A 142,355-nucleotide genomic window follows, 5' to 3' on the forward strand; every position below is an offset into this window, starting at 1 on the left:
CCGAGCACACAGTAGCATTCACAAAATACTGGTTGATGAATTAATGACTCTTTGTAACTATATCTACATACCTCCTATGCATTTGTTTGATTTTAGTTTGTCCTCAAAGTCCACTGTATTGTACAATAGTGTTTCTTACTGGCACAAAAACACTGCAAATTTCCAAAGCATCAGATGCTACTCTGCTCACAAGTAAATACAGAAACCTCGCCTTGAGCCAAAGAGAAATTACTTTGGCGTTCTTCTGAATATGTGGATTGCTTAGGCCTCTGCCCATCTTTCAGGGAGGGAACAGACGGCCCACTGGAATGTGCCTCACTTATAAATAGAAGAAACGACTTGCAAACCACCTACTTGATGAGCAAAGTTCTGGAAAATGCTCTCTTCAGAAGGAGAAAGGCAGTTTGTTGCTCACCTGGGAGGAAATTTCTGGTTTATTGTGTTTCTCTCCAAAGTTATGACTTTTCAATCCTGCCAGAAGCCACCAAGGGAGCACTGCCTTTCAGAGTGGGGCTTCCAATTCCGAAAAATTAATTTTATATAGAGACACCTTACACCTCCCCGCAGAGCACTTAGCAAGAAAGTACTACTTAGACTCAGCTCTGCTGCCAGGCCTGCTCAGGCTGGGGTACTGATGGTGGGTGGCTCTCTGTCCCCAGTCCATCCTCACTGGCCCAGCCTTACCGGTTCCCACTCCTTCCTTTTCCTAAATCTTCACACTCTATCCTGCCTTCTTTTTTGCTTTCATCAATCATTTGAATTCCACAGGCAGTTTTTGATTATTTGCTTTTTTGCAGTGCACTGTGCTAGATATTGGGAAAAGGTCTGAAGACAGAAAGAATGCTTCAACATGTCACTCACTAGAATTGGAGAAGAGATATTATCCAATCATTCCAGGACCATACCCTTCATGTAATTTGTGTTTATTGAGTGCAGGTATTGAATCAGTGTCTCTGTGCATGGTAAACAGACAAAGGGTTCACACACACACACACACACACACACACACACACACACACACAACTAAATGTTACAAAAGGACTTCAGGCACCAAGCAAGCTGAGAGGCAATATGCTACAGTGACCATAACAAATCATTAAGATTCTGACACCCTGGATTCAAGATCCACCATAGCATGGGAGTTGAGATTGTCAGATGGAGGATGCTAGGCCTGATCCCTTTGGAGGTGGCGTAGTGTGGGATCTGAGCAGGCAGCAGTGTTATGAGACATTTGGTCCCAGAAAGGAAGGGAGACAGGACTTGAGTGGGGAAGGGACTCTGGGAAAGTGGTGTAGCTGCTCCAGGTGGGAGGTGATTAGGTAGTGATGAGGGCAGAAGAGTCACAGGCTTGGTGAAGGTAATTTGCAGATATAATTAAGGCCCTCAACTGATTTGGATTCAATTGATTTGAGCTCATCAAAAGGGAAGTTATCTTGAGTGGACTTGCTGAGATGGGTGGAAACCTTTAAAAGAGAGACAGTCCATCCTGGAGGAAGAAACTCAAGGAAGCAGAAACAGTCTCCTGCTGGCTTGAATCAGCTGACAGTGATGCTGCAGACCACCTATGGAAAGAACTGGCTTTCAGGAACCAAGAGTCTCATAGCTACAAGCACAAGAAAGTGAATTTTGTCAATGACCTTAAAAGCAGGGAAGAGGACTCAGAGTGCCAGATAAGAGTGTGTTCAACCAACATCTTGATTCAGCCTGGTGGGACCCTAAAAAAATCCCACCCCCTGGTTATGCCACATGCCTGCCAGACACAGCCATATTTTCCCAAGTGATGGTTAATCATGACGTGCTGATTTAGATGGGTTAGAAATGCCTTGTGGGTGAGTAGTGCATGATCCAGGGTATGTCTAGAGAGGTCGTGGAGATGTCACCTCAGGATCTATGTCTGATCCCTCTCTCTGGCACTTTAATTTCCCTGCTTCCAGGCCTCCAGGAACAAAACAGCTTTGCTCCACCACACCCTTCCACCATGATGTATCTGCCTTGCAGCCAGGTGATCATGGACCAAAACCATGAGCAAATTATTTTCAGTTTGGGATGCTGGGTATTGAAATGAGAAAACATCTGCAAAAGGCAGACACAAGGACTTTATGGCCTTTCTTCTCCCCTGCCTTCCTTCTAGGGCCTGATTTGTCCAGAAGTTAGAAAACCCAAGCTGATTACAGTTTTCAATAGACTCCTCTGAAAAGTGCCTGTCCTATGTGGTGAAGAGGCTCCCTGGAAGCAACCCAAGTGTTCTCTCTACAGGGGCTGGATCATGAAGATGTTTAACTTGTGAATTAATCCATTAATAGATTAACAATTTGATGGCCTTACTGGAAGGCAGATGCTGAGAACCCTGAATGGAGGTTGGGCCTAGTTGATGGTGAGTGGGTTCTTGGGGACTATATCTTGATCCCATTCCCGTCATCTCTGGCTTTTTCTTTGTCACTCTGCTTCCTTCCTGCCATGCGGTGAGCAGCTTTCCTAGACCACACCCTTCTGCCACAGTGCTGCTGCTTCAGTGAAGCCAGTTGACTCAGAAGTGAGACCTCTGAAACCATGGACCAAAACAAACCTTTCCTCCTCTAAATTGATTGTCTCAGGTATTTGGTCATAGTAATAAAAAGCCAATAACACAATATATATAGTATAATAATACCCTGTGCAGGGCTGGAGATTTAACTCAGTGACTCAAGCACTTGTCTGATAAGCGCAAGGCCATGAGTTTGATCCGAGGTACCAAAAATAAATAAAAAATAAAATACTATGTAGCTGTTTTTAAGAAGTGAAACTATCATTATAGCTAAGGAGAAATTTGGATATATTGTTGGGTTAAAAAAAAGCAAGGAGTAAGTCAGTGAATACTACCGTTTGGATAAGAAGGAAGGAATATACATGCTTGCATTAGTATGGGCTTATATTTGCATAAAGAAGCACTGAGAAGGTAAAGCAGAATCTAATTAAACCAGTGCCCTGGGGGTGTTAGGAACAAGACTCTCCAATGTATTCATTTTAATATCATTTTTGGAAACTTTGAATCTATTCGAAATAAATTATTTAAAGTATTGAGACATCTGAGGGAGAAAGAGAAGAGATTCCTAAAGGACCATAGGACCTGATGAGTTATGATTCTGTGATAGGAGGTGTCTTAGTTACTTTTTTCATTGCTGGGACAAAATACCCAACACCCAAAGTTAAAGGAAGAGAGGTTTATAGTTTGTAAAGATTTCAGCTCATAATCTGCTGGCTCCAAGGCAGAGTGACATCACAAAGAACAGTTCACAGTGCCCACAAGCAAACAAAAGCAATAAGAGAGCAACAAGCGGGGCTGGGGATTTAGCTCAGCAGCATAAGTGCCTGCCTTGCAAGCAGGCAGTTGTGAGTTCAATCCCTGGTACCGATAAAAAAACGAAAAAGACAAAAAAAAAAAGAAAGCAATAAGACAATTTCTGTCCCTTATATTGTAGGCAAACTACCCATCCTAGGGAGAGGGTAGACACACATCCTTAATCCTAGCCAGACTCTATGCCAAACCAATCAGTGGACTGATTTACTAATCACATACATTTAACCCCAGCATCAAACACTGTAGATTCAGCCACCTCTGAAAAAGCCCTACAACCACATGATGGTCTGGGGGGACATCTAGACCCAAACCATAACAGGAGGCTTCCAAATTGTGAAGAAAGAAGCCAGAGGTCAGCTCTATGTTAGGGTACCATGTTGCTGGCATCCTTGGGTGTTTGCTTATATTTTCCAGGTAACATGGGATTATGTGACCAAGTACTTCTAAGAAGTCCTAAATACCTGAGGGGAGAGTTAAGGAGGTGTGAGGCTGTGCTTGTGGGTGACTCTGTGTACAGGATAGGTTATTATGAGCCGAACTGAACCCCATAATTCATACACTGAAGATTTACCCCAGTACCGTAGAATTGACTATATTTGAGGTCAGGGTCTATAAAGAGATAATTAAATAAGTTATCACAGTGGGCCCTAGCCCAAAAGGATAGGTGTCCTTATAATAAGAGGAAATTAAGCTGGTATGGTGGCACATGGTTGTAAATCCAGCAGCACTCCAAGAGGCTGAGGCAGAAAGGATCACAAGTTCAAGCCCAGCATGGTCAACTTAGTGATTTAAAGAGATCCCATCTCAAAATAATAAAAAAGATACAGGGATGTAGGTCAGTATGAAGACACTGCCTGGTTTTAATCCCTTCATATTGAAAAAACAAAACAAAGGGCTGGGGATTTAGCTCAGTGGCATAAGCGCTTGCCTTGCAAGCGTGCAGTCCTGAGTTTGATCCCTGGTACCCACAAAAAAAAAAAAAAAAAAGAAAGAAAGAAAGAAATTGGGACAGAGGGAAGACCATATGAGGACAAAATAAAAAGATATGATTGTCAAGCCAAAGAGAGGAACCTCAGGAGGAACCAGCCCTGTCAACACCTTAAGCTGACAGAGCCTCCACCAACTTCAAGAAAATCAATTCCTATTTTTTTATTAGTACCAGGGATCGAACTCAGGACTGTCTGCTTACAAGACAGGCGCTATGCTGCTGAGCTAAATCCCCAGCCCCAATTCCTATTGTTTGAGCCACTGGCTTTGTGGTGCTTTGTTCAAAGCTCTGCCAACCAAGATAGAAGGACCTGGAGGGCAGGGAACAGCTTCTTCTGAAGAGAGGTGAACTCAGAGCACAGGAGAGGTGTGGGGCAGTACTGAGAGGCACCGTGGAAGGCACAGGGGCCAACGGAAAAGGACAATGCACTGAAAAGGGGACCTAGGAACTTTTCATATGGAAGTTTGTCTCTTCTGTGCTAAAACCCCATCCTCCCCTTGGCCAGCCCTGCCCTGGCACCACATTCTCCATGTCCCTGTGTTTTGCTGGAGCAGAAGGTTTGGCTCTGCAGAGGGCACTGTGCGAGTGGTCCCGCCCCTCCCCACCATCTGACGGTCCATTGTGCCCATGGGCAGCGGGAGGGGGGGGGCCCTGATCTGGGGGGTTCCCCTACCTCCCGGGGGTCCCCCTCGCTCCTTTTCGCATCTCTGCCTTCATCTCCGTCCCAGGCCTGAGCCCAGCAGCTGCCCCCCCCCCCCGCTCCCCCTCCCCAGCCTTTTGTGGCTCCAGTGAAAAGGGGGAGGCTGAGTCACCGCTGCTGCCCCTGGCGACGCAGGAGTCCTGAAGGCATCTCCCGCGCCCCAGCTCCAGCCTGCAGTGGGTCGCAGGCCACCCCAACCCCCAGGCCCAAGCTGCCGGCCGTTGGGTGACACCTGCCGAGCGTCCCCTCCACCCGCCCCAGAGCGACTGCCAGGGGCCCTGGGCCCAGGCCAGGGCTGGTGGTGTGGGAGGGCCAGGTCTGGGCCTGTGAGTCTGACTAATCCCGAGTCTACCATTTGCCAGCTGTGCTTCTTCAAGCGAGTCGGTGTTCCCCTCTGTGCCCAGGAGGCAGGCCCTCCAGCTGCAGAGTTGCAGGACTTCATTCTCGCTGTGGGGTCCGGGATGGGGAGGAAATAGGGTGGAAGCAGGCTCCTGGTACCCTAGGCTTTGCAGCTGCCCCAAAATAACCCTGGGAAGAGCTACCGGGCACCTCCTCCATCCCTCTGAGTGTGGAGCCAGGAAGACACCGGCCCCAGGGAACGCTCTCCTCTGCCTGGGTAACAGCCCTGCGGTGGACAGAGGCTCCTGCTAACTGGGAGTTAGTCCTGAAAGGGAACAATGCGAAATAGTGAAATTTTATTTTTTAAATGGGAAAAGACATCATAATAAGTTGTAAATGTCTAAAACTGGGCAAATTAAAAAATCGTTCAAAATCCAGAAAATAACATAATTTTTATTAATTAACTGTGTGATATTTAGGATATAATATGTTTTATACTTTTTTTTTGGCTGTAGACTCTTTGATTGATTCTTCATAATGATTTTGTAATGTGTTTTATAGAGAGACCAAAAAGATAATTCAGTTTCCCGCCTCCAGTTTTCTTCTAGCACGGCTGATCAAAAAATTTTTACGGTTATTGATAGTTCTTAAAACTGTTTATCAGCTAGGCTGAGGAAAGGGGGAAAGGAAAGAAACAAAATACAAGACAGTCATACAAGTAGCTTCTCCTAGAAAGGTTTCTGCTATCGTGTGCAAAATGTTTATGTCTATATCTTATTCTCTGATTAACTTTTAAAAATAACAATACTCAATGTATTAACTATTGTTATTCTTTCATTATTTTGTTATGAAATTCTGATTTACTTTTTCCCATAAACTAAACTTTTTTAAAAAAAAGTGCCTTTCAACTTTTAAGTTGCTATTGATACCACCATATTTTAAGATTCAGATTTGAAAAAAGAAAAAACCCTCTGCAAGTTTTTTCACAACTAAACTGAAAATTTCAGGGTAGTTCATGTTTTCTCATGTAATAACTAAGCTAAATTAGTTGTTTTAAAAGACAGTAGCCAGCAACTAGTTTGCTCTGTTGTAGCAGGTTATAATGAGTTTTATGAATGTTATCATTATGAAATCATCAAGAAACTTAAAACTTTTTTCAATGTATCCATGCAAATCACTACTATTCACTAACTAGATTGTTAAGGAATCCAAGAGCCTTTTAGAAAACTGCCCACCCTCTTAATACGATATTCTTTGGAAACAGTGTGAGTCTCCCATTGTAATCAACTTCTCAATGTCAATATAACTTTTACTTAATAATTTCTTATAAAAATACAGAGGAACTTTGGGAGTTTGAGACTGGAGGATCACAAGTTCAAACCCAGCCTGGGCAACTTAATGAGACACTGAGACACTTCTCAAAAGAGAGACAGACAGGCTGGGAATGTGGAAGGCCTTGGGTTCAATCCTCAGCACAAAGAAGGGGGGAAAAAAAGGAAACATATTTGTATGGCATGTTTATAATTGTATATTAAGCAGACTCCTGGCAGGACAGAACTTCCATTTGGACAAAGCCATCAGTGAGAAACAACCAAACCCACTGCCCACAGTGCTCTCCATTTGGTGATTAGGAGAATTTTCCACAGCTTGGCATCTGGCTCCATGCATTTTGAACAGTTTCTAGGTCTGGGCACTCGAGGTAGTGTTCCTGCCATCTGGACCTCTCCAGTCCTGTGTCTATCTGCCATGACGCTGCCTAGGGAGCAACAGCTGGAGATGCAGGTGCTGGTGAACCACTTCACATGCCCTTTAATCCAACCTTAGCTGTGTTCCTAGTGCAGCTTCCACTTAGCCAGGCTCCCTGCATATCCATGGCTCCTTCCACAAACACGAGTGGGGAGGTAGAACGGAGGAAATCATGATGGAAAGAGGCAGAAAATCCGATGTGGTTACAATATCTCACTCTTGGATCTCTTATTCAGAACCCTCTGAACTACTAGTAGGGGCCTCCCAGGGCCTTAGAAGAGTACAGATAAGTGAGTTTCATTAACTTTAGGTCTGGCTATTGTCTCTTAGGTGAGGTATAATATCAGGGGCTCTCTATCCCTCTGATATTACCCCCTAAATATCTCAAATCTAAAGGTATCTGTAATTACAGGGCCACACATTTGCTCCTTTGGTTAAGGTATTAACCCAGTTCTCATTTACATCTTGGTGGGGTAAAGGGGTTATAGTTTAGATATAAAATGTCCCCCAAAGTCTTTCATGTTTGGAAAATGACTGGGTCATGGGGGCAATACTCATTGATTGATCCACTGATGACCTCATAGCTGAATGTGCTGTTAGAGGAGGGGGCAGGTCACTGAGGCCTTGCGCTGAAGAGCGCATCTCCCTTCCTGGCTCCTCATTTCTCTCTGCTTCTGGCTGCCAGGGGTCGAGTGCCTTTTCCTCCATCACGCCACTCTGCCATCCTGTTTCTGCCTTTGTAAACAGCTGACCATGGACTGAGACTATGAACCGAAATAAACCTCTCCTTTAGGTATTGTTAGCTTAGTGACAAGAAAGTGTTTAACACAAAGGGCAAAGGGGCCTGATGTGGAGCCCCTCACCTTTTCTTATGAACTCATTCACCAGGGCAAGTTTGAGCAGTAGGACTGTCTTCATGGTTTAGAAATAAAGATTCAAGAAACAGCTGAGCGTGGTGGCTCATCCCTGTAATCTCAGCACTCAGGGAGCCTGAGGTGGGAGGATCCCAAGTCTGAGTTCCACCCAAGCAACTCAATGAGATCCTGCCTAAATTGTTTTTTAAAAAATCAAGAAAAAGAGTTATCTCAGGTAAACTTCCTTGAATTCATCCTCTTTGTGTATGGATGTGCTGAGTTCTATATACAAACCTGGAGTTATAGGTAGACTGTGTAAGGAGGTACAGTGGGGAAGAACCCCCATAACATTCATCATAGAAGAGATAAGAATTCGTAATAATATTCATAGTACTTTTGCAATGAAATCACTTCATGGTAGTCATTTTGAATTTTACTGAGAGTTCTAAGCTTCGTGCTAGTGACTTGGTTCAGGATGAATTAGAAAGGCACATAATTTTCCTAATTTACTTTGACCTGTTTCCACTCCTGCCCCTTGTCCACCTTCCCAGCCTCAGCTTTGGAGAGCCTGCCAGGACCTGCCCAGCTAAACTCTCCCACACCCTACCCTGCCCTGCCCTGGCAACTTCCGGTCCACACCTTCCCTGAGGTGATCTTTTCATGATATATTTGTAAGAAGAAAACTGCACTCACCTTTGCTTCTGGCTCTATTTGGAGTCTAACAGAGATGATGGTAAAATAACCCAAGAAGCTCCTGAGCAGAAAGGTAGGGAAAGGAGGGGAAACCAGTGCCGTGAGGAGGAGTAGCTGGCAGGTGACATCATGTCTGTCCTTCATACTGGCTATGAGTTTCTTTGCCTTGTGTAAATGAGGCAGGGGAAGAGAATGCCTCAGAACACAGACAGGGCCTGGGGCTGCTTCTTTCCCTCACAGGCATCTCAGAGAAGCTTCCTCCACTGTGATGAGCTTCCACCATTTTGATAAGCATCCTCCATTTTGATAACCACACTAAAGAGCCATGAAGAGGTAGGCCGTTGGTGAGCTGAGAGCTGTTCTCCGAGAAGAGAATGCAATCCTTGATGATAGATAAAAATCAGGCTATAGAACTCACAGCTGCAGGTCTCCAGGAATGGAAGGAGCATGGTAGTGTTTGACACTTGCTGTGTGTTCCTAGGAGAGTTATTTGACTTCTCTCTACCTCAGTTTCCCTATGTAACAGAAAGAATGATAACACCTATCTTTGTCATTGTAACCACTCCAATAACAACTCTCCAATGCCCTGTAGAATGCCAGCCATGTTGTAGAAGATCAAAGGGGACAGGTTCTACAGAAGGGACCAAATTTGGTTTAAAAACATTCTCTGAGCAGCTTCTATGTAGCAGATCCTGAATAGAATCTGAGGGGAAACAGTGTCAGCAGGAAGGTTCTCGGGGTTAAAGTCTATAAGTGTCCGTCATGGCAAACAGGTAGCCATGTCAAGCAGAGTGCCCATGGCATGGAACAGAGAGTCAAAGGGCTCCTCGTTCAGTAGGTAGATTGGGGGAATTGTTGCATCTGAGCTGGACCTTGATGGAGTTTCAGTTGGAGACTTGTGATAGTAAAGCACCCAGGTGGAGGAGAAACCAGGAACAAAGGGGAAAGAGGGACAAACCCCTGGGCTGTCTCAGCACACACCACAGGGCTAGAGATAAAGGACCACATGGCACAAGAATAAAGCCAAAAGATGGCAAAGCTTTACCTGAAGCTGGAAGATAAGCAAAGGCCAGATCTTGAATTCCTTACTTAGATGCTCAAAATTCACCAAGAACCTGAAAGACGACAGGTTCTCTCTCTCTCTCTCTCTCTCTCTCTCTCTCTCTCTCTCTCTCTCTCTCTCTCTGTGTGTGTGTGTGTGTGTGTGTGTGTGTGTGTGTGTGTGTGTGTGCTGGGTACTGAACCCAGGCCTTCACACAGAGCTATATTCCCAGCCAGCCCTCTTCTTATTTTGTTTAATTTAATTTTATTTTACTTTTGGTGTTCTGAGACAAGGTCTCACTATGTAGTTCAGGCTATCCTGGAACTCATGGCAGTCATCCTGCCTCATCTTCCTCAGTGCTGGCATTATAGGCACCTACCACTATACCCAAATCCTCATCTCTCTTTTTAAATCTTATTTATTTATTTATTTGTTGGTACTGGGTATTACCCAGGGCCTTTGCACTGTGTTATATCCCTAGGTCTTTTCAAAATTTCACTTCATTTAATAAACTAAACTGTTGTTTGTTTTTGTAGTACTGCAAATTAAACTCAGGGCCTTTGCCCTGGGCTACCTCTTCAGTCAACACCCACGCTCTCTACCTTTGTTAAAATTTTAAAACAGGCGCTCACTAAGTCACTCAGTCACCTGAGCTGGGGTTGAGTTTACCATCCTCAATCTCCCAGAGTCCTAGGATTACAGGCCTGCACCACCACTCCAGGCAGACACAGCGGGTTCTTGAATGCACAGTTTTTGGAGACAGCCCCACTCATCAGACCTCATACAAACACCCCCAGGGCCTGGCTCAGCCACCCTGTTCCAGAGGAAGAACAAAGAGTGTGGCCACCACTGAGCCGAGGAATGAGGGAGGGCAGGCAGGCAGGCGAGGAGAAGCAGTAGTGAGTTACACCGTTATAAATATACTTTAGGGCCGTGTGGCTGGGCTGTAAATCGCTGCACTGTGCTCAGGTGATGTCACCCGACGCTCGGCTGTATTTATAGCTTTGTTCACTGTTCCCTGGGAATATTTTTTTCAGGTTCGTGATAATAAGTGTCTCCCACACACACACTCACCCTGAACAACAGAAGATAAACTTTTATGTCATTTCTGCTCTTCCCGCTTCAGCTCCTTGGAAGAATGATTTCCTGGAACTTACCAAACGTCTACTTGGGACATTCCCGTGGCATCTAATGCTAGCTCTTTGGCTTTGTGCTTTGTAAAATGGAGCCTCGTTCCCTCAGTACTCCATGGAATCCTTTATAGAAGGCAGAATGAGAAACATCTCTCTTTTTTTCTAAATCCTAAGAATAGTCAAGATACCAGGTACTGGTGACATCAGTGACCAGCACAGACTCAGGGTCTAGCAGAGGAAACAGGCACAGACCATGCTAATCACGAGAGCGCCAAAGTTACTGGAGGAAAGAGAGTGCTTAGGGCAAGAGTGAGGAGATCTAGCCTGTCAGGAGGCAGTGGAAAAGCTTTCACCATGCTCGGGAGAGGCCTGAGGGGTGACAGGATCTGGTACAGAGGGGAGACCGGTGGTGCTGGGGTGGAGGAGAGTATTACAGGCAAACAGACAACAGGTGTGGAGGCCTCACCATGGGGACACAAGGCCAGCTCCAAGGACTCAGGGAGGCTGGTGGAGGAGGAGCTGGAATAGAAAGGACAGCAGGAGAAATAGGGTACCCTGAGGCTGAGAGGCAGGGGAGACTCATTGCAGGCAGCAGTGGGAGCCAAGTGCAGGGTGGCACATCTTCTTTTAAGGGCAGTGGGGCCCTGGGTGAGTACTGAGAGGGTTACTGCCATGGTGCAATCTGAGCTGAGAAGATCCCTGGGACTTCAGGGGATGCAGCTGCCAATGAAAGCAAGAATACACATGAAAGGCCTCTTTCGGTGGTCAAAGCAGGAGGCGACCCAGGGTGGACTGAGTGGTGATGGTGGCGTGGGAGGAAATAGATCACTATCTTAAAAATAAATAAATAAATAAATTCAGCTGGATGTAGACACTGCATATAAAGGGGGAGGCAGTCAGAACAGGCTGCCTGTGAGTGCCTGGTTTGAACAACAGAGGACAAGGTGGTGCCACTCTTGAGAGAGGCCCTTGGAAGGAGCAGCTGGGGCTTCCTGTTGTGTTGCTTTGGTTTGGTACAAGGGTACTTTTTCTACCTGAATGTGCTTTCCCATGGACCTAATGCCCAGGGCTAGATCAGGCCTCTGCACAGGAAGAACCAAAGGCTGGGGATGGAGGAAGAGAGAAGCTCAGGGCCAAGGGCTGGTGGAGGAAGGGAAAGTGCCATTGCCTGCCAGGGCCTTATTACCGGCTGTGTCCTGGAGGCTGGGATAGAAGCACTGGAGAGACATTAAACCAACATTCTCCATCTGTCCATTTAGGAAAGGCCACCCGAGCCAGCAGCAGACCCAGCCTGGCAGGCACTGCGAGTCCTGTTCCCTGGCACAGAAATGGAGAAGACAGGGGCAGCAGGAGAGAAGAGCTCCACTTCCTGGACTGTAGCTATCATGGAGGAAGGGCTGGGAGTCGGGAAATGGCCCCTCTGACCCTGGGCCTCAGGCGGAATCTGGGCTGGAATGGAACTTGAGAGTTTCAAGATCTATTTCTCAAACGAGGAGCACTCATAGAACTCCACTATGAACCTCATGAACCCTCTCAACAGACATCTCCAGGGTATGGCCCCTGACTGGAGTAGAGGCAGAATGTGAGTACCATGAGAGTATCAGGGCTTCCCACTATGACTAAAAACCCTAATTTCCAGTTCCCAACTCTAGGAAAAGTTTCTTGTTGCCTCCTAGTGGATCTTTGTTCTGTTTTTGTTTGTTTTTTGTACCAGGGACTGAGCTCACAACCTCGCGCCTGCCAGGCAGGCGCTTAAGCCATTAAGCTAAATTCCCAGCCCTAAATTCCCAGCCTGTGTATTTTTTGTTAAGTGGACATTTTTTTTAGTTATGCTCTTCCCAATTTTGTTGCACTTATCTGTTACCTTTCCCACTGGATTGTGAGCTCACAAAGAGCAAGTAAGTATGCTTTATTCTTTGTATCCCAACTGTTTGGCCCAGTATCTGGCCCCGGGGAAATTTTTTAATACATGTTTTTGAGGATGAATAAGTGGATGAATGGGTAAATAAACTCATTATTCAATCTTCACCAAAACCTTTAACAGCCTTCTATTGGGTGTTATAAGGATCAGAGAAACACTGTTAAGGTTTACTTTGGAGTAGCCCCTCTTTTAACTGGGGTAACATAAGCTTAACCCCTGTATTTCCATCATATGAACCTCATTCAATTTCGCCCTTAAATCAACTATTATGTTCAGTATCCTTAATATAATATCAGACCATAATCCCAGCTTTCATCTCTAGCTTGCATACAAAGATAAGCCATTACCCTGCATCCCATTCTTAATACTAAAGGAACACAGTGATGAGTGGTTTTGGGTCTTCACAGGGGCACTGGAGAACACAGAAGTCAAGAGACAATGTTCTCAAGGGTACAATCTAAAGACACTAAAAGCAATGGCCAAAGAAAGGTCAGAGATTTCGTCAGTGTCCCTGGCTTTCTGTTTACTTCATTCTTTCTGGTTTTCAAAGATCTACAGAAGACCAGGGCTACATAATGGACAGAGTCATTTGATTGTAAGGAGAGATTTTGCTGATAAATCTTTTGGGATGAATCTGGGGTACAGATGTAGGTAGAGTTAGCAAGATCTGTAAGTTAATCCTGGCCTACAAGGCAAGAGAGTTGAATCCTGGCTCGACTGTGACTTTTGTGTGTATGTGTGTGTGTGTGACCTTTTGCAGATCATTTCACCATCTCAAAGAGCAGTGGAATCCAGTGCTGAATCTCAGCATTTGAGTCAGTAAGTCACATTACTTTCTTCTTATTATTTTGTTTTCTTTTCCTGGTTAAGCCTTTCCCACTCTATCGCTCCCCTCCATGCCTCCATCTAACGTCCACATCCCTAACTCTCTTCTCTCTGAGCAGGTTCCTCAGTAGAGGCTGCCATCAGAAGCAGAGATCTTCCAATCCCAATGAGGTCTGACAATGAAACCCTCATTACACGTAATAAGAGATAACTGGCCCATTTAGCACAAATTGTCTCCCCATGTTGGAGCTGGAATATGAGGCAAAGAAAATGGTGTGGAATGGATCACAGTTGCTCACACAGGCAATGCTGGTGCATGGTAAACACACACAGTGGGTGCATGTCTTTGCCAAGGTCATCCTTTGTAAGTCCCTGCCTCAGAGTAGATCAACACATGCAAATCATCTCTCCCAAAATTTTATGGACAGTTCTCCCTTGCAGATGGCCCTTGTGGGGTCCAGTCTTTGGTCTTGTATCAATTCTAGCACCCCTTCCTTGTTATGTATTCTCTAATACCTAAGCCCCTCCATGGAGCCTGACTTCTTGGTCTTCTTTTTCTTTTCTTCTTTCTTCCTCCTTTTTCTTTTTTGTACTGGGAATGGAACTCATGACCTCGCACTTGCCAAGCAGGTGCTGTGCCACTGAGCTATATCCCTGGCCCTCTGGTCTACTTTCTCTTCTTCAAGAGACTGATGATAGCACAAAGAGAGAGACACAGACAGACAGACAGACAGAGACAGAGAGACAGAGACCAATGCTGGCCACTTGATAATTCCACTGCTGCCTAGGATGCCTCTTTTCTGCTGAGGTTCTTCCCCCCCACCAAGGAACTGGACCTCCTTGGAACATTTTTGCTCATCACAGAGGTGAGGGAAGCAGACACATAATCATTTATCTGACCCTTGACCAGCTTTCAAGCCCATTTGGCAAATTTGAGATAAAGATCCATCGGTGTGTGGACCCGGAACTGCTCTTCTTGCCCCTTTGGTAGGACCAATTATAATTTACAGAGAAGGCAGGCCTGGCTGTATCCAGCTCTCGAATCCTTGATGACTGAGGAGTGGTCCAGGATTCTCGGACTTAGGGTTATTCTTCCTTCCATCTCTTACTGTCCTCACAAGGAGTGTTATCATTGCTACTGAGGCAATCCCTGCCCCGGCCTTATGCTTGCACACCTCAAAGCTGGGCACCTTAAGGAAAAGAGAAACAAGAGAAAGTAGACTGGCATGCAGCAGGAAGCCTCAGGTCTGGCATTTAAAAGGACTTATGTGGCCACCTGGAGTGCGGGATGCTAAAGTGGAGCAGGAATGAGGAAGAGCCAGCCTGTGGGGAAGACTTAGAAGACGGGGTACATTTCCCATCTGTGGACTGCAGTCTTTGGAGCAGGGGAGAAAAATCTTCCCCCTGTTCTCCCTCACCTTAAGGCCTTAAGGTTCCCTGTAAGGTCATTATTATTTTTCAGGCTAAAAATCAAGATTCTGGCCTTTCTCTCCTTTGTGTCTGGTAAGCAGCGGGGACACAATTCTCCGCCTCCTCTAGGGAGAAAGAAGACAATTTATAGAATTGTTCTGCTGTTCTTAGCCCTCACTGAGACAGAGAATTCATTTCTGTCTCTCAAGGTGGCTTCTCTTGCTGATGGTCATAAATTGCTTTCCTGCTCACTCCCTGACCTCTTGGTCTTTTTTTACTTTCGTGCTCAAGAAATTATTAATATTTCTCTTAACTCCACATATAACCTTTGACTGCTACTCTCTTTTTTTTTTTCTAGGTTAAGTAGCAAGCTCGAGGATGACTACACTGTCTCCACACCTGCACACACCTATCTGGGCAGAATGGTGTGCAGGGAATGGAGATAAATCCACAGGAGGAAGATTCAGAGGTCTCTTTTTTGGAGAATTCCAAAACCTAAAATAATCACTGAGTGCTCGCTGTGTGCCCACTACTACTCTGAGAATTGCTTGAAAACTGACCTGCCCAGTCCTCGCAATAATCCCATATATTAGTCAACTGAGTTACCATAGCTAAATACATGGGATGCACCATTTGTGAAAGAAAGAGGTTGATTTAGCTCTTGATTATAAAGGTTCAGAATGGGGTAGCTGATGATGCCACATCATAGCAGGAATGTCCTGTGGGGATGAAGGGTCACATTTCAAATATGAAGCCAGAGGGAGCTTGCTGTGTCCCTAACAACCCTGTGCTATAAACTACCAGGAAAACTCCCACATAGCTACTTCATGCCCCTGGGTGACTGAGGGACCTCTGGAACCACTCAGGGACATCCAAAACACAGCTTCTCATAAAAAATTACAAATAGGGCTGGGGATTTAGCTCAGCGGCATAAGTGTCTGCCTTGCAAGCAAGTGGTCGTGAGTTCGATCCCCAGTACCGATAAAAAGTTAAAAAAACAAAAAACCAAATCATTGTGTTTGCATAAAGAGAAACTCTGGATTAGAGAAGTTAAGTATATAAACAGCCCAATATCACACAGCAAATACAGAGCAGAGCTCAGATTTAAATCCCGTCTGTCTGATTTCAGTGTCCATGTTTGTTGCTCACAGCAGCTCTGCTACCTCATGGGTGGATGCAACCCCGGGGTCCTCTAGACTAAAGGGACACGTATTGTCCTTGCCTCCAGAGAGCCCCGAATTCAATAGATGCTATGCTTTGGATTTGAAATGTTCCCCAAAACTCATGGGATAAAGGCTTGTTTGCCTGATGGTGGACTTTTTGGCGAAGTGATTGAATTGTGAGGGCTCTAACCTCCTCAGGTGGATTAATTCATCAGTTAGATCACACTGGGATGGTATTATTAGAAGGTTATAGAAAAGGAGACAGGGCATCAATGAAGGGAATATAGACTTGACCTTGGGACTATGTCTGGCCTCTGGCCCCTTTCCATACTCTTTGGCCATGATGTGTTTGCCTCAACACAGGCCTAAAACAATGGAACCATCTGGTCATGGACTGAAAGCTCTGGAACTGTGAACCAAAATAAACCTTTCCTTGTCTGTTATTTTTCACAGGTAGTTGATCACAGCACAAAAGGAAAAAAAAAAAAAAAAAAAGGACTAACACAATAGGGGAAGAAGTTATCCCGTCCTGGGGAGATACATTTACTCTGACGGAAAAGGCTTAGGCTTTGTCTTCATTGCATCAATTTGATCCTGGAGATGCAGCCCCAGGATGTGCCCATTTGATGAGAGTTATGTAATTAAACTCCAGGAGACTTGTTTAATCCAATAAGACAGAACTGTGAACATTACTGCTGGAGAGATCAGAAGGGAGCAGAGTTGGGGAAGTTTAATTGGGTTGCCCCAGAAGGAGGGAGGTAATATAGGACAGACAATAGGCGGAAGAAATGCTGGTGGGAAGAAGAGGACAGGGTTCCCTGGTGATGTGGAGGTTTGCTGAGGGCAATGCCTGGAAAGCATGGGTTTGCTTAGCTCAGGAGTTCTCATCCCTGGCTGCCTATTTGAATTACCTGGGGGTATGTTTAATAATACTGATGCATGGGCGGCAATCCAGAACAATTCATCATTGCAGGCAGGCCTTGGAACCGTTTCTTAAAAGCCCCTTGGGAGATTCTAATGCAGAGCTGGCATCAAAGATCCAGGTAGGGATGGGGTCTTAAACTCTGGGGTCTAGGATGCAGAGTGGCTTGTGTGGAGGGAATTATGGAGAAGTGAGTTTGAGGCATTGAATTGGTGACAATTTTGGATTAAAGGAAGTAGGGGAAAAGAGAGTTAAGGGACTAGGGTGGAAAGGTGAGATTGCTGCTTTGGCTGTTAGACAGCTGGAGAAATTTAGTTTCTCTGTTGCAAGGAGGTGGAGATGAGGTAGGAAGCCCAAGGAAAGTTAAAAGCTTCAATAGCCCAGCCCTTCCTTATACTCCAAATAGCTATAAGGCCTAAATAACGGAAGCCCCAAAAGACAGGCAGTAGGCACTAAGCTAAGAACATTCTCTTACAGACTTTTTGTTCTCAAATTTCTATATCGCTGTTGGCCCACCCCTCCTCTGAATACACCTCTGTTCAGAGCTGTCCGATTACTTGCAGAATCCTACCTCAGAACCTTCAGATTTGCTGTTTCTGCCTACCTGCTATACTTTACCCTCAGATGTAATGTCTGAGTAGCCGAACCTCTGAGTGTCTTCAGGTCTGTGCTCAAATGTTACTTTAGCAAACAGCCTTTTCTGAGTACTCCTAGGCGTGTATATGCCTTGCTCCTTTGTTTCCCTCCTTGTTCTTTTATCCGACCTTATTCATCTTTCATAGCATTTACCATAACCTGGTGGGATATATATGTATTTTTTCTATGACCTCTTTCTACCCTCCAGAATGAAACTCTAAAAGGGAGAGTTTTGTTTATCTTTTCTTAAGTTGTTGCAATCCTAAAGCCTAGATAGGGACTGGAACATAACGCTGAAGAAATGTCTGGAATGCATGATTAATGAATGAATAAATGAAAAGCCCTTGTCTGTCTACGTTGGTGTGTGTCTGTGTATTTGGTTGGGATTCTATTTTTTTTTACCTTTGGGCTAGGTAGGATTCTATTTTTAAGTTATGTATTTGCCTGTAGGAATTTTTTTTTAACAGAGGGAAGATTCCCTGGATCTGTGCCCACTGTGCGTCAGAATCTGAGCTCATGTGTTTTCCTAGCTGGCTTCTGTGTCCTCTAGCTGTGTGGATGTATCTGGACCACTCAGCCTAGAGTCAGAATCCTCGCAGCAAAGAGGCGTTGTGACTACCTCACACCAGCAGAGGGAACCAGAGAGCCATGTGCCTTGACTCTGGATCGAAATGGAGAAATCTTAGCGGGGAGTCTCAGGAACCCAGGAGACCTAGAATCTGGGGGTTGGTGGGGTGGTGGTGGGGGGCGGAGATCTCTCTAGGCCAGCATGACGGTAAAGTTGTGCAATTCCCATAACTCTTTTATTTTCCCTTGCTTCATCCCCCAGGGCCCAGGCCTCCCGGCATCCACAGCAGCCCGAAGGACAGGGTCAGGTAGGGGTTAGGACAGGAGCTGGTTGTCCCACCGGACCCGTCAAGACTCCCCCTGAGCCCCCTCCGGACACTCACCAGGAATCCCCTCCCATCCCAGTTCCTCCATCTCTGACCCCAAAGGATCTCCAACTCCTGCGTGCTTAGAGATCCTCCCGGCTGCGCGCTCTCCGGCTGCCTTCGGAGCGGGAGGCAGGAGAGGCCTGGGCCTCCGACCCCGTCGAGCCGCGCGTCCCTGGCACAGGAGATGCCCGAGATGGACAGGGGAAGAGTGGATTGCGCCTCTTCGCGGCCGCTCAGGACTCCCGCGCCTAGCCCGGCCCCATCGCGGCTGGCCGCGGCCCCCGCTGGGGCTCAAGGCAGGTCCCAGAAGGTCCTCCAGCTCCGGGTCTTGTAGGTGGGGAGAGGGATGAACATTCCTCCCCCTCCAGCATCCATCCAGCAGTCGGTTGGGAATTGTTAATTTGGGGTAGGAGTGGGGGTGGGGGAGGGAGAAATCTGGGGTTATAATCTGGGTGTGGGCTTTCTTTTCTTTTCTTCTTTTTTTTTTTTAAATGTCTTTAAGCTTTTTAACTCCCCGCCCCCTTCCCAGACTCACACCCAAACACACACACTCACATCCTTCCCTAAGCAGCAATCGTCCTCGGGGCGGGAGGGTCGCTCTGTCCCCGCTTGCCCACCCTGCGCGTCCTTAGCGGGGTCCAGCCGCTCTGGGCCCAGGCGCTGTAGATACCTGAGGGGGGGGGGGTGCTTGGTTGCAGGGTGGGGGCCCCTTCCCTTAGCCCTCGGAACCTCCTCGGCTCTCCCTGCAGCGCAGGGCGCGAGTGTGCGCGCGCGTCGGGGGGCAGGAGTAGGGAGGCAGGGGCGGAGGGAGGGAGGCGCCGTCGGGGGAGAGTGGACGTCAGGGGGAGGGAGAGAGGGCGCGAGCGAGGCGGGGAGGGGAGAGGGAAAGGAGGGAGAGGCGCCGAGACGGAAGAGACCCCGGAGATAAAGCCCGGGGAGGGGGCGGGCCGAGGAGGAGCCCGGGAGGAAAGAGCGCGGCGCGGAGGAGGGAAGTGAGTTTGTGCGCGCGAGTGCGAGTGTGCAGGGCGAGTGTGCCCGGCGGGCGTGCAGGGCGGGGGCCGGTCCCTCCCAGCGCGCTCCCTCCTCTCCCCGCCACCGACTCGGGCCCGGCGCGGGCGGCAGCATGCTGAGCCTCCTCGTCTGGATCCTCGCCCTCTCGGACACTTTCTCCCAAGGTAAGGCGTGGGGGCTCGCCTCGGGCCGGCGCGGAGTCCGGGCAGGGGGCGCGGAGGCACCGCGCGGGCGACTAGGAGTTCGCCGCTCCTCTGCCCAAGTACTTTGCTCGGGCCGCGCGGGAGCGCAGAGCGCTGGGGCCGCGAGGGCCGGGGTCGGAGTGAAAGAGAGACCCGGACGCCCCGCGTCTCTCCCCGAGCCTCTGAGACGGGGATCCGGACGCCTGGAACCAGGCTAAAGGGAAGGTTGGGGGAGAAACTGGGGCTTCAGATTTGGCGGGGGGTGCGCGGAACACTGGAGAATGAGGATCTCCTGAGAATGTGCTGCGGGACCCCCTACTTCAGCCGGGCCCCTGGGGGACCGGAGTGTGAACCGCGCTCCAGCGGCCCGAGCTGCCATCTCTGGAGGAACGGGGTGCCTCGGGGCCCAGTGGGGTAAGGGCTCTGGTGGGGAGTTCTGAAGTGAGCTGCAGGCCAAGCTGGTACGGAGGGGGCACCTAAGGGAGGTTGGCACGCCGCTGGAGCCGGGGAAGTGTTGCTGTCTGGGGCTTGTTTGAACTAGCGGGGAGAGACTGGGAAGTGAGTTGGGCGGTGGAAAGGGATGAGGATGTTCCTGTGTCCTGGGCAAGGAAGGGATTAAGGGTCCAGCCAGGGCCCGAGTCTGCGGGAGTGGGTTCTTGAATCCTGGATCTGACTCCGAGAAAGATTTAATCCTGTGAGCTCCTCCTCCCCACTCCCAGAAAAATGTAGCTGACACGCAGAAATTGATACACAAACACCATAAAACAGTCACAGACACCGAGACAGACTACTCACCTACTGAGACGCAGACATACCCACAAACATCCCCCACACAGAGACAGACACACACACAAAGACGAGGACACGTCCCAGGAAGACAGATTCCTCCACTATATCAAACACGCTCTCGCAATCCACGCACCCAGCTTCCAAACTCATGTGCACAGCGCCTGGATGCAGGCAGGCATTGACAAGGACATACAGACATACTCTCTCACACACACCGACCCCCGAGCAAACAAAGAAACTTGAGCAGACATCCACGTAGGCAGACACCTATGGAGATGTACAGTCTACAAAATGGAGGAGATGGTCTTTTTTGGGGGGGGGACTGGGAAGAGAGAAGTCACTAGAATGGTAGAGCCCCTGGCATTGTCCCACTCTGCTCCCTTCCTGGTTTGTGGGTGTGTGTTTGGGGTTGGTGTTTCTCTGGACCCCTCCTCTCCAGGGCCAGGCCCCTCCCCAGCTCGGAAGGCAAAGCCACATTGAGTCGATGGGGGCTGGCAACTCTTGATTCCTCTTTCCTACCCGGACAGCCAGCCTTAGGATGTGGGAAGGGCACACATCTGTGGTGTGTGAGGGAGGTGGTTTGGAGAGAACAGAGGAGGCCTGCCCCAAGGCAGGCCAGGCCCTGCCTGGCAAAAAGTTGGGAAGATGACTTAAGTTCTGACTTTGTTCCGCCTGGGCTGCTGGAGAGGGGGAGGGGGAGGGTGGCAATGGGGGAGGGGATGGGTCAGCTTTGGTTGTCTTGGGGGCAGGCTGATGTCTGCCCTTCCTGCAACCCTCACATGTTAGCAACATGGATATGAGTGAGCTTTAAGGAACAAAAGCTGCAGTTAGCAAACAGGAGAGACATGTGGATTGAATCTGGGACAGAAATGGTCAGAGAGAAATGTGCTGTGTGCCTTTCACCCTTTGGAAGGGAAAGAGAGGGCCAAGGAAGCCTGAGCCCTGCAACTTCCCTGCCAACCAGGTGAAATCAAGGCCTCCTGAAAGTGTGCAAAAGTATTTGGGGTGAGAGGAGAGGATAGCAAAGAGAGAGGGAGAGGACAGTCAGGAAATCACTCCTGAGTGTTCAGAGGAAGCTCAGCAGGGGCTTTGAGGCAGGAGAGAGGAAGGGGGAGCCTCATCAGGGCCCCTTTCCTCAGCTTCTGTGGGGTAGGGGAGAAGGTGGCCAGAGAAAGCAACAAAATTGAGGAGGAACAGAGGAGCTGGGAAGGGGAGATTCGGCCTAGGCTGAGAAATAAAAATCGCATTTTAGAGAATTTCAATGGGCTTCATCAATCTTCATTTTTCACTAAATAATTTTCTGTATCTTATCTAAATGAAAACCATTATCCTTCCCCCCGTTTCCATCATGCGCCGGCTCCTCAGACTGATTGCGCTGAAAATTGAAATATTTATTCATTTTCTGGGAGATTTTCTCGCTCCCTCGTCTCGGGGAGGAGAAATTGAAAAAGAAAGATTATAGCTAATCAGAGCAATGTGGGATGACAGGCCAGCTCCGGGCGGGAGCTGCCTCCAGAGGGGGGTGACTGTGGGGGTAAGAGAGAAATCTGTCCCTCGGTTCCCCAGAGCTCCCCCTGGCACTCAAGCCCCTGCCCTTGAGAGGAATAAGGGGTAAAAGGAAGAGGCCCTGGGGCCTCCTAAATTCCCAGTATTTAGCTCCCAGAGCACAGCTACAACCTGGCAGAGAACAGCAAAACTGGGAGAGTAGCTGGGAATCTGTCCTCCCTTCCCTGTGCTACACACACACACACACACACACACACACACACACACACACCCCAAATGTCCCACTTCTGCCAGAGCAAGGCACTGAGCTTGGGGGAGAATGGCAGAAATCAGGATATTGGGTGCCCCTCCCTGACCTTGACTGAACTGTGCTTCTGCTCCTTTACCCACATCCTTTACGCACAAAGGGAGACCTGAAGGAGGTAGTGGGAGCCACAGCTCTGGGTCTCAGTCACCCAGCGGTGGTGGAGGGGGTGGTGGGCATGCAGGCCTTCCCACCTTCTGCTCCTTACCAAAGCTGGGTGGTTGGGTGTCCTGGCCCTGCCTTTGGTTCTCCAAGAGTGAGATGCAAAGGCGAGGAGGTTGTCCTTATCAACCCCTTATTCTCCCAACGCGCGCGCGCGCACACACACACACACACACACACACAGAACTTTGTGCCCTGATCAAACACCTCCAGCACCTCTTTTTGTCCTGGAGGACTGTGTAGCTTCTGGCCCAGTCTACCTATGGTAAGTGCCCCTTAAATATCTGATCAATGGATTGATCTGAGGAGAGTGCTGCAGTGTTGGAGAGAAGCAGTATTAAATGGGGATTAAATCACAGGCTCACAGCCACCTCCCACTTGGGTATCTTGCAAGCTTGAGTGAATTATGGGCTCTCTGTGTACCTCAGTTTTTGCATCTATAAAGCGAGGGTAGTAATAACCCCTCATCGAGCTGTGCTGGCCATGAAATGTGTTAATCTATGGAGAGGACAAGCAACAGTGTCGGGCACAGAAGTGCTCAGGAAGTGCTGTGTTATGACTTGGTGTCTGGTGTCTGGCCGGTCCTCCATCCCCAATCTCCCCCATTCTTGGTCCTGGGCTTCATTCAGCCTCTGCTTTTAATCTCTTGGAAAGAAGCCAGTTATGGAGAACTCAGATGAAAAAACACAGTTTCCCCTTGGCCTGGAGACCTCAGAAAAGGTCCGAGGAAGAGGGAGGCAAGGTGGAAGAGGTCGGCATTGGAGTGAGAAGGAGCTGGATCTCTTGTATGAAATAAGGAGGGACGGTAGCCCTGTGGTGGCAGCATTTTAGAGTCTGGAAATAATACGGATCATTTATTGAGCACTTGTGCTAATTACTTTATAAGCATTAGCTAATTTAATCTATACCGCGGAGCTCTGAGATCTGTTCTGAAAGTATCCCTGTTTCACTGATGAGAAACTGAGGTTTAGACAGGTTATTTTGTCCATCCTGGGGTTCTAGGAGCCACCGGGGCCAAACCCTGCCCTTCCCTGCTTGCCAGAGGTCCCACTGCCCTCAGGGATGGATGCTGGCCCAGGATAGGGTTTTTCCTGGTGCATATACCAGAGTGAGAGCTAGAAGGAAAAGGGATTGTCTTGTCAAGGTAAACTCATCCAATTTTTTTTTTTAAATCCTTTATTTTGATATTCTGTGTTACATTTTTTGGTATGAAATTGTTTTTCTTTGATATGACCATGATACTAAATGACTTTTTTTGTTTTAAAGGACTTTACTTGGCAAATAAGGTTTGCAGCCTCGTGTTTGTCTCTGATATTAAACCCAGCTTTACGGGTCCATGAATTACAAATCATGACGCATCCCTGTGCCATTCAAGGCTGGCTCTAGGGAGAATCGTAAAGCAAGGTGCTCCAAGTTCCGCTGCTGCCATGTCATGTCGCCTGGTGCCTGGCACCTGGCACGCAAGAGGCCAGCGTCTCGCATGGCTTGTTCTGTCACCTCTACCCTGGGGACCTGCTGGCCTAGGGCCGAGGAAAGTGATCACAGGAGGTCAGCTCTGGCACTGAAGCCTCGAAATTACCTTTTATTGAATTCCTGCTGTGTGCTTTTCAAATTAATGTTACTGCCATTTTACAGATAAGAATACCAAAATTGAGAGTTTAAGTAACTTGCTGAGGGACATCCCTGGGGTGTTGGCGCCCAGATTCAAACCTTTTTTATGTCTCACTACAGAGTCAGCAATGCTGGTGACTCCTGCAGGTCAGGCTCTCTTCTACCCCTACTTCCCAAAGCCCATGTCTCCTTGTTTCAGCCTCCGGCTGTCAAGCCCATCTCTCCAGCCCTACCTTGCTTGGGTGATTGACGATCAGTTGGCTGAGAGGCAAACCCTAGAGGTCAGCATACACGTTTTAGTCAGTGGAGGGTAGAATTATAATACTGCCCCCTGCCAGAATGCTTGTGATGCTACAATCCCTTTCCACCTATTTTTAAAGTTTTGCCATTGTTGTTATTTGGCTTGGGTTTTTATGTTTTGTTTTGTTTTGATGCTGGAGATGAAACCAGGACCACCCACATCCTAGGCATCCTACAGCCTCAGCCTCGCCCACCATAGTACTTTTTAAGCTTCTGATCTGTGTATTTCTTTTATTAGCAACTGTATTGTGTGTAACATCTCTTTCAGTAAAGTATTGTACGATATGGGACAGTGGTCATTATTTTTCCATGTCATAGATGAGAAAAGAGTCCTGGAGAAGTCAAATGTCTTGCTAAGCAGTAGAATGGGATGGGAGGATTTGAAGTAGGGGCTGGAGGGAGGAGCTAGGAGTCAACGTCTTGAATCACCCTAATTTCAGGGAGCAGGTTCCACCCAAGGGTAGGTAACTTTCTTTCCACATTTCTAGAGATGGGGGAGCCTCAGCCCTTGCTGACCTACCAGTTCCTTTATGATTTCTTCCCAGGGCTCTGGGCCAGTTGACTGTTCCCTCTCCTGGGAGAGCTTTGACCTGGAAAGGGGTATAGTAATGAGTCCTCAGTGGAGGAGCGTAAAGAGGCTTCCATATCCTTGATCCAGAAATGTGAGGCTAGATGAGGCAATCTTAGAAGCCAGCGAAAGAAAACTCACAGAGCGAAGTAGAAAGTCATGTTTGTGCAGGGCTTGCTTGGTGTTTTGCATATGTTATTAACTAATCTAATGCCAACAACAGTTTGGTCTGGTGTTAGGTATTATTACTCCCCTTTTACAGATGGACAGGCAGACACCGCCAAAAGTTAAGCAGATTGCCTAAGGTGATACAGCTGTCTAGGGGCAGAGCCAGGACTAGAGTGCAAACAGTTCCGAAGTTGGGGTGGTTGGAGAGGATAGATCTTGAAGGACGCTCCTAACGGGTACCTGTGCCTCTTTTGCGTTGCTTCTGTGTGGCCTGCGGACAGTCTCACCCTGTGTGCACCCACATATTCACACATGCCTGGGGTGCATTTTGACATAATCCTGCTTCTCACCCCCATGCATAGCTGCTCAGATATCACTCTCTACCACTGTCTTTCCCTTTTTGAGAGCCGTGGTGTGCAACACTGTTGCATTTCAAAGCATCCTGGGGGAGGCTGCCCTCCTGGGTCTTGGACAGTGATACTTCCTGCCTTGCCCTGCATGCTCTGCATCCCTTCTGATAGATGTGCAGGCCAAGTGAAGGAAGTCAGAGCCCTTGAGTTCCTTGTTCTCAGTCTTGCACCTTACCACCCCTGATTCTCTGGGTGGTAATGGGAACCTCAGCCAGTTCTTTGAGTACCCAAGATGAAAACTTCTCTAGCTCTCAGACACCTCTGAAGTTCATTTTGTTTCTCCTTCTTTCCATCCCACACACTCCCCTTCCATGCATCAGCCTTCTCCCACATGCAAGGAGCTTACAATTTTTCCTCCTTCCTCGTTTAATTTCTTCTGCAACTTTTATTAACCTCTGTCATCTCCAGGGGCTACAGTTCTCATCCTTGCCTGCCCTTCTTGAGCCCATTTAACAAAATTGAGATCAGATTGAAATAAATGGGCCTTGCAATCAGCCTGCCTCCTCAGGATTGTCTTAAATCCAGCGATGGAAATGTTGCATTCCCTAGCAAATTCCATTGTTTTCCCAGGAGATGCTGCTACCGCCTCATTCCTCTGGGGTCCTGCCCCTCAAAGGTGATGGAGAATCTCCCAGAAGACTGTGGGACCTAGGTTTTGAGGCAAGAAAGGAACACCAGGAACCTTAGTCTCTGAGGTTGTATTCAGGGCCCAGTGGAGCTGTCTCAGCAGATTTTCCCACCCCAGCCTGGCTTCGAAATTAGGTTCTTCGGGACTGCACCCATTGCTTTTTCTCTTCCCCCTGTATTTCCTGGCATTAGAGAAATGACTGGAAGGCATGTGGAAAGAGTCCAGGCTATATTCCTTTAGCTCTGTAGAAAATGTCATCATGTGTGGCTTAATGACGGAACTATATCCTGAGAAATGGTTTTGTGAGGACATTTTCTTGTTGTGTGAATACCACAAAGTGTACCTTCATCAGCTAAGATGGCTGTGTTGTCACAAGGTGATACACTCTTATGGGACCATAGTCCTACAGGTGGTCTGCAGCACACGACCATGCCAGATGCCAGTATTATATAATGAGTAGATGGCTATCTCTGCTCTTAAGGATCTTCATGATTTAGGTGCAAATCAGCTAAACTCAGTCTCCTCTTCCATAAAATGGGAGCAGCTGGTTTTTTTTTTTTTTTAATTAACAGATACATGTTACCCTGCGGAAAATACACAATGCTAGTAAGGATTTTGTAGAACTTAAAAAAAAATGATAGTGCATGGTCCCTCTCCTCCAAGAAGCTAAAACACATACATAATGCAGGGCAGGGAATATTGGGTGCAGATCAGACCCAGCAGGTGCAGGAGAGGAGCCATTTACTGTGGGCTGAGGTGACCAGAAAGGGGCTTAAGGACCGGCTGGGTGTGGGTGTGGGAGGTAGGGTGAATGTATCACCACTCCGGCCAGACTCCCCAAGCTGAGGTGTGGCTGGTGGCCAGCAGTTGTGTGGAGGCCCATTGAAACCAAGGATGCAGGCTGGTGAGAATCAGGGTTGGGCTAGACCTCAGCAGGTCTGGAAAGGTCAGCCCAGGTCAAAGACTGTCCTGTTAAGTGGGGAGGCAGAGACTTTTAAGAAGACAAAGAGAATGTTAAAAGCAGGTATGGTTGTCCCCTTCTCATTCTTCACCAGACCTTTCCCTCTTCAACTTTTATTGTTTACTTGGGGGGAGGCTGTCTTGCTATGTATTCAGTTCAGGCTTGAACTCACTGTGTAGCCTAGGCTGGCCTTGAACTGGAGATCCTCCTGGATCCTGGAATGCTAGGTCTATAGGCGTGCATCACCAGCCTCAAATTTTTTTGTCTGTGGGAGTTGCTTCAGAAATTTGTAACTCCTAGATTTTAAAAAAAAAGTGATAGATTGAAATTTGAACATGGCTAAAATTAAGTTCAGGCAGTGAAGGTACACACTATAATCTTGGCATGCAAGAGGCTGAGGCAGGAGGACTGCAGTGAGTTCAAGGCTAGTCTGGATTGCATAGTGAGTTGGGGCAACCTAGACTATATAGCAAGACCTTGTTTTGGAAAGAAAAAAAAATTTTTTTTCCTTAAATTTTTAAAAAAGATAATCAGGATTAGACAAGTCAGAAGTGAGCAAAAGGCTTTCAGAGAAATGTCAGTTCTGAGATGGAAAGTTTTAGATCTTGTGACCGAAGTGGGGGAAGACTTTGGAATGATGAGGAAGTCTCCAGAAACCTTAGGTGTAAGATAAAGATTGCTTAAGGCAGAGTTCAAGGTTAAGAGGAGAGCCCTGCAGCATCACAGATAACCAGGTCACAGTTCCTTTGTCATCTCTGCTAGGAGCCTGGGCTGGGTCTGCGATGGCCCAGAGTCTAGGGAAACAAATGGTTCCAAGCTAACGAGAGCCAATCTGGGTTTAGTTCCTCAGGGTCAGTCTTGGGCTGTTTGCGCTGCTCTGTGGCCTTAGCTTTGTGTACGCCTTAGGGGGCTGAGCCCAGTCTTAAAACCTCTACCAGGAAGTGATCTCTGGTTTTTTTAGATGGAAGCCTTTGAAGATCTCTCACCCCCCAGCCCAGACTGGGATAGCCTGTGTTCTGTAAGCAAGCAAGCTGTTGTTGTTGTTATTGTTGCTGTATTATGTAGGCCCCAGGCCTGGGGATGAAAAGTTTGTCCTTGGGCTGCTTTCCTTGCTATGGGAGATAGATGTATAAACGGACAATCCTGTAAGATAAAGGTGGTAGGAGAGGTATGTGAAAAATGCTGGAGTCTTAACCCTCAGAGGGGGAGGGAGAGTCCACAGATGTGGGGGCTCAGGGGCCGCCTGGCCTCTGGAATGCAGGCTGCTCCAGATATCCTGGCTCTGGACAATCCCTGATTGTACCCCCTGCTTCGGATGGAAGGAGCTGAGGAATCCGAAGGAGTGAGCCTCAGTCCCTCCCAAGGATTATGATTTCCAGGAACAAAGGCAGTTTATATAAAGCGCACTTTCCCCAAATCTCCCAGCCCCTTGTGTCCAGTTCCCTCCTCCCCACCCTCCACTCCCACCCAGTGGAGCTGATTTCTGAATTAACTTTGTCCTTGTAATCAGCTTAGCAGAGGTTTTATTATTATTACTATTATTTCCCTCTCCTCCTTTCCCAATTCTCCCAGGAACAGCCTGGAGCCCTGCTTGCTCCATTACCCAGCATTGTCAGGCCATGAGGTGCTTTTAACTGCTTCTTCCCATTTGGTCGCTTAACTGGGAGGTTATTAAAAGGAAAAGAGCAGAGATAGGCCAGTGGGGACAGAGGAGAGAAGACAGGAACTGGAAAAGGCATCTTCCCAGAAGCAGAAACCAAAGGCTAGGTAGGCTGTTAGGTGAAGCTCTGGGAGGAGTTGAGCATTCTTCATCTTGATGTCCTGGTCTCCCAAGACTTCCTTCTTAGACAGTAGGACTCCTGGGCTTTCCTCCCAAACTCTAAGCAACTAACTCGCTGCTCTGTGTACAGTCCCACCCACACCCCTGCTTTCTGAAAATTGGCCAGCTTGTCTGCACTGTAGGATGGGGTGGGAGACTCCAGAGGTCCCACATCACCCTCTTAGCCCCTCTCGCAGCCACACACTGGAAGCCCGACTGTGGTGCTACAGTCTCTTGGCCTGTGCTGGGGCAGCTGCATTGTGCATGCTGTCGGCTGCTAGGCTGAAAGCCTGTTTTACCCGGTACGCATCTGGGATGGCTCCCCACACCAGTCAGTGGGTGAAGTGAGAATGCAAACTCATTTAATGTCAGTGTGAGCCAAATATAATTAGAAAGGAAAATCTGACTTTGCAAAAAATCAAAACAAAACAAAAACCCCTAATGCATTGCAAAGCCAAGCTGAAATGACTTCTGGATTATCTGCACTACTGCTATCCATTTGTGCAGAAAATTGAGATTTTAGTATAGAGATTTAGTATACACATTGCCTTTGACTTCATACCAGGGTCGTAAGACACAGCCTAGTTCTCACAACTGGGTAACCCTAAGAGTGCCCTGAAATGCCTCCCCTGAACCTCAGAGACAGTCAGCCTTTTTGTCAAGAGAGGTGCTGCCTGTCATTTGTTTGGAGCCTCACTTTTCTCATCTACAAAATACAGATGATTGTCCCTACCTCGAGGGGTTGTTGTGGAGATGGAATGAAAGAATATATTGAGCAACAGTATTTGGCACTCAGTAAGCTGTAGTTATTAATATTGCACAGTGCTTGCTTTTCACACTTCACAGTGCAAGGCAGATCTGAGAAGGAAAACAATAGAATTAGTGAGGAACCAATAATAGGCCAAATACAGCTGAGTCTGTGCTAATGGTACCAAGGGAGGCTGATGTGCGCAGGCCCTGAACTCCATCCTCTGCTTTGGAGAGGAGAAGGGTGTAATGGGAAGCACCTTGGTTTAGAATTGGGTCTGTGTCCTGTACTTCGAGATTGAAGGGCCTTTTACCTACCCTCTGTGAGCCTCTGTTTCCTCATCTGTAAGTCAGCAGTGGTACCCACCTACTTCATTCTAGGTCCAAGAAAAGCACTCAGGACAGTGAGTAAACTTTGCTAGGGTTATTTCCAAAAGATAAAAAATATTAACAAAAGATGACAAATATAAAATAAAAAGCGGCCTTTATTCTGAGAACACGGAGAGAGATGACCGACACCCCCACCGCTGGCGTCAGGTGATCTCTCCGGCGGACACGTGGCGTGGGGGTCTCTAAATAGCCTCGGTTTGGGGTGGAACCTAAGGCGGGCATTAGGGATACACAGGTAGCCCATTGGTCCTAGGTTTGGCGCCATATGTAAATTTCCAGGGGCGGGAAGATGGCGTCACAGGTAACTTCCTAGGGGGAGGGGAGATGGGGCTTCCTGCTTCTGGTTGTGGCTTTCCTGGCTACAGTGTCCTATCTGGGCCAAAACCCTTTCAAACTTGACCGTTATTTTAATCCCTATCTCTCCAGAAAGCTTCAGTTTACTGTTGGAACAAAGATTCTGAAACTTGAACATGTTTACAAAACATCTGGGGATCTCCTTAAGGGCAGTTGGGGTAGGCAGGTGGGGGTGGGAGGGTCACATGGAGTGACGCAGATGCTGCTTACAATAGGTACACACTCTGAGGTGTGAGAGCATGCTTTCCTCTAAGCAAAAATTGTCAGTGTTTAATGGAAATCAAGAGAGAATAGAACTCATTACAGATTTTTTTTTTCCCCACACAGCTTAGTTGTATAACACAGTCCTGATGGACCCATTGATTCAGGATCTTTGATATGGTTTTAGGGAAGCAACGTGAGGAACCCAACAGGGTGCAGGGCTTTATAACAAGCCTGTGCCCACCCTCAAGACTGACCTACTGAGCCTCCTCCTTGCCACCTCACAAGCTTCCAGCCCCCAACTCCCTTGCCAACTCTTCACTCCTGTTGCCAGCTGCAGAGTTGAAAAGCAAGCAACCAGTGTGTTAGTGGAAATTCTTCCATGCCAGTCATTTCTACTCAATTTAAGAAAATTATGAAAAAGACCCTCATAATTCATCTTGGTAGGAGATGTGGGGGAAAGCAGTTTGACAGAGCTTCTTGGCAGGACTGTGGCCCCGTTAGCTTTTGTTTGAAGATAAGGTCATGAGCAAAATGTAAGATCTGGGAAGGAAATGGGTCCTGGACTTAGCCAGAGTATGATTTTGAGGGCACAGTGGGGAACTGGCCCTGGATGGGTCAGTTCTCAACCTAATGTAGAACTAAGAGTTGCTCAGCGCCCTCTCTTTCTCCCTCTCTCTCTTCCCCCTTCTCCATCTGTGCAATGCCCAGATAATACAGAAAGATCCATGAACTTGAGAAGAAAATCCTTCTCTTTTGGACCCCCAGGTTCGCAAGGAGCTTACTCTTCACACATGAGAATCCGGTCCCCTGGGGAGCAGAACTCCCCTGATTGTCTTTCGCCTGCTCTTCCCCTGTGCAACACTGACACACATGCACAGCTAGAAGCATCAGTCCTCAGGGGTTCCAGAGCAGAGGGGTGAGAGCAATCAGATTTGGCTTCTTAGGACAGGAAAAGAACCTGAAGTGAAAGTGGTGCAGTAGTTCTTACAGAACCACCACATCTTTGGATTCTGGAGTTATGTATCTTTAAGTTGTACTAAGTGGATCAACATGGACATCAGCGTTTGTCCTTTATCTGGAGAAAAAAGAATTTCATTAGTGCTCTCTGCTCACTCACTCTCATATGTGGTCCTGCTTGGCAAGCAGGAAGTTCTTTGCATCTCATCTGAACTTTTCCATCTCCTGCATGGAAACTGTCCTATTAGGCATCTCCAAGTACTCACTATGTCTGGATAAGTAACATATTTTTTTTTTTCAGTATGTTCATTTTCTCTTGATTCAAGACAGAGCTTGTATTAAGTAAGGCCAGAGGTCATAGGTGAAGCTGCCTCCCAAGCCCCACCCACATGAGTAAGCAAGGTTGTCTCCTTAGGGTCAGTTTTGCTCTCCAGCAAATCAACAAGGCTGTTCGTTCTCCTGCAGTGTTCCCCAGCCAGGGTCAGAAGGATGGAGTTCACAGGACCTGGCTGACTCACCATGCCCTTGCCTGTTCAAGATCTCCTTCCATGTTTCTCAGAGAAGCTGGGGTCTAGAGGGCTCTGGTGACCTTTCCACCATCTTTAGTGATGGCCTTAGGTGCCCTCTTCCTGCCCTGAGAGAAGCAGGCATCCGCTGCTGTAGCCTAGTAGATTAGGGAATGGACTCAGAGGGATGGACCTACTCCACTGCCTGGACCAGATGAGGCTGCAGAGTGGGGATGTTTTCTTCTTGGACTCACTGAGGGATACCCTCAGTCTGGCCTCGCCTGGGTGACATCACTCAAAGTCAGTGTGAGCAGAGGAAGGAGAGCACGGGGCATGCATGATGGGGTGCTAGCTAACTATAATAGATGAGACGGGTACCCTGTCTTCTGAATGCATAAACATATACATAAAGGGGAATTTTGAACCCATCCATGCCTTTGCAGGGAAGAGGGTAGAAAGAGGTGCTGGAGCAGGGAGGCAGTAGGGATGGTTCCCTGGGAGGAACACAGAGAATTTGGGTACTGGGCTGGGTGGGGTGGAAATGAGAGGTGGAGGAGAGCAACTGATAGAGACTTGGTGGGAGAGGAGTGGGGACTAGTAGGACTTGTGCCCAGCCAGGGCTGCGTGGGCTGGAGGCACTGAGAGCTACAAGCCCCAGTGTCACCTTGTCAAGTGTGTCGCTGGCCAGCCGTGTGACACACTCCCCAGATGCAAAAGCATCTGGAGGCAGCTGCTGCTCTGGAGGACAGGGTAGAAAGCAGTTCCTGCTAGAGGACAGACCGGTGCCTTTGGGGGAACAGGCACGGGGTTATGAGTGTGCTGCCGTGTGGAGCTTGCCTGTGGGGCAGCCTGCACGCGTTCAGGGGCAGTGTGCCCTTTTTCAAGGGTAGGAGGATGGACAACCATGGCCTGGGGTCCTGGATGCGCAGCCTGTGGCCTGGCACGGGACAATCTGTGCAGGCTGCGGCTGTCATCCACCAGCCGAGCCTCAGGCCCTCCTGTGCTGGCTGCTGCCTGCCGGGTGCTCCCTGGGCCCCTTCCTCCTGCTGTCCTTCCCTGTCTGTCGGTCTGTCACTTGCCGAGAGTGCAGTGCGCCCTGCTCCTGAAGCATTTGGTGCTTGATAATTTGTGGATTATAGCTAACTCTCGATAAAGATTCCCCTAATTGCTTGGCTCACCTCCGGTTCCATCATCAAAGCAAAGCCGTGAGGCCCCCCTTTCGCCCTCCTTTTCTTTTTATTATCTCTTAATTAATCACTCTGGCTTTCACACTTAGCAGATAATTACAGTCTCCTGGGCACGAAGCTCATTTTCATAACCTCCTGCTCCAAGCCAGCAGCTGAGGGGGTGGGGAGGTAGAGCAGAGGGGGAGTGGGCAGAGCCAGGGTGGAGGAAAAGGTGGGGCATCCAGTGGCTGAGAGGAGGGAGGAAGAAAGAGACCTGGGGTGGGAGGGCAGCAGCAGGGACAGGAGAACATTGGCTCATGGGAACAGGACGTAGGGTCCCGGCAGGCTCAGCCAGTGGGCAGGAGGCCCACCTGCAGACCGGGTACCCCTGAGCTTTGTGCCTCTGGATCCCAGCTAGGCATGAAAGAAGTGTTGGGGGTCCCAGGAGAAGCTGATGCATCCAGGTGTTGGGAAGTGGGTCGACTGCAGCGGGGAGAGGCTGTGATAGGGACAAGTGGCGGCAGGCATGGGACCCAGGCTGGAAGTTTCTCTGTAGAGTGAGCAGGACACACAGCCTGGGACTTGATCCCATGGAAGGGCGTTTGCTGAGTACTTTCATCCTGTGCCTGGTGGGTATTTTGAAGCAAGCTTACCGGCTCACTTTAAAGATGAAAAAGCTCCACAGAGATGAGAAAACAGTGATGGGGCAGGGTAAGTTGCCTGAGAAATCTGAATCTGGTTTCAAGGGTCTTATTTTTTTGTGGTTGTTGTTTAAATTAAGATATGATCTCTCTGTGTAGCCTGGGTTGAACTCCTGGCAATCCTCCTGCCTCAGCCTTCTGAGTGAAAGATCTTAATCTTAACTATGGATGGGCCCAGTTCTCATGGGCTCAGAGCACAGGATAGACATGAGGAGAAAAGGAAGGAAGAGGATGAGCCCTATTTGTCTTCTCCTCTAGACCCCTGGGATAAGTGGAGGACGCAAAGCTGCCTGATGGGTTTGAGAAGCTCAAGAGAAAAAAATTGATCCAGTAAATTAGACAAAGCCAGACCAGGACCCCAGCCTCTAGTGTCTGACCCTCATTTCAAATCTTTGTGGCCTGGGCTTCTTTCTGCAGGTGTGTAAGGCACAAGTGAGGGGTAACACGAGAGAGTCATTTTTCCCTGTACGCTTGGAATCTTCCACCATGACCCTGGTGTGCTGGGTTTAGTCTTTAGAATGAAGTAAACTGGTTCCCACTACTTCCTTTGCCATTAACTGGTAAATCTCAGTTTCTTCCTCATTGGCAAATGGGAATCTTAGACTGCTTACGGTTGGTCTCTGTAAATCAGAGTCCCTGGTGCATAATAGGTGCTTAACTAATGATAGCTGTTGTTATGCTAGTGTCACTGTGACCACTGTGTGGAAATGGCTGGCCTGTGCCTAGCAGAAGGCACAGGAAGCAGGTTTGTTTCTTAAAAAGCTGCCGTGAGGGAGGGAACAGAATTTTTACCCTGCACTGCTTCTGGGACATCGTGAGCCACTCTGTCCCAGGGCAGTTTTTCTTTTTCTCTCCACAGATAAATTTTGTCTTCTGGCTAGGGCCGCCTCCAGTTCAGAGCATGTTGGCACCAGTTCCAGGCAGGACCAGTGTTCCCTTTCCCCACCATGGGTTCCTGTGCCAAAGGGTGAACCGTGCTGAGCCTCAGGAGACTGGTGACTTCTGACTCAGCTTCTGGTTTCCTGGGCACTGCCATAGACAAAGCTACATTAGGCAGGCATTGTACAAAGAGCCCTGGATTGTGGCTCTAACCCCATTGTACCCCTAGTGCAGTGGCCTCACTCAGTGACCTAGGCCTGTTTTCTTATCATAAAACCAGAAGGTTACTCTTCAAGATTCTTCCTGGCTGCTCAGTTTTCCGGCTCATCGCCAGCCTACGTGAATCACCAAAAGGGTCAGCACTTTCCAAACGGGCCCTCAGATCTCTGGTTTATTTTGTGAGTCGTGGTTGGGGGCACTGGTTTCAGAAGGTCTGAGTGGGAATACCCCAGGAAAAGCAGCCTTTGCTTAGGAGCCTGCATGGAAAGTAGTGTTTTCAGATCTGAGCTGGACTTGGGGTAAGGCCAGCAGGACGCCCCACCAGCCCTCAAACACACACACACACACACACACACACACACACAGTGCTGGGGATGACAGCCAGGCCTGCTGGGAAAGTGGGGACCTGACCAAGGGTGTGGGTGCTTGTACATGCATGTTGATAAGGTTTTCCCCCTGAAGAAACATGCTCTGGCTTCACCCTGAACTTTAGCTTTGGTCTATGAAAAGGTTTTGCAGAGTCTTGTGGGAACATAAACATTTGGCAGATGTCTTTCCCTGAAAGCTATTTCTTTTCTTTTTCTGGGAACTTTCGCCAGCAAGATCAAGGCCCCTCCACTCTGCCTTCCTCCCTCCCCTTTGCCTGAGACACCCAGCCCCCTCCCTCCTCCCTCCAAAATAAAAACAAAAGTTAACTGGTGTGTACTGGGAATCATCTCAGAGCAAACTGGGCCAGAAGAAAGGAGTGAAGCAAACAGATAGCTCTCCCAAGAGAAGAAATTACAAGGGAGGGGAGAGAGAGAGAAAATAAGCAAATGGCATCAGTGGTGAAAAAGTGAATTCCAGACATTTAAAATTCTTTTGGTTTTAATCATCCCAGAGGCCAACCAGAACGGGGCGGGGGGGGGGGGGCAGGAAGGGGGATGAAAACCAGGGCCACCCACTCCCAGCTCACAGGAATCTGACTGTAAAGACCCAAAGCTCTGCTCTACAGGTCTCAGCTTCAGCCCAAAACCCCACCAAGCCTCCTGCACTGGGCCTGCACTAGGAAGGTTTCCTCCTCCAGAGAGCCCTTCCCAACTAACCCTCCCTTTTAGCTCATTTTACAGGCTCAGTTTACACTCGGTTTTAAAGCACTGACCTTTCAGTTTTCCAGCCAGATTGCAAGTTCCCTAAGGCCCTGGATTATGTTTGGTTCATAACAAAACACAACCAACAAACAACAAACCCTAGGCTTTTTCATAAGCTCTGCCAGGGCCCCCTCTGAGAGTCGGGGTGGGGCTCAGATGGGGCCTCTTTTCCTCATCTGTAGAGTAGGGCCCTTTAAGTGTCTAAGGAGCCCCCAGAGGGAGAGGAGCTGTGCTTTGTGGGGGTCACTGGGGTTTCCTCAAAGACTGCCCTGGTGGGAGCAGATTCAGGCATTTCCTGAGGCTTGTGGAGCAGGGGCAGGGGTCTCCTTGCCTATTCTTCAGGGACAGGCTGGACCCAGCAGAGATGTCTTGAAATCTAGGGATGCTGGTGGCTAGGGAGGGTGATGGGGTACGGGTTGCAGCCTTTCTTTTCCAGCCAGGCTGTGTGTAAAGTGAGGGAGCTGAAGGGAATCTTGTTAGCTAGGGGAGGGGATAAATGGCCAGGCTCAGAGGGAAGTGGAGGTCAGGAAAGCCGGATGTGAGCATATCCCAGTGACCTTGTCCAGAAGCCCCCTTCTCTGCCTAGCCTGAGACCCCAGCCCTCCCTTACCAGCAAATTCTTTCCCAGTTTTCATCTGGAGGAAACGTTTCATTCTGCTGCCCACAAGTTCTTTTTTTTTTTTTTTTTTTGTCTTTTTCGTTTTTATAGGTACCGGGGATCAAACTCACGACTGCCTGCTTGCAAGGCAGGTGCTTATGCCACTGAGCTAAATCCCCAGCCCTTGCCCACAAGTTCTTTCTCCAGATCCACCACCACCACCACCACTTTCCTATCAACTTCAGTTCTGGAGATTTTGGACTTTGGTCTGTTGTTTTAATACAGCACATTTTCTACCTCTTCCCACCACCCACCTCCCTGGGGTAGGTGAGAGTTGATCTTGGGTGTAGGAATTGGTGACCTGGATTTCTCCACTTCTCGAAAAGCTTCTTCCTGGACAACTCCTGTTCTTCCAGGAGCTTCAGTCTGTTCAGCTGTGAAATGGAGAGCTTGTTAAATGAGGCCACTAGGCCCGAGGGCTGGCAGGACCTTGTTCTTCAGCTTCTGAGTGAAGGGCAGGTTCTGGGGTTAAGACTGCTCTGTTTCAGTTGAGGACCTGCCGTCTCCTAGCACTGTGACCTTGTGCTTCTCCCTTCACCCCCTCCCAGAAGGGTACCTTCAGCGTGGCGTGATGGCAAGGACTGTATCAGATGATCTGTGTACCATCCGTGGGATGGTGTCTGAGGTGCTTTAAGTGTACGGTGTGTATGCTTGTCGTTTAGTTGAACCCTATCATTTTATGGTGCAGAGTAATGAAAACAACTTTGGATTTATAATCAGGAGACCTGGGTTCAGGTTCCGTTTTCTCCTTGATTTTCTTTGTGACTTTAGTCAAGTCCATTTCTCTAAGTAGCACATAGAATTCATAAGATCTTCATTGGCCTCTCCTATTAGTGGGAATGGTGAACGTAAGGTGAAAACCCTTACAGGATCATCGCTTAGGACGTGTGTTCAGTGCAAGGGTGAGCGTGAAATGCTAATCTAGCCAGAGTGATGGAACATACCTGCACTCTGGGGAGGCTGATGCAGGAGGAGCCCAAGTTCTAACCCAACCTGGCAGTTTAACAATTTAAAAAGATCCTGTCTAAAAAAAAAAAAAAAAAAAATAGGGGGCTGAGGATGAAGCTCAGTGGGAAGGCCCTGCGTTGTCTCCAGTACTACAAACAAAACAAAGCAAAACAAAAATAAAAATCTGTGTCTGTGAACAAAGAAATTGGAGCTGATGTCAGAATGCCTTGCTGAGGATGGAGACGGCTAACCATTGTGGGGACTGACCTCTACGTTAGTACATTTAGTTGCATTCCTAGCCTCTACCACTAAAAGCCGGCATCCTTCCAGCATTTCCAGATGTGCCCTGGAAAGTGAAATTGCTACACCTGAGAGCCGTTGAGCTATCCAGAGGAAAAGGTGGAACCAAAAATAAGTCTTCTGATGTTCCAGCCATCCGTTTTTCTAAAATCAGGGTCTCAATAAATTGCTAAATTGCCCAAGCTGGGGTTAAACTTGTAAACTTATTGCTTCAGCCTCCCAGAGTACTGGCATTGCAGGCATGTTCCACCACAGCCAGCTCTTTTTTTGGTATTGGAAATTGAACTCAGGACCTCATGCTTGTCAGGCAGGCACTGTGCCCTATCTCCAAATCCAGCTCTTTACCTAGTTATTTAACCTTGACCCATATCTGATAAAATTCAGAGACAATTATGAATTTAGATGGAATTATTTTGAGGTGGAACTATTTTGTTCTCTAGCCCATTTTAGAATGACAAGATTTCCTACAGATGACTCAAGTTTATGTTTATGGCATAGTAGTACTTCCTTGTGTGTGTGGATACTACACTGTCTTTATCCATTCGTCTATTAATGGACATACAGGCTTCTTCCATGATATAGCTATTAGTGAATTGTGTGCTGTAAACATGGGTATGCATGTTTCATTGTAATGTAATCTCTTTAATTGTTTCAGGAAGTTATCTAAAAGGGGAATAGCTGGGTCAAATGGAATTTCTAATTTTGGTTTTTTGAGGAATCTCCACGTTGATTTCGTTAGTACTGTACCTTGAGACCATAATATTAAGTGAAATGAAACCAGACACCCAAGCGTAAATATAACATGCTTTCTCTTACATGAAAAATTCAAAATAAAGAGCAAAACAAAAGATAGACAATATACTTTCTCAAATGAGAAGAGATTGAAAGATGGAGGGAGGGGAAGGCAAGGTAAGGGGATGAAAACAGAAATTATGATGAGCTGTATACATGTGTCACCTCCACACAAGGAGTGTGAACATGTACTGAAAATGTGCATTAATTTTAAAAATGATGGTTTTCCCGCAAGTGATAGCTTACCTGTCTCTCCAAGGTTTGGACTTGGAAAGAAGAAGGTGGCAGAGAGTTACCTGGATGATCCTTTTGGTGGGATGGATGGATGGAGGCTCTCTGTTCCTCCCCGAACAGTTCAAGTTTGGGGTGAGGATTGTTGGGAGATCCAGCAAGTCTCTGCTCTAGGCCGGTAAAAGCCACATCCACGTGATGTCACCGAGGACAGCGTCCTATCCCAAGTGCTGCTGCCCCTCCTGGCTTCTTTCCTCAGGCACATCTGCTTCCTTGCAGCAGCTGCTGGGACTTCTCTGCCTAGAGGCCTAGGGCACCTTCAAGTACAGTTGAGAATCATAGATTTAACCCTAACCCTCTGACTGTAACAAATAAATGACTCCCTGCCCGAGAGAGGGATGGGAGCTGGAAGTTGCATGTTAGCCCCCCTCTCTCAGCCAGCCCTCGCACCCTGGAGAAACACTTTCTCCTAGGCTCTCCTCAGTGCCCTCTCCACCAACCAGGGCTTGAGTCGGAAAGCCCTTTCTCAGGGCAGGGTGGGGGTGACACAAGGGACTGCTATCCATTAATCTCTGGGAGATTCGAGGCCCAGAGAGGTCGGTGAGGATATAGGATAACGCCACTCCTGGGGCTGTCAGCAGATTCCCCACCTTCCCCAGACAGGCCCTTCCTTTCCACCTCTGCCCCATCTCTTCTGAGGACCCCTTCTTGCTGTCATGGTAACCAGGGGATTAGGACCAGCCTGGAAGACCCAGAGAGGGAGATATGGGAGAGGGTTTAGAGAGGAGGCAGGTGAAAGGAAGAAATGAGAGGAGGTGATGATAAGGAAACGGCTGGGTGGGGGAAAAGGAGACTGGGAGAGGAAGGTGAAAGGAAGGGGGAGATGAGAGAGAAAGCTCATCCCTGGTAAGAGAGAAGAGGGAGGGGGAGGAGACACACACAGAGAGAGAGAGAGAGACCTCAACTTTTATTTAAAATCAGAGAGCAGTTGTACGCCTGGAGTTGTTGCTATGGCAACGGCAAAGAAAAGGAGATAGAGAGCTTGTGAAGCCGTGAAAACCCAATAGGGGTAAATGTTTAAAGCCAGGAACAAAAACCATTCAGAGATAATTAAGTAACAGGCTGCAGGTTCCACACTCCTGCCCATTGTCAGGGGACTGGGCCTGAGATTCCGGCCCACTTCTACCTCTGCCTTCTCCCACCCTTCACTCCTTTCCCTCACTCAAGACTGAGGATTTCAAAGCAGCAGCTGGGGACCCCAGCCGTCCCTCTCATCTGGCCTTCAGTGGGGACTGCCCTCCTCACGCCAGCCCAGCTCCTCAGACTAAGGTTGGACAAGTTTGCTCTCCCTCACTATTAGAAAAATCTGGTGCTCGTAGGGGAGAGTAACTTCAGCCAGATACACGGAAGATCTGTGGACACTGAGCCCGCGATGGAGAGCGGAGCCATCACTCTGTGCGCTGGCTGTTTCCAGGGTCAAGGTGCTCTTCCCCTGGGTGTCCGCCACCCTGCAGCCCCTGCTCTGAGGAGATGCCTGGTCCTCCAACGGGGACGGGCCTTCTGGTCTGGTGCTGTGTTGGGGGCTGCTTAGCTGTGCTGAGCGCCACCTCTGATGCCTCTGTCAATGCCTCTAAGGAGTTTTTCCAGGCTAATCTTCTCAAGCCTCAGTATGGCCGAAAGCTAAGCTGGTATTTTGGGGGTTAGGTATACTCTACAGAGTAGATTACAGATTTTTTTCTTTCTTTTTAGTGCCAAAGTTCTTTCTTTTTAAAATTATTCTCACTCAGGCACCTGCCTCCCACCCCAGACATCCCAACAGCTAGCTTAGCTGTTCCCTTACGTCATCTCCTCAGGGGAATAATCCTTCCAGGGCTGCCTCCCCTACCTTGAGACGCCTCTCCCGAGACATCGTGAATATCAGAGAAGGCCCGCTTGTCCTTTTCCCTCTCATCTCAGGATGCAGCTCTGAGCTGGGGCCTAAAACTGCTAAGTTGGAAGAGTCCTGTTTTATGTCTGCAGCTCTCCCTCCCATGGTCATCACCCACCTCTCCAGTTCTTTCCTGCAGATTCTCTCAGTTTTATCCTCAGACTAAGCCAGACAGGCAGACAGTCTCGAACTGAGACTGGTTTTGGCTCCTGCAGGAATTGCTTTTACTGAGCTGAGCATTTGGCACAGTGCCACCAGCCTGTCTTGAGGAATGTTCTGAGCACCAGCCCTCTGAAACTCCTCATGGTGTTTATGATAGGGATTGTTGTGTAGGATAAGGTTCAGAACATCACGGCGTCCTTTTATGAGGAGGTGGAAGTTCTGGGGTAGTACTTTTCCTAAGCCATCAGTTGGTTTTTATTTTATAGGCCCTATAAATTGTGCCATGAATTTTGAATTTTCCCATTTTTGCGTTGGCTGCTTGGAGACTCAACAGTGAGCAGTGTGGTTTATCTCTGATGCAGCATTTAGAATCTCACGTAAAGCTTATAGTTTATTAACTTTACTTCCATCTCAGTGTATTTCTTCTTCCTTGTTCTCGTTCTCTGGTTTCCTACCTTCTCCACCCAAGGTTTAGATTCTTCTTTTAACTTACTTTTTGTGTCATTGACCAAATACATTTATATCATTGCCCTTATACTTTGCTTCAAGTCTTTCATGGAACAAGTGAAGTAATTAAATGAGTTAAGTTATGTAAAACATACTTCATAGTGTCTGGCAAATAGTAAGACAGCAATGAAAATGTCAGCCGCTATTTTAAGTAAACGAATAATATGAATGGTCTCTAATCTTCCTTCAGAAGCCCTGTAAAGATGGTCCAGAGGCTGCCGAGATCTGTCCAGATTAAAGGCCGTCTGTAAATATAGATAACACCCAGTGGACCCAGTACAAGGGGAAGTTTTCTCATGGCTAACACCCGGCTATCCTGATTTTTTTAAACTTCTTTTTTTGGTTCAAACTTTGGAATCCATCATGGTGATAATAATAATGATAATAATCAGATTTGCCTTGCTTATTAGGGTTGACTCGGACTGCTATTTAAATGAGTTTCTAATTCCCTGCTCACACCAAGACTGACAACCGAGACATCCTGGGTGGCAAAGGGACTCAGCCTGCCTGGGATTAGGATTTTTCCATGGACAGCCTCCAAAGCGAAGAACCTGTGCGTGAGTAATTGAGAGCCGACAGCACTTCCTTAGATCAGTTTTCCCTGGCCACAGGAGGGACGGAATAACCCTAGGGAAGACGGAAGGGTATAAGAGAGGAGGCTGCTGTGCCCACCAGCCTTACACAAACCGTCCACACTCAGGTGAGGCTGGCCCCGGGGTCTTTGTGGCTTTGTCACTGGCTGATTTCCAACCAACCTTTCATCTTTCTCCTGGGAGAAAACAAAAAGGGAAGATAACCATGGCAGTCCTGTTTTGTTAAGGCCCACATTCCCTGAGCTCTTACTATACCTCGGCTTTTAGTGTGTGTCTGCTGTGGCTGTACCGAGCCCCTGCGAGCTGCCCTTACTGCTCAGAGTGAGATTCTAGTTTTTCTTACCTCTAGGTAAGTAAGGCATGCACAGTCCAGATAATAGGCATCTCTTCTCTTCTTCCCTCAAGGTCTTTGCAACTTTCTGATATTCTGTTATCTTTTCCCTCCCCTCTCTCTTCCTCCTTCTCCTTCCTCCCTTCCTCCGTTCTTCTCCCCTTTCCTTCCTTCCTTCCTTCCTTCCTTCCTTCCTTCCTTCCTTCCTTCCTTCCTTCCTTCCTTTGCAGTGCTTGGGAGGGAATCCTAAACCAGTAACTACCAGTGAGCTATATCCCCAGCCCTCTCTTTCCCTTTCAAAAATCTCATTTTCCTTTTCACCTTCTCAAGGCCTGGATCAATTTTTTTAAAATAAAATTTGGAAAATACGTTTTTTCCCTTTCTATCATTTTAGAAAAAAAAACCACAACTTCCCCAATTACTTACAAGGGCAAAAAAAAAAAAAAAAGCAGCCTTCCAATCCCTCAGTTCTTTTCCTTAGAAGACAAAAGATCCTTCAGAATTAGAGAGAAAGGGGGGAAAAGGGGGAGAAAAAGATACCAGTTGAAAATCTTCATAAGGGTCAAAACCCTGACAGAAAAGCTTTGTCTAAAGGGAATGTGGGGGGAGGGGAAGCTGGCAGCTCGCACCCTCAGAAGACGCGTATCTTGAGAGTTGAAGGAAATCTGGAGATAGTGAACATTTCCATTGAAGTCAGGGAAGAGCTTTGATTTCCTTTTTAACCCGGGCCCGGGCCTTCTCAGTCGGGTAAAATGTGCTGAGAGGAAGAACTGGGGGCAGAAGGAAGGGGAAGCAGGAAACTGCCATTTTAGCTTCACCCTGGGTCAGAATCGCCAAGAGTGAATGGCTGAGAGGAAGCCTGCAAGGAAGGCCTGGGCCTGCTGGTCCCCCAGCCGTCCAGCCTACGCAGAGGCGGGGATGAGCAAGTGTGTGAAGCTGGGCTGTGGGAGGCTGGTGACCCTGAGGGATCTGCGGGCAGTGTGGCCATAGACCTTGAGGGGTGAATCGGGGGCCACCTGGGCATGGAGTGTGAGGGGGTGCGTGAGATGGGCAGAGAGGAGAGGTGCCAGAGAGCTGGCTTCCAGCGCCTGTGTGGGGCTTTGGGCACACCAGAGTCAGTTATGTCCCTTGATACAAGGGAAAGAGAAAACCTGATGTATAATGGGACATGCTGAAGGGTGTTGAGAATGGGACAACTAGACAAAAAGTCAAACCCAAAACTGTACAGCTGGACAGCGGGGAGCACAGAGGACAGAGATGGGGGAGCTGGTCTTCCTCAAGGCCATAGAGATGCTGCATTCGCAGGGGACCAGGCTGATGGCACAGCTGGACTGGCTTTAGAACAAGTTGTGGCAAGTGTTTAAATCCCAGATTGCTTTTGCCCCAGCACCTGGTATCCAGCCATCGATTGATGTGTCATGGGAGAATATGAACCCATTTTAATATTAGCCTGAACAAAACATAATTAGAAAGAGAAATTTGCTTCTGCTGTTACAGAAGTTACATAAGGGTCATTTAGCCAGCTTGGGAGCATCTTCCCATTCCTAATCCCATGTCTGTCCCTTGGACCAAAGAAGTAGAGGCCCAGAGGATCTGGCCCTTGGAGCAGCCTCCCAACGAATCAGAGGTGTCAGTACACGATGAACCTCTAGGCAAAGGGGAAACGAGAAAGAAGGGGCAAAAGACCAAAGAACAAACAGCACACTGAAGGGAGGAGGAATAAAGAGCTGAGACATAGCTTAGCCTCCAGAGTGCTGGAGGAGGAGGACAGGAAGGGGGGGAAAGGCACGGAGTTACCCTTAGACAACTGCAGAAGGGCGAGATGGATTCAGGGAGGAATGAACTCCGCGTATGTCCTGTATTATTATTATTACACTCGCAGGCAGGCAGGCAAAGGAGCATTTTGGCTGAGTTTTGGGTGACTGGGAGGAGGGAGAGGGAGGTGGCGGTGATGGGGGCGACTTGGTAGGGTGACGTTCATGCTGAATGTGAAAGCCGTAGACACATCCAGGCACCCAGGCTGAGCTCCAAGCTGGCCCCCTCAACCGAGCTTTACACTCAGGGCACTTAACTTGGGTGGAGGGAGGGAGGGAGGCAGGAGTGGAAACTCCAGGCCTAATTGCTAGGTCTCTCTCAGCTCTTCCAGGGAACTCAGAGCAGGAAATTCCTCAAATTCCAGGCTTGTAGGATCATTGCCCAGCGTTAACCGCAGAACTAGCAGAGCTAGGGAAAGAGGCCGGAGGCAGAGGGAGCTGCCTCTCTCCATCTTTTTCCCTCAGGTTTGAAAACAGCAGCAAATTGGAAGGGCTTGGAGGGGCCGCTGGCTAAGAGAAAGGCCCCAAACACAACAGTCGCCCCGTAGGAAAAGTCCCAGGTCTGGGAATCCCAGGGAAACTAGTGCTGAATTAAGTTTGGGGTGAAAGTAGACTGCTGTGGCCAGGATGGAATTTTTTTCCCTAAGATGAATTTTTTTTTTAGCTGTCAGGAATGGTGGATGGAAAGAAACTTGTTTCAGGAGAACCTTGGCAAGAACGGTCTTGTAGAGAGCCAAGCAGGGAGCCTATGGCAAGGGGTGTTGGGGTTGACAACATTGGCTTTTGCTCTGAGGAAGCAAGCTAAGAGGGTCTCCTTCCTTTCTGGAGTTCTCATCCCAGCATACCGGTTTGGGGTACCTTTCCACATACCCTCACTGTTCCCTGGGCAGCCCAACTTTCTCTCTCTCTCTCTCTCTGTGTCTTTCTTTCTTCCTTCCTTCCTGTCTGTCTGTCTGTCTGTCTGTCTTTCTTTCTGTGGTAATGGGGGTTGAACTCAGGGCTCTGACACTGAACTGCATCCCTAGAGCTTTTTATTATTACTTTGTTTTTTGGGGTTTTTCTGGTACCAGGGATCGAACTCATGATCTTGTGCTCACTATGCAGGCACTTATACCGCTGAGCTAAATCCCTGGCCCTATTATTATTGTTATTATTAAATTTGAGACAGGTTCTCATTAAGTCACTCAGCTGCCCAGTCTGGACTAAAACTTGCCATCTGACCCTCTCCTGCCAGCCTGTGAGAATACTGGGATTACAGTCTTCTGCCACCTCACCAGACCTCCGTTAGGATTTACCTTCAGGTGCACCTATAAACTGCCCTCATCAGGCAGTCTTCCCAGCTTCCCCAAGATCAGTCTTCTCCTTCTTCTGGGCTTCCAGAGTGAATTTCTCCGTCTTAGTTGTAGTGAGTTGTTTACCACCACCCACTGCATGAGACTGCGACGCTCCTTAGGATGGGTACCAAGATTCCTTTTTATGTTTGCCACTCCTTCTCTTGTCTCCACTCCCAGCACACACAAGTGTGACTACCACACACTTCGGGCCACCCCTTCCCCCATGAACTGTTTGTTGAGTGAATCTTTTTTGGGAGTGGATTATCACTCCATAAGTACCTATAATGAATGTTTAAAGTCTGGTTCTTTTCCCAACTCAGCTCCTCTCACATTATCATCAGTTAATATGTGCTCAGGGAAGGCAAGCACTGTTTTTTTCTAATATTATCTTCTGTAGAACATAATTAAGTGTTGGTAAAAATTCATTATTGTGCTTTCTAATGCCAGAAAGCAATGACTTTTACATTATCCACACCGCTGCTCTTCCACAGTGGTGTGGTTAACCGAGATGTGAGCGTTGTCATGATAACTGATGATGGAACCAGCCTGAAGGGCATGAGATTTATTGAGTCTAAGGGGGAAGAAGCAGTGGCCTGCATCCTCTGTGATGCTTTCTTCTCAGCTGCTAAATGTCTTGGACTTTGCACAGCGTGCTTGGAGCTTGGGGCTCCACCCTTGGCAGCAGCCTAAAAGTGGCCAGTGTGGGCTGGCATTAAGCAGGATCTCAACCCAAACCTCAGACATTCAGTCAAAAATGGTGACCCAAGGGCCCTTCAGCTCTTTCTCAGGACAAGACTATGAAATCTCCCTTATTCTTTAGACCTGTGATTCTTGCATGGCCAGGAAAGATTTCCACCACCTGAAAACGGCAGAATTGGCTAACTGGATGATGCCAAGAGCCCTTGGTTTGCCTGATCCAGTCAGCTGGTGGAAATATCATCATCTATCATGGAAAGAACCCTCTCTGAGGCACCACCCCATCTCTGTTTCCTTCTTGACTCTTCTGTGGATGAGCTGTGTGACTCTGAATGAGTTATCTAACCTTGCTCGGCTTTGGTAATTCCTAACAGGATGAAGTTGGGCTAGGTAAGGGCTCATTATCCCAGTAACATTTCTTTGTTTGTGTGTGATCAGGAATCGAACTCAGGACCTCACGCTTGCCAGGCAAGCACTGTGCCACTGAGCTATATCTTCTCTATATATCCTATAAGGTGTAATTGAGGTTGAAAAGAAAGGTGCAGATACATGATACTTGACTGAATACTATTTGCTATCTATAGTAGACTACAGGATATATATAAAACATATAGATAAGCCAGATGGAGTGGCATTCACCTGTGATCTCAGCACTCTGGGAGGCTGCGGGGGTGATGATCACAAGGTGCAATCCAGCCTGTACAATTTAAGTCCTTGCCTCAAAATAAAACATAAAAGGTCTGGGGACATAGCTGAAGGTCTTGGACTCAGTCGCCAGTATTGCTTTAAAAAACTATGTGTATATGTATATATTTTCAGCCCTTCTCCCACTCCCAGGGAAAACTAGGTGCCCCCTTTTGTGGGCATGGCAGTTGAGTAACCTTCATGCTAGGGATTTTCCTTAGCCCCTTTTTGTCTGCTTGTAGATCCCAGAGGTAAATTATGCCTATTGTTACTGGGATATATATAAGCAGCCGTGGATAAATATAATGCTACCCGAGGCATTAAATCTAGAAGGGACAGGAAATAGTACCGGGTGTGGTGTGGATGGTGCCAGTTTGGCGAGGTTTCCATAAAGAGGTCAGCCTGCAGCAGGGCTTAGGAGGAGGGGACAGGGCCTGGGTGGCAAAGGAAGAAGAAATCCACACCAGGTGCGAGCGAGGTTGGGTCTGGTTAGGGTGAGGGGCGTGGTAGGGAACTATTAAAGCTGTGTGCACCTGGATTCTTAGTAGGCTGCTTTTGTGAGTTCTTGAGAAGTAGGTCAACATAATGAAGTTTGAGAGGCTGCATTCCAATTTCTGGGCACATGGAAGTGAGGCAAGCAGAAAGCCAGGAGGATTATGGAGGACCATCAGCATCCAAATGAGATGGTCAGTAGGAGTGTGAGGGGTGTGGAGCACATTATAAATATCTGGAGGAAAGGAGTTTAAGAAGTTCATCTATGCAAGGACTTAATTTGTGCTGCACATCTTCTGCATTTTGGGTTGTCAGTTCTGGAAGGGACGTTAGAAGTGATCTCGTCCTTGAATTAGGAAATGGGAAACCAGGGAAGAGATGCCACTGCCTGAGCCATGTGGTGACTCCTAACCCAGTCCTCTTTCTGCTGCAGGTAAAGGCAACCCATAGTCTTTGAGCTCAGTTTCCCTGTTGACATTATGTATAATGCCCAGTGGCTCCACTTAGTAGAGTAACTTTAAAGTACCCCAGAAACCCTACGATGCACTGCCCCCTATAGCTTAAAGTCGAGGCTTCCCCTGGTCCTTTCCAGATGCCAAAATCCCAGGCCTTGTAGCTAAACCCTCCAGACAGCCTCCTAAAGAGATTGCACAATAACTTAATTGCAAGGGCACTGGGAGAGGGTCCAAGTGTTCAGGCTTGTACTCCTGGGACATAGCTGCCCTGCACCCATCCATATCTGTATTGCTTTGGCCAATGTGAGGAGGTCTGCCTGCCTTCTGCTAAAGCACTGTGGACTCAGCTCACCATGTGGCTGTTTCCTGGGGCCTCTTACTTGTCCATGCTCAGTGGAAGTGCCAGTGAGGAGAGATCTTACATTAAATCCAAGAAAAGTAAGGGGGAGCCAGTAGCCACCATCTTGAATGGTGTTAGGATCTGTGAGTGTCTTCTAAAGTTCTTTCTAGAACCATGTGTGGCTCTCTTTTTCTGCCCGACTTGTACAAGTTTGGTCTGAGCCATAAAATGGGCCACCCATAAGCAAAGTCCCTGCCTGGAAGGTTTTACATTTCTTTCCTCTTTGGTCTTAGAAACGGTGACAACAGCAACAACAACAAAGCACAAATTGTGCCTGCAGTTGGCTCCTCCCAGCCCCCCTATAGTCCTTTGGGAATGGGGTGAAGGGAATGATGGAAGAGGCAGGCTCCCCATGCACTGGGCTGGGCTTTGTTATCCCATCTCCAAAGAAGTCCCCTCATCTTGTTGATGGGGAAGGCTCCATAGTTTTCCACCTAGTTTTCATTTCAGTTAGTTTCAATCTGGCAAGGCTTTGGAGTGCCAGGCACTGTTAGGTGCTCAGAAAACAGATGAATGCAGTGTGGTTCCTTGCCTTCCAGGAACCCATAGTTAAGTGAGTTTTTATTTAAGACAGCGACACTTGTCTCAAATATAGCAAAAAGACTACAAGGAGAGGTACTTTGGGACAGAGGACAGGAGGTGTGATGATGGAGTTTGGTATGATGCAAAGTGCACAGGAAGAATTAAGAGACTTGGTGTCTACTCCCAGTTTGCCATTAATACTTCATATGCACAAGGTAAACCATTTAACTGCTCTACCATTCTAACTCTTAAATGGAGGTTAGAATAGTTTCTTAGATCTCCCCTTAGCTTTGAGTTAATTAGAAATAGCGTCATAATTTGCAAAGACGAGTAGTCTGTTATCATGCAGAGATGGAGATAGGAAGTGAAGGAAGGGGATGGAGACCCGGGTTGGCACTGTGAATGGGTGCAGCTGAATCAAGTAGACCAGCTAAAGAGGCCCTCAGCTCCAGCTGTGGAAGACCATACCCGAGAGCATGAGTTTCCAGAGAGCTGGGAACAGAGACCAGCTAACGGGGATTCAGATGATCTCTCTGCAGCACACCCACTCACTCCAGTGCCACAAGGCCACCACCCTGCCCTCAGAGCCAAATGCAGCTCATCACCAGCTGCAGTTTTAGAAGGAGAGGGGATGGTGTGGCAAAACCAAAGGGAGTAACTCCTTTGTGGTTGGAATTTCTTACCCTAAACTGCGGAAACTGGACCCAAAAAAGAAGTCCTCCCTTCAGATTTCCTCAGTAACAGCTGTGAGCAGCACAGAGTTCCTGGCAGGTGTCACCTAGGTGAACCAGCATGAATCCTACACATGTCTGTGCTGCTATCTCCACAATCAAGTGTCTTCTTGTCCCTGAGGGTCTGATCCCACCAATTGCTGTCTGCCCCAAGTCTTCATGTTCAGGACTAATAACTAGCAGGACACTCAGGCTGAGCAAAGTCAGATGCGTCCTCCCCACATTGTCTCCTCCCACCAGGAGAGGGAAAGAATGTACACAAATACTTCCTCCAGTGTGGGGGAGATGGGAGAGAGGAGGATGAGAGTGGAAACCAAGAGAACAGAGTCGGAAAATAGAATGAGGAAAAGGACAAAGAAAAGGGAGCTGAAAATAAATGGAGAAGCTAGAAGTGGCACAGTGCAGGGCTGCCCAGGGCCAGGGCAGAAGAAAGGCAGAGAGAGAGAGAGAAACAGAACAGGAAGGGGTTGACTCTAAAAGATGGTTTGAGGAGTAGGCAGGCAGGGAGAAAGAAGTGAGAGGAGGGAGGAAAAACAGCAAGATGGGCAAAAGAGCCCTGCAGCCAGGAGTGCAGCGCAACAGAAAAGGAGAGGCCAAGAGGCTGAGAGATGGGAGAGGGGACTGGGAGCAAAGGAGATGGAGAGGAGAGGGCAGGCAGACTGGCAGGGAGACATGCATGGCTAGTTTAATGAGCCACTCTGTCTCCCACTCCCCAGGAGAGGGGGCTGCTAATTATGCCTCCAGCCTCCCTGGTGGGAGGAGGTTAGGAGGGCTGAAGGAACACCCTGGCCAGGCAGAAGGGCAGAGGGCAGTGGGGTGGGAGCAGGTGGGAGTGCTGAGCTGGCAGGATGGCAGATGGGACTCCCAGGCTGCTCTGAGGCTGCAGGCAGCCCAGTGGTGGGAAGGGCACACCTTTTTTTACTTGATGCTCTGACACTGCTCTCCTCCTGGATAGAGGGTAAGAAAGCCAAGGGTCACGTGAGCAGCCAGGAAGAGAGGAAGAAATTGCATTATGGACTTGGACTTCTTTACCCTGCGGCTCTGTGGGGCCTCTTCCCCTGTCCAGAGTCTGTCCTTCATATAACAGGGGCACCAAAAGCAAACCAGGGCCAGGTGAAACTTCAGTCTCAGACCCATCCAGCTCCCTGCCTGCTCCTGTCCTGCTGGAACAAGGGGCTGGGTTAATAGTTCTTCACCCTTAATTGCTTGTCTGGCCTCCCTGATTGATCCCCTAAAGCTTCCATGGAGTGTAGCCAGGTGGATGGGAGGCAACTACTGTCCCAGGAGAGGCTTGTGACCTAATTGGAACTTGGGAGAGATGGGGAACAGCCTACTTAGAGAAATACGAGGCAGTCAGACATTGGGTATAGACAGCATAGATGTTGAAGTGAGATATACTAGGTTAAATCACTTAATGGGTCTTAGATAAATTTCTGAACATGTTTCTTATTTATCCAAGGAGAGATGCACTGATTGGCCCCATTTCACAGAAGGAGAGTCTGGCATGGAGAAATTAAGTCACTCATCAAAAGTCTGACAGCTAAAATGGGCTGGAATGGGTAGGAACCCACACCCCACATTCTTTCCTGGACGTGGGGATAATGTAACTGAGCACTTGGGTACAGGAAGAATTAGATCAGCCAGAAACCCTTGCACATAGTAGGCCCTCAATATGTTTACGTCCTCTCAGAGCAAAGCAGTTGGCGCTAAATTACCCCACAAGAAGCATAACCAGAAAGCTCACAGCAAGGACAAATTGCTTCTTACTAGGGTGTCTGGAGAAGGTTTGACCTTCGGGGAGAATTAGTAGGATTTCAATCGTAGGGATAGGGTAGGGGCAGCCCCAGGGAAGGAATGATCATCTAGAGACCACTTCAAAAATGTCTAGCACTTCTGCCTCCCTACTCTATTCCCATGTGGGTCTCACTAATGCTATTTCTGTTACTCCTCCTCCCTTCCATTACTGCCAAGTCCCTAAGAGAGAACCTGCTCACTTCTGCCTCCGGGCCGGGAACATTCCAAGTAGACAGCCCTGTCTGTCTCCACCATGGACTCATGTCACCTCCTGCAAAACCACCCGCGTACTCTTATCTCAAGCCTGCTCAGGGACTGCTAGTGCAGAGTTCTCAGGATGTACTCTTACATGGTAATTTGCACTAGTTAGTCTGTTACTTACCTCCCTCTAATGCCAGGGTGTGTGTGGTGTGTCCTGTCCAGAAATGCCAGTGATATATTCATGCAACTTCAGTGACATTTGGAGAGAGTTTGAATTATTCCTTTCTTTTTTAGTGTTCCCAAAATTGAGTGCAAATCTGACTTTTCATTGTAGCTAGCAGCTTTTGAAAGGAATGTTTACCCTATTCGCTGATGATAGACCAGACATCATGCAAAGCACAGTGGCTACAGTGAGCAAGACAGTTTCTGTCACTGGGGAGGAAAGCCCAGGAGGTATTTTCCTGGTGAAGTCTTGGGATACTAGAGTACCTTAGGAGTTTGCTCAGTTATTTTTCAAATTTACTTATCTCCTGTAAAAGAGTTGTGTGTGTGTGTGTTAACTGAACTCAGGCTCTTGCACGTGCTAAACCAATACTGTACTGCTGACCTATCGCCCCTGTTCATATTTATTTCCCTTTTAAAATAAGTAACTGATACATAGCACTTTGTATTTACTAAGCATTTAACAGGTCCTTTATTTAATTTGCACTACAGTCCCATAAATAGCTATTATCTCCATTTTACAGATGGACAAACTAATCACTGAGACAGATTCCCTTGTTCTGGATCTAGAATGCAGAGTCTGGACTTTCTCTGGATATTAGTGTGTATTCCATTGTGCAGCACTGTCTGGTACAAATTACCCTGCCTGGAGGCCTCATTTTTCTTAAGTTGGAATAAATGACCTTTATCTTTGTGGTCATCTGCTCCAAGTTTTGTTAAGCACTTAATTACGTCTGGCTCTGTGTGGCTGTAGTACCAAGAGGTACCTATGGCCCAGTCCCTGCCCTCTGGGGGCTATAGTTATGCCAGAGGCATTGACATGGGTAAACCTGTACAGAGCATGCAAACAGCAGGAGGAAAGCCTAATGTGAACTGACAGCAAAGTATTTACAAGACTGTGCAAGGTACATGCACTTTGGAGGTGGGACGGAATGAGCAACTCTTGCCAAGCAGCCTGGGCAGATCTGCGCAGTGCCAGACCACAGGAGCACATTTTTAATAGCCATTCTAATTCGCTTTCTTTCTTGCTGTGACAAAAGCATATGAATGTGCGAGTGTGTGTGCGTGTGTCTGTTTTAATACTTTCCTGCAGGCAGCCAGTGCACAATTGGTCGTAAGGCAAGCAGTTATGGGAGTCCTATATTTAGATAATGAGGAGGAAACTTTTAGACCTCCTGTAGCAATGTAGTGAAATTTATTCTCCTCCAATATACATCAAGTTTATCTTTTAACACTGAGCTTTTATGAGATAGAATGAGTACCTGTAATATAGGAGAGAAAGCACCAAATAGCAACTCTGAAATCAGAGAAATGCGAATTTTAATCCTAGACCTAATATTTAGTCAGACTTACGACACTGGGTGAATTATCTGAGCTTGCTGAGTCTCAGTTGCCTCGTATGCAATTGAGAAAATTATCTCTACCATGCAGGGCTGTTCAGAGAATTAAGTGAGATTGTATATGTAAAGCACTCTATAACCAGATGGCTTAATGTATTTTCATTAAATTTTTAATTTTATACTTTTAGGAGGTAATGCACATGGTACAAAATTTTTAAAAATGTGAGAGTGGACAGTGAAAATAGCTTTTTATCACTGCTGTCCTCTAACCACTATCTTTCTTCTCTTTATGTATTTTAGTCCTTCCAAAATCCCTGTTTACTAACCTGGGCAGGGTTTATGATCTTTGAAGCCTGGAGACCTGAGGTCACCCAAATGAACATGATGAAATTAGAACCTGAGTCCTCCTATTAGTATTCCAGCTTGTTGTATTCTATATTTCACACTAGAAGACGTGATCAGAGATGGATCCTAAGTTGCAAAATCTTATGTTTTGGACCATAGATTCTTTTGAGACCTCTGAAAGTTATGACTGCCTCTCTTCCTCACCTCTTACAAGCACATACTATTTAGACTCTTGCAAATAATTTTAGATGATTCTTCTACCATTAAGAGACCCAAGAGCCCAAGCCATCCCAGTGTTTTCCATATATTCTCAACAGCGTTTTAGCTCTTTGGGACTTCTCTGGAGAGCAGTAGCACATGGCCTAGTGAGCTAAACCCACTCTCCAAGAAGCCAAGGGTTCTGAGTCAGAAGATCTGGGTTCCACTCTTGGCCCTGGCGTTGGGACCTTGGGTGAATCTGTTTCTCTGAGCTTCACTTTTTCAGTGTATTAAAGGAAGTTTATATTCTCTGTCCCCAAAGAGTTGTGAACTACCATTTATAAAGTCATTTTCCAAAGTGTAAAATTGTAAGCAAATCTATGGTATTATTTCTCCCTACAAGGCCTGGAGGTGGTGAGGAATCCAGCAAGAAGTATTTGGAATTTTATAGACTAGCTTGGAGAGTGCCTCCTTTCTCTGGATTTGGCATCCAGAATCTAGGTCCCCAGCCCTAGGTATGAGTGCTGACTCATGTACTTTTGAGCATCCCATCATCAAATCTCAGCTCCGTCTGTTTATCCGAGTACAAAGTGAACAGTAATCTCATTATCAAGACATGTCTCATTAAGACATCTCTAAGATGGAGCTAGCAAATAGCCCAGTAGAATCGAAGCTGCTGCCTGGGAAAGCTTCCCCTCCCCTCCCCTGTTCATTAATGATTATGGGAGGTTTTATTCCCCCCAACAAAAGTGTTAATTAGACATCATTCTGAACAGGGATATTACACAAATGAATTAAACTCAAACCAATCAACAAGCTAGCTCTGTGCTTCAGGTCTCCTGAATGAGAAGGGAATTGAAGGCTGTAATGGGAAACAAATGGTAGGATGTCTTCCCTAATATAGAATAAGTAGGAAGGTTCCCTTCAGCCCAGCACCACTTCTTTGATAGCAGAGTCCTCATCCTCCTGCCTCCTCTGCATTATTCCTTTCTCCTTGTTCCTCTCTTTCTCTCATAACACACACAGACACACACACAGACACACACACACACACACAGCTTAGAGAGTTAAGATTCCATTTTTGTATCTGACATGGAATTTGTAATGAAAATTCCTGATATCTTCCGGGGGGATGGCGAGGTGGGGTTGGAAACAGACTATTGTGTCAGAAAACCTCAAATCCAACCCCTTTGTGTCATTCACCATCTTTAGTTATGAACAAGCCATCAAACCTTTTAGAGCCAGGAGTCTTATCAAAACCCAGGTACAGGCTCTGCAGGCGCATAGTGTGCTGAGTCTGGATTGGCGTTGGCTTCTGGAAACCTCCATGGCCTCGCAATATCTTTCGGGTCTTCATCACCTACTGTGGCCAGCATGGGAAGACTTAAAGGGGAAGGTTTTACTCCTTATCTTTTGAGGACTCCCCGCTGACTTGGGGAGAGATCATAGATTGAAAAGTCTTGAAAGCATTGTATTAAGAACCAGATAGGACAAAATTAAGTACCCAACATTTGGTACGTAATGGTAACAGGGCAACTGAGTCTATTGGGGAGACTAGGGCTGCAGTGAGAAGCTAAGTGGAAGATGTTGGGAGGCTGTGCTGATCCCTCTGGCCAAAACAGGAAGCACTAATGCACCTGAGAATAGGGAGATGAGGCCAGAGTACCCGGGGTCAGGGGTGTTATGCAGAATCTTTGAGGGCAGGGCTAACTTGTTCCTACTACTTCAGGGCCTGGCACATAGTGGGTGCTTAAATAGGTTGTTGGAGTCTGATTCAGGCAGATAGGCTGTGAAGAACTGGAACCCCAACCTCTTGTCTCTGGGATTAGTAGGCATAGTCAGAAGGGAATTGAGCTGGTGATTCAGGCCTGTTAGCCCAGCGCTGTGGTGGGCAGAAGCAAGAGGCTCACAACATCAAGCCCAGCCTGGGCAACTTACTGGCTTTGGGAGATCATGTCTCAAAAAATAAAAAAAGTGGGCTGGAAATGTAAGTCATCATAAAGGCCCTGAGTTCATTTCCCCAGCACTATTGAAAAAAAAAAAAGAATTTAAATTTAGAAATCATATTCCTTATAAGCAGGATGCAGAGGGTGGATGTATGGAAAATGAAAAGCCTTCAAAGCCTCCTTATAAGGCACTCTTCACAAGTGGTCCCATTTCCTTTGGCAGGATCCCACCACCATCCCAGTGTCCCGCTTTATAGGAGACATCATAACCTTCTGTGAGCACTGCCTTCCTGTTGAAGGGGTGCTTGTAGTTCTGGGCCAGATGGTGAGATTTCGGGTGTCATTACTCCACGGTGCCTTCTCTTTCTTGTCTGCGGCTCATTTTGTGACTCTTTCTCACCGCCACTCCAATTAGGAACTTTGATCACAGGCTCAAAGTCTGCTGCTGTAGAATTCTTTTTCTTGTTTAGCCCTTGACTGCACAGCGTGAAGTTAATGCTTCAGCGATAGAAAGGGAAGTTTTCCTTTATCTTTCTCTTTGATTTCAGGTGCCTCAGTTTCCCAGAGACTCCCATTTTCCGGTTTCCACTCTACTTTATATCCAAGGACTTGGCATTCTTCATATTTGTTGAAATCCAAGCTCTGATACGATCTAAGCAGTGCCCCAAATTGAAGACAGTTGTTGTCCAATGTCTGTTACCATTTACCTGGTCGTTTAAGGAAAAGAGAATGTAGATCAAGAGTGTGTTAGTCAGTTTTCCATTACTGTAACCAAATATCTTAGATAATCACTTTAAGAAGAAGAAAAGGGGGCTGAGAATTTAGCTCAGTGGCATAAAAATAAGGAAGGTTCGCTTTGGTTCATAATTTTGAAGGTTTCAGTCTGTAGGTGGTTGGCCCCATTGCCTTTGGGCCTGTGGGAAGGCAGACAGCAGGGTAGAAACTCATGATGGAGGAAACTGATGGCAGCCAGGGAGCAAGGAGAGTGAAAGAGAAGGGCCTGGGTTCCAACATCCTGTTCCACAACATGTCCTCAGTGACCTAACTTCCTGCCCCCAGCAATCTAGCTCCTTTCTCTAGGCCTCAGCTTCTAAAGGTTCTACCACCTCCTAATTCCACCACAAGCTAAGGACCAGCCATGAGCTTCTGGGGGACATTGCAGATTGAAGCTACAACAAGGTTCAGATGTGTGTTCGAGTTCATAATCTCTCAGCATCTGTGCGACGTCGAGGGCGGTCCCTGAATTTTTGAGATTCAGCTTACTGGAGCTGAGTTTTTGTAGCTAAAAAAAAAAAAAAAAAAAAAACCCAAACACATAGTTATTTGTGCATTATCAAAAATCATCAAATGTAAATGATTATTATTTCATGTTATTTCTATGTTATTCTTGGTGTCAGTTACATAGTTAGGGATTGAGAGGGAGTTCTTTGTGGATGATTTGCAACTTAGGTAACTAGACATTTTCAAATATGCACCTACCTAGTTATTACTAAAAATCACAATTTATTTTTCATCCCAGATATAAATGAGTATTTTTTAATTAAAGAAATTGAAGCATGCTAGGAAAAGTAACATTTAAATTCTTGCTATTCTGTGTTTTCTGTTTAAGAAGTATCTGTTCTGAACTGGTTGTGTGTGTGTGTGTGTGTGTGTGTGTGTGCGCGCGCGCGTGCACACATGCATGCTGGCTTGCGCTTGTATTTATTTTTGCCATGGTTTTGGTTTTCTTTCCTCTTCTTCCAACTCTTTGGGTATGCATCCTCTCTTGGAATTGGGAATTGAAGAAGGAACTGGGGGGAGCCATCCCCACTGCCTCCTGGTTAGGTAGCTATTCAGACATCTTCGCTACCTCTTTTAAGGGATCAATTACATATCCGTAGGTTTCTTTTTTCTTTTAGAAGGAAACCTGTTTAGAACAGCCCCTTTGGGACTGGGGCCCCGGGCAGTGAGCATCACAGAGAAGGGGCATCCAGATGCTGTTCACTGATGTTTAGTTGCAACTGAGCGTGGAGCTTGACAGCAGGAATTGTAGTCTTCTGGCCCCATCTCTCATGTCTGTCCTCCATCAGTGGAGGGCAACAGTGTTAGACAACATCCTGCCCCACACCAGGAGTACAGACACAGAGAAAGGAGAGAGACCTATGGGAAGACAGAGAGTTTATAAGGAGTACCTACTCTCCATCAGACATGCTAGATATCCTACTTACTGTTGACCTATTTAATTTAATTTAATTCTCACCGAGCCCTGTTAAATAAGAATTACTAACCCTTTTTTTTCTGGATGAGGTATTATGGTCCAGAGAAGGTAGAGCTGGCATTCACAGCTTGGCTTGGTACCCCCAATTCCTGGCTCTTTTTACCCACCCATCTGTGATCTCTGATGAGGGAGACAAGTTGTGTCTATTCCAGAAGGTTCCCATGTCCCTCGTAGTTCCAAATGAACACTGGAGCGTTTTCCATCACAATCCATATCCTAGTAGCAGTAGTACCAGTCACTTGAAAGGAACGTGCTTTTTTAACCTAAAGGGTCAGCTGTCAATTCTCAGCAAATGCCAATAACCAAGGGTGGAGAAACACTTCCCTAAAATAACAGTCAAAGCCAAGGGATACTTTTGGATGACTCAAAAGTGTTATGGTTTGTTTTTTGATAAAAAGAGACATTGGGCCTTAAAAATTGTAAATCAAGGGACGCGAGTCACATAGACTACAATGCAAATGGTGCCCCCTGGAGCACAGAGTCAGCATGTAGACTTTAAAATTATTTATTCATTTGTTTTTATTGTTCCGGGTTTACTTTCTAGTTGTGATTCACTGAGATGAATCCTGTGATGAATGTGCAGCACTGAGTGTGCAGATCAGTTGGGAGTGCTTGTGAGGGTCAGGGGACCCCTTGGGGTGTTATGGACCTGCCCCAGGCTAGAGAATGTACACCCTCTTTATAGAGTGGAGTCTGATGAGCCACGCTTAGTGCTCAGGGCACAGCAAAGTCCACTGCATGACCTGTATTTACAGATGGTGAAGGGCACGGAGGAGGAGAGATATCCAGGCAGGCTAGTGGATCTCTTTCAGCTCATGATGCATGTAACAGAGCCACCGAGGAGTTCTGTGAGCTTGTGGTGGGTGCACTGTCTCAGATAAGGCCCAGTCTATGAGAAGGATGGGCCTGAAGAAAGATGCCCCTGATCAGGAAGTCTGGCTCCGTCTTAGCTGTCTGCTGGGCTGAGAGCCTCCGTTCTGTAGTGACAGACTGGGCCAGTGGTATCTGGAACCTCCTGGCAGCAGACACCTTTCAGAGTCCCTGGCTTCAAGGAGGCAAGAGAAGGCAATTTGGGAGTAGAGAGCAAGGCTGTCTACAGAACAAAGCCTTTGTGGGAGAATGACCTGTGATGGCAGTCAAGTGAAGGAGGAAGGCCAGCAGCTGGGCCCTGTGACTTTGATCTGTGTGAGCGGCCTTGGTGTGTCTACCTTGAACTTCAGTGGTGCCTCTGCGGTAGTTGGTCTTGGCTGTGTCCTTGATGGCCCCCGTGTCTCTTTTGGTCCTTCTACAACAGACATTCTAGTGGCCCGCAGTGAGGAGCTCAGATTGGAGACCTGGACACCCGGTTTTAGGCCCCCTGCTGCCACTGACTAACACTGGCTCCTGGCCAGGTTGCTTCATCCCTCCAGGCTGTGGTTTCTGCATTTGTCAAAGAGGTTAATCACACTGACTTCTCAGGAGACTGTGGGCATTTAATGAATCGATGTCCATAAAGTAGTTAGCAGAGTGCCCAGTGTACATACGCATTCAGTGAATGATTGTTTTAATTATTGTCAGCTATCAAGTCCTGTCTTTCCTTCCAAACCCTCTGTGCAACCCTCTCCTCCAGAGAGCATCTCTTGACTTGCTCCTTCTCATGCTAAGCCTGGGCCCTCATGACTTTGCTTTGGGGCCCTCATGACTTTGCTTTGGGGTTCCCAAGGAATTGTTGGTTCATTGTCCTGAGTGCCCAGGGAATGTGATTTCCTCTTCTCTCCAGTTTTTCTGCAGGGCTCAGAGCAGATGCCTGGCCACAGAGCTCTGGGCTGAGCTAGGTTCCTTGCTGATTGACCCCCTGACATTTACACCCATTTCCTCACCAGGAAATAGTCCTCCGCACTTTCAGCTAGACGCAGGGCAGGAGCAGCACACTGGCTGCTGGTGGCTGTAGGTGAGTCAGTGTCTGGCCCCATGCCCCAGACCTTCCCAGGATGCTTCCTTACTTAGGCTGCACCACCTGCCTGGCTGATGAGGGAGGGAGGCCAGCTATGTCTTCCTGCCTGGGGAAGGGAGGTCTGTGTGGAGACCTGTTCCCCCTGCCTGGTACGTGATCAGTGTCCTGTGTGTCACTCTGTGTAGGCCTCAGTTCCGCACAAGCTTGTGTCTGTGTGTCACTCTGTGTAGGCCTCAGTTCTGCACAAGCTTGTGTTGTCTTTTACTGTGCACCTGCCCTGTTGTCATCCTGGTGATCAGCCTGGGTGTCCACAAGAAGTAGCTAAAGGGATCACTTAGTGGTGGCAGAAGACAGTAGAAGACAATAAGTGAACAAGAAAAGAACCTGTAACTGGGGGTGAGTGTTAACGATGTGGAAGAAAAAAGAGACAGGCGTCCCTTGAGCCCTTTAAAAGTTCATCTTCTTGGGTATAGTGACACAAACCTGTAATCCCAGCATTCTGGGAGGTTGAGGCAGGAAGGTCACAAGTTCAAGCTCAATCTGGACAATTTAGTGAGACCCTGTTTCAAAATTTAAAAAAAAAAATTTTTTTAAATGGGCTGAGACCATCGCTCAATACAGAAGCCTTGTGTTCAATCCCCAGTATTAGAAAACAAACAAAAATATTGGTCTTCCTCTTTTATGGACTTCTTGGAGTGTACTAAGAGCTATTCTCCTTGCCTCTCAGAGAGCTAGCACACTGAAGACCGAATGCAAGTGGATTCCAAAGTGTGTGGGCAGAAATGAGAAACAAAAACCCTAGGTCACATGGCAGACACGGACTGTTACCTGGCCGTATGCTCCCCGAGGAACTTCATTTTGTGCACTGCTTTAGAACCTAGAATGGCGGCACACAGTAGGTCATCAGTAAATAACCCCTGGTCCTGGGCACCTGGGCTAAGGTGAGTGGGGGTGAAGGGCAGAAAGGCAGCGTTTCTCAGATGGCATGGAAGAGCTCTGTCATAGCCGAGCTGTCAGCAGGCAGAAGGAGCTGCTTCATGAGGCGGGCAGCCCTGCAGGCGGGGAGGGTTCCAGAAAAGCCCATGTGCTACATGCTGGGCACGCCGGACAAGGACTTCTGATTGAGAGGGAGGTTGGACAAGGTGACCTCCATTGTCCCTCCCGACTCTGAGGCTCTGCCATCCCGTCACCGCCCCTCCCCAGGCCCAGTCTGCCTGGTCTTGCATCATAAATGCCTGGACTTTGCTGACAATGCCTGTGTCAGGCTTGCCATAGAATTGTCCACGAAGAGGAGCCCTGACTGCTCAGCAGTAAAAGGGAAAATCACTTGGAAATGTACTTCCTTTTACTGACCCTGCAGCTCTGTCCTCATTTTATTTTTTCTGTATCAAATTGCCAACAGTAAAATTGCTGGATACACAGCATGTGCTGTTTGCTTCCTTTATGGCCCCTCGTTCTCACCAGTTGGCCAGTGGAGAAAACAATTAGCAGCGTTGGCTCCCAGCACAGGCTGGGAGGACATGAGAGCAGCAAGGGCCGAGCAAGCGAGCAAGTGGGACATGGGAGCCCAGCGGGCTGGGGGCCCCGGGCCAGGACGACGAGCGAGCCTTCACGTTGCCATATGCCTGAACTCCGCCACCCCATCCCCCATGCCAATTTATCAAGCTGGGTTTTTCTCCAGTCTCCCCAGCTGTCCCTGTGCCCACCGTATTGAGGGGTCCTCATGCCCTGAGCAGTCGTTCCCTTGTCCTCCCCACTTCTTTGATCTCCTGCTGGGCCCATGATGTAAATACTGTCTGGTCGTGAACTGTATGGATCATCTATTTCTAGGCCTTCTTTCCAAATGTCCTACATGTTGCTACCTGTGCTGGTGTGTTAGTCTCAGAGGGAGCTCCCAGTAGGCAGAGGATGTGTCTGTCTTGTTCTTTATAGCAAGCTGCGCTTGTCACCTCTGGGTGTTGTTGTTATGTTTTGGTTTGTTTTGATGTGTTTGGTTTTCTGTTTTTTGGCAACCAGGCCATCTCCTTGTGGCTGTTGATATACTTATAGAGCAGAGCGCCAAAGAGAGGAGATAGTTGATGCACAAGGGGTTCTGAACTGAGAGCAGGAGACTTGACCTCCCTTGTGTGTTTCCCTCTGGACAATTCCTCTGCTCCTGCTCTGGCCTGCTGGGGAGTAACATCACCCTCAGTTACTCAGGCATGCATGTGTGTATGCATTCATTCATTCATTCATTCATTCATTCATTCCTTTCCTTGTTCATTAAGTTAATTACATTTACTGAAGCCCTTTAATTTCTGCCCTTGGCCTCCAAGAATGTGGATACAAGTGAGAACCAGCCTCTCTCATGCTGTATCTAATAGGGGAAGGCAAGCAGCCTGAGAATACCATAACGCTCAGTGAAGAAGCCCATAGCAGAGGTAAGAGCTGGTGAAGCGGAGGAGGTACAGAAACTTTAGAGGCAGGTAGACTCTAAAGGTTCAAATCCTACCTCCAGTTTCTACTAGTTTTGAGACACACACGAACCGAGATTTAGTGTCATGGTTAGCATCTGTCTTCTCAATTATGATGAGAGAGAATTAAACACCATAATCCACAGTCAGCATTCTGTAAACATGGATCCTTCTCTTCTCTGGGAGGACATAAAAGGAATGAGTTACTTTGAGCAAAGTAGGAGGGCTTCTCAGGGGAGGTGACGCACAGTGAACATCAATCCTTTACATGGCAGAGGATGAAACACATCCCCGAGAGTGTGCAGGAGGTTGTTGAGGGCACAGACCAAAACTAGTTGCCTGCCAACTGTACAGGGTCTGACTGTGACCTGACTCTGCTGCATACCCAGTTCCTCACCGGGAGAACTGGGGGTCACTGTACTTTGTGCAGCTTGTTGTGAAGACTTAGTAAGGTGGGGTATGCATTCACAGTGCACAGACAGTGCCTGGCTTTTACTAAGGACTCAATAGACTTTGGCTACCGTTCTACCAGAGTGGAACTTTGTGCATTATTGAGTGCTTTCATTTCTGTAATCTCATCTCTTCTTTTCTTGGAACCGCCCTGGGAGGAGGGACTTGTACTGCAACAACCCAGCCTCTATCAGACAAGAGAGAGGGAGAAGAAGGTGTATGCAGAGTGGACAGTGAGACCCTCACTGGAAATGCTAAAGATAGGAAAAGAGGACCAAGTATGGTGGCGTATGCCTGTAATCCCAGGACTTTGGGAGGCTGAGGCAGGAGGAGCACCAGTTTGAACACAGTGCTTGGCAATTTAGCAGGAACCTTTTCCAAAAAAGAATTGGGAGTGTAACTCAGTGGAAAGGCACTGAGTTCAGTTTTCACTACTGGAAACAAAAAATAGAAAAAGAGGGAAAGCTCCTTAGAAATAAAAATTGTGACATAGTTGAGAGCTATCATCCCCTGCCAGCATCTCATTTCCTTTCCTGGAGGGAGAGGAATAAGAACCCCTCGGCCCCTACTTGGCCTCTTCTGTGCGCCTCCCTTCCCCCAACCTGTGGCCTCTACCCTAGCCGGGATCAGATATGGCCTTTGTCTTTCTGCCTGGCTGCTCCCTTTCAGAAGATAAAGGCCTCTGTGTTTGGGAACGCTGATAGTTCAGGGGATCCTGGGGGCAGCTTGGGGACCTTTCCACTCCATCCAATGGCCCCTGCCCTCCATCACCTTCCCCTAGCCTGAGTGTCACAGGACAGGGAGTTTCGGGGCAGTAGAGAAAGCCTCTGCTTCCCTGGGCCCCTACTCAAGGCAGAGGGGGAAGCAGAGCAGAAAATGTGCCTTCTGGAGAGGCACAGGGGAGCCTGGGGACTGCGGACGGCAGATGGGGAGAATCCCCCTCCCTGCCCCACCCTGCGACTCCCTCCAAGACCAGCTGTTGGCTGTGCTGAGTGGCTGGGGCTCCTGGCAACCTGTGCCATGTTGGTTGGTGGCTGCTGCAGGAGGGGAAGGCTTACAGTGAGCTGAGAACTGTGGTGGGGGTGACAAGAAGGCTAATGCAATTTTATGTCACTTGATCATAATTATTACCAATAGCTACACTCACATGACATTTACTAAGGCTAAGCACTTTACATACTTTAATCCTTTCGGGCAAGTCTTAGATGACGAAACTGAGGCTCAGAGGAGTTACTTGTTCATGGTGATGTTACCTTTGAGGCAGTGGATTCATGAGGCTAGGATCAAGCTCTTAATTGCCGAAAGAGCCTGTGTTTATTCCGATTATTCCTATTTTTTCCCTCATAGCTGTGCAAACCACTCATTTTGTGGTATAGGCACGTGTTCTAATTTCTCTCAGCCTCCACATTTCCATCTGTAGAGTGGGGTTAGTAATATGGATCTTAATGTTAAGTAGAAGGATTCCGTGAGACAGTCCCATAAAATGGTGAGCTTGAGGCCTTGAATGTTTATTCATTTGTTCAGCAGGTGAATGCCAGCTCCATGCCAGGGATCACGCTGTGTGTGAGATACACAGAAGTGAGCAAGGTGGGCAGGTCTCTGCCAGGCACAGTAAGAGCCACGTGTTGGGGGTGTCATGTAAGAGGTTGCTGTAATAAAAGGGAGAGACTGGGCTCACTGTGAAGTCCCCCAGGCGAGAGCATGGTCCTCTGGGGGACACTGGGTGGTCTCTACCCAGAGAGAGCTTCCACCCTTTCTGGACACTCAACGGCAGTTGGAAGTGGACCAGCTAGACTGTCCTACAGGACACACTGGGAAAGCATCTTGAAATCATAACAGATGCATTTATCCATTCAGTAATTTTAAAGTACTAGGCATTTTTTCCTTTAAGTACTCAGTTTTACATCTGTGAACAAAATGGAAAAAGAAAACCTCTACCCTTGTGAACGTTGAGGCTTATGTCAGAGAGAAAGGCAATAAAGAATTAATAAGTGAATGTTAGTAAGTCAGATGGTGATAAGCGCTATGGAGAAAGGGGATCCTCTGTGTGTGTGTGTGTGTGTGTGTGTGTGTGTGTGTGTGTGTATGTATGTTAGGTGGGGGGGAGGTACTGCAATTTTAAGTATTGTGTCTCATTAGGGAATGTGCTAGCAGATCCTATCTTTGTGACAAAGTGCCTGAGAATATCAACTTAAAAGGAGGAAAGGTTCATTTTGTTACTCCATTTCTGAGCTTTTAGTTTTTCAGTCTGGTTGGTTGGGTTTGTTGCTTTGAGGCCTGGGATGAGGCAGGATATATGATAGGTAGGTAGCACATGGTGGAGGAAAGCTCACTTTATGGCATCAGGGAAGTAGGGAGAGGAAGGAGATGGAGTGATAGTACACATCTCCTTCAAGGGCACACCCCTAATTAACCTAATTTTGTGCTGCTAGGCCCCTACCTCCTAAATGTTCCATCACCTACCAATAGAACCTTGGGTTGGTGACCTAACCTTGAGCATATAGGCTTTTGGGGAACATTTCATATCTGAACTGTAATAAAACATACTCAGAAGATGGTAACTGAGAATAGATCTTAAGTAGATCAGGGAGCAGGCATATTCTATCTAGGTAGAGGGAACAGCAAGTGTAGATGTCCTGAGGTGGGCATGTACCTAGTATATTTGAGGAAAAGCCACTGTGGATATAGTGAAGCAAGCAAGAGAACTAATACTAGAAGTAATAATTGTGTGTATACTAGTGTGCTTGTATGTGGTGCACAAGTCGTGAATACTGCAGTGCATTTCTGACACTAGCCACCCAGAGTTAGTACAGTCTTCAGCATGACTTCCTGTTTCAGACGCCAGCCTCCAGCTCAGGAGTCTCCAGACATCTTTACTTCAGATCCTTCTGGTTACAAATTCAGAGATTTCCACAACCTTTCTGCTTTGATAATTTGATATAGTGATTCACAGAACTCAGGAAAGAACTGAACTTACAAGTTTGTTTGTTTTTGGAGTGGTACAGATGACTGAAGCTAAGGACTTTACATTGAGCCACATCATCAGTCTTTGTAATTTATTTTGAATTTTGGGACAGGTTAAGCTTTAGATCTTCTTGCCTCAGCTTCCCACAGTGCTGGGATTATAGGCACCTAGCATTACACCTGCCTTTCTTACAGATTTTTAGAAATGAAGATATAAATCAGGACAAATCAGCTGGGGATTTAGCTCATTGGCATAAGCGCCTGACTTGCAAGAGCGTGGTCGTGAGTTCGATCCCTGGTACCGATAAAAAAAAAAAAATCAGGACAAGTCAAATGAAGAGACATGTAGGACGAGGTCTAGAGGGTCCAGGGTGTGGAGGTTTTGAGTTCTACCTGTGAAATTGCTCTTCCTGTACATTGATGTATTCACCAAATAGGAAGCTCTTATGACCTTATGTGTCCAGAGTTTTGATTGAGTTTTGCTATTGAATCACTAGCCATGAGATTGGAATCAGTCTCCACCCTTGCTCTCTCCCCAAGGTCAGTAGGTCAGGCTGATAGTGACTCTTTAAGGTTAGAAGAGAGATGATCTTTCCAGCATGGCCAGTCCCATCTAGTCACCTCAATTAGCATAACCCTGATGTCTTGGTTACTTTTCTTTTGTTGCTGAGATAAAATACCTGCTGCCCAACATGAAGGAAGGAAAAGTTTATTTCTTACAGTATTTGGAGGTTTCAGTCCATACTCAGCTGGCTCTAAGGCAGGATGGAGTAGGTGAGAGGCAGCTGTTCATGGTGGCCTGCAAGCAACAACAGCAAATAGGGCAAACGGGGATGGCGGGGGCGACGACACAACTTTCTTCCCTTCCTGATCTTGTATGCCAGCTCCGCCCTTGGGCGGGTGCAACACTCAAACCACCAATCCCAGTGCTACACAACAAACCAATCACAAAAGCTAAATTGAGCCACCTCCATGACTGCCTGAGGCCTGGGGGCCACCTAGACACAAACCATTAACACCTGGCATGGTTGAGCAATGTACAAGAGTATTGGTTGGAATATTCCAAAGGTTTAAAAGAACCTGTGTCAGGAACCAGAACAAAAGACCAGACAAATTCTAATGAGACAGGGGTGTTGAAGCAATCATAAGAACCTGAGCTTTTACTTTGAATCATATCAGAAGTCACTGTTAGACTTTTGAGCATAGAAACAACGTGGTATGATTTTTGTTTTAATAAAGTCACTCTGGTTGCTACATGGTGTGATTGAAAAGTACTGGGTATGTTTCAATTTTTAAAAAATTATTACAGTAAGAACACTCATTGCCATGAATCCCCCTTACTTCAAACCCATTTATACTATCATCTTTGCCACTTTCTGATGCAGTTCTGCAAGTCTTTTGTCACTGTCTTATTTGTGCTGTCATGGCTGCCTCAATGTCCTGAATCAATTCAAAGATGTGGTCACTTAGAGGAAGAGCCAGAAGTCACATGGTGACAGATCCAGTGAATAAGGTAGATGAGGACACATCATAATTTTTTTTTTTTAATTTTGATTGATTTTACTGGTACATTTTAGATATACATAGTGATCATATTCTTCAGAGGGAGTTTGTACCTGTACGTAATCCATCCTGACCCCATAATGGTTTTACAAGTCTGCCTTTCCATTGTACCATTTATTGTAATTTTTATCACACCTCATAAAGGGATTCACAAAAGAGGACTTCCAGAACTGCTTCAGAAAGTTCCAAGAAGGAGTAAGTGCATCTTTTACTGTATTAATTTTTTTTTTTAATCGGTACCGGGGACCGAACTCATGACTGCCTGTTTGCAAGGCAGGTGCTTATGCCACTGAGCTAAATCCCCAGCCTCTACTGTATTAATTTTTAAACTGTAAACATTCACCATATTTTTTATCCCCCCTTGTATGATAAGAGTAGACTGTGTGAAGAAAGGGGTGGTGGGGGAGATGCATTAGGCAGCTTGTAAAGCCACCCAGACCCCAGATGCTGGCTGGGCATTGGGCAGCTGGGAAGGACATGCAAAGTAATGCTTATCTAGAGTCCTTTTGAAATTACCAGTAAGGTTTGCTGATGGATTGGATGTAGGGCAAGAAGGAAAGAGGAGCCAAAGATAATGCTGAGTTTTGTCTTAAGTTCCTGAAGGAATGAAATTGTCATTTACTGAGAAGTCAGGATTCTGGGATGATCAGGAGCGTCTTTGTTTGTTTGTTTTTGTGTTGGGGTTTGAACCCAGGATCTTATGTATACAAGGCTAATGCTATATCACTGAGCCACAATTCCGGCCCAGGTGCTTGGTTTTGGATCTGTTAAGTTATGAAATGCCAATTAGGTACCCAAGTGGAAACAGCAAATAAACAGATGGTAAATTAGACCGATGCAGTTGAGGCTGGAGGGAGAGAGATGAGCTGGGATAGAACATGAAAAGAGATGATGTTAAAGCCCTTTGGCTGGAGGCATTTAACCTAGGAGCAAGAGGAGAGGATGATCAGTATTGAGGCAAGACCCTGGAAGTGCAAGATGTTCCACCTGAAAGTTGAGGAGCAGCCACAGGAAGACCAGCGAGCAAGGACCTTGCCCAGGGAGCTATCAGCTGTGCAAGTGCTGCTGTAACCAGTCATGCAGGATGAGGGTGCACTTCCCTTGGCGTGCATGAGGCCCTGGGTTCAATCCCTAGTCCTGCAAAAAATTCAAACAGACAAGGTGAAGATTACAGTGGGGACTAGTGTGAGTTCATGAGCTGATGAGAGGGAAAGCTTTGTATTCCACTGTGCCTGAGTTTTTCGGCAAAGAAGAAGAGCCAAGAATGGGGCTGAGAGTAGCTAGGTAGGGGGTCAAGAGAAATTTTTTTTGAAGAGGATGAATTGCAGCCCATCTGTATGCTAACGCCTGTGGAAACAGCCGTTTAAGAAACTAGGGATGCTTGGTTATGAGCAGAGGAGACTTTGGGGCAAGTCATAACTCTCTTCACATGCTTAAAAGACTGTCTTGTGGAAGAGAATTAAATTCATTTTATGTGACTCCAGAGAAAAGAATGAAGACCAGTGGTTCGAAGCTACAAAGAGAAGGATTGTAGTGCAGCCTAAATGAGAATCTTGGGTGTTCATTCATTTACTTGTTCAGCAGGGGACGCCTGCCTGGGGCCAGCCCTGGCCTAGGCACTGGCATAGAGTCCTGTGGAAGATGCAGCTCCTTCTAGCTGGTAGAAGCCAGCAGTGCAATGCATTGTGCAAAGTGCTGACCAGCGTGGGGAATGGGGGTTCAGGGAAAGGTCAGGCTGAGCAGGGCAGCCAGAATTGTTCCACCTTCTGATAACCGAGAGCCTATTTGGCACAAATAAATGAAGGTTAAGAAGACACTTGAACTTCAGTTACCAGGGGCATTTTCTGGATGACTAGACCATATAGATACAATCTTCTTAAAAATGATGCCTGATAGGTGAGTGGTGCTTCGTCTTTTCAACAACCCTGACAGGGCTGATCTACTGTAACTGTTGTAACTAAAGGTTTAACTGAGGGGCAGAGAAAGGACTTTCGCCTGAGGTCACCTATTTCAGATGAACTGATGAGCTGGGGCTAGAACCAAATTCAGAAGGCCCATGTCCAGTGACTACCCACTCCCCAGAGCTATGAAATCTGAGTCTCATTTACCCTCTCCCTGCTTCACCCATGCACAGGTGCTTAGGGCTGGGACCAGGACTCACTTGACAGATTGCTTTCCTCCTACACTGGTTCCCAGCAAGAGTCTGCTCTGATCAAGCCAGGTGTTTCCTGTCTTCTGCCTGGGACTTTTCCCCTGCTCCCTACTCTCTGCCATGACCCTGCCCTTCTTCCTGCTCTTGCTTCACATTCTCTTCAAGAAGCTCCCTGGGTCTCCCTAAAGCTATATCATTACCTATATTTCCTGGGCCTGCAGTCCTGGGGTTCCTTGGATACTGATGAGACCTGACTAGTCTGAAAGATTAAAGAGGATTAGACATCTCGATTCTGTGAATGTAAGCGGAAAAAAGGAAAGGGCAAGAATAAGAATGATAATAAATAAAGCTTACCTAATGGTAACATTATCTCCAATTTACAAAAAGGGCAACTGAGGCACACTACCCTGGGGGACAAGCAGCATAGCTGCAGCCTGGATGCCCTAAGCCGCTGTGCTCTGCCGCCTCCCAAACTGGGAAAGGCCTCTGTTCCACAGGACTGTTTTGAGCCATCAGGGTTCTGTATCTGTGGGAGAAAGAAATAGATCTGGTCCCTGCCCTCTGTGAACTCATCGCTTTAGAATCACACAACATCAGAGCTGGACGAGACCTTGGAGGTGGTGTCCAAAGTGGGACACAGGGAGGTGAAGTGAGATGCACGCCTTTAGACACATACAAAAATAACATAAAACATACAATGCAGCCGTTCAAGGCAGGCCCTTTCACAACCGCAGCCAGCTGTTACCGTGAATACGTGTGCTCCTGCAAGAGTGGAGCAAAGCCCTTGCTCACTGTCACAAGGGAAATTATAAGGGTAGGAAGTGGTCAGACACTGAACACCTTTGAGAAATGACGGGCAGTCCAATTTGGTAGCAGTTGAGCTCTCTTCTAAGAGAGGTGGGAAAGATAACATGGAGACACTAAGGGACACAGCACAGTGAGCTCGGGGATTGCAGGAGAAGCAGGCAGGTGGGGTGGTCAGGAATGGCTTCCTGGGAGAGGAGGCATTTGGAATGAATTTAGGAAGAATGGATAAGATATTGGTAGGAGGAGATGAGGAAAGAGGAAGGAATTAATTTTGGAGTTATTTTAGACCTACAAATGTTCATTGAGAGGCCTGTATAAGCAAGATTTCCTGGATAAATTGAGAGGTGAAGTAAAAATATAGGGCCTGTCCTTGTGCAGCTTACAGTTCAGTGCCTTGCAGTTAGAGGATGCACAAGTACCATGGAGCTAATCGGGGTCTTCTTATTCAGGCTGGCACACTACACCTGACTGGTGTCTTAAAGGACAAAGAGGAGTGAACTAAGAAACAGGAGAGGGTACAGCCGGAGGCACTGGACCTATGTGAGACACACAAGGTGGCCTGGCAGGAGTCTCCTCCAACAGGCTGGGAGTTCTCAAAGGTAAAGTGCATGTTAGAAGCAGCAGAATGTTAAGGAGGTAAATAGCGGTGGGTTGGACAGGACCTAACCTAATTTGTTCTTCATCTGAAGTCAATGGGGAGCCATTGAAGGGTTTCACACAGGACGGTGATATCATTAGATTTGTGCTTTAGAAAGATCACTCTGGCAACTGTGTGGAGAATGGATTTAAGAGGAGCATGCTGGAGGCAGGGGAACCAATTAGGAGGTTATTGCAGTAGTCCAGGGGAGCAATGAAGAGGCCTTCAATCTAGGAGGTGGGTGTGGAGAGGATGAGATAAAACTGAGACCTCTTTTAGAGGGATAGTCGGTGGTACCCGTGACAAGGTAAGAAAGAGGAAAGGCTGCTGGGGTGAGTTTCAGGCTTAAATGAGGATGAGGAGGTAGCAGCATCGCAGGGCAAAAAGACTAAGAAAGTGAAGCTGAGAATTCGCATATCTGAACAGCCGCAGTCCTTTAGTGAACCAGGGAAATTAGCAGAGCCAGGTTCACAGCTTTCATGGGCTGAGCTGGTCTCAGTGGTGAAGAGCAATTCCTGGGAAACTCTGGGTCAGGACTAATGGCTTGGGGGCTCTTCAGGTTTAAAGCCCACACCCAGCGTCTGGAGTTAGGGCTGAAGGAGAGAGGGGTATGTCTGTGTGTGCGTACATGCAGGGTGTGGTTGGAGCCAGGGATTCCTGGGTCCTAGGGATGCTACTGCGTCTGTGAAGTCCCCGACAATAGTACCGTTCACACCAGCAACCTTGTAGTGAAACAGGATCAATTCAATTCCCTCCATGCCAGTGTTCTGCAAGGCATTAAGAAAATCAGACAAAGGGCTTAGAGGCTAACAGAAATTCAGGAGAATATTGCCCATTAATTAAGAAGTCACTTGCTTGAGAGGCCACCAACCACTGTAGTACAACTGTGTTCAGTGCTCTGGGGATCTTTGTGGTGACAAGGGACCAGGCGGTGAGGGGCGTGGAGACAGCCCCTGATGAGGAATCCTGAGAAACAGTGCTACATCTGGCTTTGATGTTGACCAGCACTGTGACTTCAGGAGATTCATGTCTCCTCCCTGGGCTCCCAATTCCTCACCTGCACACTAAGAAGTTTGGATTTTTAGATCATGGAAAGCATGCATATTTCTTGAGCTTGCAGACTTTGTGATTCTGAGGAATGAAGGCAGATAGTTGCTCTAAGGTTAGTCTGGTTCAGCGGTGGCAAACGTGGCACATGTGTCAGAGCCACTTATTTGCATTATTGATAGCTCTGAAAGATTCCCCATCTCTAGTCTCCTTGATCTTTCCCTGGTCTCATTCTCTTCACTTTCCAGAGTCTTAACTTTTCTAGATTCTTGATAACTTGAGAGTAGGAAGTCCTTCTTCACATCTGCCCACACTTTGTTTTGCTTCACATAGACCTCTCTGGAGAGACAGAACATCTGCTCACCATAGCTCAGAATGAAGGTTCCCTCCTCATCTGTTGCTGGTGGCTCACTGAGCCCGTAGTCCTGATAGTAGACATGGTGGGGGGTGCAAGGGGTTGGAGCGCAGGGCACAGGAGCACAGTTGCTCACACTCAGCCTTCCTCTCTGCCTCAGATACCTGTGCTCCCATTGCTTCCTCCTCTTGAGAATGGGCTTCTTCTTTCTATGGTCTGTCCTATGGCTAGAGACACAGAACCTAAGAACCTAACTTCTAGCTCCTGCTTCCAGCCCTTTACCATCTACAGTGGCAGGAGTTCCAAGCTACCTGGCAAATATCTATCCATGACAATGTTGTCATTAATGAAGTGGAAACAGTGGCTGATGTTTTAAGTGTTTACTATATGTCAATACTTAATCTTCATTAATCATTTCATCCTCACGGTTGTAGGCACTAACCAGAGGCAACACACACACACTCACACTACCACCAGTGCTACAGGAGCTGGCCCTGCCTTGTACTTCCTATCGTTTCCTTTGGAGAAGGATATGGTGTACAGACACCCATAACTGTCATCTCTCCCACCCTCTCCCTTCTCCTAACTCATCCTCCCTGTTTGCTTACTCTTCTTTTGGAAGATTGTAAGAGAGTAATTTTTAAAAACTTCCCATTGAGAAGCTGACCTGTGAAAATGGTTCCTTACTCTCTTGAACCAGAAAACTCCACAAAATCATAAAACTCAAGAGATTCAAATCTTTGTGCTTACTTTAAGAACATCCCTGTACCCCCTCAAACTATCAAGGTTCTGTATATCTGCAAGGCCACTAAGTACCTGAGGGAGATCACTTTAAAGGAGTGTCATTCTAGTGTTACAGCTTTGAAGCTACAGGTGTGTCTAGGCCAAACAGTGGGGCTGGACAGAGGGTCCGTGTCCCAAAAAAGAGGGCCAAGTTTTTGCTGCTCATGTTTTAAAAAGAATAACGCTGCACTTCAGGGTTTAGATATAGGTTCTTCGGTTATTGGATGTATCGAGGTGATCATCAAGATGCATCTCTGTATTCAGAGCCCGTGGTCCCATTAACCCACACCTGAGGCTCCCTCTACCATACTGGTATCCTCCCCACTGAAAACGAACAAACTATCCCTAAACTAGGAGAAGATGTTGCACAGAGAAAAAACTATCCCAGAGGAAGCTGGAGAAACAAAGATTTTGGGAGGATGGGTTTTGATACAGAGCCTTGCTGGTCCTGAACTCACTGTGTAGCTCAGACTGGCCCCGAACTTACAGTGATCCTTTTTGTCTCAGCCTTCCAAGTGCTGGGATGGTAGGCATGTGCCACCACGTCCAGCAAAACAGAATTTCGTGCATGTGAATAAGTTCAGCACAAAATAAAGGTAAATAAAAAAAAATTTAAAATCTCTTCAATAGTGCCCCATCATCTACAGAACAAAGTCCAAACTCCTTAAAATCACTTTGAGTGGCTACTAGTTTGCACCTCATTGACCAACCACCATACCAAGATTCCTATAAAGGCCCTCACCTCCTTTCTGGTCACCCAAACTGAAAACAAGCCCCCTCTTCCCTTCAGCTTTCACATTCTCCCAGCCATTACATCTTGTTGGTTCTATCCCTCCACCTTATTTCTTAAACATTCCACTTCTCTTTATCCACTGTCTTAGTTTGACATCCCTATCGTTTTTCTCCAGGAATGGAGGAGTACAGCTACTTCCTGCTATTCCCACTCTTCTCCCAAATCCTGGCAGAATGTTTTATTTAATCACTTCTCTTAACCACTGCAGTAAAATCCAAATTCCTGGTCCAGCACATGCACTCTGTAATCTGGCCCCTGCTCCTCCATTGTCTTATCTGTCTTCCCTCCCTCTCGTAAATTCTAGCTAATCAAAGATGATTGCAGATTCAACCATCCACCAAGCATCCCTACCTGGAGCTGCTGGAGGAGCTCCCTGCACCAACACTCCCCCTTCCCACTTGCTTGGTGAACACTTCCCTATTTCAAACCTCAGTCTAAGGGATATCCCTTGTGGCCAGCCTTCTAGATCACCAGCCTTGCATTGTACTTAACCCAAGGTGTCGTTTATATGTGGAAGTCTGTACTCACCTGTAAATTCCTTGAGATCAAAAGTATAAAATTTGCCTTGCCTCCATCTCCTCTCCCAGTGTGTATACATAGTGGGTAAAGACACATTAACTATGAATGGACAGATGAGTGAGTGAGTGGATGAATGAATGGCATTGAAGTCCAGTCTCAATCAGATCCCAGTCTGTGAGTTGTTCTTATGTAAACTGTAAAAGTTCAGCTCCTTATAACTCCCATGTACAAGTAGCTTGCAAGTACATTTAAGTAGCTATCACTTTTAATCCTCACAAATTTGAACCTTATTAACCAAATTTTAACGGGAGCCCTGCTCCCTGAAGAAAGGCCCAAAGTTGGGGCCCTGGCTGCTTCCCCTCTTCCACATCCATCACTGAGGCTGCTGGTTTCTTACCCATGTGTTGCTCTGGTGTTTGCAGAGCAACACAAATACCCAGTGTCCCGGCCTTGCATATACGGTGTGTTCTGATCCAGACACACCACACACTTTTCCTGCCTTTGCCCCTACTCTGCACCTTGTGCCCAGAAGGGATGCATCTGTCTCATTCCCACAAGGAATGCTCAAGGCTTATCTTTGTCTCTTGCAAAATGCTCAAATTCACCTTCTTTCTCCACCATTGAAATTCAAACCTGATGATGATTGGCCTGAGCCCTACATTTAGCTGAAGACACTGTTGTTACCTGGAGAGCTAGGCTATGTCTTACTAATCCTATTATCTCTGTGGTACTCAGCATAAACACTGCACCTAGTAGGGACCTGACCCTTGCTCTGCTGACCATAATAAAACCAAATTGAATCAATTCTTTAAGTTTCAGAATCCTTCCAGATGTTACTGAAACCACAGGCAGGAGGGAATCTAGAAAGTGATGGGGTTGAGTTGGAACAAGAGAGAGTGGGAGGTCAGAAGGGAGAGAGGAATGCTCAGAAATTACAAACAAGATTTCTTGCCCCCAGGTTGCCTTGTACACTTCCAGTAGCATCATTATCACTACAATTTATTTCTTGATGATTGTAAGTAGCATGCTGAGCTCAGAGTAATGTGCCAGTGTCTAGGCTGAACTTGTGAGGGGAACTCCTTGTGACACTTCTGCAAAATGGTTCTCAGCCCCTTTCCTGGCTTCATACAGCCCAAACCATCCTGAGTTGGAAGGCATCTTCTAGATCTTCTCTGCAGCCCATTCACTTTACAAACAAGAAAATAGGGCCAAGAGAAGTGTCTCACCTGTGGTCTCCCTGGCAGTAAATGGCAAAGATGGGGTTTAACCACCTTTTGGGATTTTAGAAGACACTACGTGTGTGTATAGGGTGTGTGTGTGTGTGCAGTCCTTACACATGGTTGGCAAATGTTCTACCACTGAGCTTCACCCTCTGCCCCTGGAGGACATGGTTTTTGTTACTTTTTCTACTAAATTCTGTCCTATCAAGTTGCCATTAGAATTGCTCATATTTTATCTCTGCCAGTTCTGTTCAACAAATGTTTCTTTTATGGAATGTTCTACTCTAGCAAAGAGACTAGCGCTAGGGGAGATTGAAGCACTATAGAGAATGGGGAAGATGGAGGTTCCTGCTTGGGACAGGTTTATCTTGTGACTTTGCCTACTGTCTTTCCTCTGGATGGAGGAGAAGGAAGAAATCTCGGTTTGCCTTGTCTGCTGTAGACCCGTCTGAAGAAGGTGGGAGTGAGGAGGGATACCAGGATGGGGTTAGGGGGTCTCCTCAGCTTCTTCAGGCTGCCATTTGCTGTCATCACCAACAGCTGTTTGCAGCTCAGCAGCTCTATTCTCCCTGGTCCCCTCAGGCCTCTTCCACTTCCTTCTGGAAGAAATTCGTATTAAATCTTTTTCTTTTGCAGCTTTTTCAGAGCTAGGGATTCAAGAGAGATCAGGTTTGGGGGACCTCAGCTGGGGTGTCTTTGCTGAGAAAAACTTGGCATTGATTGCTGAGACTGGCACAACAGCCCCCCTCCTCTCTGTGCCCTGGCTGTCCAAGCACCATCTCGGGAATGCCAACATGCCGTTAATTTGTGTGCCTTGCAAATACTTTATTGGCATCTCGTGGTGTTGAAAGTCATGTAATTATGAGCAGAATTTATATGTCGCCAGGGCTGCCTGGGCACCCTCCCTGCGTCTCCTTCCAGGCACTGCAAATATTGAAGGCTGGCTTAGAAAAGAATCAAAGATACCCGCCTTTATATCTGTGCGCCCTGTAGATAAGGTTTTAATTGAAAACTGGTTCATCTGTTCCCCATGCCTAATTACAAGCTGCCTGTACTGCCAACAGAGCCCACAGACGGGAGCCCTGCTCCCTGAAGAAAGGCCCAAAGTTGGGGCCCTGGCTGCTTCCCCTCTTCCACATCCATCACTGAGGCTGCTGGTTTCTTACCCATGTGTTGCTCTGGTGTTTGCAGGCAGGACTCTCCTCACCTCCCTCTCCCCATCTATGGCTGGTAGCTCTCCAGTGAGGACAGGATGTGGCTTGCAACCTGCTTCCTCCCTTCTGCCCTGCCGAGGATACGCTCCTCCACCCCATCCTGCTCACTCCTTTCCTTCCAGCCCAAGTGGGCACAGCTGATCCCTTTTCATCAACACCATTGCCTTTATATCTCTGGACCTCCCAGGAGATGGCTCACTTTCATCCTAGGGTACTTGTTCCCCATCCAACCTGCAGTCTCCTCTCCAAGAAGCCCCATGGGATCAGTGACAGACCTGTCATATGTCTCCTTCCTGAGGACTTGCCTCTCCCACCAGACTGGAGCATCCTCCGCCTTCTGCAGCCCCTGGGAGGTGCTCAGCACTGCCCTCAGGCTGAGGGAGTGGCTCACAGCTCTATGCCTTCTTCCAGGGACCCCTGAAGGCTGATCACTATGAGAGGGGCTGGCTGCCTTGCTTGGGCAGAGCCCCAGGCAGAAAAGGAGCACCCAGGAGTTGTCCATAGCCTCCACCCTCAGCTGCCCTCTCTTGGCCCCAGTCACACGTCACTGCTGTCACATTTGGCTCCAACAATAATTCCCCTGCCAGAGAGCAGAGCAGGAGGAAGCATTCATTTTCCAGCTCCAGCTGGGCGGCTGTGAAATATGATTTCTAAAGTGTTAATAATGCATCACGTTTAGATAGCACTTTATATCTTCCTGAGCAGCTGGCTGGGCAGGGGGGCTGACAGCCTGGGCTTGGGGCTAAGGGGGTAACTCTGCTTTCAGCTTTCAGCTCTGGACTCCTCAACTGGAACACATGTCTACTCCCTGGTGCCTTAGCTCTCTTTCTGAAACAGTGAGGGAATCACTGAGTCTCGACCATCTGCCAAAATATGGAGGTGTACCCCTTTGCCACCCTCAGCCTCTTCCAAATCATTTTTTCCTTTGTCTTCTAGAAAGCTTCCAGCATTCATTCACTCACTCACCAAACCCTAATTAAGTGGCTTTTGTATGCCAAGGCCTAGGATGCAGAGATGCCACTGCCTTTGAGGTATCTTGGGAGTGGATGGAATAGAGGTGTTGAGGTTCCCACCTCCAGCACTGTGACCTACAGTGAAGACAGTGCAGGGCAGGATGACAGGTCTACTCTGCTTTACTGGGGGGAAGAGGAGGGAGGGAAGCTGAGCAATGTCTCTGCAGGGCCCCAGGATAATTCAGGTCACCACATTCTAGATGACCTCCGGGACCCAATGCTTTGTCTTTTGTGATGGGCTAGGAGCCCCTCAGCCTTTAAAGCCTTTGACCTTCTAAAACCTGGGAACTTTCTGAACCCTCCTCCCATAGCACCTGCCCCTCTCACACATGAGTAGGATCTGTATGCTCACCTTTTCATTCCTCCCCAGTGCTTTCCATAGACCCAGAAATTTTTCCTCAGTCCATGCCATTGAGCCCTTTCTCATCATCTTTCCAAAGGCTTGGAGGTCTCTGTATTTCCTGGCCCACAGCCACATGGTGGCTGCTTCTAGGTGCTGCTTCCAGGGAGCCTTCCTGGAAGGATCTGAGGGAAAGAAGAAGTGTGATGGTTAGGATGGTTGCCCCATGTTCTATGTTGCTCTCACCCTAAAGACAGTACCCTTGACCTCCTGGAGTGCCCAGGTACTGCTCTTCCTGGAGCAGTTGGAAATTATATGGAAATTCTGTTTTTGCAAGTAAAATTATATTAATTTGTAGGTGACCCGGATTTGTAATTTCTAGGAGCCCTGCCTGCTTCTCGCACCAACAGTCTATAATGGCTTTGGACCTCAATGACCTTACCTGAAAAATGACGCCATTGAAGAGGTGTCACCGGGGCCCTCTTTAGCCCTCTTTGATGACACTGCTACTTCAGACAATTCCTTGGTGAATTAGCAGGTAAAAAAGAAGGAATCCTTTGATAAGAGTGTAATTGCCTTCCATCTGATTGGGTTCATAGGACAAGTTGGGGGAGTGTGTTTTTCCAGAGGGGTGTCTCGCCTCTGTTCTATCATGGCATCGCAGATGGTTTAGATGTCATCTCCCACCCAGAGTGGGAGCTTCCAGAGGACCAGACCTAGGGCTCTGCAACTCTGCAGTTTTTCCTGCCCCATCAGCTAGAAGCTCTGTGGTGCCTGGGAGGAGCAGAACGCTTCTCCCTGGCCTCAGAGCCTCTGACTCTCTCACTTCCTAGGAAGACAGTTCCTTCCAAGTTTTCCCAAAGGGTTGCACTGCGGCTGCTGTTCAGCTGACACCATAGCTGACGAGTTATTAAAAATCCTTCATTATTATTCTGTACTGTCTCCCTCCCTCCTCCCTCCCTGCCCTGCCCCAGGTTTCCAAGGCCCCTGGCTGTCACTGAGAAATGCCTGGAGGCCCCTCACCAGGAGCAGAGCAGACTTTTCCACTCCCTCCCTCCAAGTGGCCCCCCAGACACTGGCAGCTGGCCAAAGGCACTGTGTCCCACCCAGGGATGGGAATTGTGACAACAGGGTTCTTGATCTGGCTTTCAGGGAGTTGATGCTGGTGCTTGCACTATGAAGGTCTTTATATCCAGAAAAGATTGGGAGCCAGGAGGGGTTTCCAGTCTCCCTGAGATCTTGGTTAGGGAGACTCCTCTTAGGTATGCACATTCCAGAGGACATCTGGGACCTGCTGCTTTATCCCCTGGGGAGAGAGTGACAGGCTAACTCATCATTCCACTCCATGAGCTGAGGGTCCAAACCCAGCTCATCCATCACACATCCTGATAATCTGATTTCGCTGAGGCAAGAACAGAACATAATACTCAGCTCCTCTCCCAGCGTTGCCGAGACAGGCCCCGAGAGTGTGGAAGGCCTTGCTCCTTGGGAATGTGAGGTGGGGAAGGTCCCTGTCCTTGAGTCCCATGGCCACTGAGAAGAGGCTAGAGCAGCTCAGCACCCTGCCTACCACAGGCTTCCTGTGCACACCCTATGAAAAGCACAGGGCTTTGGGTAGAAGTCAGCAGTCTCTGCCTGCTGGACTAAAAGCCATTCGCTTCCTCTGAATTTCTTTCTGCACAGACTTGCCTGTTCAGACCCAGACCTAGTGTACTCACTGCTGTTCCCAGCATCAGTTCCCTCCGTCCTGAGCCTCATAGCCTTGGCCCAACCACTCAAACCTGTGTCTATGGCCCTGGGGCAGGAGGTGGAACAAAGGGGCAGTAAGCCAGGTGGTGAGAGATGCTGGAGCATTCATAGTTATCTGGAGTGTTCAGGGGCCTCAAGGTTGAGCTGACAGTTTTGTCTCTGCCTTTGTTGCCTCACATGAATTCTGAGGATGACTCCCATCCCCCCATCCCTATCACTGCTACCCAGGTGTGGGGACAGAAAAAACTGAGATTAGAGTTAGGGGAGATGAAATTAAAATTAGGTTCAGTGACTTTAGGGGTTAGATCAGAGCTTAGGATTTGGGGTTGACAGGTACTTAGTGTGACCACTGCAGTAGGCAGGAAGAATCAGGCTGGAAGCAGAGGTTATTGGCAAGGATAGAGGTTAGTGTTAGGTTTAGGTCCTTGTTTATTTAACAAATACCTTCTGGTCACAAAGGGACCTGAGATCTTTTGCCTCTAAAAACATAGGTTCTGCTTAAAATTTGAGGTTAGTTATTTTTCTAGTTAGTCGGGGTTGGGTTGGTGGTTACTGTTTGGATTTTAGACTGAAGTAGGAATGAGGGGTAGATTATGTGTTGCCGTCAAGGTTGGTGTGAGGTTTCTGTGTAAATTCTTTTCACAAGGCTCTGCTAACTTCTGTCCTCTCTGCTTACCCAGGCTTGCTTGTGCTGTCTAAGGCTTCCCGGACTTACTGGAATCCGTTTAATGACAGCGACCATCTGCCACCCTTCTTCTTCTCCTCCTCTACCTTCCTAGCGGAAAGTCTACACATCCTGTGTTGGGGGGCAGGGGATGCTGAGATTCCTGTTCTGTCTCACTTTGTCATTCCAGAGCATCTCTGAGCTCTGCCTGTCCATCTGCCCCACGTTGGCACTTGGATGTACCATTTGGCCTGTCCCCACCCTCCTTCCCCGGCACCTCAGCCCTTCACAGCCCTAGGGTCTCACACTTCAGTTTTTCACACACATGGGACCCTTCTGCTTTAAGCAGAGTTTAAATTTTCACCCTTATCTGGGGGGCTGGTTCCTCCTACTTTCCCCTACTTGCCCTGAAGCAACACCTTATTACTCTCTGCCTCTTTTCCCTTTCATCCATTCCCCTGCCTCCCTGACTTCTGTCTGCCCTTCCTCCTCTGCTGACTCCCCACCCCATCCTCTCTGCTCGCTTCCTCCTGCCACTGGAGCTGGGGAGATTTCTTTTTATCTCATCAGTCAGGAGGGGCAGAGCCTTCCTAGAATCCCGGCATTGCCGTGGGATACAGCATATGGGTTGTGCAGTGCTGCAGCAGAGAGAGAGCTGTGGGCCAAGGAGGTGTCTCTTCCTCTCCTTTCATTACAGGTGAAATGACCTGGCCCCCGGATGGTTCCCAAATCCGATGTGTAAGAGTGGCTGGATTCTGGGGGAGGTTTGAAAGAAAGCCCCAGAACGCTGAGCAAAGGTCACAGCACTCCCATCTCTGCCTTCCATTTCAAGATAATTCTGTACATAAATGTGGTCCCTTGGTCCAGGAGGCTTCTCCTTCCTCAGCTTTTTTCATGTTCTTGAACCCTGCTATGCTCTCTTGAGGACCTACCCCACCCTCCAAAACCCATCCATGGAGGGTGAGCTTGATTGCCTTTGATGTCTGGCAAAAGCATGGGGCTGCTCCTGCTCGTTGGAATGCATGACACCTTGTCCCCCTCTCCAGGAGATAATCGAGGAGGAATATTGGCTCATCCAGGAAACGAGGTGCTAAATTTGTTGTGAGATTGGTGTCACAAGCAATCAAAGGGAGCCTCTCCACATAGAGGGCTGGGCAGCTAGATGAGAAATCATTAGGTTATTGCAGAGACCAGGGACAGCAGAGGTGGAGAAAAAGAGACCCTTCCTCCCCACACCTCTGGGAGGCTAGAGGAACCTGGGAGATCAAAGCAGGGAGAAAACAGAAAGAATGCATGTGAGAAGACGCAGGCTGCTTCCTTAAGGGTTCTCTGATACTTGGGTGTCTGCATCCTGCTTGCCGTGGACCCTGTCAGGCACCTCAGCAGCTTTCTGTGGAGGTTTAATGCAAACCTTCTTCAGCAGCATGAGCAGTCCTGAGACTGGGTTGTACTGGTGCAGAACAAAGAATTAAGGGAGCAGGGTGTATGTCCCCAGATCAGCAGAAGTTTTGGTGTGTAGAAAAGTTGAGAAGGCCACACAAGAGAGGCTGGCAAGGGCCTAGGTCTGAGTGCCTGTATGGTTTGGGCAGGAAAAGGAAAATGAGTATCCCCTCGGGAGAGGCTGCCTGGAGGAGGGGGACTTGAATGCGTAGCAGGCTGGGGCTGGGTGTAGGTCTCTTGGGAGGGTGCAGTCGTGGCAGGATTTCAGGTAGATTGCTCTTCCTTTGTGCTACTTACCTCCTTCATGGAAATAAGGCTTTGGGGCCCCAGGCACAGCCTTGAAGAGAAAATCTCTCCATGGACCTTTGCCATGGATATATAGTTGGCCACCCGCATGATGTCCCCCACAAATGCTTTTTAAACTTGTGAAAATGGTCAGATGATTGATTTGGACCCTCCTGGTCGTCCTCTGCTCTTGGGGCATTTGCATTCTACCCAACGTGGTAATTGAGACAAGTAATACCAGAAAGAACAGGAACACACACAAAAGACCCTGAGTTCCCAGTGTGGTCCCCAGCCCAGACATCATCCATCTCAAAAGGCCCTCCTCTCGACCATCCCTCACCTGGGCAAGGCTGCTTGCTGCCTTCTCAGTGGCACTGTATTGAGACCCCGCTCCTAAAATGTTAATCATAGAGCCTCCACTTCCAGGCCCCCTCAGCTCTCTGCAGCAAATTAACATTCCGCGCCCCTTGCATGGGTAGAATGAACCGAGTTAGATGGATCGATCCAGCAGCCAGTTGGAGCTGCTTTTACTTTAGGTGGGATTGATCCGGGTGACCCCAACTAGGGGTGACTAGAAGCACCTTTGGGGGAAATCTTTGTAATGGAGATTAATTGGAAAAGCCTAGTGTGTCCTGGTTATAAGCAGAAAGTGCCCTGTTCTCCCTTTGGATGTGCCCTGTTCCCTACATACCAACACTTGTGTAGAGATGCACAGTAACACAGTTACCTCACCGGTCGAGGACATGTCCTCAGCTTGCAGCCTTTTCCCTTAGGATTCTTAAGCCTGAACCCAAACCTTGCCAGGTTGACACATGAGCAAATCAGATCCACCATAGTTCCTACTTCCATCTTTCTGAGGCTAGATCTCTTTCTTTATCTATATTCACTCTCCACAGTCCAGAAGTATTTGGAGAGCAGAGACTGAGGAATGCCCAGAAAGTGTTAAATGTTTAAAGATGTCTGATCTTCATTCCAGTTTCTTTATGCTTCAGAATCCTAGCCACTTCCAACTGCTCGCTGGACTTTTATGTCTCTGTGTCTTGGCTCATGCTGTTCCCTTTGTCTGAAATGCCCTTCCCCCAGTTCCGTGGCTTTTGAACTCCATCTCCTCACTAACTTAACTCTCAATGCAATTTTCGTCAGTAAATGTATATTTATTGATTAAACATTGTGTGCCAAGCAAAGTCACCCATGTCCAATGTGAATGGCTATAGAAAAGGCCTGAGCTAAGATATCCAACAACATGTAGGTCTTAGCCCAAGGGAAGACCTGTTTGGAAGTTAGACATGTAACAAAATGCAGTTTATTGTTCATTCAGCAAACTTCCTTTCAGATGGTCATACAACAAGCATCCATTAAAGCTGTAAAACTCGCAGGTCCACACCCATGGGAGTGATTGAGTGATGTCTCTTGAGTGATGAAGTATTATTCATACTTCCCACATCTGTGCCTCCACCAAGCCCGCTCTAATTTCATCTCTTCAGCATTGGTCACTGTTGGATAGCATGATACCGATAGAGCTCTTAGCACTTAACTGGTTGCTAACTCATTGGTCTCCTCTGGCAAAATGTGAGAGCACAGACCTTTTTCATTCATCCAGTTCGACCACCCCACCAAGAGAATATCTGGCTTCCTGGACACACCAGCCAGGCTGGACTATTTCGAGGATGGTGAAAGATCAGGCTTTCTTGACTTCATACTGTTGCCCGTGTCTTCTGTCTTCCAGGAACAGTTTCTTCTTTCTTCTCTGCCTACTTAGCAGAATACCTATTCATTCCTCAGAGCCCCATGTATAGGCCACTTTCTCTAGGATGCTTTTCCTGACCTGAAAGTTGCTTTTTTATGTGTCACTCCATCAGAGCACACATCAATCACTTGTATTGTCTGGGACAACCACTGGATGTCGACAGGTTTGTCATGCTTATATCTGAGTCCAGGACAGGGCTTGCTATCTGGTGGCATTCAGTATAAGTTGGTTACATGAGTGAATGTGTACTGTAGTGAGCTGACTTTCTCTGTTTTATCCTTTAATCAATGCACATACCCTAACAAGCATTTATTGAGAACCTGAATGTACAGTGAACTGTTGTACCAGTCATTTTAGAAGATGCAATCCGAGCTACATCTGTTATAATCAAGAAATTTACCAACTAGTCATCTGTAAAAGGGCCAGAATAAAATACAGGATAGCTACAGACTAAATCACAGGTCCCACATCTTATGATTATATTCAGGTCTCATCATTACCTTGTTAAAAGTTGTATGGTTAATTTCCACGAGACACCTATGATTTCACCTTTGCTTACAAACTACACCTTTTTTGTTGGGGGGGCCCACTGTTTTCCCTTCAGGTACCGCTGTTCAGAATTCCTTCCTTTCAACTTCAAGTCTACCTTGACTGAGTGGTCATGAATTGGTTATTTGATGGGTGTATGTCTAGAGTAAGAGGAAAATATATGGGTATAAGTGGAATCATAAAGCACCAGAGTTGGAAGAGATGCTAACCATTACCCCTGAGCCCTCTGGAACATTACTGCTAGGGTGGGTACCCAGCCTTGTCTTGGACACCTCCAGTGATGGGAGATCACTGCCACATCCTCTGAGGTTTACATGAATAAAATTTAAAATATCTGAGATCTAGTCGTTAACATGTGGCCTGGATTTGTTGGGTTTGTAGCACACCTTGGCTATGGGCTGCTCATGCCCATATAGAGACCATCAAGTCAGCCTTACCTACGGGCACTGGTGGGCAGCCCATGCCAAATGGAGAGCGTTTAATCAGCGCCCAAGGCTTTTCCATATTGGTGGTTCATCTGGCTCCCCAACTTGCGTGGTCCATCTGGATGTGCTAGAGAAACCTGCAGAGTCATCTGTGATGAAGAGTTGCAGATTCTGGAGTGAGAATAGTATCTACACCTGGAGCTGCTGGCTTTTTCTGTCTTCTTTTGGTGAATGGAGGGAGTAGAAGCCAGCTTTGCAGAAATGTAAAAAGCTCAGAAGCTTTTTACATTAAACTCAGAAGCATAGACATGTTTTCAAGAGCACCCGTCTTGGTGTCAGGAGATGTGGATTTCCTTCCGGCTCCTTCTGTCTCAGGTGAAGGAGCTAAGGCTCTTCTCACTGCTGACCATGCTCTTTCTGGATCTCACAGAGTTGAGGCAGTTATTCTGTAGGTTGCTCCCACATGTGCCAGGGGTCTCTCTGCAGGCGGGGTCTGAATCCCAGTCTGTGTTTCTTCAGGGCTGTAAGTCTGTCCTCCACTCAGATGGTACTTCGAAACTCCGTTTACAGATTGGTAACTAAGAATATTGAAGCAAGCAGAGCAGAGCTGGTGCCTGCTTTGATTTGAAGCTTCAGGAAGGCAGGATGTCCATCTGCATGAGGGAGGGGCCAGGAGGATGGATTTTTGTGGGGGAGGGGAGGGAGAGAGTGAGGCTGGTCCCAGGGAGAAGCAGGAAAGCAGGAAATGAGGGCTAACTGACTGACCTCTGTCCTCAGCGCCCTGGAGAACACTGGTGGGAGGAAGCTGAGAGTTGGCTTGTGATGGAGTCTGTCCTGGTCTGGGAGAGAGGAGGATCGCCTCAGATACAGATTACTTCATTCTCTTCTCCTCCCTCCTCTCCTTGGCTAATCCTCTCAAAAATCCCTTCCATCTCTGAAGGATTTCACTCCCTTTTCTTCGACCTAAAAGGTCAAGACCTTCCGAAAACGCCAGAGGGTAGCAGTTATCCAGACCCCCTGTCCTGGTCCCACAGCTCCCCCACCCGGTGCCTTACTGCTCCCCCACCTCACCTTCTCTGGTGTCTTCCCTCCTGCGCCTCCTTCTTTATCTTCATTCTCATTTTTCTCTCCCAGATGCTCTCATTGCCTTTTTAGTCTCCAGTCTCGCTTTTTGCTTTTCTGTCCATCTTCTGTCCTTCCCCACAGTTCCTCTCCCGACTAGCCTCTTATTTCTTTTTTTTTTTTTTAAGGAGAAGCATTTCCAGGGAGAGGTCCCACGCAGGGCAGAAGCAGCAGGCTTGGGGATACGCCCTGCCTCATCAGTTTGACCCCCCAGTCATTTGAAGATGTGCCCTGCTCTCACCCCATCCCCATCATCGTCCCCCCTCACACACAACATCACTTGGCCTTTAAAAGGAGAGTATTAGACTGGTTCAGTCCTAACCTTCAGGCTCTGCCTCTAGTTTAATGTTCTCCCCTCCCTTTTCCTGTCTCTGTCTTGTTCACTTATGGTCTTCACACCACAGTATTAGCTCAGCTCCATTCTTCTTCCTTCCGTATCTAACCTTAAAACAATCTTAGCCAGGTGTGGTGGTACAGGCCTGTGATCCCAGCACTCGGGAGGCTCAGCTAAGAGAATTACATGTTTGTGTCCAGCTGTGGCAACTTAGAGGCTTGCCAAGACCAAGTCTCAAAATAGAAAATTTTAAAAGGCTGGGAATGTAGTTCAGTGTGAATGTCCTGGGTTCAGTCTCCAGTACTGGAAAACAAAACAAAACCAAACAAAACAACAAAAAATCTATAACTCGTAACTTCTCACACTGCCAGCTTTCTGCTTATCTCCTTCACTGTCTACTTGTCTATGACTTTTTTCTGCCACTGAGGGGCCTATCCTGTGTCTTCATGCACCTCCTCCCCCATTCTGTGTAGTCAGGGACTGGCCAGGGAGGCAGCCACAGGGACTGGATGGAGTGGGGACAGCACCTCCCCTTCTCTCCTCCCCAGCATCCCACACACACGCCTCTTGTGGTCTTCTTTGGCTCTGTCCTAGTTTCTGCTCTTTCCTCCTCCTTTGTCTGTCTTTCATTCTCCTTCCTCCTAGCCCTGGCTCCCATCTGAGCTAAGTCCTTGCCTGCCACCTGCCTCTTCCCTCCCTGACCTCCCTTCTCTTACCAACTGAAGCCAGATGGAAATTCAGTTTTTCGGCAGAATTACCCACCAGCCTTGCTGCTCCTGCCTGTCATACCTGCTGCAGCCAACCCCACCTGGGCTCACCATGGCTTTGTCCTTCCCAAAAAACATTCTCAGGGTCCCCTGCCAGGCCGCATTTGCATAGAGCTGTCAGTTTCAGGTCTGGCCAGGAAGCCTGGGGTGGGAGGCCCAAATGGGGCAGGTGGGAATGTTTCCAGCCATACCTGCCAGTCTTTCTCAGTGGGAACTCAAAGTCCTTGTGAGTAGCCCCAGGCTGACAGGTAGCCTTAGGGACCCAGGCTTGCCTGCTCACTCCTCTGTTTTCACCCTCACAAGTGATGTAAAGCACTCTGATAGGGACTAATTACAGAGGAAAACAAAGAATGATCTCACTTCTCCTGTGCTAGATACCCCATCTGGGCCCTCTGTGCTGTTGTCTTATTGCCTAAAAACCACAGCCCTCCCTAGTCCACCACTGTCTTGGAGGAAATGTCAGGATGGGCTCTAGGCACAGTGGCTCCCCTCAGTGTGAAGGTGACAGGGCTTGGGACTGAGTCCTTGGTAGTCCCTTCAAGGCACGGCTAAGGCCACAGGCCATCGTTAGAATCTTAGAACATCAGGGCTGGAAATGCTCTTGAGAGCTAAGTTACCATGGCTGTTTTCTACTTTTAACAGAAGCGACAGGACCCCCAACAGCCCACCCCACTCCCCACCACTGCCTCCAGTCACACTGCTGGTTTGGTGGCAGAGCCAGAACCAATACACCCACACTTCCAGAGGACTCCTGCCCTCCTGGCAGAGGGATGCTGGACCTCTCTTCCTGCCCTCTTTGCTGGATGAGTCCAGTAAATGCAGTGGCCTGTCACTGTGTGCACCAGACGGCCCCTATGGTCTGCTCAGATGCAAGGAAACCAGGCCAGACTGTGGCCACTTGAAAAATCCCATCTGGGTCCCTGGAAAGAGTAGCCTTTGGCTGTCCTCTCCATACCCCTGTCCTTAGAGATGGGCACTGCAGTGCTGTGACCAAGCAGACTGGGACTGGTCCTCTGCCCATGGCTTGGTCTTCCTAGAACAAGAATGGATTGCAAGGGGGCCGATGGTGAAGGAAGGCTGAGTCAGGGCATGTGGAGCCCCCACTGCCCTGTTGTCTTCCCACATGCACTGGAGTGAAGTGAAGCCAGAGTGCTCTGGTCTCCAGTGGGCAGGAACTTAGAGGTGATCATAGCCCTTGGATATTCGGACTCTTGTCTAAGAGTGCAATTTGTCATTTTGGGTGCTTTATCTGATATCCACAGCACCTGACATCTTTCCAGGCTTTCTTCCAGCAAGTCAGTAGAATTTTCTGAGTCCTGAAGCCTTATCTGTCAAAGTCCCTAAAGACATTCACATCAAAATTTGACATAGCACTCTGGCCTGACCTCTGTATGAGGAAGAATCAACAGATGCAGACCCGTCCTGCCCAGTCAGCTGGGCGATTAGTTTCCTTCCTGAGAACTTTGGCTCTAAGGGCTGCTGAAGGCTGACTAGGGTTTCTGTCTTTTCCTTCTCTCCTCACTCCCCTGAGTTCCTTCCTCCTCCCCCGCCTCTCTTTCTCTCACTCTGTCTCTTTCCATCTCTCTCCCTGTGTGTGTGTGTGTGTGTGTGTGTGTGTGTGTGTGTGTGTCCTCTGTCTCTGTCCCTCTCTTTCTCTCTTCCATCCTCCTCGCGATTAGAAGTGCCCATCTCTCCCTTCTGTCCATTCCCCTTTGCTCGCCCAGCCTAAAAAATTGAAATCCTCTTTTCTCAGAGAGACTCTAATGTGAGGAACTCTGGCTGTTGTATTTTTCATAGAGCAAGAAGGGAATGGCTGGAATGGGGGGAGAAGGTCTGGTGGGGGTGGGGGAGAGCAAAGATATGAGAGCAGAGAGAGGGAGGGAGAGTGGAGTGTGGAGAGATTTAGTTCCATCTGAAAGCTGTCGGTGCGAATCAAAGGCTTTCCTTTGAACCAGCAGCACGATCTGGAGTGGAGAGCTCGGGGACTGCTCCGGCCCAGGGGGTTCATTACTGCTCGTTTGATAAATCCAGGGAGACAGGGCCGGGTCTCCACCACCCCCTCTCCTGCCGCCCTGCTCCCCGGCTTCTCATGTGTTTAGCCCCAGTGCTTCTTGAGTTCTGGACCTGGCAGGCCAGGCTCTGGGAACATGGCTACCAGAATGCATGCACCAGGACATGGAGCAGATGGGTGCCCATGGGTGCAGGGACAGATGGGCAATTGAGTGTAGGAGGACAGGAGGCATGTGCACGTGAGTGTGCCTGTGACTATAAGAAGTGCACAACTCTGGGACTGTCAACTTTCCATCCTGTAATGGATGAAGAGGCCACTGTGTAGTTGTCATTTAACAATGAAACTCAGTGTTGGAAGACTGGGGCTCTGGTAGAGCTTGCCTAGCATGTGTGAGGCTCTGGGTTTGATCCCTAGCACAGTAGAAAGTGGGATTCTCTCTTTTTGTTCTTTTCCAGCTCTGCGGGCACAGGAGATGTGCTCATACACAGACTGGCCCAGCTCAGGGCCTCAGTGCTGTGAGAATGGAGGGAGTGAAGGAGCAGAGATGGAAAGAAGGCTGGCGACCCTGGAAGGGCAGTGTTGAGAAGGGGTAGTGGGATGATACTGAGGAATGGTCCAGATGAGGGGACAGCAATGAAAGGACCCTGGGACAAGTGTGCACAATGGCCAGAGTGTCCTTGGAGCAGATAGCAATAGCCAGGCCATTGAGATAGCATTCTGGGGTGTTTTTCTGTTCTCTCACTGTGCTTGCTGGATCCAGTCATATGACTGGAGGTAACTTGCTTAATGTCACTGAGCCTTAGTTTTCTTCTTAGGAGTAGTAACGACTCCTACCTCATTGCATAGTTGTATAATTAAATGATGTTGTATCATTGAGGTGCTTAATACAGCAATGACATTTCAAAAGCAGAGGCTTTTTATTGTACTATTATTTCTACTGGCAACCATGGTGGCTTATGGGCTAGCACTTTGGGAATCACTGAAACTCTTCAGAAGCTCTTGATTGTCATCCTAGCCATGGGCACCACTGTGTTCTCCACAAGCTTCCCCTGTGTTGGTGGCAGCGTGCAGAGAAGGCCTGCCTTACTGTAGGGCCACAGCAAGTCCCACCATTGAAAAGCACGGCCCTTCCAGGGGGAAACTATACAGACAGACATCTAAGAGGCAAAGTGGCAGTCAGAAATGGCAGCTGAAAAGGGCTTGGGGCACTGACAGTTCTGTGAAGGGCAGAGGCTACAAATTCAGTTCACTCAGAAGTCACTGTTTGTGAATATTCCTTGTGTGGCACGTTGGCAGGTGCAGCAGCTGCGGACCTGAGTTTGGATCCTATCTCTGCTACTTTACAGCGACACCTTCAATGCAATGCAACAGCCTCGTTTCCCTTTTCTGTGAAATGGAAGTAATAACTGCTGCCTTGCAGTGGATTATTATGCTAGAAACAACGTCTGTGAGCCGTGTACTTCGGCGCCTGGCACATAGTTGGCATCTTGTTATTGGCGGTATTTATTATTGAGGAATGTTGCTAGGGCTGAAGCGACAAGAAAGATAAATCATAGCATCTCTGTTCTTAGTGGCTCCCAGGGGCATCTCGAGACAGAAACTCATGAGTAACTTAACCTAAGGCAGGCTCTGATGAGTGCTTTAACTAGAACCCCAAACAGTGCAGTGGGAGAATAAGGGAAAGAAGCATTCCAAAACAGAGGCTGGGAGCTTTGTGTTAGGGGATGAGGATCTGAAGGGAAGGGGAGCTGGGGGAGGTCCAGGTTCTGCAGTTCCCACCTGTTCTCAACTTTGACAAGAACCGTGATCTCTTTGAATCCCCCACTGTCCTCCCAATTGGTTCTTGCTCCATTAGCTATCTGGTCCTGACCTCCTCTGCCTTACTGACTTTGTTCAGCTCTTCTCCAGCCTTTGAGCCCTGGCCAATCCTCCAGGAATCTCCTGTTCTGCTGGAAAAGACAGAGAGCCCCTGTACCCAAGTGTCATAGGGTGGGTGCTCCATGCATCCCTGGGATGGAAATCTCTCCCCAGTGGTCCACACATCTCCCTGCCCACCCTTTCTTGGTCTTTATCTCTTGCTGTCCTCTCCCCGGATCCCCATGATGCTAGAGATCAAACTCAGGGCCTTGTGTATGAAAGGCAAGACCCGCACCCTGAGCCATATCCCTAGCCCAGTCCTTCTGCCCTGGGCTGGGTTTTTATTAGGTCACATAGCCTTTCCTTGACCCTGGGATAAACTTGTGCCTTTCTAACCAAGAACTCCGCTCCTTCTTGTGCCCTCCCACTGCCTGTGTGGGTGTCTGTCTTTGTCTCTGCTTCTCAGCATCGCTTGTACCTCTCCCCTATGGGACACCTGCAAGGGTGTGTGTGTGTGCGCGCGTACGTGTGTGTGTGTGTGTGTGTGTGTGTGTGTGTGTGTGTGTATCCAAGATCCTGTGTGACATGTGTACAACCCAGTGTTTCTCTGCCTGCCCTAACATTCAGCTGCTTAATGTTCACCCCATGTGTGATCGTATCTAAGGCCAGGAGGGAGGGAGATCAAAGCAGGTGGGAAGTCACTTAAATAAACCCACAGAAGCGTGCTGGGCCCTGAGGTGAGGCAGCGGGTCGAGTTGATGCTACAACAGGCAGCTGGTGTATTTTCACTTTCTGTCTGTGGTCAGGCCCTTGCTGCTTGGCCCCCCACCTTCCCTACCCTGCAGCCACACATTCCTTATTTTGCTGTTTGACTCAGGTTCAGCTTCCTGGAAGTGGGTGCAGGGAGGGGACTGGGATTTCACTCACTATTGAGGCTGACTTTGCTGTGGCAGTGACAGTGGGAGGCTGGACACTGGGAACCTCAGAGCTGTGCATAGATACCACTTGGTGGGTCCTGTGTTCTGAGTTCTTGGCACCTTTATGACACTCAAGGACATATGAATACTTTGTCCTTCCTCTTTGTCTAAAACCACCAGGGCACCTGCGCCTCCTGTTAACAGGCGGCTGCACCCTGAAACTGGCAGCCACTGCCCACTGTCCAGGTATCCTCTGCAGTCTCCCAGTTACCTGTCCTCCTCCTCACAGCAGTGCCTTCTGGACTCTAGCTCTTGCCGTTCCCAACTCTGCACTGTACCCCCTTCATCAAGGAGCATCTAAAGATTGACTCCGAGTTCTTTTACCTCTAAGTCCTGGCCTTCTGTGGGAAGCCCCTCACCCCTCACCCCCTGCTGGGTCCTGCCTTGGCATGTGTATGTGTGGGGCATGCTGCCTCTTTTTCCTGGTACAGGTTTTGTCACCAGGCAGGACTACTGAATGGGGCATTTGCTCACTTGGGCTTTAGTAACCAACAGACTTATTTGGAACACTGGCAGCCGAGCCCTGAAGGATGTAATCTAGAAGTCAAGAAGTTGCCCCTGGGCCAAGAGAGGAGGGTGGCTAGTGCCTAACATTTCCTACTTAGCAGAAATGAGAAGTGAAAATGTCAGGTTTGGAGGGAATCAGGCAAGTCACGGAGGGCTTCCCAGAAGAGGCGTCTGTTTGATCCCAAGGGAGCAGAAGGGAAGAGTGCCCCTCACCAAAGCTTGCACAGGGGCATGAAGGTTACAGAAGCCTGGTACGCACAGCAGAAAGAGAACAGGACTTGGTGAGAGGAGAGGAGACTGGGGGCCTTCCCCAATCTTGAGCCAATCAGGCACCACCTGGGGCCTCTGGATTCCATCTCCAGTGCTGTCCTGGTTGTGGGGCTATTTTGGGACCAGGAGTGTTGCTTGTGACTTTCATACTCAGAATCTCAGTGGCCTTCTGGAGTTAAATTTTGTGACAACTCATTTTCCTCCTCTCCGTACTCTGCTGGGTCATCATTGCTTCCATTTCCCTTCTCTTAAAAGTAGATTTTACCTTGAAATCCCCAGAAAGACAGATACCACCTTCCTTATCACCTTCTTGTTTATTCTCACACAGTCCTTCCAGTTGTCTAATTCTAGTTGTCTAAGTACTCATAGCTGACATTTAGTGGGTATGTGCAAGAGACTGTTTCAGGCATGGAGAGTACTGCAGTGTGTTTGTCTTTCACAGCCTTAGAGGTGGACATTATCATTCCACAATTTACCACAAAAGAAAAGGAAGCTTAGAGAGTAACTAGACCAAAGTTACTTGGTTAGGAAGCTGCAGAGATATGATGTAAGCCTCAGTCTATGCCCTACACCTCAGTTCCTGGTAGTGTGTTTGTAACTTGTTCTAGACCTGCCAGTGTACAGGTGTGCAAATGTAGGCTTGACAGACAGTGACAAGCCCAAGGTTACGTGCTTCTCATCCTAGAGAAATTGCTGCTCTCCTGACTTCTGCTGCAGGTTCAACTACCACCTAGAGGACAAAGAGGCAGCTGCTCCCCATCCTCTGGAGACTTCAGCAAGACACCAGGGTGTCCAGGCTCCATGCAGGAAAGCTGTGAATATAAATTGTGTTTCTGAGCCAGGGCTTACTGGTCACCCCACTCTTAAGCCCTTGACTTGGGCCCCAGGGTCTGTGGGAAGGAGAAACGTGAGTGTGGAGAGTTTGCAGCATGTAGCTGCACTGGAGAAATGCGCAAGGATATGAATAAATTTGAATAATAATGAGGGCAATGCTTGAATTAATAATGCTGGCTGCTCACCTGACCCACCCTTCCTGCAGGATCTCGGCACCTGCCACCCTCATCCCTTGAAATGTGGGCGAGCCTTATCCTTTCCTTAAGAGATGTGCAGGCAAGGTCAGGCCAGCAGTGCTGGGAAGTCTCTCTCAGGTGTGGGAAAAGTCCCCCCTTTCTTTGGATCCTGCAGACCTAAAGAGCTCAATCGGTGCACTTAACCAACAGTAAAGAAGCTGCTTTATATTGTATCATATTCTGGCTATCAGGCCAGTCCTGCCTGACCACCTCCACCTGCTTCTCAGCCCACAGCCATTGAGGACAGATGTCCGATATTTGAAGACACTGAGAGGAAGAAGACAGCATGGCTCACTACCTTGGGGTAGAGGTTCTCATTCTGGTAGAACAGATAAGAGAAACACCACAACCACCCACACCCACCAGCTGCCCTCGATCTCCTAACAAATGCACAGGCCTAAGCCCTGATAGCATGAGATAGGAAATCCTGTAGATAAAGCTCAGACAGTAGGGCTGAGCGATGGACAAGCCATGCTTGGTGTTCAAAGAGCAAAGACATCAGTTTAGGAGGGATTCTTAGAAGACAGCAAGATGGGACAGATTTGAAAAAAGGGAGAATGGGACTGGAGGAAAATAAGGGAGAAGATAAGACTAAGATCCTGGTGCTGGGGTATAGCAGAGTGGTAGAACACTTGCTGAGTACTCACAAGACTCTGGGTTCGAGCCTGAGCCTTGAGGGACATGGAGGATGGGTAGAATTGTTACCTCTACTGTGGTTTAGGGGAAGGTTTAGAAATGGTGAGGGATGTTATATTCATTGCACACAAGAGCCATAGTGGATCAGAGAATTTTGAGAATCTGGATTTGGAAAGGGCAGGATTTGGGGATGGATTGTGGTCTCTGTGAGGGCTTTGTGCTGGCGGTGGGGCGGGGGGGTGGTGGTGGAGGAAGCTGCTGAGGTCTGAAAAGAACTGGTTCTGGTTACCTGGGTGTGCAGGAGGTGTCCCCTCCCCTCTGCTCTCCTCCCCCTCCTTTCCCCCAGCACAGTGGCCAGTGATGGAGTGAGCTGGTGGGTGGGAGCAGTGGGGGAGAAGAAACCCGCAATCCAATTCCCTGCTCCATTTAGGCTCCACAATTAAAGGCAATTACTCTGCAGTTCTCTAATCAAATGCTCCCGGCCGAGCTGCCAGCCGGGCAGCCATGTGTAGCTCCTGCAGCCGGAGGGAGAGTAGAAAAAAGTCACACGGCCTCTTGGCTCCCACAGTGTGGGAGGCTGAGTGTGTGCAGGTGTGTCTGTGTGTACCCTCTCGGTCAAGGAGGAAGTGTGGCACAGGGCCAGTGTGCCAAGAAGTAGGTCTGAGCCACTTTGTTTTGGGTCTGTATACACATGGCTGTGAAGCCATGCCTGACCCACGGAATCTATCCCTCTGCTCTTGAAGACGGCATCTGTGGGGGAAAATGGTACCTGGTGTAGTCACATACTTGTCACTCATGGGGTGATGCATGGATGTGTCTGGGCCTGAGTCCCAAGGATGGGTCAGGCTGTGACATCACCGGAAGCCTTTGTCCTGACGACAGCACCTGTGAGTCTGGGTGCAAAGGGAGGCAGGCAGTAGGTTCACAGAGGAATAGCCCAGGCCCTGGCAGGCAGGGGCTCCCGCTATAAATCCAGCTCTACTGTTAATTCACTGGGTGCCCTTGGGTAGGTCTTTCTTCTCCCAAGACCCTAGTGCCTTCCTCCACAAAATGAGGTGGTTGGGCCAGACCCATCCCCGAGGCCTTTATGTAACACTGCACCATTGCTGTGATTGCTGAGCACTTCAGTGCCTGATACCCACTCCTGTGGGCTATGGGGGGAGAAGGAAATGAAGGCAAGCCCGTGGCAGCTTGGAGAGAAGGCGTTGCAGTTGAAGTGGGGCAGAGATCGAGACTGTCTCCTTATTGCAGGGGGGGAATGGGAGCTGGAATAGGGTGACCTCTGCAGAGCCTCTCTCCTCAGTTGCCTCCTTACCCAGTGACCACTTGGGTTTTGCCAGGGACCCAGACCCGCTTCAGCCAGGAGCCAGCTGACCAGACTGTGGTGGCCGGACAGCGGGCCGTGCTCCCCTGCGTGCTCCTCAATTATTCTGGCATCGTGCAATGGACCAAGGATGGGCTGGCGCTGGGCATGGGACAGGGCCTCAAAGGTGAGTTGCTGCCCTGAACCCAGTTGGTGACATTTTCACCGTCATTTCTCACTCCCCACCAACACTCACCATTCCTGGCTTTCCTTACCACACTCGGCCTCCCCTCTCCATCTCCTGATCTCCATTTTTCCCACACTGTAGACAAGATAATGAAAGGCAGTGCAGGGCCTGGGAGTTGGAGGGAAACCAAGAGACCCTTGCATGTGAGAGCTGCAGAGCAGCCCAGGCAGACAGGTTAAGCAGGAGGTGTCAGGACAGTAGGAGGTGGAAGCCTCAGGTACTTCTGTGGTCCTCGAGTGCTGCAAGCAGGCCAGCTCTGCTCTAGCTTCTCCTCCCCTCTGAGCAGGCCATGTTTACTCAGAGGCCTAAAACTTGTTTTAATGTCAGCCTGAACGCTTTATTTACTTATTTATTCAACAAGCATTTATTAAGCACGGGCTATATAGTCAGTGCTGAAGAAAAACTTAATGACTCACTCAGGATCAAAAGGCCAACCCCTGTATTCCTAGGCAAGTACGGAGACCTGCAGGAAGGATGCCCAGGGGTCGGTAAGAGCCTGAGCCCTAGGCCTGCCTCTGTCACCTACCAGCTGAGTGACCTGTGGAAAGCCACTTCCCCTCTCTGATCTTGGGAACAGGCATAACAATCATACGACTGCCTGCCCTCAAAGTGCCCCTGTGGGTTTTGCGCTAAATGAGAGAAGATGCTTTGTGAAAACACATCGTTAGCTGTAAAGCCCTGTGACAGTGTAAATATGGGGCAGTTGTGCTGTATATTTCTGTCCTTAGTCTTTTTGAGGGGGTTGAGATTGTTTACATGGGTTGCAAGTTGTTGGTACACGTAGGGGAGATCTGTGTGTAGCCATCTGTATAAAGGAAAGAGGTGGTTCGCATGGATCTATTGATGATGGAAAGAGAGAGACTGGGAGAGAGAGAGATCAATAGATAGGGAGTGAGAAGAATCAATACCCGCTAGACAGAGGGAGATCACGGGCTGGAGCGGGTGGTGGTGATGTGTGTGAGGATGCCAGCAGGAGCTTGGAGGGAGGAGGACCAGAGAGACTAAAAGGAGGGGCAGAGCTCACAGGCCACCTCCGGGGGCAGGACACCAGAGCCTTGGTTAGGCAAGAGCTGGTGGCCCCTGCCTCGTCCATCCTCCCAGGGCGTGTGGGGCGAGACCTCAGCATGCCTTGGGCTACCCTCTGCCTTGTGAGCCCCACAGAGGTGCTCGCAGTGAGCTCGGGCTGCCGTGCTGCCCTATATTTCCTCTCGCCCACACTCTTCTGCTCCCCCCTCTGCTTTTCTCCCTGCTGGCTGCCTTTTCCCCTCTTCCTTTGCTATCATTATGAGAGACATTTGTCTGCAAACAGCTCCGGAGATATCATCTGCTCCTGCTCGTCTCCCTGCCCCCATCCAACCCTCTGCTTTATGGCCCCCTGGCTCGCTGTGGGGGGCCCTGACACATTTGAGGCTGTCTGGCACTTCGGATCCCACTTGCCATAGTGCCCCAGGAGATGGGAGAGAGGGTTGCTGGCCTGGGATTGGGTGGGTTCTGCCTCAGGACAAGAGGTGGGGAGAGAACACATCATTGGTGCGGATAGGGTAATCCTAGGGCTGGGCCTCACCCTTTCTCTTTCCTACAGCCTGGCCACGGTACAGGGTCGTGGGCTCTGCGGATGCTGGGCAGTACAACCTGGAGATCACGGACGCTGAGCTCTCAGATGATGCTTCTTATGAGTGCCAGGCTACGGAGGCCGCCCTACGCTCCCGGAAGGCCAAACTCACCGTTCTCAGTAATGACTGCCCCCCCCCAATGCACCCTCCTGCCCCAGCCCTGTCTCCCTGCTCTTCACTTCCTGTCTTGCTCTTCTCCACACCATTCCTGCTCTTCCTGTGATTTTCTCCAACAATTCCTTCCTTAAACATCTTCCAGAGCCAAGTGCAGATAAGGAGAGTCCAGGGGGCTGTGTACAACCAATGATGGCCCAGAGGGGCCTTGTGGGTCTGGCATCCTCTGCTCTAGCCTCTGCCCGGACCATGTTGGACCCAGATGCACCTTGGGACATGGTGTGGAAACATAGTTCTTCCTGCAGGACAGTGTGCGGTGATAAAATGCCCTCCCTTCTCAGCCACCCAGCAGTCAGGCTTGTGGGTGAGGGGCATCTCTCTCCTCCTTTCTACCCTTCTCTGTTGTCTCTGAGCCCCCAAAACAAGTCTTTTGCTCACTCGTACCCCAGCCCAGCCTTACTTTTCCTGCCCTGGCTGCCCCCTTTCCTACCCTCTATGCCTATCTCTCCTCTCAGACTCATCAGGGCCTCCTCAAGGAATGGGTGCAGACTGGCAGAGAGGGCCTGGAGGACTGGGCTTGGGGTCGTGCGAGTCTGCTGCCAGCTACGGCTGTAGGAGGGCTCACCTTGTGGAAGCCCTGTTCACAGCAGCTGTATGCAGTGGGAACACAGCATATGTCCCTGTACGGTAGCCCCAGGGCCATCTGCATACTGAGGCAAGTCCTGCAAACAGGATTGGAATGGGGTCAGTTCCGACACACGTTTCACCCTCTCTGTCATTTGACTGTAGGCCTCAGACTTTCTGCCTTCACTACTCAGTGGTCTCCCATGTACTCTGTGACTTCGGCACTTCTGCCTGGGACCCTCTCTTGTCTTTGGTCATTAACTCTGTTCCTCTTTCCTGCCTCCCTCTGATCCATTCCAGTTGCCTTCATTCCCCTTCCTCTAACATGAAATCATTGAAGTGGGGAGGGGAGAGGAGCAGAGATGAATGAACTTGGAACCAGGACACTTACTGTTTTAGGGCAAGTGGAGTGGGAAATTGGCACTTTATTTCAGGTAGTAGAAAGAATCCTGTGCAGCTGGGAGTCTAGAGACCTGGGCTCTGATATCGCCTTGCCCATGTTGGCACCATGAACCAGAGGTCACGGCCTCTGGGCACAGGCTTTTCATCATTAACATGGCTTAATGACACCAGCCTGTTCTTAGTCATTGCCACCTCTTGCTGTCTGCCCAGGGAGTCGTGAGCTGGGCAGGTCTGGGTGAGTGTGAGATGTCAGAAAATGAGGACTGCAGGGACCCAGTGGCTGGTCCTTTGGAAGGACTAGGATTCACACTTGTTGGGAAACTTTTCCTCACCAGAAAAAGAAAGTAGGAACAATGGCTAGGGGCAGGATTTCGGTTAGAGAGCAGGAATTAGAGATGAACATGAAATGCCCAAGACATCATCTTCTACCACACTGGACCAAGAATCCCAAGGAAGCCATGAGATTTAGGGAACCTTACTCCCTTCTTCCCTAATTGCCTCTATTTTGGGCCCTGGGGAGGGGCTCCTGTACTGTTCCCTTCTCTTTCCTGCTTCACACAGAGATAGAGAGAAGGAATGAAGAAATTCAACTAACTGCCTAGGTGTAGCCCAAATAAGGGTTTGTAGTGGCACCCCTAGGCCTGGCCTGGTCCATCAAGTCTTCCTGGCCAAGAATAGCAGTGGGTACCTCGATGGGGGTGTGGCTTATTAAAAAGCCTGCTGGTCAGTGTGGGGACCTGGCTGGCTTATGGGAAGATCTGGTCAGTGCTGAGGGTGAGGTCTTCCCTGACTTGAGCAGAGAAGAGCCTAGTGGGAGGCAGATGGTGCGTCCTGATGTGCTTCCCCTTCACTCCCCACCTGGTGTCTCTCCCCAGCTTTCATACACCTGCCACCTGTACCACAGCCCCGGCTCATGGCAGCTGGGGTCCTACACACTGGACAAGGCAGAAACAAGCAGCCTGTGCCCCAGGTCTGGGATCCACCTTCCCACACGTGCCAGCCCCAGATACTCCCCTCATCTGCAGCCTCCCCAGACCGGTTGCCTTCACAGAATGGCCCCTTTCATTCTTCCTTGCAGCAGGCTTGAGAGGAGGCCTGCCTCCCTCCCCAGCAGACGCAGAGCCAGACATAATATAGAGCTGCAGGCCTACGGCTCATTATTCACAGCACTAACAGCTGGAGTGCAGTGGCGATGAGTGTGGCTTTGGGGTCAGGCGGGCTTGGTCCCCGGCCCAGCTCTGCCATTTAATGCGCCCTCTGGTCTCCAAGCCTCAGTTCCTTATCTGTAAATTGGGGTTAATGATATTTCCATGGAAGGATTAGTGACACGTACTCTGTGGTAAAGATTAAATGAAACCATATACACGAGGCGCTTGAGCTGACACGAAAGGTAAGCATTCGATGAATGGTAGAAATTATTGTTGATCATGTTACAATGTACATTGTTTGCTTCACATCTCCAGTAAGAGCTCTGGGGAGTATGCGTCAATGTTATTTTCAAAAATTTACAAACAAGGAAACCGTGGCCATTGACACATGGGCACACGGATACACGTTTGAGATTTAAGTCACAAGTGAGAAACACATGAATCCATGCCTTCTAAAGGCTCTCAGAGCAGACGCCTCTGTAACTAAGCCAAAGTCTCTCCTTGTCCAGGACTTCACTCTCCAGCACGAACAGCAGGCTACTCCTGCCCCCATTCCCAAACCTGCCCCCATCTGGCACTGGAACCTGATACAGGAGGGAGCGAGGAGGAGAAGAACCTGGGAGTCAAAGGATCATTAGCCAGGCAGAGCCAGAGCCTCTGCTGGTTTTCATCAGGGAGTAAAAGCTAAGGGCCTCCATCCACCTTCCAGTATGTATGCAGGACTTTCCCGTCCTTTACAAGGGCCCAGGGAGTGGCCACTATTGTGCCTCTAAGAAGAAACTGAGACTTGGTGACTCACCCAAGATCACGATGCAGGTGCCAGGACTTGAAAGGAGAGCCCGTCCGATTCTGAACTCGCCTCCCTGCTACCCCACTGGGCATGCATGAGTTAAGAGAATGCCAGAGTAGACTGTAAGCAGCTCCCTTCCACCGAAACCGCAGTCCTAAGACCTTCACGAACTCTGAGCAGCCCTGCGCTATCCCCCCTCAGCTCCATGGTCCTCCCACATTTGCCTCCCAGGGGTCCCTCTGGAAACCTCCTTCTCGTCTCTCCTAGAAGGAAACAAAAGGAACCCTTCTACAGGGGGCAAACAAAAAGATTAAATAATCAAAATCCTTAGGCCTTTATCACCCCCATTACCCACTGCTTAATTCAGCAAGTATTCCCCCAAGGATCTGTGATCAGCTAAGCTCTGGCTAGACCCTGGGAATTGGAGAATAAATAAGAGTCCCTGCCCTGACAGTGCCTACAGTCTGGTGCACGTTAGCACCAGAAGCTTGTGGGGATACATGGCAGAGAGACAGCTTCTGTTTGCCAGCAGAAAATATCCAGTCCATGAAGTTACTGAAGCATTCAGCATGCTTTGGGCATATTCTAGGCCCCAGAGACAGTGTGTAAATATTAGTGAGACAGGGACCAGCGATTTAGCTCAGTGGTATAAGTGCCTGCCTGGCAAGCACAAAGTTGTAAGTTTGATCCCTGGTTCTCCCCCAAGAAATATGTATATATTAGTGAGACAGGATACCTGCTCTTCCAAGGGGTAGTGGTTTTGGTTGAGGCATGAGCAGATAACCAGCACAAATAACCCAAATTCAGGGCAGAGGTGCTAAGACCTGTGAGTGACTGGCTAGTGGTGGGCCATGGGAAGCCTTTGCATCTACTGAGATTTAACAGGTTGGTAACACCTTGCAGAAGAATGTGCCACATGGGAAGAATAAGCATAAGCTAAAATTCCAAAGAGATGAGAAACTAGGGGGCTTGAAGATTCCAGAACAAAAGGCCCAGGGGCTTGTAAGTCATGACAGAAGCAGTGGTAGCCACTGAAGGTTTTTGAGCAGGGAGTGACACAGCCTTAACAGCCACAAGGAAAGCAGCCTACTCAGGGAAGTTGCTGGAGTGGCCCGTCCATCTGGCTGCCTCTGGGCAGAGAAACAGATAGGAGGAGGTGTATGTAAGAAGCTCCATGAAGGCAAGAGCTGTGCTCAAGCTCTAGTGTTATCCTGGAGCTGTGTTCAGGGGGTGTTGTACCTGAAATGGTGCAGGCTAGAAAAGAATAACTGACAGGAGGCTGGGAAAGCTTGTGGGCTGCACACCCCAGGGGAAATCAGCGTGGGAGCAGAGCAGTCATTGTAAGTTAGGTAGCATCACCCTGCTGAAAAGTACAAATGAAGGGATGACCCTGTGAGCACAGAGTTTGGGCACCAGGGTAATGTTAGCTGCACCTTGAGCTGACTCTGCCCTGCTCTCCCTGGCAGTTCCCCCAGAGGACACCAAGATTGACGGTGGCCCAGTGATTCTGCTGCAGGCAGGCACACCGCACAACCTTACCTGCCGAGCCTTCAACGCCAAGCCTGCCGCCACCATCATCTGGTTCCGGGATGGGACACAGCAGGAAGGCGCGATAGCTAGCACGGTGAGACCCTGCCTTCTTCTCCGGGCCCATCTTTTCTTTCCCATGAGATCTGACCACAGGCTGAGGAGGCCAGAGATGGACCCTGCAGAGGCCATCTCTGGTCCAGTGCTCCGATTATACAGTTGGGAGAAATATAGCCCAGAAAAAAAAGTGGATTCCCAAGTTCACCACACCACTCAGTATCTGAGCAGAAGCAAAGAATGATGTTGATCAAGCCCTTCCTGTGTACCAGGTTCTGCAAATGATATCCTTTATGGACTTACTCTTTTAATCCTCACCAGAGTCTAGAATGTGGGGGCTTCCTTGCACTACACAAAACAGAAACTGTGGTCAGAGAGGTTGAGTGCCTTCCCCAACGTCACATCACTGGCAGGCAGCAGAGCTGGGATTGGTACCTGGATCTAACGACACACTGTCTCCAGTGATCAGTTCTACCCCTTTTCTCCAGCAGTAAATCACTACATTGTACTGCATGTTTTCAAATGTTTTGGCAGCCCAACAAGTCTCTCTGTTATGGCATTAGTTGTCCATCCCTCATTTCCATATTCATTTAAGACTAAAGCCCCGGGACACAGCATAAGGTAGCTATGTTACAGCATTGTCTGGTTCTGTGTGGTCCTCCAAAGATGCAAGACCCCTCTAAGTGCAGAACCAGACTGATTGTAACCCGATTTTTCCTAAGCAGTCTGCAGTATGGAAAACAACCTGAAAGGTCCTGTGATCATATTGGAGAACCTCAGTTTAGGTGTCACTGTTCCAGTGTGAGTCTTGGTACAGGAGGCCCTGCCCTGCCCTCCAGGAGTCACACACAACCCTGAACTCTCATATGTGTTGCCCACAAGCAAGACTAGCACAGGTTTGGGATGCAAGGCAGTTCTGGGGGCTGGGTTGGCACAGGAAGTCTTTCCAGGGGAGGAACTTGCACTGGACTCAGAGAATTCCAGGAATGAGACTGCATCCCACTGAGAAAACTGTATGGCACCAAGAGTGAATGCTCCCGTAAGCTATGAGCTTCAGTTAGTAACAGTACATCCAGAGTGGTCCATCTGTTTTAATGCATTTATCACAAGATGTAATGCAAGGTGTTAGTGACTGGGGGACCCATGAGATAGGAAGAGTAGGTATGGAAGCTCTCTGTACTTTCTGTTCAGTTTTTCTGTAAATTTAAAATTGCTCTTAAAAAGTCAATTAAAAGTCAAGTGTGAGACTGGGGATATAGCTCAGTGGTAAGAGTACTTGTCTAACATACACAAGGCCCTGAGTTCAATCCCCAGCACCACCAAAACAAAGTAACAACAACACAAAGCCAAGGGTGGTAGCACACACCTGTAATCCCAGCACTCAGGAGGATAAGGCAGTAAGATTTCCATGAATTTGAGAGCAGCCTGGGCTTTGTAGTGAGTTCAAAGCCAGCCTGAATACTTAGTGAGACCTTGTCTCATAAAAACAAAAAAAAAAGTCATTTAATAAAAAGGCCCCAGGAGAAGAAGGAGCAGGGCAAGAGTTGAGCTTTGAAGTCCCTCTCTGAGAAGTTGGGTCCTTCAAGAACAAAGGAGAGGGCTACCGGCCTGACCTTGTCTCCCACTCTTGTCGAACTCTAGGAGCTGCTGAAGGATGGGAAAAGGGAGACCACCATCAGCCAGCTGCTCATTAACCCCACAGACCTGGATATTGGGCGCGTGTTCACCTGCCGCAGCATGAACGAAGCCATCCCTAGTGGCAAGGAGACCTCCATTGAGCTGGACGTGCACCGTAAGTGGGGCCCGGCAGGGGCAGGCTGGGATGCTGAGGTGGGGAGGAGGTGTAGGCAGCCTCTGGGAAGCACAGCCTTGGGACGGATGCTCCCATCAGCCTCTTCAGTCCCCTGGTTTGAACCAGGGATGCCAAGGACACACGATGAAGGGGCATTGGCTGTACACTCGGGCAAGCCCTGAATTTGAACTGATGTGTAATTTGGGGCAGTGATTGAATTATCTCTCTCAATCTCGGTTTCCAATTATGTTCAACTGTCGAAAATAAAATACAGACTAGAACCCCACATCCGCGATTCCAGACTAAAGTGATTAGGTGAAAAAAACCTGAAGCCCCGGCTCTTATTAACTTCAGCCATGTCTCCAGGACATGCATTCATGTGTGTCTTTGTGGGGTGTTGCACAGATGCTGCTGGAGGCAGGGTTTCTTACAGGATAAACTCATGCATAGCATTGTCTTTATTAAAATTCGAAAAATTTCAAATTTCAAAACATTTCCAGTCCTAATGCTTTCAGATAAGGCACTGTGGACCTCTTAGTGCTTCTCAGGTTGTGACCATTAAATAAATTATAGTCTAAGAGCATTGAGCATAGTGTGTTTCCTTACTAGGTGCTCAAAAATTTCTTCTGCCTCCAAAACCAGGGGAGTGTGGGCAGCAACTTGGGATACTCCCATCCTGTCCCCTTGTCCCTTTTGGGAGCCATGTGAGCCCACACTGGCGCCTAGTGGCCACCGTGGGTCATTGCATCTGTTAAATAACTGTCCCTTGGTCTCAGGAGTGCCATCTCTTAACATTCAGTCACCCCAACAAGCCCCCTACAGGCTCCTTGTGGAAAAGGTGCGGATAGTGAATTGTGTAACCCAGATTCCCAGATCACACCAGAGTGATGTAAGTGTACATGCTAGGGAGGGACCAAAAAGCCCTGGTCTCCTGTCCCCTACTTTGCAGATCCTCCTACTGTGACCCTGTCCATCGAGCCTCAGACAGTGCAGGAGGGCGAACGTGTGGTCTTCACATGCCAGGCCACAGCCAACCCTGAGATCCTGGGCTACAGGTGAAAGGGCTGAGGCTGGGGCTGGGATTGGGAGCCGTATTGAAGAGCCAGCAGTGGCAGGCACTGGGGAAGCCATTGTCTTTGGGCACAAGGTTCCACTCCTGACCCCACCTCTTTACTGTCTCCTCCCCCAGATGGGCCAAGGGGGGTTTCTTGATTGAAGATGCCCATGAGAGTCGCTATGAGACGAATGTCGATTATTCCTTCTTCACGGAGCCTGTGTCTTGTGAGGTCCACAACAAAGTGGGGAGCACCAATGTCAGCACTTTAGTAAATGTTCACTGTGAGTAGCAAGCCCCCTGCTCACAGGGGAAGAGGGCACAAGCAGGGTTGGAGGGAGAGATTTGGTGACGCTGGATGCAATGGGGGTGGGAACACAGGAGATAACAGGCAGGGGGAGGGAGGGAGACCTTGTGAGTTTAGGAACCTAACAATTGCTTCCCTCCACCTCAGTTGCCCCCCGGATTGTAGTGGACCCCAAGCCCACAACCACAGACATTGGCTCTGATGTGACTCTCACCTGTGTCTGGGTTGGGAATCCCCCCCTGACCCTTACTTGGACCAAAAAGGACTCGAATATGGTAAGACTCTCCTTGCCTGTCCCAAGTGCTGGGATTAAGGGCACCACCATAGGGCTACAGTAGGGACAAGGAGAGGGCTAGGGTTGTTTCTCACGCTGAAGCAGGGAGAATACTGGGTTACTGGGATGAGAGAAGGACAGTGCTTGCAGTCAGTGCCCACCCATCCTCACAGGACAGCTGGCCAATTAGAGGCCATGGGAGGGAGAAGCCAGAAGTCTGTGCATGGGAAACAGTGAGGAGGGACAAGGGAAGAAGGCTCGAGGTAATGCTTTGCAGTGGCAGGAAGAGCTGGCGAATTAATGAGGCATAGGAAGGTGGGGAAGCAGGGATGGCTCACCAGAGAGGAGCAGGCTGGATTCCACAGCCCTAGAGACCCACATTCAACAGTTTGGTCCAAAATAATTGGAGAAAGAATTGCAGAGTAAAGCATCTTAGTCAATTAGCAATCAAAACACTAGAACAGGGCTGGGGGTTTAGCCCAGCGGCATAAGTGCTTGCCTGGCAAACACAAGGTGGTGAGTTTGATCCCTGGTACCAAAAAATAAAAACACTAAAACAGGTCATGAGAAGAGATGGTGTCCTCTTGGAATTCCTGCAGCCATCACCTGCCCTCTCTGGCGGCCCACCCTCCCCACCCACCTTGGAGACATAGCATGTTTAAATGCCAGTCTCTCTAGAGTTCAGGGATGGATCGGCTGGACTCGGGAACTCCATTTCCCTGCTGGGAATTCACTTGTGGCCCTTCCTGCTTTCTTTCCAATGCCTCTGATGCGGGGCTGTCTCATGGACCTAGGGGTCCCGACCTCCTGGCTCCCCACCCGAGGCTGCTCTCTCTGCCCAGGTCCTGAGTAACAGCAACCAGCTGCTGCTGAAGTCTGTGACCCAGGCAGATGCCGGCACCTACACTTGCCGCGCCATTGTGCCTCGGATTGGAGTAGCCGAGCGGGAGGTGCCACTGTATGTGAACGGTGAGTGGCCCAAGTCAGGCGGGGTCTGGTGGACGGGTGCTGTGGATTCTGAGCAGCTTTGACTGTGTCTTCTTGCTCACAGGGCCCCCCATTATCTCCAGCGAAGCGGTACAGTACGCTGTGAGGGGTGATGGCGGCAAGGTGGAGTGCTTCATCGGGAGCACACCGCCCCCAGACCGCATTGTGAGTGCCTGCACCTCTGCCCTAGCCCGGCCTCCTCCTCTCACTAACTCCATCTTAATATCTTCCACATCCCCACCCTTGTCAGGCGCCTTTCTGTCCCTCTGTCCCCTTGCCTGTTCAAATCCCCACCACCTTTAGCAAATGACCTGGTGTTTTGAACGTCAGTTTCCTCATCTGTAAAACAGAGGCCACAACTTTCTGGGTCATCGTGAGAGTAACTGTAGCAACAGGTGTGAAGAAGCTAGAGAAGCACTGGGTATTCAGGTCACCATCAGCGCCCTTCCACTGTCCCCTTGGCCAGGATGGTTGCTGTCCTCCCTCACCTCCCTCCCGATTTTTCCTTCCCTTTTCTTCTCTCTTGCTCTTGCCAGCTCTCTCCTCTCCTACTCTCCCCTCAGTTCCTCTTCCCACCCTGCCCTGCTCTCCTCTCCTTTCTCCTGCCTGCTTCCTGCTAGCCTCCCATCTCTCCTCCCCCCTCTTTCCTCTCCCCCACACCATGAGCCATTAATTCTTTCCGTGACCATTAACCGTCAAACCCCTCATCACATTTAATGACCGTTTGGCTAACTCCAGGGCTGTCCAGGGACACTTCATTATCATGGCCGCCCGGGCAGCAGCCGGCTGGGCTCCCAGGGGCTTTCCCTGCAGAGTTAGGAGGACCGATCGCTGGAAAGGAGCCAGTTCTCAGCTGCTCCCCTCCTTGGGCTGTGCTCTGCGCATGATAAGGATATGCAGGGGGATGCACTTCTCTCATTCCTGCCCCATACAAGAGCCCATGCGTAGGTGTCCAGAACCAACCATCCAGGTCTGTGTGAGCTAGTGAAAGGTACCTGAGGACTGGGAAGAGCTGTGAGCATTGTCCAGTGCTAACCTGGGTCTCTCATTTTATGGATGAAGAAACTGAGACCCAAAGAAGGAAAAAAGAGGCCACATAGGAACTCAGGAAGAGAAAAGAGCTGGGATTGGACTCCAGGGTTCTTGAGTCCCAACCCAAAATTTTCTGTGCAACATGCAGTATCCCCAGGTATCAGTGCATTAAATTAGCTACATGCACAGTACCTGGGATCACATTTAAAGGAAAAGATTCCTGGATTTCTCCCTGGAGATTCACATCTAGAACATAAATCTCACTAGTCTGCTTTTTCAATACTGTCCCTGGGTCAGTGTGGCTCGTCCTAGAGTAGAGTCAATGCCAAGGGCTTGAGGCAGTTGGTGTGGCTATAGTTTTGGTACAGGGATACAGCAGAGGGCACATGGGGTGAGGGTGCCTTGACAGTGTGGATCAGGGACACCTGGTCTTGTGGATCTGCCTTCTGTTCCTCACTTACTTCGTCCTGCTCCCCTTTCCAGGCATGGGCATGGAAGGAGAACTTCTTGGAGGCGGGGACGCTGGAACGCTACACGGTGGAGAGGACCAACTCGGGCAGCGGAGTGCTGTCCACTCTCACCATCAACAACGTCATGGAGGCTGACTTCCAGACCCACTACAACTGCACTGCCTGGAACAGCTTCGGGCCGGGCACTGCCATCATCCAGCTGGTAGAGCAAGGTGACTGGCCATCCTGGGTGCCCAGCCGGGAGCACAGGGCATCCTGGGGATGAAACACTCCCTCTTCTCTCTGGGCCAAAGCTCAGAGGGGCAGAGCTCACCCTATCCTTCTCTCTCTTAGTCTCTCTCTTTCACCTCCCCACCAGAAGCTGGCCTTGGTGCTCAGCGGGAGAAATTTGCTCACTTTAACTTTGTTAAGGTTTTTTGAGGATCTTCTTGTGCCAGGCTCTGCACAAAGGGCTCTAGGGGCAGCCGTGAACAAGACGCAGGCCGAGCCCCCAAGACACTCTCAGCTTAGCAGGGGAACGTGCAGAGTAGAAGCCTGTCCATGCAGAAGGACAACAGTGATCTGCACAAAGGTGTAGTAACAGCTACCTACTTCATCGAGTTGTAAGGATTAACTGAGAGAATATTTATAAGGTGCCTGACGTATAGTAGATGCTCAGTAAGTTTGGGTTCCTCCCACCTCTTTAAGAAATGTCAATCTGACTGGACAGACATGTGTTCTCCTTCAGGTGCTTCCAGCAGGGCTTGATGGTTGGGACACTCGACAAAGACAGTGCTATTTTTTTGTTTTGGGTTTTGAGCCCTAACCATTGCCAGGAAGAGCAGGAAGCCATGGAAAAGCCAGCCCTTTAGGATTAGTAGAGGATGCTTTCAGGTTGAGGTGCATGGTGGGGAGAGAAGAGAGTTGTAGGGGCATAACAGGAAAGGATCTCAGGGGAAGAGCCATAAAGCAAGACCTGAATCCAAGAGAGAGAAGGCACAGGCAGGGTTCCTGAGCTTCTTCTCAGCTCAGGGATGCAGAGGGGCCCAAGGAAGACTGAGACCTGGTGGAAAGTACAGAGGGCAGGCACCATAGTGTGGGTGGGCAAGGCAGCAAGAGGGGTTAGGACACAGGTTGGGAAGTTCAGAGACAGCTGACGTCAAACAAGCTCCCAGCCCAGGAAGGAGGAACCAAGCTTCGTGGGCAGTTGGGCCAATCGAGACAGACACGCCCCAGCCAAAGCCAGTCTTAGCTGCAGGGATGGGTGTGATCCTGACCTCAACTATTCCTAAGCTGAGGCAGACTTAATCCAGCCACAGTCCAGACCTTCCTCTCTTATTACCAACTGGACTTAAACCACAGAGGCCACCAGCTCAGTCAAAACATAGCTTTAGCAGAACATGTTGGTGCACCTATAATTCCAGCACTCAGGAGGCTGAGGCAGGAAGATCATGAGTTTGAAGCCAGCCTGAGCCACTTAGCAAGACCCTGTCTCCAAAATTAAAAAAAAAAAAAAAAAAAAAACAAACCCTTAGCCTTGTGCACAAATCCAGCGTTGCCACTGTAGCTCTTTGCTAAGACTTCAGGCAACACTGAGCTCAGATTCCCAGTGTGACCCCATTCTCATTCCCCTCCTTTCCTTCCCCCATCGGAAGAGGTGCTACCTGTGGGCATCATCGCTGGGGCCACCATCGGTGCGGGCATCCTGCTCATCTTCTTCTTCATCGCTTTGGTGTTCTTCCTCTATCGGCGCCGCAAAGGCAGTGAGTTCCGGCCCCTGGCAGCTGCAGCACCCACCACACCACCTCCGGTGCACACGGCAGGCAATGCCTGCCATGGGTGAGGGGTGGTGGCTGAGCACCTCAGCCCAGGGAGGGCAGGTAGGGGTGGAAGCAGCTACAGCAGGGCCAGCAGAAAGCATCAGACCCTGCTGTATGTCCCTGTGCTAGGCCGCAAGGATGTAACCCTGAGGAAGCTGGACATTAAAGTGGAGACAGTGAACCGGGAGCCACTCACCATGCATTCTGACCGGGAGGATGATACCGCCAGCGTCTCTACAGCAACGCGGGTCATGAAGGCCATCTACTCGGTGAGGGTGCAGCTCCTCCTGTTCCTGGTGCCCTTTGGCTCTTAGGCCCAACCCCACCTAGCTTCTAATAACTGCTGTCATTCCCTTCTCCCTCCCTTAGCTGGCCCTGGTCCTGCCACAGACAGACACGTCTCACACACACCCAACATATGCATATGTACACTCTCCGTACTCACATTCACTGTGCTGGGCTGATTTCCCTTCAGCAGAGATGTGAGGTGGGAGTGGCTGGGGGGCTTCTTAGCCTTCCTTCACTTTATCTACCCCACTCCATCTGCTTAGGCCAGTGATCCCCATCCTTTTTGGCATCAGGCTCCAGTTTTGTGGAAGATGATTTTTCCGGCAGTAGAGAGGGGTACAGTACAAAGGTGCACACAACCTAGATCCCATCCATGCCCAGTTCACAGTAGGAGTTGCATTGCTATGGGAATCTAATGCCTCCACTGCCGATCTGACAGGATGTGGAGCTTTGAGTGCAGTACTGAGTGATGCAAAGCAGCTATAAATACAGATAAAACTTTGCTTGCTGCCCTGCTGCAGCCCAGATGCTAACACACCGCAGACCAGTAGTGGTCCATGGCCAGGGGTCGAGGACCCCTGCCTTCCCTAGATGTTTCCTGGTCCCACATAGCAGCAGCAACTACAAAAGTTGCACTGTGTATTAGAAACAAAATGAGTTCTGGAACCCAGGTCTGTGGGCTCTTCCACCACATCCCAGAGCCTCCGCTGGGAGAGGACACTCAATCTGCCCTTGACCCAAGACCCTTGCCTTAGCAGGTGGCTCCTGGGCATGGGGACAGGGTTAGAGAGGGGGGATAAGAACAGAGACCCTATCTCCTCATACCCACTCCTGCTGCTCTGCAGTCCTTTAAGGATGATGTGGATCTGAAACAGGACCTGCGCTGTGACACCATCGACACCCGGGAAGAATACGAGATGAAGGTCAGAAAAGGGGCTGCTGTGTGGGGAAGAGGACAGACGGGGAGGAGTTATAAGAGGAGACAGAGTGGGACTGGATGGGGACAGGGGCAACTAGAGGGGGTCCCTGGATGGATGACAGGACCTGGTCCCCTCCAGGGGAAGCTCCTGCCTCCATCCTCCTCTCTCACTGTCCCCCAGGACCCCACCAACGGCTACTACAATGTGCGTGCCCACGAAGACCGCCCATCTTCCAGGGCAGTGCTGTATGCTGACTACCGAACCCCTGGCCCTGCCCGCTTTGATGGTCGCCCCTCATCCCGTCTGTCCCACTCCAGTGGCTATGCTCAGCTCAACACGTACAGCCGGGCCCCTGCCTCTGACTACGGCCCTGAGTCCGCACCCCCTGGCCCAGCTGCCCCAGCCGGCACCGACACCACCAGCCAGTTGTCCTATGAGAACTATGAGAAGTTCAACTCCCATCCCTTTCCCGGGGCAGCTGGGTACCCCACCTATCGACTGGGCTACCCCCAGGCCCCCCCCTCAGGTCTGGAGCGGACCCCATATGAGGCGTACGACCCCATTGGCAAGTACGCCACAGCCACACGGTTCTCCTACACCTCCCAGCACTCGGACTACGGCCAGCGGTTCCAGCAGCGCATGCAGACTCATGTGTAGGGGCCAGAGACTGCTGGGGGTCTCTGCGGGGCAGAGGAGAAGGCTTTCACGGCTGTTCCCTGATATTCAGGGGCATTGCTCCTTGTTCCCTTCCTGGACCAGCCTTCCTCCTCCTGCCGAGACAGGTGTGGAGCAGGTCTCCCAGAAACACCCCATCCCGAGGATGGTGCTCTGTGCATGCCCCAGCTGCCTGGGCCTGCCCTTCCTCTTCTTTGGGAGGAGGTGTCTCTTCTGACCTGTGCTCTTGCCTGACCCCAGCATGGGGACAGGGAAAATGAAGGTTGGGGAGAGCAGAGGGGGCACTTTTTAGCATTCCCTTTCTACTCTATCTCTCTGGTCTCCTGTAAGTGGACAGAGGAGTATACACAGGTGGGCAGGCTTTGGCCCAGGCTGTGTGAAGTATGAGATTGGGTGGCTTTGGCATAGGCAGACGGAAGGTAGGACAGCTCAACTGGTCCTTTTCTCTGTTGTCTGCGTTCATGCCCTGGGTGCATCTCTCCCTTCTCAGAGGACTGCAGAAGAGACTTTGGGTTTAGTTTAGCTCTTGTCTACAGAACAGTCCTTGCACTAACTTCAGCTCGGGTCAAAATGCCAGTCACTCGGGTGCCACTGTGGACATCTGTCTGTCCAGAGGGATCCAGAAATCACCAGTAGCACTGCCCCTTTTCCTCTTCTGTGCTGGGCCAGCCAAATAAGCCAGGATTGTGGTGGAGGACGGCCATTCCCTGATGGACCACTGTGTGCTGCAACCACAGCTCCCAGCATCAACACTAGAGGGAGCCACTCCAGCACCCTCCTTTCCGTAATGTGCCCAACTTCCTGACTTTTTAGCTCTTGCGCCTTTTGAGGGAGGTTGGGGGTAGATGGGCTGTTTTTCAAAGGCAACAAAAACAATGAAAACCTCACTTGGAAAGAAAAGCTGTAGGCATTCCCCTACCCAAATACAAATCCCAGTGGAAAGGAAAGGGGCCTTCTGTTCTTCACCAGGTTCCTATCATCCCCTTGTGTCTAAGCACTTTGAATCCATTGCACACATTCAGGTGGTGAGACCTGTCACATGGACAGGTGGGCTCCATTTGGGTAGGAAGGGGACTGAGGCCTTTACTGTCCTATCCTAGGCTCCCTGTCTGTTCAGAGCCCACCAGAAGGCCTGAGAGGTATTCTCTCCAGACAGGTTTTGGTGTAAGTGTCTTTTTCTTTTTGGACCAATCATATTTCATCCACTTTCAGTGCCTTGAGTGTCATGCTTTGGATGAACATGCTTGTTGGCGGTCATGTAGGGGAGCAAGTACTTGTGAGCCTCAGACAGGCTGCCAAGTGTTACAGTGTTAAAGGAGAGACCCAGGGGAGAGTGCTGGAAATGGCCCTGACAGAGAAGGTAGCTGGAGGAGAACCACAGGCATTCCATGCCCGTGCTTCCCTGTCCCACACCCACATGCACATGTGCCCACGCATATTCCAGCCATCACGTCTCAGCTGCCACCTTCTGACCAAAGAGTGGGCACTCCAAAGAGAACCTGTGCCCCTGCCCTGTCCTCACCTCCCCAAGAAGCCACATTTGGAGTCAGCTCTTCTCATGGCTGCCAACCCTAGGGGAAGGGGCCTCGGTACAATTCCCAGAATGCTCCTTGCCCTTTCTTTTTGGTCACCATTCATTAGTCATGTTCGCTTTAATGAGTTACATGCTCATCAGCCACGGGCCATCACCACTGTTACAGATGGGTCTGTGGGATGACATTCTCAGCCATCCCCTTGCTAGTAAGGACCAGGTAATACCCAGAAAATATATAGCTTCAATTCCAGCCTGGCAGGCAGCCACCACATCCCCCTCCCCTCCACGCAGTGGGCCCTATCTGGGCCTTTACAGTATTCCAGCTGTAGTCAATCCCTGGGAAATCATGCCTTCCTGCAGAGTCCTTTCAGTGGAGTTCAACAACATGGTCTGTTAAAGAGTACAGGTTCCTGGGCAGATAGTCACATGCTATTTTTATTTTCATGGACTCCAGAAAGCCATGGGTAATCCAAACACATTAGGTCTAAATCTGGTGGCTTTTCGAACAGTTACCCTCCAAAATACTCATTTGTTTTGGATCTGGCCACATTCTTTTATTTGCCTCTGGTTGGTTGAAGTAGTCCCTCTCTTCTGTTGAAAAAATGGAGAAAAGGCCCCAAAGTCACTGAGTAACTCAGCTGGCACCTAGCACCGGGGGAGAATTGCTGGGACAGGAAGTCTGATAGAGAGCCGGTTCTGTTCTTTGTCCCGCTACACTTGTGCTGGGACCTGGTAGGTGGTGCACTGTGCAAGGCTCAGGAAATGTCAGCAATTCGGGCAGACTCCACCCTCTGCAAATTATACACTGCAGTCAGAATTGAGGTGGGACCTGCCTGTGGTAGTTCAAGGTGCCCTTGATCACAGAGGTCTGCTGTGAGGCTGTTGTCTTCCAGCATGGTGGTGCCTCAGTACTTGGTGTCACTTCTGATGATAGTATCTTAGTGGAAGAAACGAGGCTAAGAAGGTGTTCTGAAGCTGCTTATTACTGAGTGACTTTGGCTCAACCCCCTAGATTCATTTCCTGTAATTTACCGGCCTGTAAAATAAGGGAAAGGCTTGCCCAAACCTAGAACGTGCTTTCACTGTATCCATTTGGGGAGGTGTGGTAGGGGGCTGCTCTTCTGTTTCAAGGAGTCTGGAGCAGTAAGTAAGCAGAGTCGGGGCTGGGGAGCTGAGGGGTTCTTTCCTATTGGAAGAAGCTTTTCCTACAGGCTTTTCTGTCTTATCAGAAGTGTGTTAATTTCCACCAGGAGCCCCTTTACAAACAGCCACTTATAACCTAGATGGAATCAGGTTGTATGTGCTGCTCCCCACCTCAGTTCTGATAGGTTTGCAAAGGTGTCTGGGGCCAAGGCAGGGCGTAATGAGTTCCCTTTACGCATCCAGATTGTCAGCACCTATGGGGGGGGGGGTAAACAGCTACCTTCCACCTGGTCCTCAAAATAATCTGCCCCAGGGACAATTCACCCTTCTCATCAAGGCAAAGCCAGCAGTTCAAGGAACCTTGAACCAGAAGTGAGGGAGCACATTGGACATGCAGCTCGTGGACGGACGGTGATGGGGCACAGAGGTTTTGACATAAGCTATGGTTCTCTAAGAGATTCTTGTGATTGGGTAAACTGTGACCTCTTTGCTTGTGGAGAGCTGACTTATACCCTAGTTCCCTCAAGAGTCCAACAGAGTATGTGTGAAGCAAAATCCATCCTAAATGAGAAAGGAGTAGTGCTGGCCTCTCAAAAATGTCTAGCCTGAAATGAAAACAGACCTGCTCTCTAAGTGATGTGTTGTCTCCTAATCCCAGCAGTTGCTACCTCCAGATGAAGCACACTGCAGCAGAACTTCTTGTCCTTGTGCTGTGTTGCTAACCTGTGGGAGTTCTACCAGGAGACACCAGACCTGGGCTTCTTAAAATGGAATCCAATGGGCTGTTTGCACCCTTGACCCAAGTACAAGGCAGTGTTGGGCCATTGGAATTTGAAAAGGTACACATGAAACTGAGACCCACTGGGAGTGAACTGGCTCAACCCTTGTCTTATTCTGTGACACAGGCAGTTCTGTCCCTTCAGCTGAACTTGGAACTCCCAAGGCCACACTAGACTCTGAAATCTTGGCTATCTACCATGTTAAAGCTGTGTGATCTGAGCCATGTCACTGCCCTATGCCGTTGTAGGCCAATCTGCAAGTTGGGGAATCACCAGAAAGAAATAGTGAAGCTCCTGACCTTGGTGAGTCTGGTGAAGAGGTGACATTGAAGTGCACAAACCAAGTAATGTCATTTATTTTTGTGAAAAACATAAAATTAGCATCTAAATGTCCCATTCTTTCTCCCTGCATCCCCTCATCCTCCCAAGGTGTTTCTCCTCTCCTCCAGGCCTGACTCTTTCTGAGTGGCATTGGCTCACCTTTGGCAGCTTGGTCCTGATGCTGCACCTCTGGGCTAGTGGAAAGGACTGAGACATGTGGCTTGAAATATCTGGGAGATGGGAAGCAGAATCGTATTTTCTTGCATCACTGTGAGGCAGCTCCAGGCCCAGTCCCTGGAGAAATAATTGCATAGAAGTTGCAGGCCATATTGGGCAATTTGGGTACAAGCCTGCCCTTAGTAATAATAACTCCAGATGCATAGAGCTCATTCCTATGAGTGTGTTGTTGGCCATCCTTGGCTTTTGGATGGCCCTACCCACTGGTCTTTGTGAGGTGGTGGGCCAGGACTTTTTTCCTGGTTTCTAGAGCTCTTCAGACGCAGCCCCTGGGAACACCTGGCTCCTGGGGGAGATGGCAATTAAACTCTTGGCACCATCTTTTTAACAGTAGTGACCCAGAAGATTTTGCTGCCTCTGCTTTCACCAGGAAGAGGCCCTGGCTCTCTGTGGTCACATTTTTTACCCCAGCCATTCCTGGGACTGTTTCTGGTTCCAATTGAATTTTCTCCACCCAATCTCAATGATAAATGGATCCATGATGGTAAACAAAAGGAGAGAAAAAAATACTATTTTTGTTAGGACAAACCATTGTAGATTTTTAGCAATGTGTATCTGTGTGTCCCTCACACCTTTTCCTATTCTGCCTTTCTTTTCTTTTTTTTAAAATATTATGTACTATATTTTTAGTCTCAAACACGCTATATATTATATATATATTTAATTTTTTATATATATAAATATAAATGTTTAAAAAAGTGCCATGTTCTGTGTTATTTAATACATGAGCAGCTGGTTACTTAAAAGGCTGCCAGGTTTGAGGTAAAATGGTCTAGGTTTGTGGAAAAGATAGGCTTGGGATTGAGTTCCCAGAAACTGTATATTTGTGTCACCTCCAGGCTGTGTGGCAAACACATTTTATTCACCGGTCTGTGACTGTTGCAGAACCCTGAAGCCAATTACAGCCGTTCAGGGACCAACAGCCAGGAGCTCTGTGCTTTGGGAGCACAGCCTCCAAACGTTCTGTGCCAAATCTGATTATGAGGATGGGACAGGGGGAGGCTTGGGATCTGGGATCCTGATCCCAAAGGATTGGCAGGGGGAGTAGGGTGCAGGTTGGGCTGGTTTTGTTGGGGGCAGGGTGGAAACAAAGTGAACAGGTCTCCAATCTTTTGAACTTGTAGTAAAACAATAAGGGAGCAGGACAATCTGAGAAAGCCTGAATGCTCTGAGTGAGTTGGGTTTGCTGGGATTTCATCTTGCTTATTTTATGACACTATTTTCAGATAGTGATTTTGAAAATTATAAATCAGAGAAATACAAGGGCATGCTGCTTTTCTCATCCAGTTAATAACCACAGGTAAGAGAATTCACACGGTCGTATACACAGTTCACAGAACACAGCCAGAGACAGACATGGGATGGGAGAAGTGAGAGAGAGAAAATTCAAGCTGTTTCCAAGAAGATTGGCAGTTTCATCTCAGGAGTGGTCAAGGGACAGGTGCAGGGCACTAGAATCCAGAGGCATGAGGCCAGGATGCAGGTAGCCCAAAGTGAGGGTGATCTCTATGGGAATGAGAAACCCAGTGCAGATTGGAGCTACCTCTAGTTCCAACAGCATCAGTACAGCACCAGTGCTGTACTGGCAGAGGTTGCTGTTGATGGGGTAGAGACAAAAGAACAGCATAGGGCAGGGAACAGGGTGTTTTGTGAGCATGGAAGCCCAGGTGAATTATTAGGCCAAGTGGTGCTGGTGAGTGTCTGCTTGTGTGCTGCTGCCTGTGCTGTGTTCCCACTTGGGCTACGTTTTATTCATCAACCATCTAAAATCAGACATGTTCAGTGTGGAATGGCCATAGACCCTGGTATTTATCACTGCATTCCCAGAGCTTAGTGCAGGGCCAGCAGGTGCTCTGGGATAAATCTCTATGTAGGGTACCACTTGAGAGCCCCCAGGCTTAAATTTACTTTCTTCTTTGCCACAGAAAGGCCATAAGAACCTTTTCCAGTGTATTAGGCTTTGTCCTATGTCAAGACCTCAGCCTGCTCTTTAAGTTACCTCTGCCATGAAGACAAGAAACAATGACCTTGCCCTTTTATCGCCAAAGCACTGGGAAACTTTAAAAACCATTCCTTCCTTAAGAGATCTTCACCCCACAGCAGGAGTTCTTGGCCTAAGTTCAGATGCTCCTGTCTACCCTTTCATGCCAAAGTATGAAGGTCAGAGTCCTCCAGGATCTGATGCAAAACCACGCTTCCAAAGGATCAAATCATGTGGTAGTGTCTTCCACACACCCTCAGTTCAGTTCAATCAAATGCACTGAGCCCTTGTTAGCAATATGGCCCTGGATTTTCCTGCTTCTGTGTTCTTTTCCCTTCCTGTGCATTCCACTTTTGCTTATCTTTCAGATCCAGCTCAACTGATTCTCTTCTTCTATGAAGGCTGGCCTGATTCTTCTTTACCCACCTTTCCATCCTCCTGGGAAGTCCCGTTCTGATCTCGCATTCCAATTTTCTGTTCCATATGTCACATTAGCACTTTCCTTTTTAGAAGAAGGATACTTGAAGGCTTCTGCGTCACTCATTGCAGGTTCCTGTGCCCCAGCACAGGGCCTGATGTGGAGTTGATAAGTGTGCTAGAGGAGTGCGAGGATGGAGGGAAGGGAAGAAGGAATGGAGTCATCTAACAAGGGGCCAGGAGATTTAACTTAGGGGAAGGAGCCCATGTAGTAGCACAGCGTGGTGGTGAAAAGCGTGTACTCAGGTTATGGCCAAGCTCACAGGCACGGTCAGTGCATACTGATGCTGGGCTCTGAGTTCCTTGGCTGCTGGACAGTGCAACCAGATACTTTTGGCCAATGTGCTTTAAACAGAAGTGACATGTCACTTCCAAACTAAAGTACTTAATTGCCACTGTGGAGCTTTGTAAATTTTTCTTCCCCTGCCATAGCGACTGGAGCACATTGATTCCAGATGGTGCAGTTTTTCAATAGTGAAGCACTCTGCCTGGGTCCCTGAATAGCTGTCCTGTGCCAACTACGATGATTGTGTAATTTTTTTTTTTTAATCAGTGCTGAGGATTGAACTCAGGACCTTCTCATTGAGCTCCAAACGCAGTTATTTTTGTTCTTTGAAACAAAGTCTTGCTAAGATGCTCAGTTGCCCAAACTAGCCTCAAAGTTGTGATCTTCCTGCCTCTGCTTCCCACAGTGCTTGGGATTGCAAGAGTGTGCTACCATGCCCAATGATCATATAACCTGAGAGAGAAGTGAATGTTTGATTCTGGAGGGGGTATTGCTGGTAATAAAATTCAGGGCCATACCAAGCTGGAGCTCTCTACCACTGAGCTATATCCCCAGCTCCCAAGTGGACATTTTGTGGTTATTTGCTACTGCAACATAGTGTATCTTACCCTGATGATCATAGAGAGTGTTAAAATCCTCCCTTTACTATTTGTTCCTTGGGCAAATTACATCTCTGCGCCTCTCTTTTCTGTGAAATAGATTGCTATTAGTTTCTATCCCACAGAAAGTGCTTAGTAGATTTCTAGCTCTTAAGCCCTCAGTGAACGTTCACTTTTGTTCATCTAGAGGAAGGGAGCAGTGGGTGTCTGTCCCTTTTCTTCATTTGCTCTTTTCCTCAGAGACCTCAGGAGAGATGTGAACAATCTCGCAGGAGTTAAGAAGAGAACCCAGACTCTGGAATGAGAAGTTTAGGTTAAAATTCAACCCAGCAATACCGCATGTAACTCTGTGACTCATTACAGGTCAGCACATTTTCTGGTCCACCTCATCGATGTGTAAAATTCTGTGAACACTAAATGAGATGAGGTAGAAAAAAGCCCTTTGTAAACTGCTAGCTGCTGATCTGTTCACACTGTGGCACCCCAACCACCCCACCCTCACTCTTGCTCCCAAGCCACGTGGCCTGTCACTGACACAGATACTGCTTTAGCAATCACCTGACAGGGGAATGAGTCCATCTGGCTGGGCCTGATGGACACAGCTCTCTCAGAGCAGGAACTTGAGGGAGGAGAAGGATCACTTCCTTCATGGGCACTCACTTCCCTATTTCCTCTGCTCATCATCATTAGCTGCACAGAGGCAACCTCCTGGGGTGAGCAGAGTCATCAACTCCCAGAACTGAACCGTGGAGCTTTGTCTTTTTGTTCCCCTCCACATGATACTGCTCTCTTGGTGGTCGCTGTACAAACACATCCTCCGTTCATTTGCAAACTGGGGAATATTTCATATTTTGAGGCTCAGATTCATGTTCCACCTCCCCCCCAAAACAGACACTTGGTGAGGATGTCTTTTCAAACAGTATCCTAGCAGTCTGGCTCCCCAGAGTCATGCTATAGCCTTAGGGGATGACTAAAACCTGTCTTTTTCAGAGCCCCTGTGATTCTCTCACTAAAATGGATGATTACCCGTGGAAAATAGCTTCAAAAATTGAAGACACCTCTGGCCAATAATGGACCCAGTGCAGGAGCCTCTGTTCAGCCTCAGAGACCATTGGGATGCAAAAGCAGGGTGGATTTCCACAGAATCCAGGCTCTGACATTGGAATGTTTGGACTTCACCTCAGCTTTCCAGGGCACCAGCTTCATGGCTTTGGCAAAATCCTTTCATCTCTCTAGGCCTTGGTTTCCTTATTGATAATCATTCTTTCATTTATGCCAAAAATATTTATCAAACATTTATATGCACCTGACACAATTCGAAACCCTAGAAAGAAAGCAGGGGACAAAACAAAGTCCCTGCCCTCATGGGACTACACTGAAGTGACAGGAGATAGACAATAAACAAATACATGAATGACAAAGAACAGGAAGGGCTAAGGAGAGACCTGGGTCAGAGCACAGAGGATACAGGGGAGGAGGGCTGTTGTGCTGTTTTCATGCTACACAATCAGAGAAAGCCTCTAGGATAGAGGACAAGTACTCGGGGCTTCTGTCTAGGGGAAAGCAGAGGGAACAGCAACTGAAAAGGCTCTGAGGCAGAAAGGGGCTCAAGGGTCAGCAAAGGGTATGTCTAGAAAGCACAAAGAGGAGAGTAGGAAGAAATCCTGGTAGTAGAGAGATGAGGCAGAACAGGTCTGTGAAAGCCCTGGAAATTACTCAAACTTTAGGGACTTAGACCGTCTTCATAGGTCAAGAATGGGTGAACTGCAGCAATTTTATTAACCTAATGTACGGGAATATGCAGTACTGTTGATCTATTATTGCCACCTTTAAATAAAAGGAGACTTGTCCGATATTTCAGCAAGATCGTTTAGAAGACATTTCTTCCTTCCACTGAGCACAAATCTGCCTCTTTTATAACTTTTACCCAGTGTCTATAGCTCTGCCTTCACCAAGTGCTATTTCACTTTCTCCAAGTAGCCCTTTCAACAGTGAAATGTCCTGCCACGGTGTCCTGTCTCTTCAGGGAGGTCTCTTTTATTTAGCTAAATATTCCAGATTCTCCAAACCATTTCTCTTCTGATGTGGTTTTCTGACTCTTTTCATCCTGTTTGCCCTGGCTGCTGGGTGATTTCTGAAATTATGTTAAGAAATTAGCACCTTTCCACTGCACCCCATTGGTCAGAAGGAAAGCGCCCCGTCTCACATCACCCAGGATCTCTGCCTTCACCCCAATCCTCCAATGAATTCAGATGCTATCTTCTGGCTCTTCCTTAGGTGAAAGTAGTAACTTCTACAACCCCACACAATGGTCCCAAAGCCATTCTCTTTACAAAAGTGGGGTGCCAGACTCGAGCAAAAATCTCAAAGAGATGGATTGAGGGGGCTTCTCAGGGCCATTAGCTCAGCTCTGGCCACTCCAAGTAGCACAGCCTCATTTCTCTGTGGGGTCCTGGATTCAGTGCACTGTGTGTGGTGGGCAGAATGGATTTTTTTTTTCCTTTTCCTCCGGTACCAGGGATTGAACTCACGACTGCCTGCTTGCAAGAGCAGGCGCTTATGCCGCAGAGCTAAATTCCCAGCCCCGGCAGAATGGATTTTTAATAGCAAGGCTGACATCACAACATCCCAAACCCTCCTTTCTCTCAGGATCTACACCTATTTTTTTCTCTAATTTGAGAATCCAGATGCAGTTATATCCAAACTCTGTTTGTTAACCACATAATCTTGGACAAGCTACAGAAACTTTCTGTTGCTTTTCTTCTGCATAAAATAGGGATGATGATACTCTCATAGCAGAAGAAGAAAGGGTGAGCATAACTAGATGTGTACCTGCATCCTACCACTGCACATGATCTCGCTGTCCCCAGCCCAGGAACCCTGTAGACTCCCACACCGGACAGACAGACTCTGCATGCAGTGCTTGTGCTGCTGGAGTCTGTTCCTCTACAGCACAGTATTGGTAGCAAGCCCTTAAAAAAAAAAAAAAAAAGAATTTGCTCATAGCTTTACCATTAATATTAGGAAATTAAGCTAATCTTAGTCCATTGGGACTACTGTAACAAAATACCATAATCTGATTTGTTCTAAACAATGGAAATGTATTTCTTACAGTGGTGGAGGCTTCCAGTCCAGACTTGGTGTCTGATAAGAAGCTCTTTCCTGGTTCCTAGATGGTACCTTCTTTCTATGTTTGCTCACGGTGGAAGGGATGAAAAAACTCTCTGAGGTTGCCCCTGTAGCCACACTGATCTCGTTTTCTGTGATGTTCTGTCGAGGGATTCACTGCCAAACCCCTTCCTTCAATGGAACCACCTGAGGTTTTGAGAACACAAACAGTGGGGTTTATGATGGGGAGGAAGCTGATACTGACTATGTAAATATGCCAGGCTCTCTCATATATGTGATTACAGGCAGCTCTCAGAATAATGGGCCTCTAAAGTTAGCCCTTCAGGGAATTCTGCCTCTCCTCATTCTTCTACACCCCGAGGGCCAGCTAGCAGAAAAGCTCAGCAAATAAACTCAAGAAGCTTCCGGCCTCGGAGGCCCTGGGCTCCAACTTTCTCCTTCCAATAACCTAAAGGGCTATTAACAGTCTCTTCACTTATTAAAACAATTTTTTTTTTTGATGCTTGTCCCTTTGGCTCTGGCTACATGCCATGAAAAGAGGCTGAAATTCCAGTTTCTCCTTTTGAAAGGCCAGTTCCTCACAAGGATGAGAAAAGAAAAATGGACCTTATTGTTCAAGAATCAGTCCTTTTTGGGTGGGAAGACACAAAGCCCACCTTGCAACAATCTCCTCTTGCATTTAAACTCTCCGTGGTCCTTAAACACACACACATCCCACACACATCAAGGCAAGTATATATCACCACTGGGATTTGGGTAGATTGAGGAGAAAAATTCTGGTATTCAGGGTGAGGTCCATGCGCTGGTTGTGCAGATCCGGATTCAGGTAGTGGAATGTCAATAATGTTGAAGAACCCCAGGGAAGGGAAACACCTTCAGATTTTTTAACTATAAAACAGGAGTTTGAAATTTAGAGGATTGGAATGGCTTTTTAAAAGGCAGGAGATTGGATCAATGATCTCTGAGTTTCCCTCTAAGCACTAATATCTATGCTTCTGTGATCCTGATGTCTTTCTGGGATATCCGATTGTGTCAACTAAGCAAACTTGATTTTCAGAAAAATACAATTTCAAATGTCCTACATGGAATTTTCATTCAGAACACTTTTTTTTTTTTTCCTGCTTTTTAGTTGTTTTTGTTATTGCTGTTTTTGGTGATTCTGGGAATCAGATCTAGGTCCTCATACATGCTAAGCATCCCCAAATCCAGGCCCGAATACAGGACCGTGTGTGTGTGTGTGTGTGTGTGTGTGTGTGTGTGTGTATAGTGTGTGTGTAGTGTGTGTGTGGTACTGGGGTCTGTACCCAGGACCTTTGCACTGAACTACATCTCCAGTCCTTTTTTCATTTATTTTGAAATGAGTACCTAATAAATTGCTAAGTTGTCCAGGTTGGGTTCAGACTTTTGATTCTCCTGCCTTATCCTCTCACAGCACTGGGATTACAGACAGATGTATGCCACTGTGCCGGGCACACACAGCTTTTGAATCTACAGTGCTCGTGGCAAGTCCAGGGCCAGTAAGCATATGCTGTGTGCCTTCCTCATTAGATCCGGTGCTGACTCCGCACACTCCTTTGACTAGCTCTGCGTCTCCATGATCATTTTAGGAGGCTTGTTTCACTCTTATTTAAGACTCATATCAGAGGTTATCCTCTTAATACCTCCTGGCCCACGACGCCAAAGTTAAATGCTTCTCCTTTGCCACCTAACACCCCCTATTTGTACCTCTGTCATTTGATACCCATCACAGTTATTGTCAATGTAAAGAGTAACTGGCATGCCAGCTCTTAGCAGCATGATGAAGTCGTCTATTTTTTAAAAAGCCTTCCTCTTACAATTTGGCACTCTCCAGAAAATATACCTCTTCCCATCGCAGCTAAGTTTCTTCTTTCTTTCTCTTTCTTTCTTTCTTTCTTTCTTTCTTTCTTTCTTTCTTTCTTTCTTTCTTCCTTCCTTCCTTCCTTCCTTCCTTCCTTCCTTTCTTTCTTTCTTTCTTTCTTTCTTTCTTTCTTTCTTTCTTTCTTTCTTTCTTTCTTTCTTTCATATTGGGGATTGAACTCACAACCCGGAGCTTTCCAGGCAGGTGCTTATGCTGCTAAGTTAAACTCCCAGCCCCACAGCTAAGGTTCTTGAAATTCATCTTGTTTGTTTCCTCACCTCTCTTCCCAACACTGTTATCTTTTTTCACTTTTGTAAGCGTACCAAACAGATTTTGCTGTAGTTATCACATTCACTGGACAGTTTTCAGTTATTTTCTTCTGCTATAGGTAGTTTGTTTTGTTTTTGCTTTTTGAGACAGGGTCTCACTATGCAGTTTAGGCTGGCCTTAAACTCACTAATAGCCTGGGCAGGTCTCAAATTCACAGTGATCCCCCGTCTCAGCCTCCTAAGGGCTGGAATTACAAATGCACACTGCTTCTCCAAGGTTGTTGTAAGATGATTTCTTTCTTTTTTTTTTTTTTTTCCAAGTTTGTGATATCCAATAGGATGATTTCATAAACAAAGTTTAAATCATAATTTTCATACAACTATAAAATGAAAATGTGTCAAAAGTTGTATTTAATCCATTAGTTAATGAGTAATTTGTAACTTTTTTCAGTTGGTTCAAAGGAAAATTCCAAGTACCATACTTATATAGGTCAGCCAGGAATTCTGAAACAAATGAATTTACAAATAGATATAAAACTAGTTTATCCACAGGGCGCTAATCAATTGCACTCCACTAGACAACTAATTTGCATTTCTATGAGCAAGAATCATCTGCATTTTTCTTTTTTTAATTTTTATTTTTATTAGTACAAGTTTGCAGTACATAATGATTACATTCATCATGGGGAGTTCAGTTTTCTGCTATCTATAGAGTTGCAAAATAGCTCTTAGAGGATGTGAGGTTGAGATGAACTCTGAGGGGTAATTTAGATAGGACACTCAGTGACCGTCTGTCCCCTGTAGAGTTTTTCCGCACAATTTTCCTGACATTGCCTTGACCTATCTAGAGCATCCAACAGTAACAACTGTCCTTCCAAGCTCCCCTTTTGCTCTGTAGTGTCACCTCAGATTTCATTCCCCCCCAGCTCTCGAACCACCCTTCTCACCAATGTGTGTCCCATAAATGGGGCATCTGTTTTACTGTGGACTCTCTTTTCCTTGGACTTATACTTTCAAGGAGAATTTCATCAGCTCTTTTGTCTTAAAGCAACCAGAATTATGTGAATGGCTCTCACACCTCTGCCTCCAAACCATCTTCTTTCTGAGTTGTAGACACATTTCTCTCTCCCCCCTCTCTCTGTCTCTCTCCCTCTTTCACTGTTCGTTCCTTCTTTTTTCTTTTTCTTATTTTGATACTGGGGATTGAACCTTGAACCCAGAGCCTTCACACACACTGAACTACATCCCTAGTCCTTTTTTATTTTTTGTTTTGTCTTGCTAAGTCACTAGGTTAGTCAGGCAGAACTCAAATTGGCAAATCTGCTACCTCGGTCTCCCACTGTGCTGGAGTGACAGGCATACACCACCACGGCTGGCCACACATTGCATTTTTCTTTTCTTTTCTTCTTTTTTTTTTTTTTTATTGGTACTGAGGATCCGAACTCAGGACCACACGCTTGTAAGGCAGGCGCTTATGTCACTGAGCTAAATCCCCAACCCCGATTCTTCTACATTTCATTTTTTAATCCGAACCTCAAAAAAACATATCCTGGGCTGGGGATTTAGCTCAGCGGTATAAGTGTCTGTCTGGCAAGCGTGAGGTCGGGAGTTTGATTCCTGATACCAAAAAAACAAAAACACCCTACCTAAAAACCACTTTTTCTTCTCTGGGTGACTTATTTCCAACCCTTGGGAGCCAGGTTTGTCTCTTCCCTGTCCCTCACCCCATCCTGTCAATCATCAGAACCTGCTGATTCTCCTTCCTTGCTCTCCAGGCTGGCTGCTTCTCTCTGTTTCCATTATGCTTGCTGAGTCCAGGCTTTCTTCATTTTCCCCTCTGGGTTAATACCAGAACTTCTTATCTGATTTTTCTGCCACTAGCCTGACCCTATCTAATCCATACTTGACTCTGCTGCTGAAATAATCCTTCTAAAATGCAAATCTGATGTGATACTCTCAGCACTGAAACCACTCTATGGCTCTCTGTCAAGGTCAGGATAAAATTAAGCCCATTAACAAGTTGGTTGAGGGGGGGACCCCCTAAACTGACCTCAGTCTGCTCTTCAGCATCCATAAACTGACCTTAGTCTCGCTACAGCCTCACTTCCCTTCCAGGTTTCAGGAGACCACCCAGCCTGCCCTTGTCTTTCCATGATTTGAGCCTTTTCCATCTCTTACCTTGCTAGCTCTCTGGAGTGAATGGGTCCTTACTCCTTTCCTCTGCCCACCCCTTTATTGCAGTGTTCCTAAATTAATTCACCATCATTCTGCACACTCTATGTAGTACTTTGCCTCTCTCTGGTTTCTTCTCCACCCGGGGGTCTATTACAGACTCCTGCCAAGGGCTCCTCGCCTTTTCCCCATGCTGTGTTCCAGATCCAGGTCACAGACTAACTGTCTTGATTTAGGAAAAGCTGCGGGGTCCCCCCCCCCCGCCCCCTTTCTCTCCCCATGCCGGTAGCATACTGGGAATCTCTGTTTTCTTGTGTGGCTTCTCCACCGGTCTGAAAACTCCTTCCGGCAGAGGCTGGGCTATCCGTATCCTTCCCCTTCTTCGAGGTCCCCATTCCTCCCCAGCATGGGTTGTCCTCTCCGGGGAAGTGCCACCCAAAGCCCTTCACTCCTACGTAGCAGTGCTGTATCTTAGGGAGAACAGGAATTACGAAAAGGGAACAGTAAGTGGAAGAAAGGAACCTGTGATGGATTGGTGATTTGGGGCTCTGGCTTCATCCTTTGAAACTTATTCATTCATCCATTCACTCAGGACTAGACACTGCGCTAAGCCTCTGGGGCAGGTATGGATAGAAGAAAATTATGTTTTCTGTCCTTTGGGAGAGTGTAGTCCAATAGCAGAGCCTCAGCTGTATACGAATGGCTGCACACGTGATGTAGTCGCTAAATACTAGGAGTCTAAGTGAACTTCCACCTTGGCAGGAAGAGAAAGCCATTGCTTGTGACTGTTCTGAGTGAGGAGGGTGTGACCTCTGGGTGGGGACTTTAAGGATAACAGGGCAGCAGCAGCAGCAGCTCTTCCACTCTGAGGGAAGGAATTTCAGGAGCCAGGCACCGAGGGCGGGAGGAGTAGGGGTCGGTGTGGGGGCCCCTGGGACCAGCGCAGTAACAAACTCGGCGTGGACTGGGGCGAGGGCCTCCCGGGGTCCCCGCGCTCCGCGACCCTCTGTGACCCGGGCGGAGGAGGGCGCGGGCGGGGCGCCTTTGCGGGGCTTTCCACGCCTGGTTTGTTATGCACGAGGCAGGCAATTTGCTTTCTGCCCGGGGGACCCATCTCGGAGACAAGGAGGTAGTTTGTTCTCTGTAATGGCTTTTGCTGGCGTGTGGCTGGACCCGGCGCCGCCTAGAGGAGCGCGGGGGGAGGGGCGCGGGGCGCTGAGCCGGGACCCCGAGGCCCACCGGGGGTGGGGGTGCGGGTGGGGTGGGTGGAGTCGGAGGTGCTCATTCTCCGCGGCCCAGCTCCTCCCCCATCTCCACTTCCCTGTGCTCGGCGGGGGGTGTCGGTGCGGGTTCCCGCCTTTCTGCTTCCTCCTTCCCTCTGCCCTCCTTTCTGCGCCCTTCTTTGCTTCTTAAGCGTTTTCCTTTGTCTCCTCCATTTCTATCTTTCTGCTTCAGATTCTTACTGTTCCTCCACCCGTGCTGCCTGTCGGTCCTCTCTGTGCTGGGAAGCTGAAGGTGAGGGAGGAGATGGGGGACACACACGGATGGTCAAGGTAGCCATCTCGCCTGGCAAGGACTCAGCCTGGTGGGACACTCAGCTTCCCCCACCCGCCCAGGGCTATCTCCTTCTCCCTCTTTCCCTCTGGTCCGCTCATTGTTTCTTAGGTGACCCTGACCTTTGTCCCCAGGCCCACAGAAAGACACCTCTGGCGCCCACCCTGTCGTTCCCGGGTGATGAAAACTCCCCAAGACCGATCCAAGAATGAGCAGCCTTGTCTCCTAAGGTCCGGCCCTCTACTTCCTCCTCTGGCAGAAATGTGTCCTTCTGCAAGCCCAGAGTTCTAGGGAGCAGGAGCGAGGAATCCAGTCTGCCTGCCTGTTTGGTGTGAGCAATGAGGTCTCTGCTGCTAGCTGACCACCCTGGCTGAGAACCCCCAGGACAGCTCCTAAACTGGAAGAGGCTATACAGTGCCTGAGCTGTGTCCTGACCACTTTTCTCACCTCTCCTGTCTCAGCTTCCTTTGTAAAATAAGGAGGTTGCATGGTGTGGACTTGGAGGTCCTACAGAATGTAAATCCATGGTGCACAACCCGGACGTCCTACACAGTGGTGTGTTTGGGATGACTGTCGTGGGAAGAGTACCTAAGCAATGTCCAGGGTATGCTGAACAGGCCAGGACAGGAAGGAAGAGGGCCAGCAGGAGGCCTTTGGGGCAGCTGTGTGTCTAGACAGCAGTGGAATAGAAGCTGGATGGGAGTTTGAGCCCAAGAACAAGGTGGGTGGGGTAGGGAGTCTCAGGATGATTAAAAAGCAAAGGCTGATGGTCAGGGCCAGAGGGTACTCGAAAGGCAAGTCTTCAGTGTGGATGAAGCTGAAAGCGCCCTACAAGTGATACAGGGGAAATAATGTAACTCCCAACTTCCTGGATGTCGGATATGCTGAGTTTGTGTTTCCCAAAGTCCAAGGGTGAATTTTAAGGAACAGAGGTTAAGAGTAGGAAATACTTATTGAGAGAGAGATAGCTTTTGAGAAACAGGAGGGAACCTCAAAAATGGGTTGCCATGGATCCCATTTTATAGAGTAAGTTTTAAAGAGCACAACGTTGATTCAAAACTGATTAACTAGTAAATTTAGCCTCTTAGGTAATATTGATTAACTGGCGAAAAGGTCACATAGCAAGTGTACATGGAAAGAACAAGGATCTTTCTAGGAAGAGATGAACCAGGTGTCCCTGGCCACCAACCAGGACAACTGGTATTAATGTTAATTTATTGTTTATGTCTAGAGGAGGCAGGTAGACCTGGTCATTTTGTCATTATCTTGAGGCCTGACCTCTAACAGATGGGTCTCTGGCCACAGTTGTAATGTGTTCTTATTTCCTGTACTGACGCTCCACAGGGCCCAGCTCTGTCTGATTGCCTTTAATATTTTTACCTAACTGAGCTGTGTATAATATAAGGAGCTATAAGGAGTATTGGGAAAAGGCAGCAGAGTCTGTGGAGGAGAATGCTTGAGAAGTAGTGCTCAGACCAGCGTGACCCCGAGACCTCTGGTCCAGCTGCCTTAGGAACCTGTGTGCTGGAGTGCAGGGAGGAGCTGTGTTGTGGGGAGCCTGAGTCTTTTGAGCTGAATCTCCACCAAGCCTGTTGTCTAAGGACTGTGTCTCCTGAGCTCTGCTGGAATTTCTAGTAGGGCAGGGTGGTAGTGGTAGCAGTTTAGTCTCAAGTATCCCCTACGTTATTTAGGAAGAAGAGCAAAATGTCTGGGGGAGCCGGGGTCCGTGGGCTTGTGTCAGTGCATGCATGTGCACTGTGACATCTGTGTGGGGGTGTATCTGGATGGGAGTGTAGATTGGGGCTGTGCAGAACAGGGCTGCTGCTGAGGCTGGGCGGGACTTGGGAGCCCCTGGCAGAGTCAGACCCTAGCTCTGGGGAAATAGGAAGGGGCCAAGCAAAGGCAAGAACCACAGGAAGCTGAGTGTAGCTGAGAAGGCCTGGCCTGGGCTGGGGGGAGGAATCTTTCCTCAGTTATAGACCTTAAGAGAGAAAATAAAAAGGCAGGGAGGAGGAGACACGCAGAGAGAAAGAGAGGAGGTAGAGCAGAAGCCAAATAGAAGGGCACAGAAGAAGAAAGGAACACAAGAGAGACCCACACTGATTGGAGAAGCCAGTTCAGTGGTTGAGTACACCAGTGTCAGTTCAACTGGGACTGGGGAGGGAAGAGGCCATCCTTGCCAGTAGGGCCCAGAAATCCTGTGGGAAGCAGGTATGACCATGGGTGATTTGACTGTGGGGACAGAGATGGTTGGTAATCTTGCTTAGGGATTCAGAGGAGGCCAGAGAGAAGAGTGAACTGGAGGCTGGTAGGTTATTAATTATACAGACCAAATGACACAGGGAGTCTCACAGGTGGCATCTGTTTTAAGGGACTGGAGGAGGCCAAAGTCTGTGCTCAAGAATGCCCCAACAGTTGAGCATGGATCACAAAGCCCATCACTGAAGCTCTCCCTGATCCCCGAACGGACAACATCAACCATTCTTGCCTTGATGGTGCCTCTCATGGGCTGCTCACATATTCAGCTCTTCTCTCTGATGACATGTGGACCAATCTGTGCCACACTCAGGACCAGACAGATGCTTAGTGGATGCTCCATGAAAAAACTGAGTGACGTGGCTTGTGCGCCACAAAACTCCTCTGCAGAAGATGGGTTTTTCCGTGTCACAGATGCGTCGAGGCTCTTCTTCAACTTTCGAAAATTTTAGAACAAAGGCCTCATGCTCCCTGTGCTTGAGTAATCTGCTTTTCTTTTGAAGAAAAAAAACCTTTAATGTTTATAGGCTTGATATATTTTTACTAGCTTCCCTGCTGGTCAGCAGAAAATAATTACAAATTCAAGATATAGTGAAAAACCACCACCACTTTAAGTGTTGGAGTTTTGGAAACTATATACTGTCTTCCCCAGGTTTTTGCCTGGGAACATTAAAAAGCGTACATAATATGTAACACAAAAGACTGTAATAGAACTGGGAAAGGAAAAGAAGAGGACAGCAGGAATGGGAAGAGTGTGGGCCGGAGTCCAGGAAAAGAGAAACTCTAAAAAACTTGTTCCCTTCAGCTCTGAATGTCCCCAGGAGGCGCTGCGGAGAATCCTGTGCTTGGTGGGCACTGCCCTAAGGGCTCTGGCTTCCTGACCTCCATAGAGTAACCCACTTTGGACAGGGAGGGGGGGCATACGTCTTCCCTGTGTGTGGTGTCTTTTAAGGGGGCCACTGCCCAGCCCAGAAGCCTGTTCGTGTGCCAGCTAGAGCTCACTGGAGTTCTCCCCAGCTCCACTGTCCACTCCAGCTTGTAGATGAGTAATGGGTCAGTGGCCCCAGCATCGCCCCCTCCCTTTGGCCACACCATGCTGCCTGTGCACCCCTTGCCTCCTCAGAATCGAGAGGTTGCCATACCAGGAGAAGGGTAAGGCAGGGTGCTATTTGTCTTGGTGTAATTATCTGTCAGGTACAGCTTGTGAAATCTCAGCCACTTCCCCCAACCATGCAAGAATATAAATCACACACATGCACATGGAGACATGGTTGCTTGGTCTTGCCCAGCTCTGCTCAGCCAGCTGGGACCACTGCTGCCAGCCCCTCAGGCTTTTATCTTTTCCTCCTACGCTCTCTACTTGGGGAGGGAAAGTCCGTATAGCTTCTAAGAAGTCATGGATGTGGAGAAAGAAAACAAACCCAAACTCCTGGCCATTTCTGTTGAGAGGAATGGAGATCGGAGAGAGACCACAGAGTTACCTATAATTTCTAAAACGGACTATAATGCGACTACAAGTTCCTCCTCTGTAATCGTGATGACAGCCACTCTTTAGGATAGAGCCAGCAGGTCTCAGGTACCACACTGAGCTCTTTACACGACTTCGCTGGAACCCACAGTGGATGTGTTTATCCTCACAGTGGTGACAAGGACTTGGAAACTCAGAGACATCTAGTAATACAACCCTGGTTACACCCTTGGCTGTAATCACTTCCTGTCCCAGCTCTTTACTTTCACAGAACGAGGTTCCGTGGAGGGTATGTGAGTTCTTACACTTGACAAAAGATGGGCAGGAGAGTGGCAAGGATAGCAGTTGCTCCCTCTGGGCCCAGGAGCCCCAGGCTGTTCTGTGCCGAGGTCCTATCTAGCAGAGGGTAAAGCCCATGGATTCTTTCTTACAGTGTCCTCCAATTCATATACATTGACACACACAGGTCAATAGAGGAAGTGATTTTTACTGAAATTCAGTTATTGAAAGAATCCAAAAAGAAGCGTGTAACATGGTCATCTATTACTGCCTTTAACAATGCATCCACTAGGCAGTTGTAATAAGTACCATAATTTCCAAGTTTTGATGGTGCAAAAAACATTTCAGGAGGGCTGCATCCACGGATAGGATATGAGAATATTTTGAGGTCTGTTAGTTACAGAGACACAGATATTGTTATCACCACTGTAACACTGAATTTACTTAGAGGTAAGTGAAAATGTAGTCAACTCTCAGCCAGGTTCTCAGGTAACCCCCTACCCTGCCAAAACAAAACAAAACAAAACAAAACAAAACAAAACAAATCCCATGGATCCTAGGTTGACACTAGAAGCAATTGGCTTAAATACAAAAACTATAAAGTATGGGAGGACGATTGGGGAGACCAAATAAAGCCTTCCTTCAGACAGAGGATCTGAACACAGATGAATTTTTTCCTGGGTTCAGGGGGTTTTTTGGGGGTGAGGCAGCCGGAAGCCAGGACAGCTAAGTGACCTGCTGGAGAACTGAAGGCAGAAACAAGTAGGGCTTCGACCCCACAGTGCCCCATCTGGACTTCTGTGCTCTCTGTGGACCCCTTTGCTGCGCCCTCTGGTGAGCTCTGCTCTTCACACTGAGCCGTGTGCCTGTGTGGCCCAGCTGTGAGCATACTGCTGGAAGGTCTTGAGTCAGTGGGAGGAGGGAGCTGGGCTTCCGTGAGTGGCGACAGTCCCTTCAAGCTGCAGGAAAAGGCTGTCTCTTCACTCAGTAGTGACAAGAAAAAAATCGGCATTCACCAGGGGTGAAGAAATGGGTCCCAAAGTCCCCTTGCCTGTCCTTTAGCAGGCTGGGTACATGGCACCATACAAAGCATCTGGTGATCATAGCTCCCCGTGATTTCACTGAGAGGGGCTCTTCTAGTGCTGCCCAGTGGAAAGACTTTGAAGGGCTGGCTGTGGCCCCGACTCACTTGACACCGTGAGTAATGTCCTGCATTCTCTGCTGCTCTCATTCGGAGAAAAGACTTATGATAGCTTCCGATCGGTTCTCAGGGGGCGTTGGGAAGACCCGATTAAGTCACTGTGCAAACTCTGCCCGTGTTACATAGTTTTCATTGTTATGAACTGGAAAATGCAGGTTTCCCCCATTCACATGTGTGATTCTTCCAGCACCATCATACTTGGATGGGGCATTAGTTAAATCAGGGAGACACTTGCAGCTTTACGGGCCCTGGCTCGGTCACTGTTGCTTTCTGATTCTGAGCCAGGCACTCACCTTTTTTTTGTCCATCTTCAAAAGGAGCTGTTTGTCTTCACCTGCCTAAGATATTAACAGCAAAAATCACAGAAGGGTACCTCAAACTTCACAGATACCTTCTGTACCTCTCCTCAACCCTGTGAGATGGATGTAGCATTTTTCTGTTTTACACAAGAGGAAACTGAGGCTCGTTTAATACAGGGACTAGTTAGCCAATTAGGTCTCAGAAACCACCTTATGATTCTTTCCCTGAATCATACTTCTGAGGAGTGGAGGGCTGGGAAGCAATATGATACTGAAATCCTTTTTCTGAGAGGAAGTGGCCGGTGGCAACTCTTCAGGGATGTCCGCTTATCCTTGGCAAGGGACTCATCGTCCTGTAGCCAAGTAGGGTCCTTCCGGTACTCACACCTCGGAAATGTCACAGCTCAATTTAAGGGAAACATTCTCTGAAGTGCCTTTCCCTATTCCGGAAGTTAGAGAACTGCTTTTTGTCCTGACCCACACTGGTGTTCTACTTGTGGGTGATTTCTGCCCTCCTGTGGTGACAGAGGGGAGCTGCAGATGCATGAAATGATTGCAGGGGCTCAGCTGGTCCCGACAGACACCGACCTACCTCACTGTGGCAGGACTGTCACTTGTTATGCAGTGCCCCTGAGTGGGCATCTGTCCCAGGAACTGATGGGGACTCGGTCCTTGTTCAGGAAGATGTCTTCGTACTCCACAAAGCCTCCGTCCCCTGGCCCAGACTCTGTTCTTTATAAACCAGAAAAAGCCGCAAACTGCCCTCAGGTGAGAAGCCTAATTCAAGAGGCAGGACACCTGATCTCAGTCAGGTGGTGACCTGCTGTGACTTGTGGGCCAGGCAGTTGATAAGAGGTATCTTTCTTTTTTTTTTTTTTAATCCTCAACCTACTCTATGGAATAAGTACAGGAGCATTTTACAGATAAGGATGTGGAGGTTTAGGGAATTTAAATCAGTTGCTCTGAAACTCTTTACTTTTGGGACCTCTTTACAGTCCTACAAATGATGAAGGATATCCTGCTGAACTTTTTTTGATGGGAGTTCTATTTATCCCTAGTGATCATATTAGAGCAAAACCTCGCTGAATGTTAAAAAATGCTTATAAGGGGACTGGGGATTTAGCTCAGCGGCATAAACGCCTGCCTTGCAAGCAGGCAGTCATGAGTTCAATTCCCAGTACCGATAAAAAGGAAAAAGACCAAAAAAAAAAAATGCTTATAAGTTCATGCAAAAATAATGACAAAACTTATATGCTATCATACATAACATTGAGACAGAAGAATGTACTGCTTATGTGCTTGCAAATGTCATTAAGGTGTATCATGTTTCTGTTCAGAAGTCCTTCTGTACCCTTACGAAAGAATGAACTTGGAAAAGAAAAATACAAGTGCATCTTAATGTTTCTATGGAGATGATTTCAACCTTGTGGACCCCTTAAGAGGGACTCAGGGGTTCCAGGATCATACCTGGAGTACCACCAGCCTAGTCAATTTACCAGTGGACATAGAGCTGGTGTGAACTAGGGAAGCCAGGAGCAACCCCTCCTAATACCTAGGCTTCTCTGACCTTTTGTGTGTCCTCGGAGACCCTCACACACACAGTACCATCCTTGCTTACCCAGTCAGGCACCAAGGGCCTTCTCAGTGAAATGCGGGTGGAACTTGGTGGCGTTAGGCTCTCAGGCTGTGACACTTCCCGAGTCTGTCTAGACGATGATAGCTCTGGGAAATGCTCATTCTCCAGCTGCTGCCTGCTCTGAGAATCCAAAGCTTTGAGCTTCATTGGGCCAAAACATCGAGAGAGCATCCAAAGGAATGGAAAGAGGCCAGCGGAGGTCTTGCGCCCCATCCTCTGATGCCCACCCACCTCCCGCCTGCTGTTGCAGCTCCTGACATGCAGGGCTGGGGGACTGAGAGCAAAGGTCCCCAGTTTGACTGCATGCTTTCAGACTGACTTTTGAAGAGGGGCCTCTCTGAATTCACTCCTCTAAAAGTCAGAGAAACAGGAAGAACCATGAACTTTGGAAAGTATTGTTTTTAACCTGGCATTTTAAACAGTCTTCCTGACTCATCTCTTCTTATTCATCCTATAATATTAACTAGGTTAGATTAATCTCGAATACTTTGTCACTTAGTTTCTGCTGGACATCCTAGCCTGGCACTCAAGGCATTTTGCCACCACCTGGTACTTTTTTGAGACTGAAAAATACATTTTCCCAATTTTGCATCCCGACAGCAGCCCTGGTGTCTCAGCATGCCTCAAGCACACCCTACTACTCTGCAGTTCTTTGTTGCCTGTTCCCTAAAATTGTACGTGCTTTAGGAGGCTGTGCTTGACTGCACCAGCCCACAGGACCCCTGTAGGTTCAGATGTAAAGAGCATTCCACCAGTACACCATCCTCAGCCTTTCTCAGAACCACTAAGGTGGTTATTGGCCCAAGGGAGCCCTTAGCATCAGGACTGAAGGTTCTGTAGAGGGCCCCTTAATAGCACAAGGACCAGTTTCACCAACTTCTGCTGCCACCTGGTGGTCTTAGGCTTACACTATAGTCTGGCTGGTTTTCAGGAAGTAACAAACAGATCAGAAACTAAGGAAAATGTGGGTGCATGAGGAATTGGAGGACTACGGAAATCTTGGGGAATAGAGGAAAGTGGTTGTGACTTTTATAGGAGGAGGCTGAGTTATAGTTCCAAGGAGGTGTGGAGTAATACTTCTCAGAGTTTTTCTTTCTTTGTTTTGGTACCAAGAATTGAACTCCGGACCTTGTGGCTTACCAGGCAAGCCCTTGTGTCGCTAAGCTATATCCCCGGCGTGCCTAAAGTTTTTAATACATGCACATGGCTTGAAATGAAGGAGTGTACTAATTGGAGGGAACTTTTGGACATCTGCCTCCTACTTCCATTGCTCCTTTTCTGGTTTCTATTGTCCATCAGGGTTTTGTGAGATCTGGTCCCAGTCAACCTCATATCGCTCTATCCTTGTGCTGTGCTTCAAAACTGATGGCCCTCTTTTTATTCCATTAATGCCCAGACTCTCCTTTATGGGTCTTAGTCGGAACTCACTCTCTCTGTCTAGGGTGCTTTGGTCCCCTCGTCTCTGTCCTGTTTCACATCTGCTCATCATTCAGGTCTCAGACCAAGCACCATTTTATCACGTGTACCTTCTAGAACAGAGTCCTTTGATGTGTGCTTGTAGCTGTTGGTGAACAGGAGCATTTTCAGGATAGCACAGAAAGCCTTAGAATATAACAGGAGTACTGAGGCTCTCTCAGCCGACCCTGAGATATATACACAGACCTGGCGTAGAGCCTGCACTTACACAGACACATAGAAGCCATGCCTGCTTATGTCTGGACACTGGTCCCCCATTCTTCTGTCCTCCCCAAGTGTGCCTGCTGGACTGAGAAGTGCTGTGATTACCAGCATCAGCAGAATGCTACCTGGTACCTAAGAAGGGGTACCCAAGCTGCCTCAACACTAAGGCAACAAGCCTCTGGATTCCTGTAAGTTAAAGCAGAAATGAAAGGTGCAGAGGGCAGGATTCAGGATCAAGGAGGAGAGTCTAAGCAGAATAAAAAGCTTCTGAGGGAGGAGCTCTTGACTTGAGATGTCCAGAGTCAAGAGCTTGTGAGGACAAAGGAGACACCTGATATGATGCTTTGGGAAGAGGGGTTAACAGTGGAGTCGGACATAGATGTTTTTTCCTCTCAGAAAATACTCATTTTTTAAAAAAGGCAAGTGGTCAAGTTCTCCTTAGGGTAACTGAAATCCAACTGAATGTGAGTGTGGTTTTTCAAAAAATTGCCTCTTTAATTTGGATTACATCTGAAAAGCGAGTTAATTTGTTCCAAATTCAGAAAAGATAAAAAAAGAAAAATTATCACTTTAGAATATGGTATTTTTAAATTTTGCCAACCCACTAACTTGGAAGATGAAAGAAAAGAGTAGAAAAAAACCACTCATTTTTGAGAATAAATAGTCCTTATTTTCCATATTAGGTGAAAAGGAGGAAGAGGATTATACAGATCTCAGAGTAAGGTGAGTTGTGTCAAGGGTTTTCTGGAAGTGAGCTTCCGGTATAGTTTCACAGTGTAGTTTGAGATACTGTGAACTCCTAATCATTTTGATATACAGTAATCAGCGCATGTTCAATTTACAAAGAAAAAACTGGGCTTTGTAATTCATTCAAAATTCTTTATAGATTTGTTCCATTCCTCCATTAATATGAAAGTCAACAGCCATTTGTGTAGCAGATTCGGAGACAAGCTATTCAAACTCAGCTGAACTGAGCCAAAGACGAGGAGGATGAGGTGAGGGCAGACAAGGGAAACGAGGCTGGCTGGGGCTGGCTGGCAGTAGCAGAACTGGGTGGCTATGCCCTGCTTCCTTTCCAGGCTCTAGGCTTCAAGATGGCTCTGATTCTTGGGCTGCTTGGTTCTTACCTCAACAGAGTCTCCACCCAGCGATGTAGATCTTTCTGCCAATAGTGCTGCTTCCAGGTTTCTGCGGTCTTTGTTGTTCATGGCTTTCCAGATCATGAGAAGTAGAATGATCAGAAACATCAGGAATATGAAGATGGTGAGGACTTTCAGCACTATTGTAATCAGGTAGGTGGAGTCAGATAAAGCTGTGGTGAATGCGCTCTTGTCCCATAGTAAAGCTGGCAACTGTGGGGAAGACACAGATTTTTCAGAGAACTGAGATATGAGACACAGCAGGTTGCCCACAGCACCAGTGAAACACCCGGAGAGCTGGGCTGGTTCTCTGTTATACCCTGGGAGTGGGGGTGGAGCGGTAGCCAAATGGCCATAGATCCTCTTCCTCATGTGGGACCATTTTCTTTTGGAATAGTAGCAAAGGGAGAGGTGTCCTCAGGAAGGTTGACAGGCTGCTTCCTAGGCAAAGAGTCCTGCGCTGATAGTTAACAAAGCTTCTGTGTTGTTGGGCTTTCTGAGGCTTTGTGATGTCATCTGATGGTGAGGCTCAAGGTTCCAGTCCAGAAACTTCTGTCCTCTGAGTACCACTGCCATTATGCATGGCCTCCAGACCGCAAAGGAATCCTGAAGTTGCTCTTCTTTACAAAGCATTTTGTTTTGAAGAAGTTTTAGATCCACAGTGAAGCTAGCACAAAGATGTCCTGCGCCTCCTTCACCACAGTGTTCCCCAATAGGTACCTTTTACGAAGTTATAGTACAAAATCAAAACCAGTAAAGTGACATTGGCACAATGTGCAGAGAGCCCTATGCCATTCTGGCAGGGTCTGGAGGGCACTTCATTATCAGGAGATGGGAAGCTAGTTCTCTCAGGACAGTGATGAAAATCTTGGCCCTCAGTATTCTCTGATAACCCCCGGTGAGGGTGAAGGATGGGGAGGACACTTCATCGCAGCTGGCTAAAGGTGGGCAATCCAGGCTGCCTGTTTGGCTTAGACAGGGGCTGGAGGGGAGCATAGTGTTGGGCTGGAAGAAGAAAGTAATCATCTAAACATTTTCTGACTTGATGCATGGCTTTTCTGTTTAGTACTTTGGCTAGAGAGAGCAAGCAGGCTTTCTTGAATTCTTATTTTGTTTGTGTCGGTTAGCATTCTGCGCTGCTTTTTAGCACCTCATCCAGCATATGTGAGAAAAGGAAAAAGGGAAGAAATCCCACAGCCCTTTGGCATTGTTGTCCTCAGTTTCCATGTCTCTGGTCAGGCTGTCTTCTCTTCCTCCATTCTGGAGTCATTTGGTGCTGATTTTCTATTTATAGCCCAAGGTTTTTAGCTGTGTTCAACAGGAGGAATAGTAAGCCCTGCATCTACTTTAAGTGCATCTACTAAATCCTGGTTTGAAACGTCCTGATATACCAAGATTCAGGCAGTTGATGGCAGAGCCACATGATTTATAGTCCAAGGAGGCAGGTTAGAGTCTATGCAACAGCGGGTTTCACACTAGTGACCTTGGTTAGGTCATGTAATCTCCCCAAGTCTTCATTTACTCACAAGAAATGGAATTACAGTGATAATACCAAATTTTCAGGTTTTGTGGGAATGAAATGAGCTGATAAATGCATAATAACTTTTCAAACAATTAAATTCCATACAGATAGAAGTTATTGAAATAAGAACTGGCATGGAAGGGAAGGGAAGTGAACAGAGTGTATCTGGAAAAGAGAAGGCAATTTTTTTTCAAGTTGGTTTTTTTCAGCTCTCCTAAACACTTGTAAAGATCTATAGATAAATTGCTTCTCCCTTCCCAGTTCCAAGACTTCTGTTTACTCCCTGGGATAAGTGAATATTGACTTACATGGAAAAACATGTGATTGAATCACTGATCCAAGGGAGGATTTTACTCTTGATTATCTAGGTAGGTCTAAACTATAACCAACTCAGATAGAGGAGTTGGACAGGAGCAAGAGACAGACATGCAAAAAAGAAGGTGATGTGAAGACAGAGCAGAGAGGTGCTGTCACAAGCACAGGAATGACAGTGATTACAGAAAATAGAGTCATGTTACTTTCTTGGGGTTGAAACAAAATACCTGATGTCCACAATTTAACAAAGGAAAGGTGTATTTTTAGCTAATGTTTGTAGAGGTTTTAGTCCATAGTTGGCCGGCACTAAGGCAGGGTGGCATGGCAGAGGGGCATGGCAGACAGGAAGCAGTGAGACTTCCTTCTTTATTCAGTCCAGGCTGTAAGCCTATTGGTTGATGCCACTCCAACCCCGGGTTGGTCTTTCCTCTTCAGTAAATCCATCCTCCACACCCACACCCACACTTCGGTGGGTGTGGTCGGTGGATTAATCCAGTACCACAAGCCCATGATCTGGTGTCACATACTGATGACCTGGTCACTGTCCAAAAGTCTCACTGTGATGGCTTACCCCCTCAAAGCCTCGTGAGCTCACAGGTGGTACTTCTTGAAGGTGCAGGATCTAGTGTGGATGTGCTACCGGGATGAAGAATAGCTAAATTGCTCTAGCAAGGTTCTGGGTGTGGATTATGGGAAGTCCCATTCAAAAGGCTTATGGGTTAGAAGTGAAAAGGAGGCTTGCTGCTCATTACTGCTGCTTGTGTCTCCTGCCTGCTTTGCCATGAGCTGTTTCTCCTCTGCAATGCCCCTCTGGCACACTGCCCTGCCTTGGAACCAGCCAACAGTAAACTGAAACCTACAAACCGTGAACTGAAACAAACCTTTCCTCTTTTAACTTGCGAGTGTCAGGTGTCAGGTATTTTTGTCTCAGTAACAGGAAAAGTAACTAAAACACCTACCTATGAGTGCATGAGACTTTAAGGAGACGTTTTGATATGAGATAAGGAATGGACTGTTCTTAGCGGGATTGTGATATTAACACCTTGATTCCAGACTTCTGGCCTCCAGAACTGTGAGAATAAATTTCTTGTTGTTTTAAACCTCTAAGTTTGCAGTAAGTGTTAGAGAAGCCCCAGAAAAAGAACACAGGAACATTAGTGATCATTGAGTCCAACCTCTTCACCTCACAAATGAGGAAACAAGAAGTGACCAAAGCTTTTAGGCACATTGATTTCATCTCTCAACAAGATAAAACATCTCAGTCCCTTATCTTTTTTCATTATTTAATAATACAATTTGTTTTGTTTTATTTTTGAGACATGATCTCAGTATAGTTGAGGCTGGCTTTGAACTCTCTGTGTAGCCTAGACTGACTTCAAACTTCCATCAATCCTCCTGCCTCAGTCCCCCAAATGCTGGGATTATAGGTATGCACCACCACACCCAGCCCTCTCATTATTTAATCCAAAGCTTCAGGAAACAGTAGCCTCATTTGTAACCCCTAACTCACTTTGGATGAGGAGTTCATAGTCCTTCACAACTGGCACCTGTATTAAGGAGTCTTAGTGGATGGGGTAGTTACTCTGTGTTTTCAGGTTAGCTTGCTGAACTATGGCAAAAGCAACTCATCAGCCTTAATCCACTCTCAAATATATCAAGATTGAATTGTTCCCTGCTGATTTCTGATGAGCCAGGACCGAGAAATGGAGTCTCTTTGAAGCGCCAGGAAGCTTGAGCTCTCTTGGTCCCAAAAGTAAAGTGCAGTGGTTTGCCCATCACTGCAGAGAAGGTGGTTCTCTCCAGTGGGCCAGCTTTATGGATATATTGGTTGGTGGCCTCTGAAAGTCTACATGGAATGAAGGCTAGAACATGGCATAGCGAACACTTTCTCTACATTCCTGGTGCTTTCTTTCTAGGAACAAAAATCC

At 48.2% G+C, this 142,355-nt stretch overlaps 1 protein-coding gene and 2 long non-coding RNA genes across 5 annotated transcripts; 2 read left to right on the top strand and 1 right to left on the bottom strand.

Annotated features, from left to right (window-relative positions):
- Positions 1-19,522: 19,522 nt before the first annotated feature.
- On the top strand, positions 19,523-116,987 carry Kirrel1 (kirre like nephrin family adhesion molecule 1). 3 transcript variants are annotated; one of them, XM_013149168.3, is made up of 15 exons: positions 19,523-19,819; positions 96,190-96,339; positions 97,982-98,131; positions 102,557-102,714; positions 104,316-104,466; positions 105,416-105,521; positions 105,656-105,804; positions 105,975-106,102; positions 106,896-107,070; positions 107,153-107,253; positions 108,604-108,802; positions 110,225-110,332; positions 110,519-110,658; positions 111,523-111,600; positions 111,778-116,987. In XM_013149168.3, the coding sequence occupies exons 1-15, from the start codon at positions 19,768-19,770 to the stop codon at positions 112,252-112,254; spliced, it is 2,322 nt and encodes a 773-aa protein (XP_013004622.1). In that variant the 5' UTR covers positions 19,523-19,767; the 3' UTR covers positions 112,255-116,987. The 3 variants fall into 3 exon arrangements, with proteins under 3 accessions (XP_013004622.1, XP_013004624.1, XP_063109532.1); XM_013149170.3 differs by having other exon boundaries at positions 106,944-107,070; XM_063253462.1 differs by lacking the exon at positions 19,523-19,819 and adding an exon at positions 39,555-42,398.
- LOC134476945 (uncharacterized) lies at positions 36,985-41,379 on the bottom strand. Its single transcript, XR_010048792.1, has 2 exons — positions 41,291-41,379; positions 36,985-39,562 (listed from the first exon to the last, which is right to left on the bottom strand). It is a non-coding gene; the product is annotated as an uncharacterized LOC134476945 (long non-coding RNA).
- Positions 116,988-127,399: 10,412 nt separating the features above from the next.
- Positions 127,400-129,169, top strand: LOC134476947 (uncharacterized). Its single transcript, XR_010048794.1, has 2 exons — positions 127,400-128,207; positions 128,767-129,169. It is a non-coding gene; the product is annotated as an uncharacterized LOC134476947 (long non-coding RNA).
- The last annotated feature ends 13,186 nt before the right edge of the window (positions 129,170-142,355 follow it).

This window comes from Cavia porcellus, unplaced genomic scaffold (assembly GCF_034190915.1).
Source record: "Cavia porcellus strain 051 isolate PalLab524CR breed Dunkin Hartley unplaced genomic scaffold, mCavPor4.1 scaffold_7, whole genome shotgun sequence".
Taxonomy (NCBI): domain Eukaryota; kingdom Metazoa; phylum Chordata; class Mammalia; order Rodentia; family Caviidae; genus Cavia; species Cavia porcellus.

Bases quoted from the DNA above. Each gene is read 5' to 3' on its own strand.
- Kirrel1 (XM_013149168.3), top strand. From the start codon at position 19,768: ATGCTGAGCCTCCTCGTCTGGATCCTCGCCCTCTCGGACACTTTCTCC. The intron at 105,805-105,974 runs GTGAGTAGCAAG...CCTCCACCTCAG, and splicing joins CACTTTAGTAAATGTTCACT to TTGCCCCCCGGATTGTAGTG. The intron at 108,803-110,224 runs GTGACTGGCCAT...CCCCATCGGAAG, and splicing joins CATCCAGCTGGTAGAGCAAG to AGGTGCTACCTGTGGGCATC.